Source organism: Nelumbo lutea, chromosome 4 (assembly GCF_056320005.1).
Source record: "Nelumbo lutea isolate HS-2025 chromosome 4, American lotus-T2T, whole genome shotgun sequence".
Classification (NCBI taxonomy): domain Eukaryota; kingdom Viridiplantae; phylum Streptophyta; class Magnoliopsida; order Proteales; family Nelumbonaceae; genus Nelumbo; species Nelumbo lutea.
Genome location: NC_142687.1, coordinates 54,960,812 through 55,104,990, shown reverse-complemented (window position 1 = coordinate 55,104,990; position 144,179 = coordinate 54,960,812). Strand labels below are relative to the sequence as shown.

The 144,179-nt window shown below is 37.5% G+C and overlaps 2 protein-coding genes across 2 annotated transcripts in view; both read left to right on the top strand.

Moving 5' to 3' along the window:
* Positions 1-41,926: 41,926 nt before the first annotated feature.
* On the top strand, positions 41,927-116,647 carry LOC148860694 (2-isopropylmalate synthase A-like). The gene is made up of 12 exons (XM_088983648.1): positions 41,927-42,794; positions 56,789-57,002; positions 57,081-57,161; positions 69,970-70,062; positions 70,184-70,270; positions 78,349-78,449; positions 97,709-97,742; positions 98,094-98,168; positions 98,934-99,017; positions 101,884-102,018; positions 116,125-116,270; positions 116,388-116,647. Exons 1-12 carry the CDS (start codon positions 42,124-42,126, stop codon positions 116,506-116,508), a joined length of 1,842 nt encoding a protein of 613 aa, XP_088839774.1. The 5' UTR covers positions 41,927-42,123; the 3' UTR covers positions 116,509-116,647.
* Positions 116,648-136,205: 19,558 nt separating this feature from the next.
* The window catches only part of SIP1A (small and basic intrinsic protein 1A), a 15,993-nt gene continuing 8,019 nt past the window's right edge, over positions 136,206-144,179 (top strand). The window contains exon 1 of the mRNA XM_088985147.1: positions 136,206-137,201. Within this exon, the coding sequence (XP_088841273.1) occupies positions 136,638-137,201 (564 nt within the window). The 5' untranslated portion in view covers positions 136,206-136,637. The remainder of the gene's footprint in view (positions 137,202-144,179) is intronic.

Here is a 144,179-nt window from a genome sequence, read left to right as displayed (position 1 = left end):
AATAGTTCAATCTCTAATAAATATTTATCAATAAGTTATAACAAAAATACAATAAATACAATAAGTACAATATATTAAATTTAAAATTTTCAATAATAGTAGTTTAATCTCTAATAATTATTGAAAGTTTTTTGTTAAATAAAAAAACAAAATAAATTTATACATAATCATTGAAAATACATTTATGACAAAAAAACTATATATAATTTCTGAAATACAATAAATATTAATTTTAGTATATAATTATATAATAAATTCAAATTAAGAGTTCAAAATTATTAATAATAAATATTAATTTTCTTGAAAGTTATTTTCTCGAATTAATACTTGATATAAGTGAAATTAGTTATTTACAATATTATGTAAAAAAATTAAATTATTATTATTTTCAATATTATGTTATAATTATTTTTATGCTTTTTATAATTTTTAAATTTATTTCATAATTTCTATATTTTAACTATTTAAAATCTAGTTATGTTAAAGATTTTGTTATTTAAATACTTAAATAATAAGTAAAATATTTGAATTTAAAAAATGTTAATTATTTATTGAATTTATTTATTCATAAAATCATAATCTATACTATTATTACATAATTTCATTATTAATTGTATAATACATTAAATTATTATTAATTTCAATATCATGTTATAATTATTTTTCTACTACGAAATTTTTTAAACTTATTACATAATTTCGTTATTTTAACTATTTAAAATCTAGTTATGATAAATATTTAGTTATATAAATATTTAAATAATCTATAAAATATTTATTTTTTTGTTACTTGAATTTTATTTATTGAAAGCTATTACATATTATTAAATATTTGAAAAACATTTAAATTGATAATCCGAAAAACATAATTTAAATTGTTAGTACATTATTTCGTGATATATTTTGTAAATATATATATATATATATTTTGTTTTGAATAAATATTTTAAATTTATCATAAAATTTTGTTAGAATATTTAAATAATTCTTAAATTTTTAATCCAAACATTCTTTAGATAGATATAGATAAGAAGTAGGGGAGAGGATAAATAGGAATTAGAGATAATTTAGGAGATAAACTCTCTACTAAATTAGAGATAATTTTGGAGATAAATTTAGAAGAGAGGAATTAGAGATAATTTTGGATAAAGTGGAGGATAGTGGGGGAGGTAGTTTAGGAGAAATTTTAGGAGAAGAGATTTTTTATGTTATTGAGAAAGTGCATCTCATTGATTGTTTCAAAAATGACATGGAATTAAAAAATAAAAAATTCAAAAAATGGGAAGCTCCTTGAGAAGAGATTATATATATATATATATATATATATATATATATATATATAATGTTGCATTAATATTTATTGAAAATATTTGCATAAATACAATATAAAATTAAATTTTAAAATAAAAAGTGTATTTGAAAAAACCTAATGATGCGCAATCTGGCAACTCCTTGATGTCAGGTGACTCGAATGCTGAGCTAGAGAATTCCTTGCTGGGGAGTGACTTGAATGCTGAGTTGAGTAAGGCCGAGCTAGGAGCGAGGTAGCTCAGATGCCAAGCTAAGTTAATCAGTGAACTATCTAATTCTCTGGGGAGACCTGCAAGGAAATAGTATTAGAGTGTCTAACTTGCTTTTACGCGGGGTGGGCACTCTAATGCTTAAGTCGGCAAGTTAGAAATTTTAGAGGGAATTAGAATGCTAGAAGGTCAGAGTATGCGAGAGTTGAAACGCGTGTACCTTCTCTCAGGAAATTGATGCCTTTATATACATGTAAGGGGTTGGAGGCCTCTTGTTACGGATCCAAGATTCTCGGAGATCCACTCCCACTATGTTTGGAAAGAATATCTCTATTAGTTACGTGATCCGCACATAGGGCTAAGGTCCTTTCCATCAACTCTGATGCAGGCGATGCAGGTAGGCGGGCTTAATAGTCGAGCGTTGTTATTCTCAGAGAATTTGGTCTTGATAATGGGCTTAAAGAGTAGGTCGACGAGCACGTCTCATAAGCCACTACCTGTACCCAAGTCAGCTCGGTCGGTCCTCGAAGGAGGTCACTCCTCACTCCGAGGTCCCTTAGGTTGGCTAAGCCGAGGTACTATAGGTCGGCCCTGGACAAGGTGTTGCTAGCTACTCTGCCGAGGTGATCTACTTACTCAATGCTCAAGTGCCATCTAGTTGTTCAATGATGCCACATGTCGTAATCTCATTAGGAGGACTAAATTACCCCTCATCAACTACTCTCTACTCTCGAGTCAATGTTAGATAGGCGAAGGGAGTAGCTTGCAGTTGCCTCTCTCAGTTTGGTAATTTGTCTGGCCCGTCCACAAATTGCTCAGCTCGTCCACCCAACTCGGCTCAAAGACAGGCGAGGCTACGCCGAGGTTTGAATTTTTTAAATTTAGGTGGGTGTGCAAGTTAGGTGCGGAAAATTTAAAATTCAAATCAGATTGTGCACAGTGGAGTCTTTTCAACTGTCGATTCGCCAATAGGGCATCTTAGCCATCGATTTTCCTCGCCAGCAAGCTATAAATAAGGTGGTCTCCACTGGGGTCCCACTTGCACTATTCTGAGATTTTCGCCAAGGGAGAGGGTGATCAGTTAGAGGAGAGTTTTGTAGGGGGAATTGTTGTTAGGTTGCCGGTTGAAGCTTGCCTACCACTGGTTTTGTTTCCCGAAAAGTTGGTGAGTCCTCCTTTCATTCTATAAACATGTCTTCAGGTGGTTCTAAAAGGGAGGTTGTTAAACTTTCCTTGGGTTGAGTATGGGACCTCAACGTGAGATTAGCGAGGTTCTCATGTCAGGACTTTGACATCTCAATAGGAGCCAAAGGTTACCCTGTTCAACCCTAGTGAGCTGAGCAGGGAAGAGATAATTAATTTGATTTCTACATTCCAAATGCCCACCAAGTTCAACTACATCCAACCTGGCCCAGATTAATTCCCATGGAGCCATAGACGAGGCGAGGTTTGTGTCTTTGAGGAGGCATTGGTCGCCTTGGAGCAGCTCCATTTACCTTTACACCCTTTCATTCTTGAGGTGCTTTCATTTTTTGGTGTCCCCTTGGGGCAGCTCCACCCCAATTCTATCCAGACCGTAGTGGGGATGCTTTCTTTAAGCTATCACTTAGATTTTATTCTAGACATAGATATCTTTTTCAAGCTATGTAGTATAAAGAAGGTCTCCAATGTGCCCTATTGCTTCTATTTTCCTTTCCATCGTGATTATAAGCTTCTGCGAGGCCTGAGTTGATCGCCTCGCATGACTCCTACTCAACTGGATGTTGGAAACTTCATCGCCAAATTGTAGGTCAACACTACCGCTCAGAGGGCATGCAAGATAGGTCGGCCCAAAATGGCATTGTAGGGTGAGGGGGTCGCAACCACTAGGAAATCATGATCGAATCGCACCGAGTTTGGCATTGAGCCCGCCACCACTGGAACCCGCACCTGGCCTAGGGGCCCAACTACCTCTCCACTGAAGCCAACCAAGGGGACATCGGCTGGCTATAAGTCTTTCTTGTCAAGCTCTGTTTGTTCAAATGCATCCAGGAAGATAATGTTGGCCAAACTACCTGAGTTGACCATAGTTCATTTTACTTCAAAGTCATTTATTGTTAGTTTAACCACAAGGGCGCCATCATGCGGGTATTGGATCCCACATCATCTTTTGTGAAATGGATTACTTCTCTACATGAGTGCTTCGGTGGATTCTCTCCATTGTGTTCGAGATTCCAAACTGAACTTCTGCCTGTTGAGGTGGTGCATCCTACTACAGTCGATCCGCCTGTGATCATATTGATGACACCACAGACAGGCCACTCTACTAGTGATGGGTCTCTAGGTATCTTGATGTCTACTTGACTATGCTACATCTTCGGGTTGTTCGGCAGGTCAGCTTCTGTCTTCTCTCTTGATGAATTGTTTCAGGTAACCTCAATGGATAAACTCCTCGATCTTATCCTTGAGGTTACGATAATTTTCAATGTCGTGGCCTATATTACGGTGGAAGTGACAATATTTATTTGGGTTTCTATTGGTGGGGTCACCTCTCATCCTAGGTGCCCACCTCACATATTCGGCCATCTTTATTGGCATTAAAATTTCCCCTCTTTTGGCATTGAGGGCAATATAATTCCTATTTTGTACAGGGGGAGTTCGATGACATCGTCTTGAAGACCGGATGCCTTTCTGTGGAGACTTGCTTCTCCGTGGCGACCTACTGTGTCAGGTTCAAGGTGACCTGCTATGTCTTGGCGACTTACTCTTCCGGCACTGCTTACTATTTCTTGATTCTTCTTCAGTCCTTTTTCGCTTTCCATTCATCTCTAATCGGGATCCAAGCGCCTCTTCAGCCTTTGTGAACTTGGTTGCTTGGTTAAGCAACTCCTCCATAGAAGTTGGAGGGTTCAACTCAACTTCCCATCATAAGTTTGGATGTTGAATGCCACTGACCACTATAGTGAGCTGAACGGTTGGATCAAGGTTAAGAACTTGTAGTCGCTCCAAATTGAACATTTTTATGTAATCCCAAAGTTTCTAGTCTAGCTTTTGAACGATTTTTAGTAAACACGTCGCCAATTTCAGTCTCCTACTTGTTGCAAAGTGTGTTGAATAGATTGGTAAACTGGTTCCACCTTCTTATGGAGTCTATGGCCAATCCCGAGTACCACATCCGAGTTGTGGCTCGGAAAGTCATCGGAAGTCCATGCACAGGCTCTCATTGTTTGCATCGTGTAATTGCATTAGGGCTTGGATACTGTCTAGGTGGTCGATGGGGTCTATTGTTCCATCATAGGATTCTAGACTGGGGGCCTTGAAGTCTTTAGGTCGTGATGTGGCGAGGATGTCGACTGCCAGTGGCGAGGTGCGGGATATAGGTTGTGCTAGCGAGGTACCAATCTGGCTGGTCTCCTTCTCTTGTTTTTTCTCTGCCTCACTTGTGGCCGAGGCGAGCTGACTCTTCCTTGAAGCATGGCGTGTGTGACTACGGTGCCTCCTTTGGGACCCTTTAGTCGAGCTAATGGCCTCGGTCCCATTGGGTGTTATAGCTCAGCTCAACTCTTCTATTATGGCTGCTGCTATTGTTGCGGTTGTGGCTGTTGTATCCCTACCAGGATAGCAAATAATTCCTCCCATATTCTCATCTGTAAGTTAATTTCCCAAATATACTGCACCAACTCATGGAATTAGCACACATCAATTACAACAAGAGCCACTATGGGCTCAACTGGAGGGAGAGGCATGTTCACCTGATGCAATGGAAAAGCCGGGTTTGGCACAATTAGAATGCCTGGTAGGGACAAGGGCACCGTGAGTTGTTCGATGGCCATTGAGGGGAGCTCAGGGAGTGGTACAACCTAGTCCTGCCCCCAGTGACCTAGTTGTTATTGTTGTTGGAAGGTTGGTTTCTTGAAGAAGCCATTGATATTGTAGTGATAGTGATGAAGATAGGTGAGAAAACTTAGATTTTGTTGTGGTTCCCACAAATGGGGCCAATTGATGATGCACAATCTGACAACTCTCTGTTGGCAGGTGACTTGGATGCCGAGTTGGAGAATTCCTTGCTAGGGAGTGACTCAGATGCCAAGCTGAGTAAGTTCAAGCTAGGGGGTAGCTCGGATGTCGAGGGAAGTTAATTGACAAACTGTGTAATTCTCTGTGGAGACCTGCATGGAAACAGTATTAGAGTGCCCAGGTTGCTTTTACCCAGGGTGGGAACTTCAATTCTTAAGTCAGCGAGTTGGAAGTTATTTTCTTGGTGTTGAGATGGTATGATTCCAGAACAGAGAGGAGAGAAGAAGGAGAAGAGAGAAGAGAGAAAAGAGAAAAGAGAGGAGAGAGACAGAATTGGGAGAGACAAAAGTCAACTAGCAGCGCCAGTTTAATTGGTATTTATACTAGGGCGACCATACAGAAAAAAGAAAGAATAAAATTATAAATATGCCCTTGCAACACTAAACTTAAAAGAAACTAAGTTATTTCAACACTACCCCACAAGTTGGGACGTAGATGTCAATCATGCCCAACTTGTCACATAAATCATCATGTTGCGAGTGACTTTTGTAAATATATTTGCCAATTGCTCTTTGGAACTCACATGTGGGGTGCAAACTTCTCCATTAACAATTTTCTCTCTAATGAAGTGTTTTACCGACCTCTATATGCTTAGTTCTATCATGAAGAACTAGGTTGGCTGCAATATTGATGGCAGCCTTGTTATCACAATACAAGGACATAAGTCCATCAACAGGAAAACCCAATTCGTTCAACAGATTCTTTATCCACATACATTCAGCCACCCCATGGGACATTGCTCTATATTCAACTTCAGCACTAAATCTATCCACCACATTTTGTTTCTTGCTTCTCCATGTGACTAGGTTTCCTCCCATAAAAGAACAATACCCTCTAGCAGACTTTCTATCATCAACTGATCCAACCCAATCAGTATCTGTATAGATTTCAATATTCAAATGACCATTCATTTGGTATAACAAACCAACTCCAAGAAACCTCTTTAGGTATCTGAGTATTCTTTCTACTGCCTCTAAGTGTGTGGTCTTAGGAGTGTGCATGAACTGACTAAGAACACCAACTACATAAGCAATGTCTGGCTTGGTCATGGATAAATAAAGGAGCCTTCCCACAAGTCTCTTGAATTGTTTTACATCTTTGACAAATTCACCACAATAGTCACCCAGTTTGTGATTTGGACCAATGGGAGAGTCAGTTGGCTAAACCCCTACTTTTCTTGTATCCTTAACAGATCTAAGATGTATTTTCTCTAAGAAATGAATATCCCCTTTTGAGAATGGGCCACTTCAATTTCAAGGAAATATCGAAGGGCACCTAGATCCTTCACCTCAAATTTAGTAGTTAAGAAATCTTTCAATCTCTGAATTTCAACCTTCCAGTCACCTATGATCACTATGCCATCAACATACACTATCAATGTTGCAATCTTTCCTTCCCCTCTTTTCACAAATAGAGTATGGTCAGTCTTAACATTGTTTGTAACCAACCTGCTATATAGCTAGATGAAATTTGTTGAACCAAGATCTCGGAGATTGCTTCAGACCATACAAAATTCTTTAGTCTGGACACTTTCTGCTCTTTGCCTTGGGCACTAAATCCAGGAGGTTGGACCATGTACACCTCATCCTCAAGGTCTCCATTCAAGAAGGCATTTTTAATGTCTAGCTGATGAAAATCCCAATCAAGATTTGTCACAAGGGAGAAAATGACTCTAATGGAGTTCATCTTGGCTACTGGGGCATAAGTCTCTGCATAATCTACACCATATACCTAGGTAAATCCTTTTGCCACCAACCTAGTCTTGTACCTTTCTATTGTGCCATCAACCTTGTGCTTTACTGTGAATACCCACTTGCACCCTATCGGTTCCTTACCTTCAAATAAGGAGGGTGAGATGTTCCTGTAGGTAACAAAATGGGTAATAGGATACTTGGTGATACAAGACCTAACTCCCTTCCTTTTTGTAATGGGAATGTCAAGGTCATCACCAAAAGGAATATCTATGGGAAGAGGACCAGGAACATCAATAAGAATGATAGTACCGGGTTGGATATGATCTGTCTCCGATGAATCTGATGGTGTTTGCGGTACAGTTTCAAGTTGCTCCACAGCTCTTGAATTTAGTTGGCTCTTGCGACAATTTAAAACACGGAATGGAGGAGGGTCAGGTAAAGAAGGGAGAACCTGAACCTGGACTGGTTTCTCCTCCACCTTATTCTCCCCCTGAGGAGAAACCGGGAAAAAAGGGTCACTTTCAAAGAATGACACATCCATAGGGACATAGTACTTCTTGGAAATAGGATTAAAACATCGATAGCCATTTTGGGAAGAAGGATAACCCAAGAAGACACAATGAATGGTATGAGGATCAAGTTTTCCATCAGTAGGAGAAAGGTCCTGGACAAAACAACAACAACCAAACACACTGATAGGAATAGAGAAGAGAAAAGCCTTGGGAAAAAGGAGTTGATGTGGGGCCTTGTACCCTAACAAGCGGGATGGCACACAGTTGATAAGATAGGTAGCACACAACATGTGGTGGGGGGTTCAGCACTAGACCTAGCCACCAAGAGGAAAGAGTTGTCTTGCAATGAGCTTCCTCACATGTCCACCAGAGATCTAGTTCTATGGTTCGATCAGTAATAGACAAAAAATGAAAGAAGATTGGATTTGCCACCCTGGACCTAAGATTGGATCTGCCACTCTGATACCATGTTTTCTTGGTACTGAGATGGTATGATTCCAAAATAAAGAGAAGAGAAGAAGGAGAAGAGAGAAGAGAGAAAAGAGAGGAGAGAATAAAATTACAAAGGTTCCCTTGTGCCACTAAACTTAAAATAAACTAAGTTATTTCAACAGAAGTTTTAGAGGGAATTAGAATGCTAGAAGGTCAGAGTATGCGAGAGCTGAGTCGCACGTGCCTTCTCTCAAGAAAGTGATGCCTTTATATAGGTGTGAGGGGCTGGAGGCCTCTTGTTATGGGTCCAAGATTCCCAGAGAACCGCTCCCGCTATATTCGGAGAGAATATCTCTATTAGTTACGTGATCCACACATAAGGCTAAGGTCCATTCGATCAACTCTGATGCAGACGATGTGGATAGGCGGGATTAACGACCGAGCACTGTCATTCTCAGAGAATTCGGTTTTGATAACGGGCTTAAAGAGTGGCCTTGATAATGGGCTTAAAAAGTAAGTCAACGAGCACGTCACGTAGGTTGCTACCTGTACCAAAGTCAACTCAGTCGGTCCTTAGAGGAGGTTGCTCCTTACACCGAGGTCCCTTAGGTCAGTCAGGCTATGGTAATATAGGTCAGCCCTATACAAGGTGTTGCTAGCTACTCTGTCGAGGTGATCTGCTTACTCAGTGCTGAAGTGTCATCTAGTTGTTCAGGGATGCCATGTGTCATGATGTCATTCAGAGGACCAAATTATCCCTCATTAAAACCTATTATGAATAAAATAAAATCAACATTTGAATACTAAATGTTATCAAAGATGACAAATATATTATCCATGAATAACAAATATATCACTTCTAACACCATCATTAATCAATAGAGAAAGAGGGAGAGAGAGCAAGAAATTAGTAAGAAGTATCACTTAACAAAACTCAGATAAATGCTACTAACAAAAATCATACAACATAAGAGGTTGTAGTTTGAATCATGTATGAACCAAGCATATGATTACTACCACAAAATGCTTTGTAAAGCTACTACAATATATATAGGAAGGTCCAATGGTAAGTGGTATGTGCTGAGTCAATATCTACCTTGATAACTTGATGGTGAAGAGAACCATTCCAAGTAATAGCCAACATATGAAACAAATCATGTTGCACCTAGACCTGTTCATGGGCTGCGTAGCCTGACGGGCTGGCCTGATTTAAGTCGGGCTTGGGCTTGGGCCTAAAATATCGAGCCCAATCTTTTTTCAGGCTGGGCTTGAGCTTTCTCAAAAAAGTATGACCCCGACTTGATAATATATTATATAATAAAAAAGCATATATATATATTTCTTTATTTTTCTTCTCTTTTTTTAAGTAATAATGAGATCTTTCATTATTTTTTAGGTTTTGATGTTTTTTAATATATATATATATATATATATATATATATAATAGTTTTTAATTAAATTAAAAAGGAAAAAATCTTTTTTCCAAATTTCTGGCCAGGCTTGGACTTAAGACCTAGGCCCGATGGTCGGGCTCGGGCCTAAGCATATTATTTTAATGTAGAGGGAAAGCCCTAGCCCGACCCATGAACAAGTCTAGTTGCACCCGCAACAAGCCAATAAAATCAATTTCTTTGTGGTTTCACACCCATCGTTGCCATGAGTAGTCATAACATTCCCTTCCCAAATTCTTATTGGTGGTTGCTCTCCTAAATATTGATCAACCCATGTGAATGATTCCCTATGGTCCCCTCTTATCGGGCAACGAAAGAAACATCTGCCATAAGTTGCTTCAGTTTTAGCCTTGTGTAGTGTCATATCAACCTTTCTGCATGAACATAATGGAGTTGCAATTGTATCACCCATTCCCCCTACTACAATTTCAAAAATCACATTATATGAAGATATGCATATATATTAAAAAAGCCAATGAAGTCCTAACCTAATTCAAGCATACAATAATCTATACGCATGCCAACACATAACAAATAGTATTAAGTCATAATAAATTCAAACCAAAAAAGTTTCTAACACCACTAACATGGAAATAAAAGAAAGAAAACTAACAATGGCGATGTTGCTAGTATCTCTTCCATAGAACATTAGCAATATTCTCTCAAATGGTAGATATCTCCACATTATTTGTAGAACCTTCCCCTTCATCCTTTTCACTACCAAAACTTTCATCTTCATCTGAGCTAGCCATTAGGTTTTCAACTTCCCATCCCTCTAACTCTGAATTGAATCATGCCCTTGCTTCTCTCTTTATGAATTTATAAGTAATAAAGCAACCTACCACTATATATGTACCTCTAAAATTGTAGATCATAAGGAGACATATTCTTTATGATGAAGAACATCCCCTTCAATCCACCAATGCATCATTCAATGGCATTCCTTAGTGAAGCATGGGTTAAGTTGAACAAATCTTCCTTTTTCCTAAATCTACCCGATTGATGGCTAACCTCACTCAAATGATATCTCATTCCAAGACAAGGAGTAAGATATCTAGATGCATTAGCAAATCTAGATTCTACGAGGTAGTACTTCCTTGCAATTTGTAAAAGAAAATATTGAATGCAAAAGTATTTTAAGGGGAACTAATCTATTTAAGGTATGTAAATAAAATTAAATTGAACCTGGTGGAGGGGTTCAGAACTTATGAACAAGATTTGAAATGCGTCAACAAGTAACCTTGAATCATGTGTTGAACATTCCCATCCAATCAACACAAATGTAAATTGCATGTCTGATGAACATGCTGCCAGTACATTTGAAGTATACAACTTTTTCTTTTCGCTATATGGAACTTGCTTCTTAGTAGACATACATGGACTAACATGTGTGTCATCTATTGCACCTATACAGTCATTGAACATTGGGAAAAAAACTCTCAAAGCTAGCCCTTGATGTATGTAGGTATTTTAGTAAATGTTGGTGGACTTAGGAGCTCTCCTCCCAAGCTACAAATAACTTTAACAACTTTTTTAAAATGTGTATTAATAGTCCATGATGAGTGTTGAAAATGCTTAGCCATCAATCTATTCCTTTCATTATGGCGAACTATTAGTAAGTAAAACACTAAAGACTCCTCAACTATTACCTCATGCATATTTTTTAACAATCCTCTTTGCCTCAGGAGATTTGCAAAGTTTTTAAAAACGTTAGCAATGTTAGAAAATTGTTCCTAAAGGTTTTAGTTACAACCAAGTTGGTTGTTGTCGATAGTGGTGTGGTTAAAAGTTTTTAATTACAATCAATAGTTTCAAATGAGAATGTATAGTAACGGTTGATTTAATTGTTGTTGAGATTGTCTTTTCGCAACACTAAAATCCTATTGTGGCCTAATATACATTATTTTGAACAGATACTATTAATTATAGCCAAAAAGGGATTTTTGCAACAATTTGCTAATTGTAGTCATATATGTCAATGGAAACAAATGTACTAATTGTTGCTAATGTATAGGTAGAGGTGTAAATTGGGCTGGGCCGCATAATTCTATAAACCCATAATGTAAAAAAAGGTTCTAGGAATACTATTAGATTGGATGCTTTAAAATTTTTTTATTCATATAAATAAAATTTAATTTTTTTGTTATCAAATCTTAATTCTAATGTTGCAATTACTTTTGATGTTTGGACATCTAAATTTAATATAAGTTATATTTGTGTTACCGACCATTTCATTGATAAAATTGGCTTTTAAATAGAAGAATTTTAAGTTTTACATGGCTTGAATGGCCACATACTGGCCCAACTATTGCTGCAAGTATTTTAAATACTTTGCATGCTTATGGAATAGAAAATAAATTATTTTCTATTAATTTTTAACAATGCCAGCAATAATGATTTTGCAATAAATATTTTAAAATCTCAATTAAGACCATGTTTAAATGGCAAATTATTTTATATCAAATGTGCATGTCACATTTTAAATTTATGTCTTCAAGATGCCTTTAATATTATTTCAACTCATATTTCTAAAATTATAAATTGTATTATATATATATATATATATATATATATATATATATATATATATATATATATATATATATATATATTAAAGGGGCAAGAAAACAAGAATTTAAATATTTATGTCAAAATTATGGTTTAAAATATAAACACTTTATATTAGATGTAAAACATAGGTGCAATTATACCTATGCTATGTTAGAAAGTTGTATTTCTCATAAACAAATTCTTACTAATTTTTATAATTCAAAAATGCCTAATGATATGATATTTGAGGAAGACTGGGAAATGGCAGTCTCTATAAACATTTTTAGGATGCAATTAATGAATTATCAAGAATTTTTAATCCAACTAATTGTAATTTACATTATCAATTAATGTTAATTAGTGATTGTTTTGCAAAATATTGAAATAATCTACAATTTCAATGTATTGTGAACTAATGGAAAATAAATTTAAAAAATATTGGGAGAATATTTCTTCCCTTTGTTGTTTAGCTACAATATTAGACCCTAGGATTAGGAAAGATGGTTTAGATATTTTACTTGAATCATACTGTGAAAATATGAATATTGATATAGGAAATAAAAAATAAATTAATAATTTGTTATTTGAAATGTACAGTTTATATGAACGTAAAGTTGTAAGAAATAATCTGACCTTGAGCCCAGTAGTAGAAGAGAAAAACTTTTTTATTTAATAAGTAGAAGGCAGAAATCTACTACTTCTACAACAAGTTCATTTATTGAACTTAATTTTTATTTACGAACATTTTTTTCTAATTTAGGTGAAGTATCAAATAATTTTGATATTTTTGCTTGGTGGAATGAACATTCAAAAAATTATTCAGTTCTCGCCTCCATGGCATGTGATCTACTAACCCCTCTGTTGTCTACATTTCCATCAGAGTCTTGTTTTAGTGTAGGTATCAGGGTGTTGGATGACAAGAGAAGCTGCATGAACGATGAAAGCATAGAGATGTGCATCTACTTCAAGGATTGGGTAGAAGCAGAAGATAGATTACAAGACAAAGGAGGGCATGATACTACACTGGATATTTCACCTGAAATAGAAGATGAAAGTCTTGATTCATGAAGTTGACTAGTTGTATAGAATTTTTTATTTTTTTAAATTATTGTAATTTTTTTAATTTATTTGATATTTTTTAAATTTTTTAACAATGTAATTTTGTATTTTAAATTTGTTACTATATTGTATTTTTTATATTTTATTAATTTATTCCATTTTCATATTTCATTCATCTAAGTATCCAATGATCTAATTCTTGTATTTGTAATTTGTATCACTCAAATTTTAATGAAATAAAATTTCTATTTTAATTCCAATTTGTTATTCCATCATTCTTATTTCAATTTGGTTAAGTATTTTTTTTTTCATTTATGTGTTAGATAACTTAGATTTCTCATTTATTAATTTTTTATATAGTTTCCAAAGTTCAAAGGATAGTTTAATATTTTAGTTTTACACTTTTACTTAGTAAAGAAATCAAAATTTTCAAAAAATATCAAAAAATTAGTCTAACTCAGTTCAGCACAGACCCAAGGCCGCACTATGGCCCAGCCCAGCACGGCCCAAGCCCATAGAACAGCTTGCAACCCGGCCTGACCCACTTTACACCTCTAAGTATAGGCAACAATTGATCAATTATTGCTTATAACTATTTTTTGTAACAATTCTAGTGGAATAAAGACAATCATATAATTATTGCTAATTGTTGACAAAACAATTTATTTAATTGTTACCAATTGTATTAACAATAATTATGCAATTATTGCCTATATGTCATAGGAAACACACACACTAATTACTGTTAAAGCATAGGCAACAATCGAGTGATTATTGCTTATTACCATTTTTTGTAACAATTATCAATGAAATAAAGACAACCATATAATTGTTGCCAATTTTTGGCAGAACAATTCTAATTAATTATTGTCAATTATATTAGCAAAAATTATGTAATTATTGCCTATAATAATTTCACTAACAATAATTATAGACTATTGTTAAAGTGGCAACAAGTGAATAAGTGTTACCGGTTTCACTAATTACACTTCATTGTATTTTGTTATAAATACAAATGATTGTTAATATTCACTTAGTTATTATTATTAATATCTTTAATTGTTATAAAAAATCTATGAATTATGGTTAATAGAAAATTTGCATGTAGCTAAAAGGAACATGATTGTTGGCAATGATAACATGATTAAAACTCTTATTAACATTAAATTCATTGTTGCCAACATCTAACTTATGTTACATCCATGTAACATATTTTATATATAGTTTATTATCGTCATTCATTTGTTCATTCAATTCAATCAATCAACAATCTTAAATCCATCCATCATCCATTGATTTCTAAAAGATAATATGTTCAAACCATCAAAATTTAAGATATAAAAAGTTTATGCAAAAAAATAACACTTAAATAAAAAATGCTAAAGTCTGAAAGGAAATTTCTTTTCATCAAATTATTATTATTCTCCTGCAAGTAGATGCACATCTCTATGCTTATCAATGTATAAATAAGTACTAGCACCGTTATTATTATTCTCCTGCAAAAATAATGTATAAATAAGTTTATCAATCATAGTCTTAAAAAAACTGCTTAATAATTCAAACTTTAAATAAATCTAGTAAAAAAAATACCTGCAATGTTGAAGTTAATCCACATAATATTTTGACAAGTCTATAGTTTCATTTTGATCAAGGTTCGCCAACAATGAAGTCATGACCAATGCAATTAATAGAACTACCAACTTTACTAATGGAAGGGGTATCTCTTTGTAAATTCATTGCAATAGGACCTTCCAATTGTTGGTTCCCAAATCTGTATTAGTAGGCTGATTTTGCTCCCCTTGTATTGATTGTGGGGGTGGCATCTCGATATAATTATCGGATGGGGAGCTATGAACTGGTATATCAGCCTACCTTTATGCATTCTCTCAAGAAATTTGTAGAAATAATTTACATTTTGATCTCCTCAATTCCTATGCAATGTTCTACTACCTTAAAACATATACACATTATTCAAACAAGCACATAGCTAATAGGAACGAAAAATAATGCAATAAGAAAAGGAAAATAAAATTGATTTATAGCTTAACCCAATTATATCGATAAAAATTAAAAAGTTATGATATCAAGCAGACTAACACATCAACATCAATCTTAAGGGATGATGTAGCAAGGGAGCTAATCCTATTGATTTTGGTTAATGATAAGGGAAGCACATTTATTTAGGAAAAGAATCTAGTGCAAGGAAGTTCATTTATGGTTATGAAATGTGATTGGCTTGGATGGGTCGATTCCTTAATCATCAACTGAATTTATTCAACCATGAAACTATTTATCTTTCAGGATTTTGGTTCAGTCCAAACAAGTTTCACAGAAGATTTCTTCCTTAAATGACACCTTCAAATCAAACTTCCATCCTTCCATTCCATTATTAGTTTATTAGTAATCCCAAGTGGGTCCTCTGCATTCATCATTCTTCTCTAAAAACACCCTCAAATTGACATTCCCATTCCTTGATTCCATTATCACTAACCACATCTTACCAAATGCAATAATCTCTTTACCCCATTCCCATTTGGTAGGTAAAGTTTTGGTATGTCTATAACTCTACATAAGATAGATACTGCTTCCAACAATTTATCAAGGCATTACATTTGCATTAATGTGGCTCAGCCTACACTGATTCAGGTTATGTTAGATAACTACAAAATAAGATATATCTAATTTTCTCCCTGTAGAATCAATTACCTTGACCCTGGCCATTTATGGATTGCTTATATAAATTTAAAAGGGAGGGGTTTCAGAAGGATGCAGGCTTTAGTACTCCCTGAGAATTAATGATTAGAACCTTGCCCAAGAAAATCATATCAGTTAGAGAGAGAGAGAGAGAGAGAGACGAGATGCAAGCATGAGGGTTAGGAATAATAAGACACCACAAAGAAACTTTCTCTCCATGGTTCAACCTTCAAGCTTCAATTCACAAGTATCGGATGAAACTCTCTACAGTGGAACCAGCTACACCTTCTGTGGGTTGTAGGTAGGCCTTTTTTATACCAAAGTTTAGGGTCTTGCACAGAACCAGCTGTGCATGTTGTCTGTGTCTCCTAGTAAATATTTTCCTCTTATTAAGAGCTGAAACAACTGAAGTGAAGTGAATGACTTTTTTTTGGTTAATAAGTTAATGAGGTGCTTACTGTCGCTCCCTTGGATATATGACTGTATATAACCCTTAGGAAGTTAATTTGATGAGTCTACACATATGTTGGCTCAATTTTGGCAAACAGTTACTATCAATACATGGTTTGATGCTCCTGCATTGTTGAAGGAACTGTTAGTATATATATTTTCATCATCCGAAGTAATAAACTTTGTTTAGATATAAAACAAAAAGTTAATAAGTTGAGTTTTTTTTTAAGGAAGTTACGAGTTACTCAAATGTGTTTCATTTTATAATTTTTTATATTTTGTGAAAAAGTTGTAAAATTTAATTTGAGGGTTTTACTATTGTGAATTTAATTTACTTCACTATAGTGAATTTACTAGTAGGGGTGTCAATTGAACTGGATTTGGTCTAATCCGGTCCAGTTCAATGTGAGTCCATTACAAATGGACTTGGTTCAATCCAGTCCAATGAATATTTTGGACCATTTTGAACCGGTCTAGAGACAGTCGAATCTGTTCAAATTCCTGTTAATTTAGATTGGTTTCAACTCAAACCTGGTCCATTGACACCTATGTTCTTATCTTCTATCAATGGACCAGATATTGGCTCAATCCAATGTAAACTCATTATGGATGGATCAGGCCCAATCCAATATGTCATATTGGTCCATCGAGTCCATCCAAATTCAATATGTCTTATTGGTCCATCCAATCCGTTCAAATGGATTTTGATTTGGATGGAATCCAACCCAAAACTGGTCCATTGACACCCCTAGCTACTAGGTGTGTGGCTCAAAAGGATTGGCTTAATTTGCCGTACCATAGCTGTAATTAAGAAGGTAAACATACAACTCCGGTGTGACCCAGTCTAACTTTTAAACCTATGATCCAAACCACAAAATATAGCAATCAGGTATCAAAGATGTTGTTCAACCTAAAAGCTTAGTATAAGAGCTTGGATGCTGATTCAAATTATCTAGGTCAACCTCTACATTGATTCAGATACTGTAGAAGCAACTTAATAATATGTTGATTCAAATTATGTTAGAAAATATTACTTGTATTATCTCAAACCTAATTGTGTCCACCTAGCCCAATCTGACTTCACAGGTTCTGTTAAGGCTTTAAAACTTCTAAGTTGGGTGGTGATCTAGCTATCCAGCACAGGTTTTTGGCCAAAAGATTGGGTTGATGGTCTTAACTCATAGTTTGGACTGGATTGACTATAGAAATGGAAAAAAAAAACAACTGGTATGCTTCCTAGAAGGGAAGATGGGTGTTGGTCGGAATGAAGTTTTAGGCATGCTGAATGAGTTCACTAGTTGGATGAAAGGTTTGCAAGAGACCTAGAGAGATATAGAGATAACACAGAATGGTGAGGTTGTTGTAGTGCATATAATGCCCACGTCCCCAATATTTCATACTGATAATCGGTGGTTGAAACTTCTCTATATGGTTTGTGCACATATTACTTCCCTACCTCGTAATTTATCAGATTAAGTTGCATCCTTGACTCCTTGTCTGTAGACTAGACAACGGAGCGGGTGTCATGGTGCATGGGTGCCCACTAAACACTTTTATATATAGGTTGGTTTTTTTTTTTTTTGTTCTAGTGGTTCTCATTACCTATTACTTTGTGACGGTTCAATGTGCCTTTTGATTTGGTTAGTGCTCTTTCTCAAGTTTCCTCGATCAAAATTTTCGTTTAATTGATCTAACTCAGCCACTAAGATCTGGAAATTATTGATAATGGGTGTATGTATCAAAAAGGGAAAAAATAAAAATATTTGAAGAACCCAGATAGATTTAGAGAAGAACGGAAGTTTAAACCTCGTCGGGAGCCAATGTCAATGGCATTGATGTCAAGATTTGATGATAATCAGTTCATATTTATGAAAATTTCATCAAATTTTCATTCACTCTTGTTTTCCAAAATTGGGGTTACCCTAAAGTAGGTAATTATGCCAAGTCTTAATGGGCCCATTTAATGGTGGGATTTGATGAATACACAATTACACACTAATTCAGATTTCCTACCCCACATGACACTACAGTTGTACATTGGGAATGCTTCCAACAAATTTTAGTCACAATATACTGATCTATTTGCATCTTTGCATCATTGGATGTTGGATGCTCTTCCTCCATTTTAGAAATTCTCGTCCTCCTAGCTATTGAAGTTGCCACTAAAAACTGTCTAAAATTGGACAGGCTTAATTCCATAAGACCATATGAATGAGGAAAAAAATCTTTCAAGGCTACTGTTTGTCTTGGGTCTTACACAATATGGCTATACTTGCTCTATGTGAAGGGAAGGGAGATCCATCATATGGATGGCCAAACCATGTAGGGTGGCTGAGCGAAATTTTAAAAATTTTCTTTCTCCCTTCTGGAAATCATATTCCCAGTTTTAGAAAATTGCATTTTTCAAAAATCGTTCTTGAAACAAATCGGACCTGAAACCAAAGAATAGAGAGAGGAATACCTAATACGGAATCCACACGTGTAGCTCCCAACGTAGGTGTTCACGCCTAAAGAGAGTACAAAACTTGCCTCCAATGAAAATGGTGCAGCTTAGGGTGAAACAAGATCAACAATGCAATCCTTCACCAAGAATTGCAATCCTTCAACAAGGATCAAGCAAGAGATGGTGAGCACGACTTGGACCTGATTTTTCTTGCAAAAATCAGAATCAAGATCTAATCTTGATCAGTCCAAGAGTGGAGATCGAATAGGGTAAATGGCAGCAAGAGCAGATGGAGAGGGAGAACTGAAAGCAGTGAGTGGGTAACTTTTTTATAGTTCACCCTCCTCTATTTAAATAGATCTTAAAGAGTTATCTTCCTAATCTGATTAAGAGTTTCTTGATCCAAATCTTTATTTTGATATGGACTCTTTAAGTGGATAAGACTTATCCTCTTATCCTTATCTACTGATCCAAACTCATGTTCTTATCCAAATTCGCCCAGATTAATCTAATTAATTTTTTAGGGCTTTAGGCCCATAAAGTAAGTGGGCTCACCTTCCCTTTTAATTGCTGGCTAGCTTAGCTCTCTTTGTATGGTGTGGAACCATAACATTGATCTTCACAAAAACCATATGGCTTCAACCTAACCTCTATTACAAAGTCTGGTTGAATTTATTAAACTGAACCCTAAGTCCATCAGTATGGGTTCTTAACGGGCCCAACACTTAAAGTAAATGGTCCTTGAGTCCAGACACCTTTTGAAGGCCTAAGGGCTATGGTCTTAAGTGAGAATAGCCCATTACATATAAAATCCCTAAATGGTCTTACACTCAACCTCTCAGTCCATAATTATCAACACTGTCTGACAAGAGAGTACCTCTCTCTCGACTATAAGGTACAGTGTTGCATTCTCTGCTCACATGGATCCCGGGAATTAAAACATTTTGCAAACCTTTTTCATAAAACATAATATATATATATATATATATATATATATATATATATATATAACTATATTTTGCAAAACAAATCTCAAACAAGTTTGAAATCAACTATCGACAGTTTATGTTTTCATCAGAGAGAGTGCATTCCCCAATCATTCACTTTGTCCGACAAAGGGCTGATTCTATCACTATGATCACATATTCAGGTGAATTCTTAAACTGTCCCAACATACCCAGGTTTTGACCCCCATTAAGGATCTTACTGATTGGCATATCAAAAATAGCCCAATCCGACACTTAGTGCATTACCATAATCGAGTCTAGGGGTTAGGTGTAACTTTCTAGTTTTGCCCATCAGTCTCCAAGGTCCATGGCATAATTGAAAATTGATCTAGTTCAGAGTTTCAACAAACCCACACTACATGTGCTTTGGGTCTGACCCTAGCAGCTGAGACAAGCTACCTGAACCAACTTGGCAGCACATTAGTGTCAGCCTTGGCAGGATAAACCTCCCAAGGTCTATCCAACGACTGTGAACATTCTAAACTAACACGAGTTTCATAAGTGTCATATTTAAGGGTAATTACATAAAAACATACTAGATATAACACAAATTAATTATGTACTTTTATTCATTTACAATAAACGCCAAAATATACATCAATGTAATGGAGCTAAGGGCATACACTATCTAACAACTCCCACTTACACTTTGGTTTAATCAGGTACAAGCCTCGGTCTCAAACTGTCCACGTGTTTCTCAAACACTTTTTGTGTCAATGGTTTAGTTAATGGGTTTGCCACATTCACCACTGATGCTACCTTCTGAATCTGGACGTCCCCTCTACTAATAATCTCCCAAAAATCCAGTGTTGTCACACAACAGTGGAATAGGTGATTTGGTAGGATTCCAAATTGTAGGATGAACAACTTCATCCATTAGGCAGTCTCACTTACGACAATGTTGTTGGCCAGGGTCGTGGATTATTTTTCTTATTACATAGGACCCCATCCTAAAGATGTAACCAAATGTAAACTTTTTATCATCTGGATCCGATTGGAAATCGACATTGGTATACCCTAGGATCTATAGTAGACATGTTCATGGGCCAGGCGGCCTGACGGGCCGGCCCAGCCCGTCCCCTAGATGGGCTTGAACAGGCTTTTTGGTCGGCGGGTTTAACCTCGGGCCAAAAAGCTTGGCCCGCATAAAATTTAAGCCGGGCTCGGGATTTGCCAAAATAGCCTGGCCCGAGCCCAACCCGGCCCGACCTATAGTTAAACCTAAGTAAAAACCCTATGTGATGTCCATTTGAATAAATTTTTTGATTTAAGAATGTTGTTGATTCACTTGTAGGCCCATTGTTCATTTAAATAGGGGAAAAACATTTGAATTAAAATAGATAATGTCCATTTGAATAGGGAAAATTTTGAATTTCTTTTATTAGGTCGGGCTTCTGGCTCGGGCTTGGGCGTCAGGCTTTTTATCAAGGTCGGGCTCGGGCCCAAGTTGTAGGCCCATTGGTCGGGCCGGGCTCGGGCTCGGGCCTAACATTTTTCTGTTAATAAAGAGTAAAAGCCCAGCCCAGCCCAGCCCATGAACAAGTCTAATCTATAGTGAACTACCATCGAATACCAAATAAAACTCTTTTATCATTCGAATGTATTTGAGTATGTTCTTCACAGTTGTCCAGTGCTCCTATCTTGGGTTTGATTGATATCTAATTACTATACTCACAACCTGAGCAATGTCTAGCCAAGTGCACAACGTATACATGATGCTCCCTACGGCTGAGGCATAGGCAACCTCTCTCATGCTCTCAATCTCCTCGAGAGTTTTGGAAGACATACCCTTGGAGAGAGTGACTCTGTGCCTGAAAGGGACAAATCCCTTCTTGGAGTTCTCCATGCTATATCTTTTGACAATCTTGTTAATGTAAGTAGAATAGGATAATCCTATTATCCTTTTCGATCTATTTTTATAAAGTCAAAATCCCAAGATATAAGAGGCTTCTTCAAGATCTTTCGTGGGGAATTGCTACGAAAGTCATACTTTCACCGTAGTTAACATTTGTACATCATTCCCAATGAGTAGAATGTCATCAATATATAGAACCAAGAACGTAACCTTATTTTCCACTAATTTCTTGTAAACACGGTGTTCATCTAGATTCTGGTCAAAGTTAAACTATTTGACGGTAGAGTTAAGTTGAATGTTCTAACTTCTTGAAACTTGCTTAAGTCCATAAGTACATCGATTAAGTTTACACACCATGTGTTCCTTACCCGCAACAATGAAACCTTGCAGTTGCTACATGTAGATATCTTCACTAAGATCTCTATTTAGGAATGTAATTTTGACATCCTTTTGCCAAATCTCATAGTTATAGTGTGCTGCTACAGCTAGCAATATCGGTATGGATTTAAGCATGGCCACTGGCGAAAAGGTTTCCTCATAATCGATTCCCTTGTTCTAAGTGTTCCCCTTTGCTACAAGATGAGCTTTATAGGTCTCAATCTTCCCATCATGACCCTTCTTCCTCTTGTAAATCCATTTGCAACCAATTGCTTTCACCCCAAAGGGTGGATCTATATGAGTCTAGACCTTGTTGGTATCCATTGAGTTCATCTCAGTTTTCATGGCATCTATTCACTTCAAGGAATGTATGTCCAACATAGCTTTCGTATAAGTCATGGGATATTCTTCACTAATCTCCCACTACTCCTGGGCTCTCCTCATCAAGACCAATTTTTTGACGATAATTGTCCAGGATGTAATCTTTTAACAAGAAGTAAGTATTTTGACTACAAAACACCTTTTGCTCTTTTGGGTCATAGAATAAGTAACCTACAGAGCTTTTGGGGTAACCTACAAATAGGAAACGGCTGGCCTTGAATTCCAATTTGTCAGTACTTGTTCTTTTAACATGTGTCAGACATCCCCAAATTTTCAAGTGTCTTACACTTGGTTTCTTAATGGTCCATAGCTCATATAGGGTCTTAGAAACAAATTTGATTGGAACCCGGTTCAGCATGTATATCACAATCTCTAATGTGTAACCCCAAAAGGATATAGAAAGTTCTAAGTGCATGAGAAGTGAACATACCATATCCAATAGAGTCTGATTTCTCCTCTCCGATACACTATTTAATTGAGGTGTACCAAGAGGAGCTAACTATGATACAATCCCATTGTCCTTTAAGTAGACCCTTAATTCGTTGGAGAGATATTCACCTCATCGATTTGATTGAGGGGCCTTGATCTGTCTTCCTAACTGTTTCTCAACCCCTTGTCTGAATTCTTTGAACTTTTCAAAAGATTCAGACTTATGTTTCATTAGGTACACGTAACCATATCGAGAAAAATCTTCAATAAATATTATGAAATAAATGTGTTGGTTACATGTCCTAACATTCAATGGACCACATACATCAGTATGTATTAGGTCAAGTGTGCCCGTAGATCTTTCAGGCTTTTTCATAAATGGACATTTCTTCATCTTACCCTAAATGCAAGGTTCACAAGTTGGAAGATCTTCTATAGTTTGAAAATCCAAAGGATCATCCTTTACCAACCTTGTGATACAATCTAAATTAATGTGGCTAAGTCAGTAATGCCACAGGCACGTGGGATTAACCGTATCACGTGATTTCATTCTTGGGGATAAGTTTCGACATAGTTTCAGTTATGTTTATTTCCAGATAAGGATTGAGGACATAAAGACCATTCTCAAGTTCTCCGTAAACGAGGAATTCGTTATTCAGTTTAATAATAATCATATTATTAAACAAAATGGAATAACTATCCTTGTAGAATTTTGAAACATAAATTAAATTTCATTTCAAAGTTGGTATATAAAGACAATCTTTAAGTGTAATTATTCATTCTTTGAAATACAAATCTACAGTTCCTATAATTGTAACTACAACTGTTGCAGAAGTCCCCAAGTAGAGCGTCACTTCTCTGTCACTTAGCCTTCTGTTTGTCTTGAACCCGTGCAATGTGCTACAAGCATGAGTAGAAGCCCCAGAGTCAATACACCAGGAAGCAAAAGTGACCAACATATTGCTTCTTGGTCTCCAGATATTGAGGATAGTTCCTCTTCCAGTGTTTGATCTACTTGCAAAAGTGATACATATCGGATGCTTTGTCTTTCTTCTGCTTTTTAGGCTTGCTAACCTTCTTCTGAGGTTTCTTTTTAGCCTTTCTCTTTTTCTTGCCTGACTTGCAAGCCTATAGTAGATCATTTCCATTGTAATGAATTTTAGCAAAACACATACCCTTCAAACATGAGAGTTGAGTGTTTATTTCCGTGAGGGTCTACTATTTAGTTTATTCCATCTTTGAGTGAAAATGCTTAATAAGTAATTGAAATTTGTTAAGAATGTTTGTTCATGATATGTCTTGAGTATTGAAGAGCTTGGTTGTTCTCTGTTGATGGCATTGTAACCTTAGTGTTTTTGGGAAAGTGAATTTGAGTTTTGCCCGAGGATGAGCAAAAACTAAGTGTGGAGGGATTTGATGAGAATGCAAATTATCATATTTTTATCCCTTAATATTTAGTCTTTTGTACTTATTTAGTGCCTAAATGGACTCATTATTCTTATATTTCGATTTAGGGCTCGGAATGAGGCGTTAAGTGAAAAACAAGGCTAATCAGGTAATTCTGGACAGTTTCGGCACTGTGGTAATTTGGGCATAACTCTTTCATCCGGAATCCGATTGAGAAGATTCAAGATGTGTTGGAAAAATAAAGAAAAGTTATGAAACTTTCATGTTTTGAGTTTTGATAGATACAGACCGAATCAAAGTCCAAATTGGGCCTGAATTATCTGCAACCGCATTGTTGACGTGCTGGAGACATTCCTTAGCCTGCAAGTTTTCATCCACGAATTCACCACTCTCCCACTTACATGAGAACTTGATTTTATCTTATTTTTGAATTCTTTCTTGATGAGTCAGACTTGGATGATTGTTATCTAGAGAAATTTTAGGAGATTTTTTAGGCTTCTCTTGGGGGAAGTAGAGAGAAAGAAAAGAAGAGAAAGAAAATCAAGAAAGCAATCATATTGGAGTTGTCGCACCTCTCTTCTCTTTTCTCCTCTCTTCTATGATTTTTCTTGAGTTTTTACCATGACCATGTGTGGCTAATTGTGGTACTTGGTCGAAGGAAACAGAAGCCTCAGAATTAACAAAACTATGAGATCTAATTTGATTTTTATTGTTTGATTTATACTTTGAATATCAAATGTTCTTCTATGTTTATGTTCATGATTGTTTCGTCTGATTGCTAGGAGGCCTACTAGTTTATTATTCGTTGCAATCTACTGCTAGGTTAGATATTAGATCCGTAATTGTTTGATCCCTCTAATCTGTGAGACAACTAGGGTGTAATGATTTGCTGCGTCAGAAATTGTTAGATCTTAGGAATAACACTCGACTGAATTAAATGCAACTACTTGTGCTTGTGTTGTTTAGCTTCATCGATCTTTAATGCTTAAGGTTACTATTGGATTAAATCTTTAACGCTTGTTTAGGGGTTGTTCAGTAATAAGGGTTAAGATGATTGTTTGTTTTCCGATTAACTGAGATTAGGAAGATGCAAGAAAATAATTCCTACGATGAATACTCAAAGTCTGAATTGATTTATTTTTGCATCGATGAGAAGTAGTGAAATTCTAATGGTGGATGTTCACTTAGACAAAGATTCGTTCTTTTGATTAATTTCAACACTCTGAATTGCCTTGTTTCCCATTTGAATTTTGTTCTTTTCAATTCTGATTTTCTTTTTTTTTAATTCTGGTTTTTGTTACATACAACCCCCTCCATCTTTGTTCATGCAGCACACAAACTAGGTTAGACACTCTCTATGGGAATGATCCTTACTCGCACTACTGCATTTAATTTTTACGAGTATAGGTTTTATTTTTGGGTGCCTACGACAGCATGCCACTTGCCACCTTCAACAAGCATGGCTATTGGCTTATCCTTCTTAATCAGTTTTCAGTCATCTGCAACATATTACTGAGTTAAAGGCCAACATTTAGCTTATTCATGTTATAGTTCATGATAAACTAATTGAAAGAGGGTGGAAAAGAGTTTAAGACGACATCAATTTTAGTGTCATCATCTAGCCTAGAGCTCGAGCCTCAAGTTCATTAATGTAACCCCCCATCTTAAGACAATGGTCATGAACCTGTTGGTTCTCAGACATCTGTGTGGTCATCAACAATTTGAAAGCCTTTTTTCGAGTAGAACGATTTTGCTCTTCATACATTATCCTCAAACTATCATTGATATCCTTGGACACTTCGATCTTATCGAATTGTCTCTGTATCGGATTGTCTAAGGATACTATAATGTAACACCGGGCAAGAGAGTTCTTCTCCTCCCATTATTGATACTTTTTCTTATGGGCCTTAGAAGCCTTATCACCCAAACTTTCCAGTGCAGGGTTTTTAGCAACCTTGTCCAATTTCTTGGACGATAGAACAAGCATAAGGTTACAAAACCAGTCAGCATAATTTAGGCCCTTAAGCTTATTGTCATCCAACAACTTGGTGAATTGTCCATTTATAAAAGGCAACATAAATTATTAGTCCCCAACCTAGAATTGATTCATGTTATTTACATAAAATGGTCTTTTATCTATGTTCCATTTCCATTTCTTCATCTCTGAGATTTCCCTCATATCTCAATGACGGAGATTCGGTTATGTCTTTGGAAATGTTGGAAATCACATAAGCTGCATAGATTCACCACTTCCTATGAATGATCATATTCACTCATCAAATGAGCTTTCCCTTTGGCCTTTGTCAGACAAGGTTCATTGTCATTTTAGGTTAAACCTTTCTGTCTAGTAAGTGTTGATCCATCATATTATGGACCCCAAGGAACCGTGAGAGTCTTTCATTTTAAAATTGACCCTCCCACATTGGTTTATGATGCCCCTATCATCTTATGAAGCAATCAAACAGACTGGATCAGCAAATGGATATCCCAATTTTATGATGCATTTCTTCATTACTAATACAACCCATCTTCATGCTAATGACGGAAAGCCTTTAGAGAATTCATCATATGAATTTTCCTATCACATTCACTTATATATGTGGAGGGAACAAGTTGAAGCATCCCAAAATCTGATTTAGGTCAAACCAAAGTGGCTCCCACTAACTTTCTTAAAGTCAGGTTCAATGGGCCCAAAAATGGGATAGGATTCTGCACGGTTCCTCTTGGAGAGGAAGCTAATCTAGAGCCCATTGAGAAGGGAGATCATCCAATGATCGTCAGGGCACCATGGCAATGATGTGCATTCAACCCTGGTGTGCGAAAATAGCCACTAAGGATTAAACATGGGTCAAGTATTTATGACCCATGTACGAATCACATTCAGCACATCACATACATCCACATAATTGATCTAATTAATCAAATAAACTGTAAAACCCTAATTAATTAAAGTTAACACGTTATCAGCCCATTAAGGCCCATAATATTATCAAATAATATCATCTCGATATATGGGCTAAACTACAAAAAACAGTTTGACCTATATAGTAATTATGCTGAAAATGGGCTAATGCTGCTTTAACTTATCAAACAGGGTTTTATAGGGGTGGGCCGAATTGCATAATGTGTTGGGCCATCAAACCCTTGGCCCATAACCGAATTTGGGTCACCTAAAATGTAACCCATGGGGCTGAGAACAGACCCCATCGAACCATGGGTTCGGTCCAACTAGTTTGGACCAAACTAGGTCAAATTCAGCCTAGGGTTTGGTGTTCAATGCATGGTCTAATTAACAAGAATTTGATCTAATTAATTACAACTAAAAAAGACAATCAAGAACAGAAAAACACACATAACAAGGGGATGTAAGTGTGATGGTCCCATCCGGACAAACTGCAAACCTGCAAGAAAAAGGTTAATTCACAGATTGCAAATTTCTCAACTACAAAATTTCTTCTTCTTCCTCCGCATGCTCCAAGTAGGTCTTCCAATGTAAAAAAGAAAAAATAGAAAAACCTAATTTTCTATTAATTATATCAGAATAGGCCCTATACATTTTGTCTAAAAATAAAAGGAAATATTTATAGACAAAAAAGAATAGAATAAAAAAATGCAGTGTGTGCAGATTTTGGCGCCATAAAAGAATTCGATCTCCATCACACAAATAGCCTAAGAATCCAAGAGATAATCATAGAACCATTTCATAATTAATAAAGAATAATAAATAATTAATTTCATATCAAACGCCCAAAACTGAGAACAGATTTCTTAGAAAATTGCCAATTTGCACAAATCGGGTAGAACATTTTCTACCAATTTGCACAACACCAAATCTGGTCTAATTCAGTTCAAGATTGAACCTTTGGCTCTAATACCACTGAAGGGAAAAGAGGTCCATCATATGGATGGCAGAACCACGTAGGGTGGCTAGGTGAAATTTCAAAAATTTTCTTTCTCCATTCCGGGAATCGCATTCCTAGTTTTAGAAAAAACTGCATTTTTCAATGATTGTTCTTGAAACAAACTAGACCAGATCTGAAACCAAAGAATAGGGAGAGGAATATTTGATGTGGAATCCACACGAGTAGCTCCCAACGTAGGTGTTCACGCCCAAAAAGGGTATCGAAACCTGCCTCTACTAAAGATGGTGCAACTTAGGATGAAACAGGATCAGCAATGCAGTCCTTCACCAAGAACTGCAATCCTTCAGTAAGGATCAAGCAAGGGATGGTGAGCACAACTTGGATCTGATTTTTCTTGCAAAAATCAGAATCAAGATCCAATCTTGATCAGTCCGAGAATGGAGCTAAGGCCACATCACTGTCTAACACTATGGAGCTAAGGGCATACACAACTGCACTCATATTCATACAACAAAATATGAAACAAACTGCTAAGTTTCTAGTCTTGAGAAGGCATGATATCTCAACTAAGATCCAGCCAATACAATATTGTTGTTCTATTCAGATTTTAGAACAGTGACTAAAAGTAGGAAATGGAGAAATGGCATCTTGAGTCCAAAGCCCATATGTGTTATATCATATACTCACCCTAAAGCTATTCTCATATTTTCTCATAAAGCTCTTCCATTGACAAAAGATTATGACATTAGAAAGAATTGGAGGAATAGGCTTAGTGGAACTCAGTCAAGTGAGATAAAACAAATACATAATAACTATCAGAACCTTACCACCTCTATTCATAACAATGGTTTAATTTTTTTAATACATACCAATAACCAAATCAAATCACACAATAAGCACTTACATTAAACAAAGGAACAAAAACAGTTTTTTTCTTGAAGTACCTCATTGTCTACAGCCTTGCATATGGAAACATGAAAACTCATATCAGTAAAAATATATAAAATAACTTCAATCCTAGAATAGATACAAATTGGATAAGCTCATACTCCTTCAACAATGAATAAATATATTAATATAGATCCAAATCATTAAATAAATAAAATAACAAGTGCAACTACACAACTGGAAAGAAAGAAGTTAAAGATACAATTGCAAATTCCATTAGAAGCAACTCAAGAGTCAAAAATAAAGTTTTTTTCCATAATATTTGATTGTTTCTTTTTTGTTTGAAACATTAAATCTTACTAATGTAATAAAATGAGGAATATGCCAAGACACCCAAACTCTCTCACACAATATTCTACAATATATAAAAGGTATATATGCTTCTTATGATTATGATTAGGGAATGACTACTCTCTGAGAACTAAGACAGCCCTCAAGTGGGCTGTGGATAATCTGGTGGAGAATGGAGACAAACTTGTCGTAATCCATGTGCAATCTCCTAAGGATAATCATGCCCAATAGAAGCTTTGGGAAGAAACTCGGTCACCTTTGATTCCTCTTGAAGAGTTTAAAGAGATGAATTTGTCAAAGCAGTATGGACTTTCTCTCCGGATCCTGAAGTTCTTGATCTTCTTGATGCTGCTTCGATAGCTAAAGGGGCTAAAGTGCTTCACAAGGTCTACTGGGAAGATCCAAGGAAGAAGCCATTAGATGCAATTGAAGGCCTCAAGCTTGACTCACTTGTGGTTAGAAGCAAAGGATTAGGGGCAATTAAAAAGGTTTTGCTTGCAAGTGTAAGCAACTATGTGGTGACAAATGCAACATGTCCAGTCACAGTTGTAAAGGGAACACCAATGGCCAAACCCAAATTTCTTTTTGGTGAGTTGTCCTCTAGGTGAAAGGGAAATTTGTTGTCTGCTTGTGGATTGTGAAAGATTTGTTGGTTCATAGATGACAAAAATGTAGATTCTAGGGAATGCTTTTGTTTGGTTTTGAGTAGTTTTCTTTGGATACTTTAGAGCAGCTTTTGAAATATAATTGATTCGTAGTGGAAAATGGGACATGCTTGGCTTTTCTATGTTTTTCAAAAAAGAAGGCCTATTATCAAGCTGTGCATTAACAAACAAAACCCAATTATATTGATGAGAACAACAGAAATAGATAAACAATACTAGCATCATTATTATTGAATAGATAAACCATCTTTTTTGTGCATTCTTATCTTCAACAAACAGAAACAAAAGTGTAATTAACAAACACCGACTTCTATACAAGAACTACTGCTTACTATGAATTTCTCTCTTAGACGAACTGTACTATAGTCCTTGTAACTAAGTATAATTAACCAGTGCGGCTCTTCTTAAATTCCTCTTCCTCTTCCTCTTCCTCTTCTACAAAAATATTAGTAACATCTATTACTATATTAATAATATATACTCATCAATTTCGTATAAACCACAATATAATGGAACTATGACAATTATGACCTCACCTGAAATTTGCTGCAAAGTATAGTTACACTCACATAAGCTTAGGCTATACTGTTACTTTTTCCTTTCCTTTTTATCTGACAAACAAATCTGTGACATCGAATCAACTTGCTCAAAACTTTCTAGCAAAATAAAGAATGCATAGAAATTTTGAATACAGAAATAGCAAATGAGTGGTAGAAGTCCAATGGAGAAAACGATTTCTGATCTTCTTTTGGGTTAAGTCAAACTCGAAGTGATTGAGACTTGGTCGAAGTTGAAATCGTGAGGTCTTCACATTCTAGTCGAGGTTCAATAGTAATGGAGAGAAATTTGAATACAATATGGAGGGAATATAATAAAATGTAAAACGTGGGAAATGGTAACGTTCTAAATTCTAATCAATGTTTTTAAAACCGAACCGGACAGGGTACCATTATGGGGTCCGGTTCTTCGGTCAAATGGTTGAACCGTTCAATTAAATCAATGGGTTTTGGCCAAAAAGCGGTTTTGGGGTGAAATAGATGACCGGTTCCCATCTTTTTCTGATCCGACCGTCTGGTCCGGTTTTAAAAACATTGCTTCTAATTGATTTTATTAACAAGAATTAATTTGGTAAGTAAAATTGCAATGAGTAATTAGAAACAATTGTTTTTCTTTTACAAAAAATTAAAATCAATTTTTTTGAATCTAATCAGGGTTTTCATACCATCATTGATTCTCTAGGATATGATTAGACCTGTTAATGGGCCGGGTGGCCCGACAGGCCGGCCCGGCCCCCGAACGGGCTTGAGCATGTGTTTTAGCCCGCGGGCTTGACCTCGGGCCTAAAAGCCTGAGCCCGACTATTTTACAGGTCGGGCTTGGGATTTGTTAAAAAAGCTCAGCCCAAGCCCGGCCCAGCCTGACTTTTCCTAAACTACCTAATCCTAACCCTAAATACTTAAACTTTTTCTTTTCATTCTCCTTTCTCACTCTCACTCTTGGAAGCGGCTCGCATTTCCCCCTCTCAACTCTCAAAACCGGTGAGCCCAACTGCACTTGCGAACTCAGTCACCAACAGCCGGCTCCACCAGAACTAGTCATCCCTCTCTTTGGCAGTGATCCCCCCCTCTCTCTCTCTCTCTAGCTGGCAACGTTTTCATCTTATTTCTTCTCATTCTCAATTCTCTCTCTTCTTAGAACTAGGTCCTCTATCTTCTCAGTTCTCTCTCCAACCGGCGCCACCAAAACCCAAGCGCACCATTTTCATTCTGCGAACTCAGGCATCGCCGCACTGGCGGCTGGCACCACCAGATCTAGATCATCTCTCTCTCTCGAGCGGTGAACTCTCTTTCTCTCTCTCTCTCTCTCTCTAGTCGGCATTGTTGTCATCTTCTATTTTCTCACTTTCTGGGTTTCTATTCTCACTCTCAGACTCCCAAGAATCGGTGAACTCAACAAGCACCATTCTCTCAGACGGCACCAACGCTCAGACTCCCAAGTTGGGCTTCAGGCTCGGGCCCAGACTTCGGGCTTTTTTGAGGGCCGGGCTCGGGCTCAAGTTTTAGGCCCGTTTGTCGGGCCAGGCTCGCGCTCAGGCATGAAAAGTTTATGTTAATAAAGACCAAAAGCCCGACCCGAGCTCAGCCCAGCCCGGCCCATGAACAGGTCTACATATGATGAATGGCAACAGGAGGATGCTCAAATTATAACTTGGCTATGGAACAACATGGAGTCCAATAGTGTGAACTTCATGTTTTTAGATACAGCCAAGAAAGTCTGGGATCATGCAAGGAAACTATATTCTGGACAAGATAACACTACTAGGGTTTACCAACTGTACCAAGAGTACTTCAATCTGCAACAAGAGAATCAAAGTCTTGAGGACTATCATGCCAGTATGAGAAAATTTACGAAATGAGTTGAATGTTTATCATCCTCTTACACCTGATGTCAAAATTCAACAACAATAGAGAGAGTAGTTGGATGTGACCAGATTTTTAGTAGGGCTAAAGTCTGAGTATGAACCCGTAAGGGCACAAATACTAGGTGGATCTGCTCTTCCCTCTCTTGAGGAAGTGTTTGCTCATCTTCGGAGGATTTTAGTTGGACCCACAGAGACTTCCACTATGTCAGATCGGTCTGCATTTGTAGTTACGAGAGGGGGAGGTCGTGGTGATAGAGGAGGTCAGCATGGCCATGGTAGTGGTGGTGGACCCATGTATGGTCATGGTGGTGGTGGTATGTATAATCGTGGTGGTGGTCGTGTTGAAGGACGAGACTCAAAGGGAGCCCGTGGTAATACTCAGAGAATGTGTACTCATTGTGGTATGGAGGGACATACTATCAACTTTTGCTATGATCTACATGGCCCACCTTCAACCTGGGAAATCATGCAGCTATAAATGGTGGTATCTCAAGACAAGAATCTCAAGTCACTAATCAAATCCCCATTACATCTAGCGATGCTTCTAGAAAGGAGATGGTAAGTGTTTCACAGGATGAGTACGAGCAGTTCATTTAGGGTACATCTCAACAGAACACGACTACCCTTGCACACACAGATACAACTTGTCTGGCATCCACACCTTCTCGTTGGATTATAGATTCTGGAGCTTCTGATCATATAACTAGAACTCCAGGTGTATTTTCATCCATTTCTCCATCCTTCACATCCCAATCTATTACTCTTGCCAATGGATCTACATCAGCCATACGTGGTGTTGGTAATGTTGACACAGACTCATTATCCCTCTCCTCAACTTTGTATGTTCCAAAGTTTCCCTTTAACCTAATGTCTATTAGTAAATTGGCTCAATCTCTTAATTGCTTAATAAATTTTTACCTTTCCTCTTGTGTGTTTTAGGATCTCAAGACGGGAATGAAGATTGGTGGAGGGCATGAAGCTGTTGGACTGTATTATCTTGATGGAGGTGGTTCGGCAACAACTCTTCAATCATCTCTCTCCCCTCATTGGTGGCACTGCAGCCTTGGTCATTCATCTCTTAGAGCTCTTCAGTTACTTGTTCCATCGTTGAATCATCTTTCTAATTTAAATTGTGAGTCGTGTCAGTTTGGGAAACATCATCATATCTCCTTTAGTCCTAGAGTTGATAGTCATACATCGAGTCATTTTTCTTTATTCCATTCAGACATCTGGGGTCCGAACATAATAGTGTCTTATAATGGTTACAAGTACTTTATAATTTTTGTTGATGATTATTCAAGGATGACATGGCTTTACCTTATGAAAGAAGAGAGAATTGTTTTCTATCTTCCAGAAATTTTGTGCTGAAATTCGCAATCAATTTGGTGTACATATTAAAATTCTTCATTCTAATAATGGCCGTGAGTATTTTTCCACACCCTTTTAAGAATATTTGAAACAATATGGCATTATCCATCAGACCTCATGTACCTACACCCTTCAACAAAATGGGGTGGCTGAAAGAAAGAACTGTCACCTTTTGGAAACTACTCGGTCCCTCTTGCATCAGATGAATGTCCCCAAACCCTTTTGGAGTGATGTTGTACTTACATCCTGTTTTCTTATTAATCGCATACCAATGTCTATCATTGAAGGTCAGTCCCCTTTCTCTGTTCTGTTTCCCATATTGTCTCATTTTCCCCTTACTCTTAGAGTTTATGGATGCGTGTGTTTCGTTCATAATCTTGGGCCTGGAATGGACAAGTTAGATGCTAGATCCACTAAGTGTGTCTTTCTTGGCTATTCTAGGACTAAAAAAGGGTGTAAGTATTATAATCCTCATTTTTGGCATTCTTTTGTGTGTTCTAATGTTACATTTTTTGAGTCTGTTCCATTCTTCTCCAGGTCGGATACTTCTTCTCCTTTGTTGCCATCACCCCCTCTTCTAGTTTCTATTGAAGATCCCATTCCTCTTATTCTAGTTGTGACCCAGTCTTTGCCTCCAATGCAACTACCTGAGAGATGACTACCTATTCGGCAAGTGTATACACATCGTCAAGCACCGTCTCCTCCCCCAGCTTTGTCACCGTTGATAGATCTAGCAGTTGATCCCACCCCAGCCCCAACCCCAAGTTCTAGCCTTGATCTTCCTATTGCTTTATGGAAAGGCAAACGTAGTTGCACTCTCCATCTCATTTCCAATTATGTTTCTGTATCTCACCTTCCGGCTTCCCATTGATAGTTTGTTTCTATGTTATCCTCTATCTTTGTTCCCAAAGATGTTTAGGAAGCTCTCACTTCTCCAGGGTGGCCCCAAGCAATGGAAGAAGAACTCTCGGCCCTAACTCGTACTCATACGTGGGACCTCACCACTCTTCCGCTGGTAAGCATGTTGTCAGTTGTAAGTGGGTGTACACGGTTAAATACTTACTTGATGGGAGTATTGAACATTTAAAAGCTCGGTTGGTTGCCAAAGGTTATTCACAGCAGTATGGTATTGATTACATAGACACATTCTCTCTGGTTGCCAAAATTGGGCCAGTTTGTGTTCTGATTTCTCTTGCTATTATGTTTGATTAGCCTTGTTTGAGCTTGACATCAAGAATGCTTTTTTACATGGTGATCTTCTTGAAGAGGTGTACATGGAGCAACCATCATGGTTTGTTGCTTAGGGGGAGGGTGAGAAGGTATGTAGATTTAAGAAGACTATTTATGGACTTAAACAATCTCCCCGTAAATGATTTGGGAAATTTAGTGAAGTGGTGAAGAAGTTTGGAATGAAACAGTGTCATGTTGACCATTCTGTATTCAACTATGAATCAAATGCTAGGAAGATTCTCTTGGTGGTATATGTAGATGACATTGTTATCACAGGCAGTGACAAACTAGGAATTGACAGGTTGAAGACTTATTTGCATGATCACTTCTAGATAAAGGATCTTGGCAAATTAAGATACTTCCTAGGGATAGAGGTTGCGAGGTCCAAGAATGGTATTAATCTGTGCCAGAGGAAATATGTTTTTGATCTGCTAGAAGAAATAAGGTTGTTGGGTACCAGACCAGCTGAAACACCTATGGAATTTAATGTTAAATTGGGTAGTAATACAGGCAAGGAGTTTGAGGATCCGAGAAGGTACAGAAGGTTGGTGGGTAAGCTTAATTACCTAACCATCACTCAAACTGATATTTGCGGTCAATGTAGTGAGTCGGTTTATGCAGAACCTTTGAATCCCACACTAGGAGGCAGTCCTAAGGATTGTGAGGTATTTGAAGAGTGCTCTAAGTCATGGTTTATTGTATAAGAGTGGAGAAAGTCTTGAGATAGAGGGATACACAAATGCTGATTGGGCCAGGTCCATATTTGACAGAAGATCCACTACAAGGTATTGCACTTTTTTTGGTGGAAACTTAGTGACATGGAAGAGTAAGAAGCGGACAGTGATAGCAAGAAGAAGTGCAGAGGCTAAATATAGGGCTATGCCACACATGATATGTGAACTAGTGTGGTTGAAGCATCTACTAGAGGAGATGGGATACTCGATTGACACTCCTATGAAGTTATATTGTGATAATCAAGTTGCAGTTCATATCTCTTCTAATCCAGTGTTTCATGAAAAGACGAAGCACATAGAAGTGGATTGCCGCTTTGTACGTGAGAAGGTGCTTTATGAAGTGATAAGTATAGCATATGTGAACACAGGAAATCAATGGGCAGATTTGTTTACCAAAGGGTTGAATCGGAGAAGAGTGGACTACATATGTAACAAGTTGGGACTATATGACGTATACTCACCAGCTTCAGGGGGAGTGTTAGAATCAACTATACAAGTCCTTTTATATTTAGTTATATATGTAATGTTCAGCTGATGTGGCTCTCACTTAAGTAAGGGCACAATGGTAATTCTTGTAATTTTAGAAGAGTATAAATAAAAGAAGGGCCGACAAGAGGGATTTGAATTTTTCTCTCTAGTTCAGCTATGACCTTTTCTCCTTTTTCTTCTCCTTCTTCTCCTTCTCTTTCTTCTGATCTGAACTTATACGGACATCTAATCTGAGTTTTATCAGTATATATGTACAAATACATATTTTACCAATAAATAATGTATAATTATATGTTTTAGATATGATATATGTATTATGGCCTCCCGAAGTTTGCATACACAGTTAGTATGCAACCCACGACTGGGTCAATTGGATCATTAGTCTGGATCGAGCAGGTTTTAACATTTCTCTGAGTTTTACTCGAACCAGACTCAAAATTTTGACAAGGAGATTATTCGAGCTATTCAATTTGCCAGGTCAATGATGGGTTGAAAACATTGATTGAAACTAATTGATTAAAACTATAAATGGTTATTTGCAAGTAAGTGGTGAGCAAACCTATTCATATGGGCCCAATTGCTTGATGAGTTGGGCTAGTCCAACTTTTTAATGGTCGGGCATAGATAATACACAAGCTCATGCTTGGGTCTAAAACACTAAGCCCAACTTTGTTTAGGCCAGGTTCAAGCTTTCTTAAAAAAGCATGGCTCAAGCCCAAACTCAACCTAATAATATTTTATATAATTTTAAAATATACTTTATCTAATAAAAAATATATGATATATATTTTTTCTTTATTATTCTTCTCTTTTTTTTTTTTCAAATTACCATATAGAAATATCCTTTAGTAATTTTTTAGGTTTTGAGATCATTTATCATAAATAAATCAGTTTTGTTTTTGAATTAAAAAATAAATAAACTTATTGCCCAACTTCTTGATTGGGCTTTAGGCTTTATATACAAGGGCTAGTCCTTAAGGCCCAATGGTTGGGGTCAAGCTCAAGCTTGGGCCTAAATATGTTTTGTTTTCACATTACTTTTCAAAATATTTATTTTTATATTATTAAAATTAATCTTGTGGATTTAATCACAAGAATTTAATGATGAGAAAAATATATTTTAAATATAGGTTTTAATGAAAGAGAATAAGAAAATATTTTTATTTCCAATTGATTTTAAATTTTACATTCCATTTCCATCATTAATAAAAACATTTCATATTAATCGTACTTATTATTGTTTAATAAGTATTTTAAAAATGTCCCCAATTTTTTAAATTGTATTTTTTTCATTTTATTATTTAACCATGGAAACATGGATTGACCCATTTGACCCAAAATGATTTAATTTCTTACCACCACATACATGGAAACACTATTTTTTAGGAAGATTTTAAGAGTATCAGCTTTTATGTTATTGAAATTATTAATTTATTAAGTATGAATTTAATTAATAGAACTTAATGATGAGAAAAAACAAAAATGGCTTAAATATATGATTCAATTAACATGAATGAAAGTTAATAACTTAAGTGTTGGATTTAATGAGAGGAAATTGAATACATTGAATATCTTAAAATGACCTCTTTTCAACTCATTTAATATCAATAACTAATTACCCTATTTGCCCTCATTTTTATCAATAAATTTAAATATAGAGAGGGTAAATTTTATCCTCAAAAAATTCTAGAAATATTTTTGAGGCCATTCGTGCTTTTTAAAGTAGTATAGATTTATATTTTGTATGATGATGGCCTATCCCAAAGTAATCAAGTCACTTTTCGGATTTGCTGTTTTGATAAAGCTAAAAAGTTTGTTATATATAAAGGGGTAAATTTTGTGTTGTAGAAGAAGCTTTGCTTTTGTTGCTCAAAACAATCAGGAAGAATTTGTCTTATTACCAAATGCGAAGAATGTTTTGAATGTTGTGAATGGTAAAGTGAATGTAGTGGATTGGTTGTTTGCCATATACCTAGTATTTTTGTGGATTTTTTCTTTTTTCTTTTTTCTTTTTCTTTTATATAAGTCCAACACTGTTACTAAACTAACTTATGTTATAGCTCAACAAGTTAAATATTTTAGAGGGGTTTCTTTTGTTTGGTCGAACCCCCTAATAAGGTTAGTTTGTATGTTTCTAGCATTTGATGTTTAATATGGTGAACTTTTATCTATAAAAAAACCACGCTAGCAAGAATACCACCAATATCATTATGCACGTGGGAATATTATTATTTTTTTGTCATAAAAAATATTTAGTAAGGTTAATTGTCCATTCAAGGGTAGTTTGATTATATAAATTATTTAAAGGATTATGTGGACATCTTCTATTAATGATCACTAATTGTGAACTAATTGAAAGTGAGCTTTGGACAACAAAACTCGTTGATAGTTAGCAACTACAACATTTGATAACCATAGGGGCAATGAACAAGAAGGATGAAGTGAGAAAGAGGATGACACAGCTCTTTACAACACTATCCGCAACTCGATTGGCCTCTCGAGGTATATGACTAAATTGCCAGACAAGCAAGGCATCATCAACTACAAGATGAGAGATGTTTGAAAGACTTATAACCATGTAGAATCACATAAGTTATCCAAAACTTGCTTCACTTTCAAAGCATTTACCACATCCGCATTGTAGAACAAAACAATGTCATCAAGGAAGAATAATTGTGAAATATAAATAAGTAGGGCGACAGTGGGTCTTCTTGTCTCAAACCCTGCTTTAGTTTAATCCTTCCTTTACTACAACCATTGATCATCACTGAATACTGGATTGAGGAGATGCAACTATAATTGAGATCAGCTTGGGGTGGGAATCCTAACTTCTTCAACATTTGAATCAAGAATTTCCACTCTAGACAGTCATAAGCTTTATTCATGTCAAGCTTTATAACCATGATTGAAGCATTGGCTAAATTTCTTCTTGGACTTCAAGTAGTGATACACTTCATGAGTTATCGTTACACTATTTGAAATGGATCGGCCGTGGATAAAAGCATTCTGATAATTGTCTTCTAAGTAATCCATGCAAGGCTTAAGGCGATTAACAATACATTTGGCTAAAATCTTATAGATAGTATTAGAAGAGAAACAATGTTACACAGCCTGTTTGTTGTCTGGAATTATCTCTTGAATGTTTAAAAACTGGGTTTCATGCAAGACTCAGTTTGTTGTTTGGAATAGTGATTGAAAGTATTGAATTATATATTTCTCCCTCCATCTCCTCATTATACAACCAATCTCAGTTACCATTGCAAAACACAATTTTTTTTTTTTTTTTTTTGTCTTCGAGTGACTATGGTTTGATGGAAAAAACAGTATTTTTATCTCCTCCTCACAAGCACTCTACTCTTGATTTACACCTCCAAAATTCCTTCTCCCTTTGAAGCTTTTCTTCTAGCTACCTCAAATCTCTCATGAATCGAGCCAAATTTAACCTTATTCCATATTCTGAACACCCCCGCACACTCCTTCAGCTTTTGGCTCACTCTTGCCATGCCTGATTGCCCACTATTACCATTCTTGAACCAACATTCTTGATCTACCTCTACACATTCAAGATGTGAAAGCCACAAGGATTGGAATCTGACCAGGTGCTTTTCTTTAACACATGCTGGAGAGCAATCCAAGATTAGAAGACAATGAACAGAGCCCATAAATACTTTATGGTAGACAACAATAGACTTGTTCATGGGTTGGGTCGGCCAGGTTCAATCTAAGCTTTATTTATGTATCAATAAAATACATTCAGGCTTGAGCTTGAGCGTGACCCAACCATCAGGCCTAAGTCTTGAGCACAAACCCGGTCCTCATATAAAGCCCAAAGCCCGAACCTAAGTCCAAGCCTAGCTAGAAATTTGAAAACAAAATCTTTTTTTTTTCTTTTTTATTCAATAAAAAGCGTTTTATTTATATTAAAAAATCCTCAAAACTCAAAATAATAAAAGATCTCACTATTACTTAAAAAAGAGAAGATAAACAAATAAAAAAAATATTGTATATATTATTAAATAAAATATATTTTCATTATATAATATACATTATCAAGTCGGGCTTAGGCTCACGCTAGACTTTTTTGAGAAAGCCTGAGCCCAACCCGGGAAAAAAGGTCAGCCCTAGTGTTTTAGGCCTGAGCCCAAGTTGGTGGGCTTAAAATAATGTCCAACCCCAACTTAGAACGGGTCGGGGCTAGGCCGGCCCATTGGGCTACCTGACCCATGAATAGGTCTAAATGACAACATCATTGTAATGGATTTGCCAATAAGAAGATGCAAGACATCTATAAAGCCTTTCCTTGATATTCTCTCTCCCATGTTGATTGTTGGTCCACGTGGATTTTGGGCCTTGGCACCCTAGATCCACTAAGCAACACTCATTTCATTAAACTCCCTCATTTATCTTCTAGGCCTTTTCGTTCCACCTAGTTCTCTCCCAAGTTTTTGATCTCATTAAAATCACCTATTAATAGTCACGTGTGTTCTCATTCCTATCCAATGTTGGCGTATCATATCGTATCATTTGAAAAAGATATGGTCTAAAATGTCTTGTTTTCAGGTGTTTTGGACTCCTAGTTTTTTTTTTTTTTAATAATAAAAAATATCTTATAAGTTTTCCAAAGAACTAAGCTTTAAAAAAAAAACTAAAAAAAAAGTATGTATCAGCCGTTTCAAATTATCGATATGATACGACCAAAACTCGTATCAAATCAATACTTTAAACCATGTTCTTAACATGCCTTTCCTCCGTCATCGGATTACCATAAACACAATTAACTTCCATCTGCATCGGAGGCCTAGTCTCATGCAAGAAGAATAAGCCGTCGGGCTCATATTCATCCATAAGTTGTTGAAAAACTTCACGAGCTCATCAAATTTTGAAAAGTCATAATGAGTTTCAAAGAATGTCCCTTAAGATAATAACCCAGATTTGTTTAATATTTTTTAAATAATTTTAATTATATTGTTATTTTTTAACAAAATATTTAGAGAACCCGACCATAGATTCGCAGGTCAAAAGTTCAATTAGGGTCGAATCGTGATAACGTACTATGTATGTATGTATGTAATAATTATAAATTGTATATAATATATTATAAATTATATATTAAATTATAAAATATTCAAAATATTAAGGACAAACGGCATTTGACACCTTGAGAATACATAAATCTAAAATATTACCCAAAATAAAAAAAAATCATCCCAATCATACATTCAAAAACAAAGTCATGGCCTCTAGGAATTTGCATTTATCTGCTAAAAAATTTTCCAAAAAAAAAGACTGATTTTTTTCTTTTAAACTGAGACCGATTCACTAGTTTCTTGGTTTGACCAATCGGGTCGGTATTTTGGCCTGTTTTTATCTAATTTGGTTTTGGAGTATGACTGAACTGATAAGGACCAACGTTAGATTCAACCGGTCCAATCCGATTTTCTAAACACCGACTAAAAACAACGATTTGAATGTTACTCGGGTCGGGTTGGGTCGAGCCATACTCAAACCAATTGTAAATTGAATTTGATTGGTGGGCCGGGCAATCCTTACCCCTGGTCGGATAATTTTAATCGGATTCAGACAAATGGATATTTTTTTGTGGATTTATTTCACGAAGTCGAAGAGAAGGCCCACATCATGATGCTACGTCAGAGGCTCAGTGCTGTAGCTGCCCCCGTTTCTTCTTCCCTGTCAAAGAAAAGACGGAGTATATAGAGCTTTTAAACCCTACCACCAGGCTTTGCACAAACAACACCTAAGTCCAGGCTGCTGCTGAGCCACCACTTCTGTCATCCATGGCTGCTTCCTTCATAAGCTCTTATTTCGCCCCGTCCAACATCAGGACCGTTACCTTCATCCCTAACAATCCTCCTGCTCACTCTGTTTTTCTTGTGACGAAATCCTTCTCTGTCTGTTCACCACATCGTTCTGTTGATTCCTTCAGTTCCAAAACTATAAAATGCTGCGCCTCAGCCCGTCCCGAGTACATTCCCAACCGAATCCCCGATCCTCTGTACGTCCGCATCTTCGACACCACTCTCCGCGATGGAGAGCAATCCCCCGGAGCCACCATGACCAGCAAGGAGAAGCTTGACATTGCCCGGCAGCTTGCCAAGCTTGGTGTTGACATCATCGAAGCCGGATTCCCTGCCGCCTCCAAGGATGATCTGGAAGCTGTCAAGACCATCGCCATGGAAGTTGGAAGCGACGTTGATGAGACCGGATATGTTCCGGTTATCTGTGGCTTGGCCAGGTGTAATCGTGCTGATATCGATGCGGCTTGGGAGGCAGTGAAGCATGCCAAGCGGCCCAGGATACATACGTTTATTGCGACTAGTGAGATTCATATGAAGCATAAATTGAGAAAGTCCAGGGAGGAGGTAATCCAGATAGCGAGGGATATGGTGAGTTACGCCAGGAGTTTGGGATGTCAGGACGTTGAGTTTAGCCCTGAGGATGCTGGAAGGTTAGGTCATTTCCATGCACTTGTTTTTATTTAATATTTTAGTGGTAATGCTATAATGGGTTTCTCTTCTAGTTTCATAAGTCTAAAATACTTCTTTTTTCTTCTTTTTTGTTTAGCGAAAAAGGAAAGAAACAATACAGTTGTATTATATCTTGCAATGATTCGTGGGATTGACATTTTGGCTAGTTAGGATCAATTCAGCATTGATAGACACAGTTGCACAGTTACTTAGCTAGGTGCATCATCTTACCAGAAACCAGACACCCATCTATGAATACATTGATTCCGATTACCTATGCAAAAGTTTAAGAAGACGTTCTCGTAATAAGGATACACAGACAAGGTTAGAAGCAAGAATCATACAAAACCACAATAGAAGAGGTATGTGTTGTTATCCCACCGTGGGACTATGCCATTAGTAATTCTGGAAGGCAGCAAAGAGAAAATCCACTAAGGATGTTCTTGGATTGTCATGAAATTGGAGATGCAGATTCTACTGCTTTCCTCTATTTGCATTTTTTTTTGAGAAAGACAAGGTAATTTCTATTGCTGAAAGAGGAAAAGATACAACAAGACCACCTGCCAGAGCTTCAGACACCAAGGAGCTCCCCACAAGCAGCAACGTACATCATACCATGATCATCATGATCGAAAGATAATGCAGGTGAACACAAATAAACAACACTGGGCACTGAGACTCGATGCCCAACTCTGCCCACAGCTATTTTCATGAACTCCCCCACAGATTTTGCCTTTGAATTGAAAATTCTGCCATTTCTTTCTGATCAATTTGTCCGCAAGATAGCAGCAAGAATCAGAGACCAATTTTTCTTGCCATTAGAGCTCAAATTTTGAGTCTGCTAGGTTGGTAACAAGTACAAAATAGGTGCAGGCATAGAACAGCTCAACTTAGCCATCTAGAAGAAATTATTCCAGATCTGACTAGATACATTGCTATGTAGAAAAAAATGGCTACTTGTCTCCTAATCCTGGTCATACTTTGATCTTGGATCAGAACCCCTTTTCTAGTTAAGCTGTCCCTGGTTAAACATTTCCCCAGAAAAGCAATTATGGAAGGAATTAAAGAGTTCCATATCAGCTTGCTTGGGAAAGAACAAGCATTCTGAGTCCTCTGTAACCTGCTACAGGATCTAATAGAAAAACACTTTGTTTCCCATTCCCAGCACCATTTGTCCTTCTGCTCCACCCTTAAAGTGCTGAATATCCAGAAGCTGCATCAGCCCTACAGTGCTTTCTAATTCTGAATCCTGCAAATTTCTCCTAAACCTGGGAGCCTAACCACCTGATCACCTTGCACGACATTAGAATTGGCCACTAGAACATCCCTGTTTTCATCTAGTACAAAGAGCTGTGGAAATTGTTCCTGAAGAGCAGTGTTTTAAAAGCGTTTGGCAATGATTTTGAAGGAGTTATTTACATGGTCTCTACTGCATGTTGTGTATACACATGTTACAAGATATTATTGGAAGAGATACAGTTCCCTTTGTTTTTTTGGGCAGTTAGGGATATAAGATTTTTTTTTTCTTATTTTTCTTCTTTTTCGTGGAGAGATACAGTTAAGGTTGGGTTGGGTATAGGATGCACCTATATATGTTTTTTGGCTGAGATACATTCTCTTTTTTATGAGACGCATTGTTGGGTTAGTGACACAAAAGTGATGTGAACCTAGGAAGGTAATTTGGGTCACCAATACACTAATGTGAATACAGGTATTTTTTGATCATAAAATAAATGTGAACCCAGTTTTTTTTTATGAGAATATAGCTATTTTTATGTTATACAGGTTAAATACTTTTTGGTACATTTGACTTGATGAGATACAGGCTAGATACATTGTGGTACTAATGACTTGATGAGGTATAGGCTAAATACAGGCTTTTAATGAAATATAGGCTAAATATATACTTTGGGATGAGATATTGGCTAAATACTTTGTGAACCCGAAAGGTTTTTTGGCTGGCAACATGTATCTATCCAAATCGGCAAACAGATTTTTCATTGATGATACATTTGACTTACAGTCATCTAAAGCATTTGGAATAATCTTTCTATATGGCTCTAATTAATATAGTGAATGTGTGTAAGCCAAATAACTTGGTACTGAAATCATCAATTGAATTGGATACTAAAATAGCTTGATGGTTTCAACATCATTAGTTGCTTTTGGATTTACAACCTTGAAACAAGTCAAGAAACGTTGATGTTGAAATAATTAATTAAATTGGATATTGAAATTGCTTGTTGATTTCAACATCATCAGTTGTTTTTGGATTTACAATCTTGAAACAAGTCAAGAAACGTTGATGTTGAAATCATTAAGTGATTTATATGTTGAATTACCTTGATGATTTCAATATCATCAATTGATTACAGACTAACATTTTAAAGAAAAAAATCAAATGATGCTGGGGTTGGAGAAAACATTCTTCCATATTTACATATTTGTCATCAATTGATTTCAGATTTACAACTTGGAAGAAATAAGTCAATTTTTTTATCATGTTTACATTTTTATCATATTTATCATATTTATATACTTAGCTCTTATAATCCAATTCAAATTTACAATTTTGAAAAAAAAGGATTCTGAGTTGAATCTGTACAAGCCAATTCACAATAAGTCATCATTTTGGGTAAACAACACAATAAGGTTTTTAGGAGTAAAATTCACATTCATGACAAAACATAAGTGCGCATTTAGGTACATCAAGTTCATAATCACAAAATATCAACTTCTGTGTCATGTATCCAAAATAACCCATTTCCAAAGCTAAGTATATACATCCTAATTCTATTTCTTAATCCTATACATATAAAGACAAATGAACCCAATGATAAATGCAATGCTCAAGAGACACACTATCTTTATCCCCTCCACAACTAGTTGCTGAGAAGACTCTAGTAACTTCAAACAGGGGTTGGGATCACCTGTCAACCTATGAAGCTCCCTAACATGGTTTTCTATTGAATTAATTTCTGGACTGGCTTCATTGCACCATCTGTAGGAACCACCCACTAAAAGAAGTTGCATGGTGTAGGTATGCTCCCCTACATATATAGTCAGATACACATAAGCACGATTACCAATTGATAATCAATACCGTTGTTGTAATTCTACAAGATTATTGGGGCAGATGTAAAATATCCGATTTAGGTTGTAACATGTCTCGAACACCTTTATCATTCATCTCTTCTCACACTTGCAATCTTTGGCTTTATACCTCAAGTATTTAACACATGAGGACTCACCGGTAGATTAAAAAGACATCCTTGCATATGGTCATCATTTTACTGTCTGCGGTATAAATAAAGACAAAAAATATTATGAGGAAATCCTACTGCATACAGGATCCACAAGAATTCAGCATTATTTCAGAGATCCTAACAAAACTGAACTAGCTTATTTTAAGCTAGTAATAGTAAGATTTATGACTAAATCAGCATGGGGTGACTCCAACAAGCCCAGGTTTATTACCAAGCCAATTGACAGAAGACCCAAAATGTTCAACTACTGGGACTATCAAGATGCTTGGTATGAAGTATTTTCGCTACAAAACTCCATCTTTAGACACTCATGGTTCATCCGATTTTCTGAAGACTTTCAAGGCCCCTTCCCCGATTGGGCCTATGTTTGGTGGACCTCATGGGGAGCCTCAGACGATATTTTCCTTTGTCAAGAGTTAGCTGACAAATATAAAAATTTTGGAAAAGGGAGAAGCTATTTAGAATTCAGTCACGTTAAGCAGTTCGAATTCTTTAAGACCTTCCGCCTCCCATGGATTTTAAAATGGAGTTATCAGCTAGATGTTTCCTGATTGCCTCCAACCATTGATCGAGTGATGGAGATAAAGTGGTAGGACAAATTTGATCTTACAGAAGACCTCAAGCCTTCTACTGATGAAGACGACATCGAACTTGAGGAAATGTCCCTCCGTATGGCCGAAAAGATAAAAGAAAAAAAGTAAAGGCATCTCAAAGGACAGCAAGACAGAAAGTATCCGCTCGCTCAGCCTGCACTAAGGTCAACATCACTATTGTGAAATTCGTCCCTATCCTGATCAGTAAGAGCTTTGGTAGCTGGTCCTAATAGGACAATATGAAGATAAGTTAGCAACTCAATAATTCAGATGCGCAAAGGAAAAGTTAAAAGGCATCTCAATAATATAAGCCTTGAAGATAAGAACGAATAAAGTGGTTCCTCGCTGTCTCTCTCTTGAAGCTTCGGCAACCTCTATATAAGGAGCCCTTCACTTTGTTTAAGGTGTGCAAAATTTTTCGAAGTGCATAAGTCTCCAATTTCTCAGTGCCTTGTAATAGTTTGAGTGTTTTTCTTTCCGAGTGATTTTAGAAGTGTGCTATTTGTGAGCTTTGTAATTTTGTAAGAGATTGTATGTAGTCACTAAGAATCTATCTGTTTGAGTTGGGATCTAGTAATTAGCAAGGTGATCTATTATTCGGCATCAAAATCAGGAAGAACTGGAGTACGGGGAAGAGTCCTAGAAAAGTTGGACTCTTTGTTTTTGATCTGATCTTGGCCTAGGTATTGTTAGTTTTCTTTTGATTTTCTGAAGAGGGCGATTTGGTTTCTGGAATTTTCTGGACCTCCCAGAGTGGTCGATTCACTTTTCTCTGTTGGGAGGCGTGGGGAGGAGAGAGATTTTCCTCTAGCTAAGGTTTTCTTCTTTCGGAAGGGTTGGTTTCTATGTGTATGATATTAAATTGTTTTTTGAAGGTCTCCAATATATTTTTTCTTACTGTAGAACTGTTTGAAGTAAGATGGAGAGTTGGAATACCGAGATGAAATCTATCGGTATTGTGGGACTGGGTGTTGGAGGTAGTAGTGATATTTTTGGTTCTGAGATCATTACTATAGTAAAACTTGATGGTACAAATTATTTGGAGTGGGCACAATCAGCTAAGATGGCTATTGGTGCTCGTAGAAAATTATGGTATCTCACTGGGTTGGAGAAGAAACCTGATACGGACTTTTTCCGATGGGTGTAGGAGAATTACATGGTAATGTCCTAGTTGTGTAATTCTATGTTACCTCATATTGCAAAAAATTTCTTATGGGCTAATATTGCTAAGGAGATTTGGGATGGAGTGACTGAAACCTACTCTCAGAAGCAAAATGAAGCCAGGGCCTATCAGTTAAGAAATTAGGTTATAGGTATGAAATAGAGAGAAAAATCTCTTGTTGTGTATTTTTCCATGCTGAAAACCCTATGGCAGGAAATAGATCATTTAGAAACTGTGGTATGGGAAAGTGTAAATGATGCAACAACTTATCACAAATTGGTAGAGAGGAATAGGGTTTTTGAGTTCTTGGCAGTGCTGAACCCTGAATTTGACATTGCCAGGCAGTGTATTCTTTCTAGGGAGGGTGTGACATTCTCTCAGGCCTATGCCTTTGTCTCTGGAGAGGAGAGTAGGAGGAATGTAATGCTGAGACAGCCTGGGATTGACTAGTCGGCTATGGCTGGTACAACAAAACCTAAGCCAAATGAAGACATGGGGAGTAGTGAGACTAGAAGGGAAGATAAGGACTTGGTGTGTGATTATTGCAAGAAGCCTAAGCATACCAGAGACACTTGTTGGAAGCTTCATCCAAATCTTATGCTTGCTCGGATACGAAACAAGAAGGGAAATGCAAATGTAGCCGCTACAGGAGACTCTTCAGCCCCTCTTTCCCAAACTGATTGGGAATCCATTGCAGTAGTAGCAATAGAACAGAATTGGAGAGGTTTGGACAACTTATGAGTAAGAAAGATTTACTTAGCTCTAGCCTTCCAGATGGATAGCAAAATGCAGGAGCCAACTAAACCACTTCCTTTGCACATACAAGTAGTTCATATGCAACTACAAATCTTGCATCCACTTCAGGTAAGGAGGAACCTCCCTGGATTATAGACTTGGGAGCATCTGAGCATATGACTAATGCCCCTATCATTTTCAGTTTCTATCAATTGTGCTCTGGTAGAGATAGAGTCTCTACAGCAAATGGTTCACATATGCCCATTGCTGGGAAGGAGACAATTAGAGTGACCAATGATATAACTCTGTCTTCTGTTTTACATGTCCTTCATACCAACCTACTGTTTGTTAGTTCTTTGACAAAAAAATAGAATTGTTCCGTGACCTTTCTTCTTGGTAATTGTGTTTTGCAGGATCTGGAGTCAAAGAAGATGATTGGGAGTGGTCGTGAGGTGAATGGAGTGTACCTTCTGGATGAGATTCCGAGACATCAGCGTCATCATGTTAGTAGCACAATCGCTTGGGACATCTTTCTTTTAGTTCGTTGAAATGTCTTTTTCCAAAGTTGTTTGAGTCTGTTCAGTTATCTACTTAGGAGTGTGAGAGTTGTCAGTTAGGAAAACATTGTAGACAGTCTTTTAAACCAAGCAATAAAATAAGTATTGCTTTTAATATTGTTCACACTGATGTATGGGGGCCATATCATATCCCTTCCATGGGAGGATTCTGTTACTTTCCCTTGTTTGTGGATGGGATCACGTGATGAGGTTCTTAACTTGGTACGACAGTTCCACCCGATGGTTCTCATACAATTTGGAGTGAGAACTAAGGCTTTTAGATCAGACAATGCCAAAGAGTACTTTGAGAAGGACCTGACCACGTATCTCTTAGAACATGGTATAGTTCATCAGAGCAGTTGTGCATATACACCGCAACAGAATGGAGTTGATAAGAGGAAAAACAGACACATTGTGGAGGTGGCAAGGAGTCTTATGGTGTGTGCTTCAGTTCCTGTGCAGTTCTGGGGAGATGCAGTTCTTATAGTCATGCATTTGATTAACCGTGTTCCTTCACGGACTTTGGGGTTTAAGGCGCTTCTTTTTCTAGATGGGGAGATATTTCATATACCTCTGAGGGTTTTTGGTTGTGTTTCTTTTATTCACATTCTTGGCCCTCATCGTAAAAAATTAGATCCTAAGGCCAAGAAATGTGTTTTTCTTGGGTATGCTCAGAACCAAAAGGGGTATTGCTGTTATGACCTAGTGTCGAGGAGCAAATTTATCACTATGGATGTTACCTTCTTTGAATCTACCTTCTTCTTCTCGAGTGGTTCTCCTCAGGGAGAGAGTTTTGGGGAGGAGAACCCACGATCTGTTCCTCTTCTTGTTTCTTTGGTGCTTCCATCAGTTCAGCCAACATCTACATTAGTTTAGCCAGCACCTGCACCTCTAGTTTCATTACCTGTGCCACTACGGGCAGCCTTACAGAAATATCAGCGCCGACAGATGATGGTTGACTCCACACATCCTCAACCCACACCACTCTCTGTCAATCCTTCTGAAACTCCAGATTCGTCGGATACAGTTCCAGGTATTCCTCTTGAGCCTGAGCCTGTTATGTTTTCTGATGATAATGTCTTTGTCCCTAGCACCATTGTTGCAGCTGATCCCACTGACCTTGATCTTCCCATTGCACTTCGTAAGGGGAAGAGAAAGTGTACAACCCACTTTATTTCACACTATCTTTCCTACAGTGCCTTATCACCCTCCTATCGTGCTTTTCTTTATTCCCTAGATTCTGTCTATAACCAGGAATGTTACTGAGGCTCTGTCCAAACCTGAGTGGAAAACAGTCATGCAAAACGAGATTGATGCTTTTGTCAAAAATCAAACTTGGGAAATAGTTGATCTCTCCCCACAAAAGGAGACAGTTGGATGTAGATGGGTATTCACAGTGAAGTATAAGGCCGATGACAAGATAGAGAGGTACAAGGCAATGTTGGTAGCAAATGGGTATACTCAGACCTATGGTGTTGATTATCTGGAAACCTTTGCACCAGTAGCTAAGATGAGTTCAGTTCGTATCCTTTTATCTCTAGCAGCCACATATTCATGGCCCTTGTTCCAACTTGATGTAAAAAATGCTTTCCTCAATGGTGATTTACAGGAGAAGGTATATATGGACATTCCAGCAGGCTTTTATGAAGATGCTGGTAAAGGAAAGGTGTGTAAACTCAGAAAATCTCTGTATGGATTGAAACAGTGAACTAGGGCTTGGTTTGACAGGTTCAGAGGGGCACTCATTCGTTTTGGATACACACAGACACAGTCTGATCACACTCTTTTTGTGAAGAGGAGAGATGCTCTGGTGTCAATTCTGATTGTGTATGTGGATGATATAGTGGTGACAGGAAATGATCTGGAGGAGATTGATGATCTCAAAAAATCATTGCAGCAAGAATTTGAGATCAAGGGTCTTGGTGAGCTCAAATACTTCTTGGGGATTGAAGTTGCAAGATCCAAACATGGAATCTTCATTTCATAGGGAAGGTATGTACTTGACCTACTGCGGGAGACTAGGAAGTTGGGGACCAAACCAGTAGACACTCCTATTGATCCAAATCATAGAATTAATGGTGTGGATGGTGAGTTGGTAAAGGATGTGGGGAGATATCAAAGAATGGTGGGTAGACTGCTGTATTTGTGTATGACATGACCAAATATTTCTTATGCTATCAGTGTTGTGAGTTAGTACATGCATGCACCTCAGGTTCAACACTGGGAAGCTATTGAGAGAATACTTGCATATCTGAAAAAGCACCTGACAGAGGCATTCTTTTCACAAATCATGAGAAGCTGAAGCTAGAATCCTATACAGATGCAGACTGGGCAAGATGCTTAGATGACAGGAGGTCTACATCAGGAGTGCGTACCTTTGTAGGTGGAAACTTGATCTCCTGGAAGAGTAATAAGCAAACGGTTGTGGCAAGGTCAAGTGTAGAGGTTGAGTATAGATCCATGGCTCATGGTGTCTCATAACTTCTTTGGGTTAGATCTCTTTTGAGCGAGATTGGAGTGAAAACAGAGGAACCTATGATGTTATACTATGACAATCAGGCTGCAATCAATATTGTCCATGATCCAATTCAGCATGATAGGACAAAACACATTGAAGTTGATAGACACTTTATAAGAGAAAGGGTAATAACCGGAGAAGTTTGTTTACCTTATGTCTTTTTAGAGTTGCAACTGGCTGATGTTCTCACTAAATGGGTGGCAAAGAACAAGCTTGAACATGATCTGCACAAGTTGGGAATGTGTGACATTTACTCCCAACTTGAGGGGGAGTGTTGAAGATTAATCAGTTTTATGATGTTTTTCTTAGTAGATGTTTTATGTTAGTTGTTAGATAGGAGGTGGGGACCACAAGAGTTATGCGAGTCCAAATTTTATTATTTTTTGGAGTGTTATATATGCTGCTTTATGTTTGCCGCCCTATAAGGGTATAGTTGTCTTTTACTGTTCTATTATTTTTAGTATAAATAATAAGTGAAGGGGGCGGTCAGTTCATTGCTCTCTTTTCTTTCCAACTTCTCCTCTTCTCTCTTCAAGAAACTACTTTTCTTTCATATATATATATATATATTTTTTTTTTTAATTCAGCAGATTTCTACTGTTATGGTACTCTTTATGAGACTAATTCTTCCCCCTTTTGAGAGATACTTTGACTTCCAATAAGCCAACTTCTTTTTCAACCTCTCAAGAGTCATAGAAAACCACACCATCTATGCTTCTATTGATTTTGGGGAGGGTAAAAGCCATTTTTCCCCACCTCAAAACCAAACGTAACCTAACAGAATGCGATATATATATATATATATATATTTATTTATATTTATATTTATATTTAAAATTTTTATGGGGGTATTCTCTCAAAACATTTCTCCTTGTCCTTAATGGATCTTTTACAAATTACCCTAAAGAAAATAACTAGTTGCAAAATAGGGTAGCCCCATTTGGGAACTGAACTTTGTGCTTTTATGTGTATATTGTAAGTTGCTACTATTCTTTCTCTTCTTCATGTGAGCATCTTGACTATTTAAATGTTGCATATGCTTGACGTTGTCCAGGTAATTTTACTAATTTACATCCTTGTGGCTATATACTCTACATTCTTTTTCACGGTTTCTCCTAGTACTATCGTACTACAATTAATATTTAGTATTGTTATTACCAGCAAATCAGAGTATTATCTTTTGTTGAGCAAAGGTAAAATGTAAAATTTATTTCTTTTATGGGAGTCTTTTGGGCTGTTTTTAAGTTTGAGATCAGAATGGGGCATCAAATTAAATTCAAGACATTTAATGTCTATGCAAAATGTATGTCCATTAATGTTGGGTTTAGAAGCTCTGATGCAAGCAGAAGCCTTAGGTACTATCTCCCTGGATGTCTTTTTTTTTGTGGTTTTTGCATGTAAGACAAGTTCTGAGACCACAACTGCGTAGTTAATATTGGCTTGGTACTGCCTGCCTATGTGTCAACATTGCAAGGCAAGTTGATATCTAGACGTATGCATGTATAGAGCAATGGTATCGATATGGGTTAATCAAACCCTGATAACAGGCAATGGGGGAAAGTTCTTGCTAGGTTATTGGGTTCTGATTGGATTCGGAAACTCTTTAAAAGTGGAGTTGTTAGCTCTTATCCAAGGTCTAAATCTTTTTTTTAGATGAGTTTATCTAAGGTCTAAATCTGTGCATGTCAGGGTTGATGGGCTTGATAACCAATGGAGACTGTTAAGTGGTCATAAATCAATGAAGCATCTTTGGATGTTCAGACTTTTGGTTAGAGAGGCAAGAACTGTTAAGTGGAATTGTTAGCTTCTAAACTGAACTGCTTGTTCAGGTGGTCTTTGGGAGCAGCCAAGGGCTGGCAGAGTCTCTAGCCAGAAGAGGAGTTACAAAAGGCAACTTTGTATGGGGAAAACCAGGGTCATGAAGTGATTTGTAATGTGTTAATTTGTCATACTGTAGTGTGTGGTCAGCTTTTTATCTTGTTGCCCTTGTGCCCTCTATAGTTTTAGATTGTAAAAAGCTCTTTTTTCTTGCAATAAATATTATTCTACTGTTGCCTATAAAAACCCATTTTTAAATATGGTAACTTAGTAATTTACATATTAATTAAAAATGATTGGACTACAATGATTAATAATAATTACTGTGAACTTTATTTCCAGGAAAACGATCGAATCTAGTAATCTAAATTCTAGACACTTGGTTGGTTAAGTGTAGGAAGCTTTGACACTTGTAAGTATCTATAGAATGCTATGCTTGTGATGTTTCCTATGTAATTATTAACTGCTAAGCAGTGCAATTGGATATAGGAAAACACAAACTTGTTAACGTAAGCCAAAAGGACTGTGAACAGATGTTCCCACTGTCCATGTATGCATGTATCTATGTATATTTAGTGTGTATAATGTGTTCAGTTTTTAGTAATTAGAATTTAGCCTTTCATGTATGGACATTTTCACTTGCAAGGGTGGTTAAAGCTGTGAAGCCTCAAATATCACTCTGGTTGATGCTATCCGGCTATCATTTTATATCTGTCAAGTAGGGATCACATTCCTTTTTTTGCTTTACAATACATACCTGAAACTTCTTGATTTTTCATGAGGTTTTCTGTTGTACTAATTTATATCCCATTTTTCCCCTTGAAAGTTCTTTGGAGCATTTCTCAAGTTGGGCATGGAATTTAAGACTTTGAAAATTAGCATGAAAAGGTTCCAGGTGAATGAGAGTGATCTTTCAAAAAAAAATTTTCTTTCACCTTTCAAAAAAAAGAAGAAAAAGATTGATCTTTCACTCCATCCAAATATGAAATATCTATATTCTAAAAGATTTCTCCAAATATTTATCAGAAAAAAAAGATTCTCCAAATATCATTTACTTGATCCCATGCTTTGGTGGTGGTTGCATGTTCTTTAAAGATAAAGGGAAAGACAAAAGGAATCTGGATTCAGGCAGTGGGATTTGTTAGCTTGGCCTTTAATAGGTAATATTGGTATTACATAGAGTGGGTTGAAGAATCTCGCTTGTTTCCACATATGGGTGATAAGGCATGAAGGTTTTGAGCAAAAAGAAGAAGAGCACAAGAACTGATATTTATATTAGTCAAGGAGTGGGTGCCTAGAGGTTGAAGATAAGGGGATTTTGGGAGTCAATAGAATTAATGTAGTTGATTTTAGGGTGATAAGGCATGAAGAATTGAAGATAGAATTAGTGTAGTTGATTCTTGGGTGGGTTCCCCGATGTATGTTTGGGGACTGGAGTTAGTGGAAAGGAAGTGAAGGATTGGGAGTTGGGCTTGGGGATTAAGTGCAAGGTTTTGATTTTGGTTCGTGTTAGTCAGGGGTTGATGGAGTTTCAAATGGCCGACTTGTTTAGGTCAGACTTGGCCTTTGCTTGATATTCACTTAATTACGATGAGATTTTTAGGGATGCCTGTTGTCTAGTTGTCTTGAATGAGAGGGGTAAGTTTGCATTGGGTTCAAGAGAGCCTACTAAAGTAAATTTAAATGCGTTGACATTGTCGATAGGAGGTTTGTTGGTGCGATGGAGGTGCCACTAGTGTTTGATAAAGGGGAGTGCTGGGGTTTTCAGACAAAGCCAAGGGCTAGTGGAAGTATAGTGACCGTGTAGGGGTTTTTTCTTGTGGGGAATCAACTTTGTCGCAGGAGATGGCATTTGAGGAGATGATGGTGAGCTCCTCAATTTCGGCTGACACCTTTGGAGCATTTGGGAGCCAGAAGACCGTTTTGGCAGGTTATGACTTACAGACTTAGTTTGTCATCTATTGATTGGGCTAGAGGAGTGATGGTGGTTTTGGGTTTGACTATGGCTTCCAATCTTCAGGATTTTGTGAGTTTGGGAGTTTGGTGATAGGGGAATTGGCAAGGTTAAATGTTAAACGAGGTGTTGACAAAAGGGAGAAGACTTGGTGGAGGAGGTTCATGTAGTAGATGTAGTAGGAAGATGTTTGCCTCTTTTGTCAGTTGGGGAAGGAGTTCCTCATTTGTGTTCAAATGGTGTGCTCGGTGCAGTTGAGTTGGCAGGCAATGAGGAAGATGTGGTGAAGAACCATCAATGAGGCTAGGGGTTTGGAGGTCGAAAAAATCAAGAATCTTTGTTGGCCCCTATTTTTGACGTGTAGGCAAAGACTTGGATAGGAAGAGGGTGGTGGGTGGAAAGTCAGGTTCAACAAGGGGATAAGGTGAAAAATAAAAATCCATGATCTCTAAAACGATGAAAGGTCCAAAAAATGGTCAATTTGTACATGTGACGAAGATTTTTGTGAGGTTAAAAGAAGGAATCTGTGGCACAAGCCCTTCCTGTAAATTTAAAAGGCTTTATTTTAGGAAGAAAGTGAAAACCAGATTAGGTAAAGTTAAATAGTTCCTAGGAATTGGGTTGAGGGGGACTGAGGATTTCTTCAGTAGTCAAGTGGTTTCTGTGTTTCAAATTGTTGGAGAAGAGGAGAGAATGAAGGTACCAATATAAGGATGGAGATTGGAGGAAATTCAGACTGTAGGGACCAGAAAATATAGAACTAAACCTATTGAAGATCTTGAAGGATTTGTAGACAAGGCTTCAGATGTTTCTCATCAAGAGAGGGAGGTGGAAATGGACCAAACTTATGTTGTGAATGGTAAGCTAGATCTAGATGAGGTGGTTAACAAGGAGGTGGAGGTAAGTAAATCTTAGGCTTATTTTTCCATGGGGGTGAGGACTTGGCAAGAAAAGCTTTTAGTGAATGGAGGCCAATTTACAAAGAGGAGAGGTGCATTGGTAGGTGTGGAAGACAATTCTTTTTGAGGCTAGTCTCTTGGTTTTCTGTAGGTGGTGGGAAGAGGTAAATCTTCTCTTTTATTAATTTTCAGAAGAAAGGTCCAGGCCGAACGAAACATACATAAAAGAAACTAAAAGTTCAAAGGCCCAAGACCATATCACTAGACCTTACAACTAGGCAGATGAAAAGTTCAGCTTCTTTTTAAACTGTTATATAATTGTTTTCTATATTAGGCATTAAGACAAGGTTTTTTTTGGTTTATTTTTTTTAATGGAAATGAAAATTGCTTCTCAGGGATCATGATACAAACTTTTTCTCTTCCTCTTGCTTTATAAACTGTGAATTCTCCATTATTTTCTTGATTGCTTTCAGGTCTGAGAAGGAGTTTCTTTATCAAATTCTTGAAGAAGTTATCAAGGCTGGGGCAACAACTTTAAACATCCCTGATACTGTTGGTTACCTTTTGGAAGATGAGTTTGCACAATTGATTTCTGATATTAAAGCCAATACCTCTGGAATAGAAAATGTGATCATATCTACACACTGCCAAAATGATCTCGGCCAAGCCAGTGGCAACACTATAGCAGTAAGCTATCATTTTTTTTCCTTCTGATACAGTTCATGCATGTCTGAAGTGTACTTATTCGCACTATATCTTATCCAGGGAGCGCGTGCAGGCGCAAGGCAACTAGAAGTAACTATCAATGGCATTGGTGAAAGAGCTGGCAATGCTTCCTTGGAGGAGGTATGAGTTTGGTTGTCCATGTAACATCTATGGTGGACAGTGGACTAGTGGCACTTGTTGCATATTAGTGAACATGATTTAGGGTTTAGTACATAACAGTCTAATCTTAAATGGACTTGGTTACTTTTTCCTTTTTTGATAATATGCTTATTTTTTTCTGCCATCAATATCTTGAGCTTTCTTTCTTATCTTTATTTTACTTTTGTTGGTAATAATTATATACATGGTTTTTTGATCAGTGACAATTAAAGAGATTTTATAAATGATGGGAAATGTGTACAAATGTGCTTTGATAGGTAGATAGCCTTGGCTAGCCACCCGTACTATTGGGAATTACAAGTACCTCCTTAGTTTAACAAACCCCAAAACATATAATTTCTTGTAGCACCCTGTTTTTCCAACCCATCTGCTAGACTATTTGGAACTCAAGGTATAAAGTTGATGCCTATCCTCATTTGCTCTCTCAGGTTTCTGATTTCCCCAATCATATCCCTATAATTTCATGTATCCTACTGATTGCTCTCAAGCCATTTTGTAAAGTGGTAACTACCTTGGAATCCTCTATATTGCAACAAGGTAAGGATTGCTACCTTGGAAAGGGGTCAGCGGGTGAAGGGGGTTCAAGATTAATTTGGCAGAAGTAGTTCTGAGGTAATGAAGGGAGGCTCTGATGCAGTAGCTGATCAGGGGTTGGTGGATAAGGGGGTGTTGAGGGAAGAAGCTCAAGGCGGGGGTGAGTATGGGAATGAAGGAGGGTTTCCGAGGGAAGCCAGTAGGAAGGTGGTTGGTGGGGAGGTAGATAGCAGGTTCATTGGGGGCAATTTATACAAGGTAAGGATTGCTACCTTAGAAAGGGGTCAGGGGGTAAATGAAGGGATGGGAGATTCATCATATGGATGGCTGAACCCTATAGGAAGGTTGGGCGAAATTTCAAAAATTTCTTTAGTCCCATCTGGGAATCCTATTCACAATTTAGAAAACTGCATTTTCAAGGACTGAAGGGATGGGAGATCCATCATATGGATGGATGAACCCTGTAGAAAGGTTGGGCGAAATTACAAAAAATTCTTTACTCCCATCAGGGAATCCTATTCACAATTTAGAATACTGCATTTTCAAGGTTCGTTCTTGTAACCAAACCGGACCAAATCTGAAACCCAAATTAGGGAGAGATATACTTGATACATAATCCATGCAAGAATGCTCCTCCCAACATAGGTGTTCACGCCCAAAGAGGGTACCAAATCCTCCTTCCACTGAAGATGACATAACTTAGGATAAGGCAGGATCAACAGGTAGTTCTTCATCAAGAACTAGTGATTCTTCAGCAAGAATCAAATGGGACAGTGAGCACAACTTCCAAATTGTTTCTTTTGCCAAGAAACAATATCAAGATCGAATCTTGGCCCAATCCAAGAACTGGAGATCGAACAGGGTAGGGTGGCAAGAGCAGGAAAAAAAAGGACAGAAGGCAAGAGTAGTCTAACTGTGTTGTCTTCTCTCTGTATTCAGTGAGTGTGTCTTGAAGGTTCGCCCTACTCTCCTATTTATAGCCTTAAAGAGACAATTTCCTAATCTCATTAGGAGTTTCATGATCATTTGGATCTGGACTCTTTAAGTGATAAGGTAGAAGTCCTAGAGTCAATACACCAGGAAGCAGAAGTCACCAATATATTGGTTTCTATGACAAAGGATTCGAAATTACATTGTTTCTTGGTCTCCAGGTACTGAGGACAGTTCCTCTTCCAGTGGCAGGTCTGTCTGTAGAAGTGACAAGCATCTAATGCCTTGTCCTTCCTCTACTTTTTAGGCTTGCTAGTTTTCTTCTAAGGTTTCTTCTTTAACTTCCTCTTCTTCTTGCCCGATTTTCCACCTTCAACAAGCATGGCAATGGGCTCATCCTTCTTTATAAGTTCCTCGGCCTTTTGCAACATATTGCTGAGTTCCTGAAGGCTAACATTTAACTTGTTCATATTGTAATTCATTATGAACTGATTGAAGGAAGGAGGCAAAGAGTTCAGAATGGCATCAACTTTGGTGGCATGATCTAGCCCAGATCCAAGAGCCTCCAGTTCATTGATATATCCCATCATCTTAAGACAATGGTCATGAACTAGCTGGTTCTTGGACATTTGTGCAGTCATAAACTGCTTTAGGACCTTCTGACGAGTAGAACGATTATGCTCTTCATACATTGTCCTTAGACTATTCAAGATATCCTTGGACACTTCGATCTGATCGAATTGTCGTTGTATCTGATTGTCTAAGGAGGTTATAGCATCGGGCAAGAGAGTTTTTCTCTTCCCATTCTTGATATTCCCTCCTGCGGGCCTTAGAAGCCCTATCACTCAGACGTCAGGACCAGCATAAGGTTACGATACCAGTCAGCGTAATTTGGGCCCTTAAGCTTGTTGTCGTCCAACAGTTTAGCGAATTGTCCGTTTGCCATTTCTGATAAAGGGCAAAGCAAATATTAGTCCACAACCTTATTTGATTCATGTTATCTACATAGATATGGTTTTTAATCTATGTTCCATTTCCATTTATTCATCTCTGAGATTTTTCTCCTATCTTAGTGACGAAGACTGCGAATTATGTCTCTGGAAATGTGGGAAATCACATAGGGTGCATGGAGCCAACTGTTTCAGCTACATAACTCCACCACCTTCTATGAAGGATCATATCTAGTCATCTTATGAGCTTTCCTTTTGGCCTCTGTCAGACAAGGTTCATTGCCATTTTAGGTTAAACCTTTCTGTCCAATGAGTGCTCACTCATCATATTCGTGAACATCAAGGTACCGTGAAAGAGTCTTCCATTTTAGGATAGGCCCCTCCCACATCGGTCTATGACACCCCTATCATCTTATGAAACAATCCAACAGCAAATGGATAACCCGATTTTATGGTGCATTTCCTCATTACTGAAGGACTCATCTTCATGTAAATGATAGAATGCCTTTAGAGAGTTCATCACATGAATCTCTCTATCACATGCACTCATATTTTAGTGGAGGGAACAAAATATTATGCCCTAGTTTTATTTAGGTCAAACCAAAGTGGCTCCCATTGACTTTCTCAAAGCCAAATTTAAATGGGCCCTAAATGGCTAGGGTTCCACACGGTTCCTCTTCGAGAAGAAGCTGATGTGGGGCCCACCACACGGGGAGATCATCCAATGATCTTATGGACACCATGGCAATGATGTGCATTCAGCCATGTTGTGTGGAAGAGCCACTATCGAAATAATCATGGGCCAAGTACTTATGCTCTATGTACATAGCACATCACACATCCATCCATCATATGCATGAAATAAATTGATCCAATCAATTAAAATATCTGTAAAATCCTTAATTAATTAGATTAAATCAGTATCAGCCCAACAGAGCCCATAATGTTATCATATAACATTATCTAGGTACATGGGTTGTACTGCAAAAAGCAGTTCAACCCATGTAGCTAAATTAGGGCTGATTTAGTTTTATCATATTAAATTTAGGTTTTATAGAGGTGGGCCGAATTAAAACTTGAAGTGGGCCATCAGCCCTCTGGCCTAAATCGAATTAGGGTTAGAAAAACCAACCCCATCGAACCACAATTCGATCCAACCAGTTTGGACCAAATCTGGTGTAAATCGGTCCAAGTTTTGGTGTCCAATTCAAGATTTAATTCAAGAACAATGATCTGAAAATAAATTAATTTAAGATAATCAAATTATCAAGAAACTAAAATTAGAGGGCTGCACTATGATTTTCTTGGATATCCTGCAAACTTGCAAAGAACAGTTAATCGTAGATTGCAGAATCGATATCTGCAAAATCGCAGATCGCAGAACTTGTTTTTGCGAAAATTTCTTCTCCTCTGTCGCGCGCTCTAGCAATCTCCAAATGGAAATAAAATAGAAAAACCTAATTTTTCTATTATTGCATCACATTGAATTCCTATACAATTTGTCTAAAAATAAAAAAAAATATTTATAGACCAAATTGAATAGAAAAGAAATCGCAGGGTGTGCCATTCTTGGCACCAAAAAGATTCGATCTCCATCACATGTGCAACCCAAGTATTCAAGAAACATTCACAGAGCATTTCTATAAATATGACTGAATAATAAAGATTTATTTTCCAGATCATCTGCCCATAATCTGGGAACCAATTCCCAGAAAAAACGCTAACTGCACAAATCGGGTAGAACGCCTTCTGCCCATTTGCGTAGATTCAGATCTGTTCTAATTTGGTTCAAGACTTGAATTTGGCTCTGGTACCACTAAAGGGATGGGAGATCCATCATATGGATGGCCGAACCCTGTAGGGAAGGTTGGGCGAAATTTCAAAAATTTCTTTACTCCCATTCGGGAATCCTATTCCCAATTTAGAAAACTGCATTTTCAAGGATCATTCTTGTAACCAAACCGGACCAAATTTGAAACTAAAATTAGGGAGATATATACCTGATACAGAATCCACGCAAAAATGCTCCTCCGACGTAGGTGTTCGCGCCCAAAGAGGGTACCAATTCCTCCCTGCACTGAAGATGACATAGCTTAGGATGAGGCAGGATCAGCAAGTAATTCTTCACCAAGAACTAGTGATTCTTTAGCAAGAATTGAATGGGGCAGTGAGCACAACTTCTAAATTTTTTCTTCTGCCAAGAAACAATATCAAGATTGAATCTTGATCCAATCCAAGAATTCGAGATCGAACAGGGTAGGGCGGCAAGAGCAAGAAGAAAAAGAGCAGAAGGAAAGAGCAGCCTAATTGTGTTGTCTTCTCTCTGTATTCAGTGAGTGTGTTTTGAAGGTTCACCTTGCTCTGTTATTTATAGCCTTAAAGGGACAATTTCCTAATCTCATTAGGAGTTTCCTGATCCAAATCTTTTATTTGGATCTGGACTATTTAAGTGATAAGGATAATCCCTTATCTTATCTACAGATAAAGATCAGTCTTCCTAATCAAATTAGCAGTTCCTTTGATCTAAACCTTTATTTGGATCTGGACTCTTTAAGTAGATAAGGAGAATCCCTTATCTTATCTGTTGATCCGAATCCCAGATCCACCCCTATTTAATTGATTTGATTAACCCAGTTCAAAATGGGCTTTTAGGCCCATTAAGCTTTCAGACTCACTTCCTCTTTAATGCTGGCTAGCTTGGCTCTCTTTGTATGGTGTGGGACCCTATCATTGATTTACACATCAGCCACATGGGTTCAGCCTAGACTCTTACAAGGCCTGGCCGAATTCACTGCTGAATACAGTGAACCCCTGAGTCCATCACTATGGGCTCTTAATGGGCCCAGCATTTACACTAAATGGTCATTGGGTCCAACACTTATGAAGGCCCGAGAAGTGTGGGCAGATGCAAGATGCCCATTAGGTATAATCCTCAATGGTCTTACACTTAACCCCTCAGCGCGTAATGATCTAACACTGCCCGACAAGAGATAACTTCTCCCTTGGTTGCAAGGTGCAGTGCTGCACTCTCTACTCACATGGATCTCGGGAATTAAAACATTTTGCAAACATTTCAAAACCATTAATATATATGTATATCTCTATATAAAAATATTTTGCAAAAACAAATTTCAACAGTTGAAATCAACTGTCGACAGTTTAGGTTTCCATCAGAGAGTGCATCCCCGATCATTCACTTTGTCCGACAAAGGGGCTGATCCTGTCACTCTATTACCCACTCAGATGAATTCTCGGATTGTCCCAACATTCCTAGGTTTTGACCCCCTCTAAGGATCTCACTGATTGGCATATCAAAGGCAGCCCAATCTGACACCTAGTGCAGTATCATAATCGAGTCTAGGGGTCAGGTGTAACATTCCAGTTTTGCCCATCTATCTCCAAGGTTCAGGGCAATATTGGAATTTTGGTTTGGTTCAGGGTTTCAAGAAAACCCACACTGCATGTACCTCAGGTCTCACCTGGCAGTTGAGACAAGCCACCCCAACCAACTTGGTGGTACATCAGTGTCGGCCTTGGTAGGATAAACCTTCCCAGATCTATCCAACGGCTGTGAAGATTCTAAACTAACACGAGTTTCATATGTATCCAGTTTAAGGGTATTACACAGAAACACACCATAATAACATGAATCAAATATGTACTTTATTCATTTAAAATAAATGTCAGAATGTACATATGCTGATTGGAGCTAAGGTCATACGCTGTCTAATAGTGAAGGAGGTTAAAGATTAATTTGGCAGAAGTAGTTCTGAGTTATTGAAGGGAGGCTCTGATGCAATAGCTGATCAGGGGCTATAGATAAGGGGTGTTGAGGCAAGAAGCTCAAGGGGGGGTGAGTATGGGAATGAAGGAGGGTTTCTAGGAGAAGCCAGTAGGAAGGTGGGTGGTGGGGAGGCAGATAGCAGGTTCATTGGGGGCAACTTAAGTAGAAAATAGGGGAGTGAGAGTGTTGAAGGAGGTGGGTGGTTTTTCAACAAGTGGGGAGGCAGATAGCAGGTACATTGGGAGCAATTTAAGTAAAAAAGAGGGGAGTGAGAGTGTTGAAGGAGAAAGAGAGGGAGGAATAGAGAATATTAAGTTCGAAAAAGGGAAGTTTTGTTTTAATTTGAAGTTCGGTTTTCTGGATGTCTGCTGAGGTCGGTTGTGAGTGTAATTTCATGGGGCTTGGTTGGTAGTTTGTTTGTTCAGTGTTGGGAGAGTAATTTCTTTGTAGTAGTGGGTATTAAAGGGTGAATTGCTTCTTGTCTTTGGTGTATTTTTTATCTTCTCTCAGGTGACTTCTGGTCATCCTTCTTGTAACTTTCTTTTTCCTTTTTATAAAATTTTATTTCATTTTGAAGAAAAATGGGGAGGGGAAGAAGATGGGTGAGGGAGAGGGGTGCCAAGCAGGTGAGGATGTGGTGGAGAGTGGTATGGAAGCACAAGAGATGGCTGTTGAAGAGCAAGCAAATTTAAAGGTTGTTACTGGTTGCAATTTACAGAACAAGAAATTTGGTCATGACTTGTCAAGAAAGGAAGGTTGCAGTGGGGAAGGAAAAAGGTCAGAACATACTGAGGTTAGAGATGTTGGGAGAATACTTGAGTTAGCCAAAGAAGCCCATTTTTTTATTGGAAACAGTAACTTCATTAATATAACTTGAGAATAACTTTCCAGATTTAAGTACAGCTGTCAACTCCTAAGTAGGTGTTGAGCCCCCAGTAATCTTTCTTACGAAACTTTCTAGAACATTCTCTCCCTCACAGTCCTTTGTTTAGCCAACGTGTCAGCTAAACCATTAGCTGATCTCCTTGTCCATTTGAAGCATGCACTGATCTCCCTTGTTATGTTGAGGATTTCCCTTATAGGCTGTCCATAAATCCAGGCTCCCAATTTACTAGATTGCAGCCACTCAATCAACAATTTAGACTCTCCCTCTATCTCGATTTGGTGTAACCCCAATTGGTTTGCATATCTTACAACTTGAAGCAAGGCCATCACCTCCTCTCTCAATGAGTCCCCCACTCCTACTGGTCCTGAAAACAAAGCCACAATTCTGCCATTTTCATCTCTGAATACCCCTATACCTGAAGGTCCCGGGTTACCTCTTGAACTCCCATCAAAGTTCAATTTTACTCTTTGTTGTGTTGGTGGGGACCATAGTTCCTGCACAATAGGTTTCATGGAAGTTGTAGAAAGCCACCACTTCCCAATTCTTGTAAATGTCTTCAGTTGAGAAGTCTTTAAACCAATCCAAAGTTTTCAACCATTAAATAGTCATAATAATTATCCTTTCTACAATTGCCTCCTTGGATTTCTCCATCCCTTTAAAGATTCTATCGTTCCTTTCCTCCCAAACTGAGCATAGGATAGCTGCTCTTGTGGCTCTCCACATTAATCTTCCACGTCTCTTCAGTTGCCTGAAAAAGCTTAGGTCAAAAAGGCTTGCCACATCTGGGGGAGGTGTCCATCTACAACCAAAGATAGAAGAGAACCAAGTCCAATTAAAGCACACAAATGGACAAGAAATTAATAGGTGTGTGATCGTCTCACCAGATCCCAAGTAGAGGCTACAAACATGGGGTGATAGGCATACATTTGGCCTTTTTATTTGCAACATATCTAGAGTATTGATTTTTTGGATAACCACCTCCCAACAAAAAGCACGAATTTTTGGGGGTACAGGCTGACACCAAATCTCCTTTGAAGGAAACCTCCTTATAGGGTTTGATGATTGAATGAGGACATCAAAAAAGGAGGAACAAGTGAACACGCCAGATGGGGATGGTTTCCAAATTCTATTGTCCAAACAAGATTGATCCTGCTAGGTTGACCCTAGAAGGTTAATTAATTCATCCGCCATTGTCATTTCCGACTCCCTTAGACCTCTCCTTAAACCCAAGACCATAGTTTTCAAGGCACCAAGGCGAGGCTAGGTGATAAGGGGCCGCCTTGTCGCCTAGTCGCCTAGGCGATGCCTAAGCGATGGATTTTTTTTAAGTAAAACTCTAGATCCTAGGGTAGTTCCCTAGGTTCCATAACCATCTTTCCTTAATAATTATTCATAATTTTCATAAGAAAAGTATAAATTTCATGTTTTAGTCTAGAAATTCAACATTTTATTAGAAGAAAAAGAACAAAGTAAAGAAAATAAAAAAATTATAGGGGCTGAACCCCTACTTTTGTTATAGGAAAGAAGAAAAGAAAAGGTGGAAGAAGAAGAAGAAGAAGACATGGAAGAAGAAAATGTGTTGATTAGACAAAAATTTAAGTTCTTCCCTTACTTATAGGTTCAAGTTTTGAAAATTTTGAGGGTTCGATCAAGGATCAAAATTTCGATACGATATGCTCCGTATCGGGTGCATTATATTGTATCTTTGGGGTCCCAATACCTGTTTATAGGTGTTTTCGGGGGCCCATTTTTTTAAATAATATATATATATATATATTTTAAAAATGAAATTGAAAACCAAAGAAATAAAAAAATAGGGAGAGTATCGTTATAAGTACCGATACACCTCTGCCAATACATAAAGGTGTATCGATATTGTGAACCATGGGTTCAATACAACAATTAGCAATGTTTGCATTGATTAAACCCTAACAAAATAAGAAAATAATAAAAAGAAATTAGTAAATAAACACATAAAATGAATATTGTAGTTTAATAATGTCTATTTTATAATTATAATGTCAACAGATTAAAAATCTAAATGTATTTTATAACCCGGTGCACAAAACTGCTAGGCGACTAGGTGAGGCGAGCCCCCAAGGGCGCCTTGTCGCCTAGGCGGTCGCCTAGGCATCGCCTTGACAACTATGCCCAAAACCCAAGAGTTATCAGTAAAAACTGGAGAGATCACTTTTCTTTTATTTTCAGAAAGTGAATAAGTAGAAGGGAACCTTTCATTAAGGGGAATGTCTCCAACCAAGCATCTTCCCAAAACAACACTTTATTTCCTGCACAAGCATCAAGTTTGAGATAACGAAGTAATGAAGGTAAGATACCATGAATAGCTTTCCAGGGAGAGCATCGGGAAGCCCTGGGGTCGACTCCTACATCCCAACCATTGTCTGCCAATCCATGAATGCTAATAATCACTCTATGCCAAAGTTTGTCCTGTTCCAATGGCAACCTTCATAACCATTTCCCAAATAATGCTGTGTTTCTTAGCCTAAGATTTCCTATTCCTTGGCCCCCTTCATCTCTACTTCTAGAAACCACCTCCCACTTCACTAGGTGGTCTCTTTTGGTGTCTCCTGGTTCCCAAAGGAAGTTCCTCATAATCTTCTCTAGCTGGTTTGCCACTTTCATTGGTATCCTAAAGGTAGATAGGAAGTACATTGGTAAGTTAGCCAAAGTTGACTCTATTAGGGTTATCCTACCTCCCAAAGAAATGTAGTTTCTCTTCCAATTCGCAAGTCTCTTTGTAAATCTCTCAATCATTGGATACCAAAACCTATCCATATTAGGATTTCCTCCCAAAGGTAGTCTCAAATATTGTAATGGCCAATCCCCTACTTCACACCCCAATAGTCCAGTTAATCGAATCACCTCTTCACTCCCTAAATTTACTCCTTCCACACAACTCTTGCCCCAATTAATCTTAAGGTTGGAGATCCTCTCAAATTTATGGACTATCCTTTTTAGGTTCATGAGTTCTTCTGTTTTCCCTTCACAAAACAAAATAAAATCATCTGCAAATTGTAAGTGTGTAACCACCACTTCTTCCCTTCCAATTCTCAAGCCTCTAACCATATTGTTGGCATCTTCCCTTATGATCAACTCACTCAACACATCAGTTACCAGAGTAAAAAGGGAGAAAGAGGATCTCCTTGTCTTAGGCCCCTTTTGGCAGGAAAAAAAATCTCTTGCTACTCCATTTACCAAAATTGAAAAATGACATGAAGAAATGCAGCCCTTCACCCATTTACACCATCTCTCTCCGAAACCCCTACACTTAAAGAATTTCCAACAGAAACTCCCAATCCACCATGTCATAGGCTTTCTCTAAGTCCAACTTGCAAACCAGTCCCTTTTGCTTTTTCCTTCTTCCAAGCTCTACACATTCATTAGAAATGAGAATTTGATCCATTATTTGTCTCCCAAACACAAAGGCGCCTTGATTTGGAGAAATCATCGAGGGAAGAACATATTTTATTCTTAGGGCTAAAACCTTGGAAATGATTTTGTACATGCTTCCTATCGGACTTATGGGCCTAAAATCCATTGGCTGGATTGCATCTACTTTCTTTGGTATCAAAGTGATGAAGGTTGCATTTGCACCTGAGTTGAATTTGCCCCCACTCATAGGATTCATCAAACACCTCCATCAAGTCACCCTCAGTTATTTCCCAAGAATCCCAACAATCTTGATAGAAAGCTACCGTAAAACCATCAGGTCCTGGGGCTTTAGATTTCTTTATCGTGAAGACTGCAATTTTCACTTCCTGAACCTCGAATTTCCTTTCCAAGGAATCCAACAACTCTCTATTCCCAACCCTCCAGTCCAGGCCCTCTAAGTTTTCTCTTGACCTCGTTGGACCCTCATAGGGTGTATTGAAGTGATTCACAAAGGCTTGGGCTATGTCGTCATCTCTTGTCAATACTTGCCCATTCCATTCCAATTTCAGCAGAGCTTTTCCTCTTTCAGTTGGTAAAGGAAAAAAATGCATACATGGAATCTAATGAAGAAGGAAAGGGGGAAGGATACATAGGGGGAGAAGAGTGTGAAATTTATAGTCCTTTGGGCTATGAAAGAGAAAGCAAAAGGAATTGCAAAATGAGACTGTTAACTGAAGGTGATAAGTCTTTGCTTTGTGATTCACTCATAATGGGAATAGATTTTTTTGAGCTGCGTACCCTTTGCTTGTTGGGAGTTTTGGAAGGAGAGAAACAGAAGATTATTTGAAGGAAAACCAAGATGCAAACAGAAGCTTTGCGTGGGAATTGGTTCTAAGCTTCTGAACTGGATTTTGATGCTACCTAAATTTGGGGGGGGGGGGATCATTAAAGAATCTTTTGGAACCAGCTTTTGGTCTACTCTAGTTTTAGAAAATAGAGGGCTTGGTTAAGTGTTATTTGTAATTTCTTTTTCTATTTTTTTCTTGCGTTGGGTGATGTCTTATCACCTTGGTATCTTGTAATATCTTTTATTTTAATGAATTTAATTTTTTATTTAATTTCAAAAATATTTCACTTTTTCTATGAGAACCTTGTGGGCTAGTTAGCCAATGCGACTTGGTTCTGTTGGATGTATACATGAACCCCCAAAACCTTTTTTTTTTTTTTTTAAATCTCTGGTTCAGCAGAAGTGCTTCGTCCTACCTCATTCCAGGAAAATGGTCTTACAAATTGTCTTCTCCATATCTAATGATATCTTTGTTGAGAACATGAATTGTGGAGATCATCATATTTAACCATATATGAATAAGATCTAGTCATTTATTTGAATTAGTCCACCTCCTTTGCAAAATTCACTATCATTAAAGTGTCTCTGCCTTTTGGGGTACATCATATGCTGTGTTGTGTCTTCTTTGATTTGTGATTTTTACATATTCTGGTTTTAGTTCATATCTACATTGTTGAGATACTGTTTGAATAATAAAATGGATTGATCAATATTAACTTACATAACATGTTAATGTTAATGGATGTTAAGTTTTTCACTACCAGTGTCCTCGAGCTACATACAAACTCAAAACTAGGGGTGCAAATGGGTTGGATCATGATCTGATCCGATCCTATTTGGTCGAATTCCGATCACCCCTATTTGGATCTTCGGATTGGATTGGATCAGATTTGGATCACCCTATCCGATCTAAGAAGATCCAATCCAGTATATATTACATATTATTTATAAATATATATATATATATATATTTTTATATATATAATGCATATATATGTTATTTATTTATTTACAAAGATATTTTTATAAATTTGTTTTATTATTTATTTTTTTTATAAAAAACATGTATACATATGATGAAAATAATTAAAAAATACTTGTTTGTTTTTGTTTTTACTTTATTTAAATTAGTATATTTTATTTTTCTTTTAATAATTTATTAATTTTTAAAGAAAACAAGTCGAATTGGATCAGATCCAAAGATCCAACTTATTGGTAGGATTTAAATTCAAATCGAGTCCAATCAGATCCGATAGGATTGGATCCAACATGAACAGTATCGGATCGATTTCGAATATACCCTGATTCGAATTCTATCCGATCCGTTTGTATCCCTACTCAAAACATACAAGTGAATGCCAGTATTCCTTTTGGTTGAGCTTACGAGTCAGAGCTTTCGTTAGTAAAGATTTGTTTTGGTCACTTATTGTTATTTTTGAATGTAGGTTGTGATGGCCATAAAAACACGTGGTAAGGCGATAATGGGAGGTCTTTACACTGGAATAAACACTAAGCACATATTTATGACAAGCAAGATGGTATTTCTTGTTGTTCTCTTTTACAATTTCTGCTATGGTTTGCCTTTTAATATCCCATAATTTGCTAATTAATTTATAATTCATCAAACAAAGTTCCTTAATTTATAATTCACTCTTCTAGGTGACAGAGTATAGTGGACTTCCCGTTCAGCCACACAAGGCTATTGTTGGTGCTAATGCATTTTCTCATGAAAGTGGTATCCACCAGGTTGGCAATTTTTTTTTGTATCTTATAACTGCAGTTTTTATGTCTGTTTGCCTAGTATTTGTAAGAACTTATTATGCTTGTTATTGTTTCTTCTTATCTATCAGTTTATTATTTGCAAATTATAAGTCATGTCTGTTTGCCTAGTGTGTGTAAGAACTTATTATGCTCATTATTGTTTCTTCTTATCTATCAGTTTATTATTTGCAAATTATGCTATCATTTTCATGTATCTTAAAGCCATGAGCCATCACATGCAATTTCCGTTAAAATATTGTTAATGTAGCGGGCACATATATTGATGTTCATAAAAGTATACACACCTGCAATAAGCCTATTGCTGCAGCCTAGATATTCTAATAACAGTCTAGCTTATACGGGCCATATAATGTCTTATGGTAATTATCTTTCTCTCTCTTTCTTTTATTTTAAAGAATGGCTAACATATTGTATTACCTTCCAACCATCAAAAAACAAGTAATTTATCAAGCAAAAAAGAAAAAATAAAATATCAACAAACAAGTACAAATGTCATGTACAGTGGGTCTGTATACATGTCAGAGTATAAGCAGTCTGCAATTGTCCCAGCCGATACCATTGAGATTAGCTATACAAAGAAAGTGCTTGGTTCAAAATATCTACAGCAAGGAATATTGACAAAACACCTACCAAACAGAATCTTGAGTACAGTGAATGACCTTCCTCAATCTTTATGACAGGATAAGTCTGCAGATCCACTTGTTATGTGTTGTGTAGCCTAACATCATGGGCTTGGGCCTTCTTATGTTTATGTTTTGTTAATTATCTTTTTGTCTTTCTTATTGGGCTTAATGGGCCTAGGTTTCTTGCGTATTTCTTATTTTTCTTGCTGCCTACTAACCAGGGGTTAGATCAGAATTCTTGGCAGCAGTTTTTGGGGTTGAGAAAGCCAAAGAATTGGGTGTTGGAAAACTGATTATTGAAGGTGACTTGAGAACAATTGTGGGTTGGCTGAAAAAGGGGGAGAGGGTGAGTTGGCACCTTAGGAATGATTTCAGACACTTCAAATGGCTTTCAAAAGATATGACGATTCAAATTAATTGGGTTAGAAGATGTTAGGTCCCTTCTTCTACTGGTTTGTTGGTGAGCTGATTCGAGGGAGCTCACCCTCCTGAAACAGACGAAGGTAGAAGATGGGAGGAAGAAGAAGAAGGAGGGAGAGAATAATGGCTACTTTCATTAATGCCTCAGCAAATACGTGATTGGCCTTTATAATGCATGGCTGTACAACTCATGATATCTTCTAACAAACTCTGAGCGTGCCTACTTCTACTCTATGTGCGGGCGATGCGTGTACACATAGGTAAATGGGGGAGTGACTCTCATGAGGTTCTGGGTTCTCGGTTGGGCCTGATGGGCCTGGAAAGCCTCCCCTGGAACCTCCTTCTTACTGGGCTCGGGGCTCTCCGTCTCACTGGACCTAACAATCCCGCCGTCTTCAAGAACGACCTTGTCATCAAGGTCAAGGGTAGGGAACTGCTTCTAAAGCTGAGTGTAATCTTCCCATGTGGTGTCTTCCTGAGGCAACCCATGCCACTCCACCAGTGCCTGTTTGATCACCTTCCTTCCCCTGTGAACCCAGCATAAGTCTCGGATCTTTGTGGGCTCAAATATCACGTCCCTTGACTCGGTGAACGGCGGGAGGGTGGGACTGGTAGTATCGGTGGGAGACACACAAGGTTTGAGGAAGCTGACATGGAACACCGGGTGCAGTTGGCATTCATCTGGTAAACGGAGGTGGTATGCTAGGGACCCGACCTGCTCCTCCACTTGATATGGGCCAAAGAATCGAGGGGATGGCTTCTGTGATATCCTCCTTGCCACTGAGCTCTGCCGATACGGTTGGAGTCGTAGGTAAACCCAATCTCCTACTGAGAACTGCAATTCTCGGTGATTCTTGTTATAGGCCAACTTCATGCACTGCTGGCCTGCTGTAGATGGAACTTGAGGAGCTTCAGCGTAGTATCTCTGGCCTGTAGCTGTGTGTCCACCTCGGCTACTGGTGACGTGCCCCACTCATAAGGCAGTATGGAGGGGGGATCGTAACCGTATAGCATCTTAAAAGGGGTGGTGCCGACTAACACTTGAAAGGTGGTGTTGTACCAGTACTCAGCCCAGGGCAGCCACTGGGCCCATTGCTTGGGCCTATCACCCACAAAACATCTCAGATAAGTCTCTAAACATCGATTGATGACCTCCGATTGTCCGTCCGTCTGAGGGTGATAACTAGTGGAGTGCAAATCTGGACTCCTTGAGCTGCGAAGTATGCTTTCCAGAAGGTGCTCATGAACAGTGGATCCCAGTCCGTGAAGATGGACTGTGGTGTCCCATGGAGCTTGGTCACCTCCCGGATGTAAGCTTTGGCCACTGTGGTTGCTGTATAGGGTTGTGAGAGACTTAGAAAATGTGCATACTTAGCCGGTCTACCACCACCAGCACCACGGACTTCCCTTGGGATGTCGGTAACCCAGTAATGAAGTCCATGGTCACCTCTTCCCAAACTCGCTCGGGTATTGGCAAAGGTTGAAGCAATCCAGCTGGGCTCTGGGTGCTGTATTTTTGTTGTTGACACACTGTGCACTGGGCTACAAATTCCTGAACCACCCACTTCATTCCCTTCCAGTAGTAATGGGCTGCTATACGTTTGTAGGTCCTGAACTCCAGAGTGTGTAGCCAGGGACCTGGGTTGGATCCTCCAGGACTTGGGTCCATATTCTGGATAGTTGGGGATCGTCCTGGGCCTCTTGCTTCAGTAGTGTTAACAGTGGATAGCTCATTCGGGACAGGTCCAATAAGCACAAACTTTCAGCTCTGGAGAGGGCGTCAGCTATTGCATTAGAGGGTCTGGGCTTATATTCAATGGCAAAGTCATACCCCATCAGCTTGCAAGCCCATTTATGCTGGTCTGGGCCCAGTACTCGCTGCTCCAACAGATCCTTGATACTTTGATGGTCAGTCCTGACCATGAATCGTCAGCCCAACAGATAGGCCCTCCATTTTTGGACTGCTAGGGCGTTGGCCATGAGCTCCTCGTAGGTGGATTTGGCTTGGGCTTGTGGGGAGAGAGCCTTGCTGAAGTAGGCCAAGGGCCGGCCCTGCTGCATCAGAACCACACCAATTCCGGTACCCGAAGCGTCGGCCTCTACTACAAATTCAAGCTCGAAGTTTGGAAGGGATAATGTTGGTGGTGAGGTGACGGCTATCTTCAGTGCCTGAATGGCTTCTTCTGGCTTCAGGTCCCATTCGAATGCATGTTTTTTTAGTAGTCGTGTGAGGAGTGCTGCAAGAACTCCGTATCCCTTAATAAATCTCTGGTAGTACCCTGTCAGCCCAAGGAACCCTATCAGGGCTTTTTGGGAGCTGGGCCGGGCGCAAGAGAGAATACATTCAATTTTTTCAGGGTCCGTGCGTACCTGTCCTCCAGAAATGATGTGGCCCAAATAGCTGACTTGGGTGTGCCCAAACGAGCACTTTGAGGGCTTAGCAAACAGTTGGTGGCGGAGTAAGTTTAATACACATTGCAAACGCTCCAGGTGTGAAACCCAACTGGAACTATAAACCAATATATCATCAAAAAACATTAGAACAAAGAGACGCAGGTAAGGTTTAAAAATACCATTCATAATCCTCTGGAATGAAGAAAGGGCGTTGGTCAGCCCAAATGGCATCACGAGGAACTCAAAGTGTCCATCTGAGGTTCTGAAGGCCATTTTGTGGATGCCATCGGGGTGGACCTAGATCTGATGGTAACCTGACCATAGGTCCATCTTAGAATAATACCTGGCTTGGCCCAACTCATCAAACAACTCTTCAATCAGGGGTATGGGGTACCTGTCCTTGACTGTGATGCGGTTCAGGGCCCTGTAATCCACACAGAATCTCCAACTCCCGTCTTTTTTTCTCACTAGAATCACGGGTGACGAGAATGGGCTGCTGCTGGGTTGAATTAAACACCTGTCTAATAACTCTGTCACCATTCGCTTAATCTCCACTCTCTAGTAATGGGGGTAACGGTATGGTCTGACGTTGGCAGGGGGTGCTCCGGGCTGGATGGGGATTTGATGGTCATGGGCTCGAGGGGGTGGCAGTGTCGTGGGTTCTTGGAAAACATCCGAATAGGACTGTAGAAATAACTGGAGTTGCTGAGTTTGGATTGGCGTGGGTTCACTATCTCCTGTGAGCGTAGTGGGCCCGGTATGCATTGAGTCCATGCTCATCAACAAGGGGGTGGAGTCATGCAGGCAGGCCTTGAGTATAGGGAGCTTGCAACAATGGGAGTTCCTTCAACTCACAGTTATTAATGAAATCATTCAATCTCCGTATACTGGTTGTAATGACTTGTTGGGGATTATTTGATTCATTCGTAAATCAAATTACATTGAAATCCCCCCCAAATTACCTATTAGCTCCTCCAAAACCTCCACCGAATCCTCTCTCCAAAAAGTGGCAATTCCTCCCGAAGCCCCCCAAGAAGGTGCTGAAACCTAACTTATTCCTCTAGATTTCCAAATGCTTCTTTTCCGTCTTCTATCAATATCAGCTAATTTGGCCTCCTGTAGCATCACTACATTTGGCCTTTCCCTTCTAAGGAGGTTCTTAATTAGCCTTCTAAAAGATTTGGCATCCCCCTCTGAGACCAGGCCCCTACGTGGAGGCTTTCCTTCTCTCTCTTCTTCCGCTAAATTCCAAATCTTCTTCTATATCTGATATCAACCTTTCCACTTCTGATCTTTTCTTCTTCCTTCGGTTGTTAATTGTTCTAGATCTGCTTAAGACTACTTTTGTTATGTTTCGCCTTTCCAAAATTCCTTGGTTTTTCTCCAAAGATTCCTCTGTTTGCCTATACTCCTCAAAGAGAGCACAAACCTGTCCCCAAATCCTCTCTAATTCCTCCTTCTGCATCTTTCCCAATATTTATTCATCCCCAACTTTTTTGCTACTTTGAACCCCTGTTTTTACTGAACCTTCTTGAGGCTCATACTTTCCTACCGCTTCCTCTTTTTTCTAGTACTCCTCCAAATACATACAGATCTGATCCCAGATCTTATCTAACTCCTCTTTCTGGAATTTTCTTTTCCTTACCTCTTCCTCTTGTTCTTTGCCTCCCTGTCCCCAATTAAATACTTTCCATCCATGGCTGCTGCTTCAAGTTGAGCTGCAAAAGTACCTGTTCCAGGCACAAAACCCACATCAGTACCAGAAAACGAATTGACAATATTACCTGAAAGGTTGTGGGAAGAGGGCAATGACTCTTGAGAAGCAACACGAGGGGGCAAGGTCACGGCTAATCCTTCCAAAAGAGATGACTGTGGGTTCCCATTGTGTTCAACCAATGTTGTTTTAGTCCTTGCATGTTGTCCCCTGATTGATGACTCTGTGATTGGTGACCGAGATATGTTCTGTTCCTCTAGTCTTCTATCAATGCCGTGCTGCTCTAGCAAACTGGGAGCATATTTCGAACCGGTATCCCCTGCCTCTTTTCTATAATAGCTGTGGTAAGCTCCATTTCCTTACGTAAAGAGAGAATTTGAGAGTGCTTCTTCTGGTCTGAGTCTGTAAATTCCACGTCATCATTTTCCAGAAATAACAGCTCGGTGTGTAAGTTCTCGTCAACACTGAGTGATTTGGTTTATTTAAGTTCCACACTTCCAATACTTGAGGAGCCTTCAAGATCTGATTCTGAACTACTTTCTTCCTCCGTCACACAGTCTTCAAAAAAGGGCCCTTTTTTTTAATATTAATGGTTTCTGTTTCACTGATAAAAAGGGGGTTCTCAGAGCCCCTATATTATACCAGGGGTCGTTCTAGGATTTGTCATTGTGATATTTCCTAAATTCAGTTTTGCACCCTGTGTAAAATGTTGGGTAATGTCCATTTGGAATGTCTGTTTCCAGTCCACCCCTCCATGACACCATATAACTGGGACCAAAATTGGGTAATGGCCTTTCAACCATTGGGACTGTTGCTGATCCCTGGATCTCAATGAAAATTTTGGGCGCCATACTTCTCTGCAATCAGCTTCCTCTACAGACCTTGGGGGTTTGTTGTGTTATGAAAGGATTGACTAGTCTGACTAATCAGCTGAGGGCTAGACTGATTTGCATCATTAACTAGTTGGTCAATAGACTTGATACTTATGATGTGGTCACCTAGGATGCCTAAGTATTGACTAATAGTCAACCTAGTCAACCACAAAGTCAATTTAAAGCTTTATTTGTTGGCTTGTATCTCTAATTATTTGATTTAATATATAATAATATATTTGCATTTTGTTATATTAATTGTTGCTTTAAATATTTCAAATGAAATATGATTAGATGATGGCATATAAAATAGAGAAAAAACATAAAATAAAAAGGAAGGTAGTGGAGGGTTTCTTTTAAGTTTTCTTCCAATCAATAGTGTGTTGGTATGGAGTTGCCACAGAGAAGGGGCACATCTAATAGTTGAGGTTGTACTCTTCTTAGGAAAACAAGGGCTGTTAATCCTAGCCTAACCAGCATAACTTTTTCTTTGCTTTCAAAACAAAGACCATAAAATGTTCAATATCATTCTTTCGTTGCATAATTCTAGTCTATATTAACTTATGAGATTTCATCAATTTCTTAATTTAGAACATTTTTTTTTCTACTAGTCAATCACCACATCAACTAGAGAGGTAAAATGGTAGTCATTGCTTTACTGCATCTATAACTGGAACCATCTTTACTTCTTTAGAGCAATATTCATTTGGCATAGTTTTTGTATCCAAGTCCCCCAGTAGCCTTAAGGTTACAAGCTTTAGCCTGGTCTACTTGGTGATATATCTTCTCCTCACCATTAAAAAAATCTTCTCTTCTTTCCACCCTCTCCATAAGAAGTGTCTTTCTATTCCTTTCCAGCTTGTTAGCTACATTTGCTGGGATTGGTAATAGGTACATTAATATTAAGGTAAATCAGATAGCATGCTCGTAAATAATGATGCCATTATATATTGATGAAATGAGTCTTTTATAATGATTATACCATTTCAAAAAAGCTTCTTAAGGGTTTAAATGATTATTATGTAGTACCCCTGGTGATATTTTAGTATTAAATATTATTTTATTATGTTTTTCTTGCTCTAAAAGTTTTATTTACATATGGATATGCTTCTAATGCTAGTATGCTATTATATGTTTATCATTTTGTAAGAGTTTAAAATATTAAAACATTGACTACATTTTATTAAACCATGAATAATTGAGAATGTTTCATATGGGAAGATATGAAGGAAAAGTTATCTATAACTGTAAACATGAAAAAATAATGGGTTTAGAGAAAATAAAATCATATAAAAACAAATTATTTGGATAATATTTATGTAGATTAAATTAAAAACCTTATAATGATACAATTAACAAAGTAAAAATTGTTGAGACCAATATAAAAGATTTGGATACGTTGAAGAATATGTTGAGATATTTCTAGTAATATATTGAAAAAGTGTTTTATTTTGGTACCTATGGAAATGGAAATATGTTGTAGAAATATTAGAATATATCGAGGGGCCAATGGGCCATTACTTGATGTAATGGAAAAATCTAGGCTGGCAAGCCTAGAATGCAGGTTTGAGTCTCGAGTGGCTACTTTGAGCAATGCCAAATGTTAGGACCATATCCAATTTACCTCTTTGAAGACCCCAGATAGCTGAGACCAACATTGGGTAGTGGCCTTTATGTAGATGTTTAAAGCCATGGTTGTGCTCGACGTCTTTATAGAGCATGTATTTTCATTTTTTTTCTTCATATCTGTTTGTTTTTATTCTTTTCTAATTTTTTCTATCTGTGTCTTTTCTTTTGGTTTGTTTTATTTTTATGTGCACCTTGCCTCTGATAATGACAATCATGAATTTAAAATACAGTTATGGTCTTTTAACTCATTCCCATATTAACTGATTAAAAAGCATTCCCTTGTTTACAATTTTTCATCTTTTCCCATTCCTATTTACTATTTTTCATTTTTTGTGCAAGTGAAGATAATAACCTTAAATTTGATTTATATGTTTTTCTTCATTTTTGTAGGATGGAATGCTTAAATTTAAAGGTACTTATGAGATCATGTCCCCTGAAGATATTGGCTTATATCGATCCAATGATTCTGGTATTGTCCTTGGAAAGCTTAGGTAAGAATATCGGTTTTAGGTAATTAGTTAGTTGTTTCCAATTTCCAGTATTCTAGGATTGTTTTATGTTGACTGTTGTGCATGCTCTAAATGGATATATAGTTTCTTGTTAAGGAAAATCTTTCTCAAATATTGTATTTGTCCATTTTATCTAACAATTTCAATTTCTTTTGTAGCTGCTAACTTTTGGGTTGTTCTTTTGTTGCATTTGTGATGGTTTCACATTCATCCTTCCCCAATAGTATTGGTATTGGTGAATTTAAGAATATTTCTTAAACTAGTTTGGAACTGTCAATTGACCTAGTTGGCTTCATTTTCTGTCTCATTATAACAATTGATATATGTTTATGGGTGTTAGTGGAAATTTTTTTAGTATAATTTCTCACATAACATATTTCACCCAATTAGACTAATAACTGGGTTTTTTGTTATTTGGGTAAGCCCCAGTCGAGAAATAACGTAGATATTCCCTTAATTATAGTAGAAGTTCAAGACTGCTATTAGCCTTGAACCCTAATAGATTTCAGGTTCGAAAATAGAAGGAAAATGAAGAGAAAATAAGAGAAAGAGAAGAGAGAACTGTAGAACACAAAGGGTTGAAAGGAGGGATAGAATCTGAATGTTCTGCCGCCGCCACTTCTATTTAGTATTTATAGGTTATGCTCATTACATGGAAATGATAGATTTGCCCTTAGTATTTACATAACAAATAGAACAAAATAAAACTAAAATAACCAATTGACCACCAGCTAACCCTAGGATGACTAGAACACATTCTACCCTACGAACATAGTGGGACCATAGCTGTGGGGCCCACATCAGTGTTCTCTACACTCCCTCTAAAGTTGGGAATAAATGTTTATCATTCCCAACTTGGATAGATCCGCCTCTAGCTTCTTCCTTGGTACAACTTTGGTGAGGATATCTGCTAGCTGCATGTTGGATATGATGTACGGGAGACACTTCTTGTGATGAGACCCTCTCTCGTACAAAATGTCGATCAATTTCAATATGTTTAGTTCTGTCATGCTACACCGGATTGTGTGCTATATTAATAGCCGCTTGATTATCACAATACAACATCAGGGGCTTCTCATACTCAATACCCAACACCTCAAGTAGTGATCTCAGCCATAGAATTTCAACCACTCCGTTAGCCATTGACATGTATTCAGCTTTAGCACTAGATCGGGAGACAACACTCTGTTTTTTACTCCTCCAAGAGACAAGGTTACCTCCTACAAGGGCACAATATCCAGAGGTAGACCTTCTATCATCAACACTCAGCCCAATTGGCATCTGTATAGACCTCCACCTTCATGTGGTCATTGTTCTTGAACAGTATACCTCTACCCGGGCATCTCTTCAAGTATGCTAATATTCTTTCTGTTGCAAGAAGGTGTGTGGTTCTAAGAGAATGCATGTACTGGTTGACAACACTAACTGCATAACTGATATCTGGCCGAGTGAGGCGGAGATATAGGAGCTTTCCCACTAATCGTTGGAACATAACTTTGTCTTCAAGAGGCTCCCCACTCTCTGCACTAATCCTGTGGTTCTGTTCAATGGGTGCATCCGCAAGCTTGACACCTAACTTTCTAGTTTCCGCCAACAGATCTAGAACATATTTCCTCTGAGAGACAAAGATCCCCTGTTTAGATCTAGCAACCTCAATACCCAAAAAATACCGTAGTGCACCAAGATCTTTCACCTCAAACTCTTAATGAAGGAGTTGTTTGAGGGACTCAATCTCATGGCTATCATTTCCTGTCACCACAATATCATCAACATATACTACAAGTAGTGTCAGAGAGGACTCCACCCTTTTGATGAATAGTGTATGATCTGACTGGGCCTGTACATAACTGAACTTCCCAAGGGCTAGTCTAAATCTATCAAACCAAGCTCTAGGTGACTGATTCAAACCATACAATGCCTTATTGAGCCGGCAGACCTTCTTACTTGTCTCTATATCATAGAACCCAGGAGGCAACTGCATGTAAACCTCTTCCTATAGGTCTCCATTTAGAAAAGCATTTTTAACGTCCATTTGGTACAAAGGCCAAGTGTGGCTTGCTGCAAGAGATAATAGAACTCAAATGGTGGTCATATTGGCTACCGGGGCAAAGGTCTCCAAGTAATCTATACCATAAGTTTGGGTGAACCCTTTTGCAACTAGCCGAGCTTTGTACCTCTCAATGGAGCCATCCGCATTGTGCTTCATAGTAAATACCCATTTGCATCCAACTGGTTTCTTTCCTTTGGGCAGATCAACTAGCTCCCAAGTATTATTTTTCAACAGGGCATCCATTTCAACTTGCATTGCACCTTTCCACTCCGGGACTGATAGGGCTTCTTGCACTGTTCTTAGAATAGGGACATTGGCAACGAAAGTAAGATAGGACCTGTAGGAGGGAGATAGGCGATCATAAGATAAAAACTGGTAAATGCAGTGGGTTGTAGATGTGGTTTAATGCCGTTTCCCTTTACGGACGACAATGGGAAGGTCAAGGTCGTCTGTAGGAGGTGAAGTGACAACAGTGGAAGGAGTGTCTGTGGGCCCTGGGATTGTAATACCTGGACTTGGAGCCGTAGAAGAGGTTGGAGCTGGCCTGGATTGTTGATGGCCGGGATCAACATGCCTGCATTGCCTGTGATAGACTTTCAACTCCTGATCCCTATGAAGGGATGAGAGATCCATCCCATGGACGCCCAAAGATTGCGGAATAAAGGGCGAATTTCAAAAATTTTTCTCTCCCTTCAACTGGGAATCACATTTCCTATTTAGAAAATCATATTTTCAAGGATCAATCTTGAACCTTAAACTGAACCAGATCTAAACCAAAAGGAATAGGAGAGAATTATACCTGATACGAAGAAGTAATATCTCCCAACGAAGGTGTTCACGCCCAAGGAAGGATCCAAAGACTGCTCCCACTGAAGATGGTGCAGTGTAGGATGGAGCAGAATCAACAGTGTTCTTCCCCAAGAACTCTGTCCTTCGCAAGAATCAGTAGAATGGTACGTGAGCACAGCTTCCTCTTCAATCCTTTCTCAAAGAACTGATGTCAAGATCCAATCTTGACTTCTCCCACAACTGGATATTGAACTGGCAAACAGGGCGACAAGAACAGGGAGGCAGCAAGAGAGTATTCGCAGGGTGCAGAATTCTCTCTTCTTGATTTCAGCACTAAAGAGGATCTGATGTATCTCTTGGTCTCCCTCAAGGCTGTCGCCCCCTCCTTTTTGTTAACTTAAAAGATCAGCTCCTAATCCCATTAGGAGGTGCTTATCCAAATCATATTTGGATCAGCCTTCTCTTCTAGTGATAAGGATAAACCCTCATCTTATCTGCAGATTAGATTAACTTTCTCCCAATCCCATTAGGAGGTTTCTAGATCTGAATCACATTCAGATCTGGACTCTCTGAGTGGATAGGATTAAGACCCTATCCTATCTGCTAATCCATCTCAGAATTCGCCCCTTTAATTAACTAAATAAATAGCCCAGTTCGAAATGGGCTTTAGGCCCATTAAGCTTATGTGCTCACTCAACCTTCCTAACTGCTGCCCAATTGGGCTTCCTTGTATGGCGTGGGACCCAAGCATTGATCTACACATCAGCCACATGGGTTCGGCCTAGCCTTTGTTACAAGGCCTGGTCGAATACACTGTTAAAGACAGTGCACCCCCTGAAACCCATCAAATGGGCTCTATGGGCCCAACACTTAGCCTAAGTGGTCCCTGGGCCAAGCCACCTTGTAACACCCAGGGACTGTGGGCAGATGCAAGATTAGCCCATCAGGTATTATCCTCAATGGTCTTACACTTAACCTCTCAGCCCTTAATGATCATACACTGCCCGACAAGAGATGATCTCTCCCTCGGCTGCAAGGAACAGTGTTGCACTCTCCACTTATATGGATCTCGGGAATTAAAACCTTTTTGCAAACATTTTAGAAACCATAATGTATATACTTTTATATCTCATATAAAATATACTTTGCAAAATAAATCTCAACGGTTGAAATCGGCTGTCGGCAGTCTTGGTTTCCAACAGTGAGGGTGCATCCCCGATCATTACCTTTGTCCGACAAAGGGGCTGATCCTGTCATTATGATCACCCACTCAGATGAATTCTCGGATTGTCCCAACATACCCAGGTTTTGACCCCCGCTAAGGATCTCACTGATTGGTAAACACAGCCCGATCCGACACCTAGTGCAGTATCATAATCGAGTCTAGGGGTCGGGTGTAACTTTCCAGTTTTGCCCATCAATCTCCAAGGTCCAGGGCAATACTGGAAATCTGGTCCAGTTCAAAGATTCAATTGATCCCACACTGTATGTGCCTAGGGTCTCACCCCGGTAGCTGAGACAAGCCACCCCAACCGACTTGGTGGCACCACAGTGTCAGCCTTGTCAGGATAGGTCTCCCCAGACCGACCCACTGGCTGTGAACATTCTAAACTAACACGAGTCTCAATAAGTGTCCAGTTTAAGGGTATTACACAGAAACATACCAAGGGAACATGAATCAAATATGCACTTTTATTCATTTACAATAAACTCATAAAGTACATCAATTTTGATTGAAGCTAAGGGGCATACAAAACTGTCTAACACCCTATGACCACCCTCACTATTGCAGCCCTCATCACCCAATGGAATAGGTAAGGGAACAGCCCCAAAAGTATTAACCCTACCCTCACTGCGCTCCCCCTGAAGAAAAGGACCCAAATCCCCACTCTCATTGCTCTCCCCCTGAGGAGAAACCCGAGAATAGTAGGGTGTCTCCTCAAAGAAAGTGACATCCATGGAGGCAAACTTCTTCCCTGAGACAGGATCATAGCAGCAATAACCCTTTTGAGTTTGTGCATAACCAAGAAAGATGCATTTGGAGGCCTTTGGTTCGAACTTGGAGTGATGAGGTCCGAGAAACTGAACAAAACAGGTACAACCAAATGTTTTAAGGGGAACAGTAAACAACTCCTCATTTGGGTATAGAAGGGAAAAATGAGATTTCATATCAAGAACCAGGGAAGGAACCCTATTAATAAGATATATCGCCGTGAGGATAGCATCACCCCAGAAGCGAATAGGGACATTGGAGGTAAACATAATATTTCTAGCCACCTCCAAGATGTGCCTATTCTTCCTTTCTACAACTCCATTATACTGAGGTGTATGAGGGCAAGTGCTCTGGTGGATAACCCCATGATTAAGAAGGTAAGATGCCAATGGCTTAGCAAAGTATTCCTTTGCATTATGAGATCTAAGAACTTTGATCTTGGCACGAAACTAGGTTAGGATCATTTGGTGGAAGTTTGGGTCAAGGCGGGAACCTCATCTCGTGAGCGCATAAGATAAATCCAAGAAAACCGAGTATGGTCTTCAACAAATAACAAAAAAATATCTATACCCACCCATAGAAGGGATGTGATATGTCCCCAAACATCAGTATGCACAATACCAAAAAAACTATTACTCCTTTTATTACTCAATGAATAAGATTTTCTACAATGCTTAGCAAACTCACAACTTTCACATTTCAACTGGGACAACTCAACAGACTCAAACAAAGTAGGAAATAGACTCTTTAAGGACCGGAAAGACAAATGACCCAATCGGTTATGCCAAAGCATAACCGGACTCACATCTAAGAAACAAGTGACTTCTTATCCACCGACTCTTCCCGATGAGAACTCTCCCCAAGCAGAGTTATTGAGCAGTTCATATGTTTGGTAATACTACTGATTGAAAGAAGGTTAGTATCAAGCTTAGGAACATGCAAGACAGAGGACAAGGAGATGGTATCCGATAGCTTGATGTCACCTTTGCCAGAAATGGGGACAAGAGAACCATCAGCAATAGATACTTTATCCCTATCAAAAGACAAGTGATAAGTGGTAAACAATGAAGGCAAGCTAGTCATATGGTCGGATGCACCTGAATCTATTACCCAACAGGTTGGAGTAGTACCTGGAGCTGAGGCATGGTAGGCTGAGGCTCGAGTACCTGAATGCGCGAAAGCAGATGTGGTAGGGGCTGATGGTGACTGCGATGGCATGGTAGCTGAGTTCCCAACTTCCTTTTCCAACTGTATTAAAGCAACCCGAACTGTAGCTAAGGTCTCTAAAGGTGTGCCTCTTGTGCCAGACGAGGATGTTGAATCAGTGTTCACGACCACATGAGCATTACCCTTCTTGCTTCTCAACTTTGTCGGGACCAAATGAGGATGCAGTTTCCAACATGTTTCTTTTGTGTGTTTGGGTTTCTTACAATGCTCACATACCACATCTCTTTTATCTTCCTTCTTCCTGTCCCTTTCTGAATCACCTCCTGATTTGGGTTTAACAGCTACAAGGGCTAGTGTAAGAGGCTGAGGTTGCATCATGACTTTCCTCCTGGTCTCTTCACTATGCACTAAGGAGTATGCTTGGGAGAGAGTCACACTATCTCTGGTCAATATCTGTTGCCACACAATATCATACTCTGAATTCAAACCTGCTAGAAACTCAAACACCCTGTTTGTCTCGACTTGCTTTCTATGGGTCTGTGCATCTTTGGGACTCTCCCACTCAAGAGTCTCTAAGTGATCAATCTCATGCCACAGGGACTTCAAGGTAGAGAAGTAGACCGAAACTGGTTTCTCTCCTTGTTTAAGAGTGTTCACTTCACATTTCAATTCATAAGCTCTGGCAACATTAAGGGGTTGGGAATAAGTTTCTTTCATAACATCCCCATATCTCCTTGGCTGTCTTTGCCCACAGGTAATTTTGGCTGATATGAGGCTGCATAGAATTACACAACCATGTCATAACCAAGTAGTTTTCTTGGACCCACTTGGTATACATGGGGTCTCCCTTGGAAGGTTCTTTCACATCTCCCAAGAGATACCCTAATTTACCCCTTCCCCCAATAGCCATCATGGCTGATTGGGCCAATTCCAAATAGTTTGATCCGTCGAATCTTACGGTTGTAATCTGAAAACCTGTCTCAGAAACACTACCAGAACTGCTGTTCCCAAAACTGCCTTCTACCTGATTTTTAAACTCCATTTCGTTCAAGAACCAATAGTCTCAAAAAATTAGGGTTACTACAGTCGAAGAACAGCACTTGGACTATCAATCACAATCAAAAAATCAGTATAGAACTAATCTGTATTCACGGAATATGTGCATGAAACCAGTATAAGTCTAATCTGAAACCAATTAGCAAACACAACAGCACCAGTCCGTACAGTTTTCACCCCTTAAAAGATCTGATATGCTGAACCAGAATTAGGGTTTTGATCAGTCCTTAAAAAAATTATCAGCCACGCATTCCAAGCAGTACCGTACAGATAAGACTTGTAGTAGGGTTAATATGAAACCCTAAAACTGATCAATGTTGAGAAAAAAAACTTAAGAGCAGCTTCATAGGTAGATCACAAGGCTTGGCCTAGCAGAAGGGTTTGCAACAAGATTAGTAGGGTTTGCCGCAAGATCAATATCAAGCCCTAGAGAATAGAAAGAAGAAAACCCTAGAATGGTTCGGCCACCCTTTCTAGATAGGTCCAACCTATCTTCTCTGATAGTACTTCTCTTAGAAATTAAAATAACTTACAAGAGAATGTTATTCGCTGCCTTCCAAGGTTATTCGAACCCTAGCCTTCTTTGATTCTTCCTGATCACCAACACTTTGCAACCGTGGCAAGTCTTCAACAGCTGCTAAACCCTCTGGCGATCTCCAAGAATCAGTCAACGAACTCTACTTTCTCAGCTTCCAGCCCTAGATGGTTCTCATATGGTCGGTTGGACTAGACTCACATGAGAAACCCTAACCTTTCTCTGATACCAAGTAGAAGTTCAAGACTGCTATCAGCCTTGATCCCTAATAGATTTCAGGTTTGAAGATAGAAGGAAAATGAAGAGAAGAGAAGAGAAAGAGAAAAGAGAACTGTAGAACACAAAGGGTTGAAAGGAGGGACAGAATCTGAATGTTCTGCCGCAACCACTTCTATTTAGTATTTATAGGTTATGCTCATTACATGGAAAGGACAGATCTGCCCTTAGTATTTACATAACAAATAGAACAAAATAAAACTGAAATAAATAACTGAAATAACCAATTGACCACCAGCTAACCCTAGGATGACTAGAACACATTCTACCCTACGAACACAGTGGGACCATAGCTGTGGGGCCCACATCAGTGTTCTCTACAATTACATTTCTTCTAGGGGCAAAGAAAACCTTTTGATTCTGATTCAGAAGTACCAATGAATAGAGACTAAACTAAGTATCATTTTTCTACAAAATTTTCCTTTGAAAATTCTGGTATATATTCCCTCTTTGTTTGAGAGAAAACCAGCATATAAAGAAACAAACATTGTATGCATAACAAGTAAATAGGTATCATAAAAAGCATGTTTCATCAATAAAGCTACAAATGGCCTTTAAATTGTGGTTGTGTGCATTATCATGCTGTTAGGAACCATAATCAGCCAAGTTTCATGAACAAGGTTGTAGATGGTTTTTTCCCTCACACATAGGTTAATAGGTTGTAAGGAACCATAATCAGCCAAGTTTCATGAATAATGCTGTAGATGGTTGTTTCCTTGCATGTATTTCAATATGTAACAAGGGAGAAAAGAAAAATAAAAGGAAGAAAGAAAGAAGTGAGAGGAATAGATAGAATATGGTCTTCCATCCCATGTGGGAAGCACAAGGAGTATCATATTGAAGAGGTGTAGGAAGAAAATTCCCTACCTTCTTCTTCCTTTTTCTTTTATGCTCTCCACACCAATCTTCTTCTCTTTTCTCTTCCCACTTGTTTTTTAGTGCTAGAAATCCTGCAGATAAATTAGTAATAGCCAATAAAAATGCATTAGGTCCTTCTCCTTGTAGGAGAGGGGTTTATATAGAGGAGGGAGGTGGTTAAGTAACTCCCCACTCCTCTCTTCTTAGAGTGCCAAGTGTCACCCCACTTAAAATGGGTTAAGGAGGGAAAAGAAAACTCTTCCTTCCTAAGGTGACAAGTGTTCCCCCACTTAAAGTGGTTAGAAGAGGGAAAATAACTCTCTCTTCCTTAGGGTGACATGTGTCATCCCACTTCAAGTGATTAGAGGAGGGAAAATAACTCTCTCCCTTGGGGTGACATGTGTTTCCCCACTTAAAGTGGTTAGAAAGGGAAAATAGTCCTCCTGTTAGAATAGGACAAGTGGCATCCCCTATAAATAAGTGGGACACCTCACAATTAATTAATCAAAATGGATTTATTCTTTTAGGGCCTGTTGTTCCATTAAATGGGCTCTTCTGTAGGCCCATTAAATACTTATTGCATTACAAATAAGCCCAAATAACTCGGGGCCTGTTGTTCACTAGATTAGACTGCAGGCCCCTTTCTTTATTAAAATGTTTCATCCCACCAATAGATGGGAGAGCCATGTATCCATCATACCGTTTTTCTAGATTTTGTTGAAAAATAAAAATGAAAATTATATTAAAGGAAAGGAAAAAAGGATTACTTCTCAAAAAAAGGAGGAAAAAACTGATTACAACCAGAACAGGTGTTAAGGAAACACCCCAAAGCACAACACAAAGCGAAATCAATAGCCAAACTAAACAGCTTACCATGCAAAAAAAAAAAAAAAAGAAGCCAATCTTGCACAGCACCAAAGTAGCAGCTAATAGGGTCTCCAATCGAGACTCTTCAGTCCTCCATCTCTCCAAACTCTTCTACCCCTCCTTCCTCATTCCTGATTTCTCTCCCCAACTCTTCAGAAGTTTTTCTCAAACTTCTCTCCTCTTAAATTCTTCGAAAAGACTTGCAAATCTCCACCTCTCTATCAGTTAATTGCCTCAAGTCCACATTTCCCTTCATTGCTTCTTTCCTCTCTGGAAGCACCTCACTAATGGCCACCACAGCTTTACTTCCGTCCTTTCTATCCTTCCCCTTCTTAATCACCATTTCCTCCATGACCTCCTCTTGAGGTACTGACAGTCAATTTGTTTTCCAAACTGTCTTTTCAAACACCATTCTGTAATGTAGAATCTTTGCGGTTAAGAGTCTGAATTTGACTCTTTTTATCTTATAAATCTTCTTATATTTATTAGTCGGCCCTGCCTCAATTAGACCTTCTCTCAACCTTGAAAAAACCTTTGTGACATGAACTGCGTCAAAATTCTTTGAGACTGGTTTTCTTTGGTCCATCCCTAGAAGCATCATTCTCGGTTAGCATAGGCTTCTTCCCCCTATGACCCAAATCAACTCCCAACTTTCCAACGAAAACTTCAGAAACCAAAAACTCAGAATCACACTAACAAATCAGAGATGGGGCCAGTCACCATTTCACCCTCACCTCCTTTTAGATTGCCTCCCAAGACCTTATCACCTCCTTCCTTGTTTTTAACATGGGCCTCACAAAGCCTCATAACATCTCTAAAGTCCTGTCTTGACTGTTCTTCTCCCACACTCGAAGAAGTCCCTTTTACTTTTTCAGTAACATCCCCCTTCTTGTGCTCCCCTATCACATGTCCTTCGTTAAATATGTTTCTCCCTCCACTGAATTTCCACTTTTATCCCTGACCTTTCATGTTCCTCATCTCCAACTTTCGAATGACTCTCCAACTTCCCGACTCTTCTCCCTTCGTTTCCTCTAGTCTACTGTTCTGCTCATTCAACTCCCTAGCTCTTTGCTCTCCTCATCTTCCTCCTCTAGCCTCCTGTTCTTCATTCCATTAAGCTCCCCTCTGATCTTTACTTGGCTGTTAAACTCCAGATACAACTGTCAACCAGTCTCAAATCATACCATTCCCTTACAAAGTTTAAATCCAGGCTTGCTGGTACTAGATGAACTTCCCCAACTTCAAGCAAGATCTTTGCTGCTACCAAATTCTCCAATGTATTAGTGTGAGGCCGCGAGCATCCACCTTTCTGAAACAACCACAAGTGTCTCCCCTGCGTGAAACATTTGCAAATTCCAGGTATGGAGAGGCCGAGAGGGATCCCGAAGACATTAATCCACACAAGACTCTTAAACCCCCATTCTTGGACTGTCCCCTCCAACGGATGCCATCCTCCCTGTCTAAGGTCTGGAGATCTCACTTTCACAAATTCTCGCCCTAGGACCTCATCTGCCTCCTCCTTGTTGTGCAAGAAAGAAAGAAAGAATCCTACATTAAGTTTGCTTACTTGAACAAATTCTTTCAATCTCCACTTCTGTCAGACCCATCTCAGAACATCCTCCTCATTTGGTTTGGAGTTAATGAAATGACCAACTGAGCATCTCTCTAGCCATCTTACGCTTTCAATCACCCCAATACTTGAATCAACGAAAACTTCATCATGACCAACTAATGTTATGTGCCTTAGGAGAACTACCCCTAAAAGCTAGCTGTTAGAGGGAGGGAACTCAAGCACATATATATCCCACAACAGCATTCCTTACTACCGATGTGGGATACCTCACATTAGCATCCCATATTACTATTATGGGACAAATGGATCGTAACAACTAAGCATCTCCCTAGCCATCTTACCCTTTCTGATTTAGCATGAGTTTTACCAATGCCTTTCATAGAGGACTTAAGGGATGCCATAAACTAGTATTCTAGTTTTAGATTCTGTCTACTTAATACAAAGAACCAAACTATTTCCATTTGTACCCAACATTTGGTGTCTGGTATCTCATGGAATCTTCGTTTTAGGAGGGGTTTGCGAAACTTTGAAAGCCTAGAGGCTATAGCTGTTGTAGATTATCTAGTTGCAAACAATATCTGTTTGTTTGTATTTGAATTCAATCACATAAAGGGCGTTTCAAATTTGTTCTTTTTATAATTGGATCCAATATTGATCCACCCCTATCTGATATGATAAAATCCGATTCAATATGATGTATATTATATACACCTAAAATTGATATTTGTGTCTATTTATAATGTCCATTTGAATGTTGTGTCTTTACTAAATTGTCATAGGTTCAAGTTTCATACATGGTACAGATTAAAATTGATATTTGTGTCTATTTGTAGAGTTTGTTTGAATGTTATGTTTTTACTAAATTGTCATAGGTTCAAGTTTCATACATGTTATTCTTGAGTAAGGAATGGGAGAGCTGGGGGATGAGGAAGGCTCTAGCAAAGGGACATAAGAAACTTAGGAGATGTAACACATGAGTCAACAAGAGACAACAAAGGAAGTAGTGAAGCAAACAACTCGATGAATCTTCCCCCTTGGGAGAATAACCATAAAAGGGCGCTGACTCGGTAAAAGTGACACCCATGGAAACAAATTAGGTGCCACTAGTGGGATTGAAGCAATAGTAACCCTTTTGTATGAGGCATACCTTAGGAAAATGCACTTTTGAGCCTTGGGTTCAAATTTATGCTTCTGAGAGCTGGGAATATGGACATTATAGGTGCAACTAAACACATGTGGAGGGATAGGATATATATCACCAACTAGAGTAGAACACCAAAAGATGATTTGAAACCCAAAATCTAAGAAGGCTGTGGTTAATAAGATAGATAGCTGTCATAATGACATCACCCCAGAATGTCATAGGAACATGAGAGGCAAAAAGAGTACTCCTGGCTACTTCTTGAATATGTTGGTTTTTCCTCTATGTTACTCCATTTTGTTGTGGAGTGCAGCTGCAAGAACTTTGTTGAGCAACCCCAAATTTCTCAAAGTACAAAGTAAGGTCTTTCTTAAAATATTCCTTACCATTTTTTGATTGTAATATTTTGATGTGGGTATTAAATTGGGTAAGTATAAATTCATGATATTGTTTAACAAGATTCAGTACTTCAACACAAGACTGCATAAGGTAAGGCAGGTATAACGAGAAAAATCATCAATGAACAAAATAAAGTATTTATAGACCCCTGCACTTCTATAATGCTTTATACTCACATTGCTCACAATGTAAACTAGACAAATTTATTCCTTTAAATAAAGCTGGAAACAAAAGGTTCAATGAATAAAAGGAAAGATGACCTAGATGATAGCGACATAGCATAACACAGTCAACCGACTCTAACACATTTGATCCAAAAGCTACTCAATGAGGTGGTACTTGACTTTGCTTAGTCATGTTCAATAGGTATTATCCCATTCGCCTCATGATCACTCCCAATCACCTTATGAGATTTAATGTCTTGAAAAGCACAATAAGAAGGAAAGAAGGTTATATTGCAATTCAAGGATTTTGTCAAATTACCAATTGAAAGAAGGTCAATATTAAGCTTAGGTACATGAAGGATTGAAGATAAGTAAGTGTGTCTGAAGTCCTAATTGTCTCCCTTGTCATATAGTTGGAGGCACTAGAATCTACTATCCAAGGGATCCTACAATTATTTGAGAGAGATGCATAGTTTGTAGTGGCATGAATACCTGAGTGTGTAGAAGCTGAAGAGGAACCATTGCCTGAGGAGGTAGGAGTTATAGTAGAAGACTGTAAGTGGTTGATGATTTGGTCATACTCCTCATACTTTGCTCTGGCGGTTGCAAGATGTTCTCCCATAGACTTCTCATCACAAGGCCCTTTCTCATTCTCAAAAAAGGTGGCTACATTAGCATTGCCACCTTTCCCACTCCCATCTTTTTGCCATTATTATTGTTCTTGGTCATGCTTGGGTTTCTTGCAGTATTCACACATAACATCCTTTTTCTCAGTGATAACCCTTGGCTTTATCCCACAAAGTGATCAACTAGGGCTTCCACAATTTGGACCTGTCTCTTATTCTCCCACTACTAATCATAGCAAGCTTTGAGATAGGGTTTCCTCATCCTTTGCTAGATGTATTCTGTCTGACAATGCCTATCCAAAGAAATATTCTAACAATATCATATCCGGGGTTGAGTCCAGTAATGAACTCAAAGACTTGATTCCTCTCCACTAACTTCTATGAGTCTGAACATCTTTTGTGCATCCCCATGAAATAATCTCCATGAGATCAATCTCCTGCCAAAGAGATCTCAGCATTGATAAGTGTACAACTAAGGGCTTCTCCCCTTATCTTAGATTATTCTCATCATTCTTTAGTTTGTAGGCCCTAGCAACATTGGTAGTGCTAGTCGATATGAGGTTGCATGGAGTTTACAAACCATCCTACAACTGTGTAGTTTCCTTGCATCCACTTCTCATAGACAGGGTTATCCTCCTTGGGTTCCTTCTTACTCCCTCCATTTCCCTCTACTACAGACATGGATCTTTTTTGACCGAGCCATGATAAATAATTGGTTCCATCTAACTTTATTGTGATTACTACTGCTCCTAACATGGTCTCCATAGACCCTCTCTGGCCAAACCTAGAGTCTGTAGGTTGTTTTGTCTCACCTCCAGTTTGCTCTATTGGCTGAATGGAAGCAAACGAAAATAAAAATAAGGTGCCACTAATCAGGAACAACTAACCTAAAGTCAAAACTACTACTCAATCACCCCAAACTAGGGTTTCACAGAACCTAACAACCTGAGAGAAAGAGAGAAAGTGTAGCCGCTAATGCCAAGAACTCCAACCTTAATCGATCTCAATGTAGGTCAAAAAACTTCCCTTCAAGCCCAGTGCCAACATCAATTTGTCTTCTGATCCCCTAATACAATTTCGCTAGTTAGTTAGGGTGTTTGAGAAAAATCTCCAAGAACTTATCGTGGGCCTCAAACTAAGACTATTCTTCTCCAAAGACCTCCCATTAACAGTGTGTATGGAGAATCAGTCAATCGATTCTCCATACACATTGTTAATGGGCCTAAAGAAAGAAATTGAAGAAGGTGGGAACCTGCTTTGATACCAAGTTGTAAATCACACATGCAATAAATCTGAAAATAAACCAAAAGAGAAGAAGAGGAGGGAGTTCAGTCGAAGAAAGAAGAGAATGGAAGAAAGAGAAAAAAAGAACAGAGCTAATTGATGTTGTAATTTGGATACAATTACAATGATGCCCTTAGTAGGGCGATCAGCTCAATAACAATAATAAGAATAAAAAACCAGGCCCATAATTAAGGTGCACTAATAAAACATAAACACCACTAAAATAAAAGAAATGAACTAAGGTTCATTTGGCCTTGTAAATCTAAAGGTTAGAAAATCAGCAAATGAAGTTGCAGACTGCATGGAAAAACTGTTGAAAGCCCGAACCTGTTACAGTTGCTGGCCAATTTTTGAAAAAATTCCAGCCTAACCTGAGAATTTCTCGGTATTTTGAAATCTAAATTTCTAGATCAATCTTACATTGAACTGGACCAGATTTGAAACCAGATTTTTGAGTAGATCATACCTGATACGGAGTCTACAATATGTAGCTCCTAGAGTGGTGATTCATGCCCAATATCAGACCTAAATTGGCCTCCAACTGAAGATGGTGCAGTTGTATGTTGAAATTGATTCAACAATGTTATTTCTGCAAAACCGAGCTCCAACCTCCTTGGAATCTGCAGCTATGTGAACTGAAGTTCTTTGATGTTTTTCTCCAAAAACATAGTAGAGGACTAATGAGAATCAGCCCTCACTGTGGCTGGTTTGAACTAGAGTTTTTGGGTCAAAGGATAAGAGAAAGAGTGCAAGAGAATGGAGAGAAAGGGATAGTTCGCCCCCTCCCTCTAACCATCTTATATAGAGCACTCTCCTAATTCTATTAGGAGTTAATCCAAATCAGATTTGGATTAGGAGTTAATCCAAATCAGATTTGGATTAGGACATTATCTTCGTAAGAGAATGGGTGCTCCATACCCATTTCCAAACCGAAATTTGACCCATGTGATGTGACCTTTTAAACCAATCTTATTAGTAATGGGCCTAAGACCCATTTTCTTTAATAGTTCACATATATAGGCGTTGCATGGCCTCGTAGGCCTGAATATTGTATGGCGTGGGACCCATAAAGGTCTCACACAAGTTCAAATGAGCTCAACCAATCTCTGGAAAGGGACATGCCAAATCAAGTTGGGCTCAATCTAGGCTCAACAATTAAACATAAATGATCATTGGATTTAGCCACCCTATGAAAACCCAAGGATAATGTACTTATGTAAGATAAAGCCCATCATCAACCCTCTAATGGTCTCTTGCCCTTAACCTTTCAACCCTTAATAATTAAAACATTGCACATAGGGAAGGAATTCTTCCTTGACTGCTTGATGTAGTGTTACACTCTTTGCTTAGATGGATATATACATTTTGCAAATTTGATTTTAAATGTTGTTGAAATCCATTGCTGGTAGTTTTAGGTTTTCATTAGAGATGGTAAACCCTGATATTCACTTTGTCTGACAAAGGGGCTGATCCAATCACTATGATCACCTACCCAGGTAATGTCTTAAATTGCTCTCACATACCTAGGTATTTGACCCTAGTTGGATCTCACTAGTTGGCATATCAAAAATAGCTTAGTCCAAAACCTAATGCAGTATCATAATCATGTTTGGGGTTATGTGCAACTTTCCAATTTTGCCCATTTGTCTCTAAGGTTCAAGGCATAATTGGAAATTGGTTCAAGTTTAGTTCTTCCAAACACCCACTAATTGTACTTGGGTCTAACCCTAGCAGTTGGGACAAACTGCTCCAATTTAGCAACACAACAATGTTAGCCTTGTCAGGATAAACTCCCCAAGTATATCTAATGGCTGAGAATATTTTAAATTTAAACTAACATAAGTCTCATAAGTGTCCAGTTTAAGGGGCAACTCACATAAACTTACCAATCTGAACATGGAGATGCATGGGAGTTGTTTGTGTACATCAATTTAATTGGAGCTAAGGGCATATACTACTTAACAAAACAAGGCAATGCATGGATACCAATTGTTATGGGCTGACTTGTAAATTCAGTTGATAAACATGGGCGTCTGGATAGCTTTCCAAATTGTTGCAATCTCTCTAATCTTTAATCATTGAAAGTGTTTCTTATAAAAAAAGGTATTAGTTCAAATTACATTTCCAGCCTTAAAATTAGAGGGACTAAGTTCAAAAATAGGGGTATTTGAATCAACAAGAAAAGTTTCACACCCTCTTTTAATAGTGTAGATGTAGATAGATATAGATTTGACTCAGTGCTTTCCCACCTCTAGTTATTTTCAAGTTCAGATAATTTGGTTAGCTTCAACTTCTCCAGATATTAGAGGTCTTGGAAGTCATGCACCTAAAAGTAAGAAATATGAAATGCATTGGTGTAGAAGTAAAAGTTGGACTTTCTCAATGGGTGTTCCTCTCTTTTTTGTTACATCAAGGGAAAGAAAGGAAAAAATGTCACGTGGAGATGCATGGGAGTTGTTATGCTTTGGATGTTGAGGGAGGAAAGGAATACTATGCTATCCATGGGCAAGGAGTGTATTTCTGAGTGCAGAAAGTACTATTACAATTTAGACTTGCCGCTTATCTGGATGATTTCAGTGACTTTTCTACAGAAGACATATTTCAGCGACATGTGATTACTACATCTATATCTTGACAGGACTTGGATCAGGTGATCAGAGCTTGTCCTGTACTTGGGATGTGGTGGGATAAATTTTAACTGCTTGGTCCTTGGGTAATCCAGGGCCATCAGAGATATCAGATATAAGATGCATTTATGGTTGGTACTGATGAGATCTTATTAGCGTTGTTCAAACTGATTGGTGAGGGACTATAACTACTCTTTGATCTGTAAAAAAAGCCTTGCTCCAAGTTCTATGGTTAATGACTGTGCTAGATGGTAAACATGGGAAGGAGGTCGAGGGTGTTCCACAAGTAGTTGTTTGTTGGTTTGAAGCATGGGGGACATTCCAATTGCCAACATTATATTAGAGAGATTTGAGCTTTGGTGTCTAATGTAAATATCTCCTTTAGATGGATTTGGATATCAAATAACTCTCTAGCAGATAGTTGTCTATAGGTAGGGGAGGGGTTCTCACGGTTCGTGTAAGTAGTACCGGTTTTTGGAAAACTGGTAATTAGAACCGAACCGAAACCAGTCGGTTAACCGATTGACCGGTTTGGTTCGCTGGTTGACTGGTTTTTTAGTTTTTATAATATATATTATAAAAAATATATAAACATATATAAATTTATATTTTAAATAATAAATAATATATAATATATTATAAATATATATATATATATATATTTATATATAATGCATATTTATTATTTTATAATATATAAAATATACATAAATATGTATAAAATATATGGACAAACATGTATACTGGTCAGTTCGGTTAACTACCGGTTTTTTATATTGGTTAACCGAAACCGAACCAACTGGTTTTGTTAACCGCTTTTTCGGTTTGGTTTCGGTCGGTTTGGTTTTTCGGTTTTTTTTTTGCTCACCCCTATCCATAGGCATAGTTGTACATGTGAGCAGCCCATCCGAAGATGCTTAATGAATATTGATATTTTTTGGTATTCTGATGCATAGTTTTTAGTTACTGTTTGGCCTTTTTGTTAAGAGGCTGCTTGAGGTCTCCTCTAGTAAGTGGTTGTATTTTCTTCTTACCTTCATTTGTCGATAAGGATCTTGTATCTGGTATATAATTAAAAAAAGGTCTTGCAAATGAATATAGAAGTGATTAAGCACTCATTAACACTTATCAGAAAAAGCACTAATTACAAAGTAAAAATTAGGATAGCTAATTGCATTATGCCGAGTTGAGGACTCTAAAAATATTTCAGTCAACCTGTTATATATACTTGGTTGCTTTTTCTTTATCAATATTAGCATTTGATTGCTGAAATTTTACCAGTTCATTATCATTCGAATCCCTATTCATTGGGCAGCTACAAGCCTAGAACTGTAGTCTTGAAATTTAATGAATGTTCCTTGGGACCCTAGATAATTGAGAACTTCCTGTGTAGTGTAGTGTGCAAATGTTCTTTTTTGTTTTAAAGCCCTGGGCTAGGCTTATGCAACCTAGTTGGAGCACAACTAATTTGATGTTTTCATTGGCTTAAGCTTCCACCTCCCTCTGGGAAGGATTGACATCAAAGGGATCTTAGATTACATCTTGTTCTTTTTCTTTTTGTTATATATCAAAATGACATTTAATCTTTTTTTTTTTTCCTACTAATCCAATATTTTAATAGTGTAAATTTGCAATATTAATTTTCTCCTATAGTCTGGAGGTTGTGCTCTATTTGTTTTTTATCCCATGTTCTTTCACAATTGCTGTTTTATAGTGGTGGTGTTATTGGACTGGGAAGATCATTAATGCTGTTAAATGAATGGTTTGTTATGATTAGATTTTCCCTAAAATAAAAATAAAAAAAAAACAAATTTATTCATTCTCCTTTCAATGCAGTGGACGACATGCTTTAAGATCTCGGCTTCTGGAGGTATCTATCATTTTTCACATTGTGTGCAAAAGTTGGTTTTCTATGTCATGTTTGGGAAGGCTTCACCGTTGATTGAGCTACATTGACTACGCTGCTTCAGAGAAGCTACCTAAAATAGCTTCAATGGGAAGTTGATTTTGCAGTTCATGAAAGTTTATTATTGGCTTTTTGAGTTTTTCACCGAACATGGCTTCATGGATTTCTATGTGGGCCTACATTACAATGCCAAAGGCCACTGCACAAGCATGAAAGACCTCCCAAATGGGCACTTATTTCCCAATGATTAACTAGTTAATTTAGTTCTTACATTTGGAATTTGTATTTATAATTTTCTTTTTTGCACTTTTTCAGCTCGGTTATGAATTAGATAGCAAGGAATTTGATGATTTATTTTGGCGCTTCAAAACAGTGGCTGAGAAAAAAAAGGTGCGCAATGAAATAATGTCATCCTGTCATTTTCATTTCTTGCTAGAGAGCTAATACCAAATGGTTAGCCCCAGCTCTCTAAGTTCGGTTTTTTATTTTTTTTATGATGCTTAGATTTGAAGAACAGGTTTTAATTTGGAATATCCTAATTTTCTTCAAAAGTGTAACTACTATATAATTAATTTATTTTCTTTTCCCAGACAAAAGTTTGTAAAAGGCATTGCATATGATGAAGCAGAATATAGGTCCTTTCTTTTCGTTATTAGATCTGTAGGAAAAGAATCACAAAGCACAAGAAGGAAGAGATTAAAATTTATTGGCGACACCAGTCATTGTCTTGACCTTTTTACTAGATCTTCTGGGTTAGAGATTTGATGAACTGTTTAATGAATGTATAATAGGGATATAAATCTTCTTCACTCGATCTAGTTTACAGGTTGGATATTTTATTTATTATTTATGTATAGTAGGGTGAGAAGTAGAACTTTTGCATATGGAATTTTGTCCCTCTTTTCCTTAAATCAATATATTACTTACAATATTATCTAAAACAGGGAAAAAGTGTAAAGTTTCAAGTTGTTGATTTTTGTTCATATATGGAAAAAGACGTCATTGCCTTATTCATCAAAAAAAAGAAAAAGACATCATTGCCTTACTTTTCTGAAGGGAACACTATTTTTATAAGAGGAAAACATAAAATCTCTGTATGCATGATTTCATATGATTTATATGTCTGACCTTCTATAACAATTGATGGTGTTGCAGCATATTTCTGATGGGGACATAGAAGCATTGGTACTAGATGAAATATTCCAGCCACAAGTTTTGTGGTCTCTTGGTGATCTGCAGGTAAATTTATGTTTTATAACCTTCTATTGTTTTTTCTTTCTAATAATCAAGGGGTCACCTAGGCATTGCCTGGTAGGTGACCTTTGTTGGATGCCTTTACTTGTAGCAACAATGTGCCCATGTAGGTGACTAGGTTACCTGTCTAGGCAACAAAAACTCAAGCCAGGGACACCATTTTATAATTACTATGGCTGTGTCTTTTCAGTATGTGTGTTAATACACTCTATTTGTATACATAACTCGTATTTTCAGACTCAGTATGTGTTTTGACACGTATATCTTAAGGTTCTGCTGGGGTAGCTGAGGGCCTGAGGCTACTCAAGAGTTGTAATTTTTTTTTTACCTTTTTTTAATACAATTTATGTTTTCTGTTGCTGATAAAAAAGGTTTATTATTGAAATTTAAAAGATCCAAGGGTTTTAGAAGAGAAAAAGAAAGAAAGACGGATAAAGAGGATTCTTTTTTTTTTCTTGTCCTTTGTTCTTTCTCACGTAAAATAAAACAGTGGCTACACCATTTGTTCTTTTTCTTTTTTTAATTCTGACTGAATTTTTTATTATATAAATTATAGCCTTCTTTAGTTGCTCACTTGATATGTATTTGCTATATCAAATAGTGTTATTGTTGATACTCATAAAAAAATAGTGTTATTGTTGAAAATGTTGAAATTATATGTAAAATTTGTCTTTTATATGGTTCTTGTCATGTTTTGAGGGGAAATTTAATTTTTTAATAAAGAAATTTGCTATTTTCAATTAATATGCATGTTGAGTGGTATATACAACTAGGGGGTCATCATTTTCAGTCTTGCCCAGGCCTGCATCCGGCTGACATCAAAAGTCTTTTTGATCCAACTTCCTGTCCATGGCCGAGGAAGATAGGTAACATCATGTGGAAGAGTGCTAGGGCGGCAATAATCTGGGCAGTGTGGGAAGAAAGAAATGAAAGAATTTTTAGAGAAGAGGAAAGAACAAAAGAGGCCTTGGTTGAATCAATATTGATTAGAGTGGCTCACTGGCTGAAATCCTTAGAAAGCTTCTTGCATATATCCATTGATGACATCATTAGAAACTGGAAGGTAGTGGCGAACTCAAATGTCAATAAGCAGCCTGTTATTCCTATCTGGCCCCCTCCTGAAAGAGGATTTATAAAGCTTAACTTCGACGGAAATAGCATGGGAAACCCAGGAAGGTCAGGAATTGGAGGTGTATTCAGGGATGAGGAGGGTAAAGTGTGTGCAATATTCTCAGGCCCAGCAGTTGAAGGAGACTTACTAAGAGCGGAAGTAATGGCAGTTATGGAAGGGGTGCAAAGGGTTAGAACCATGAATGTGAGAAAGCTAATCATTGAAGGGGATTCCAAACTGGTAGTGGCTTGGCTACTGGATGAGGAAAGTAGGATGTGGAAATACAACAATGAGAAGAAAAAATTCAGATGGATCACAAAGGACATGGAACTGAGAATACAGTGGGTGAAAAGAATAGCTAATTCAATGGCTGATGCACTAGCCAAGCAAGGGGTTGGGATAATTCTAATATTTTAGGCACAAATGTAATTTTTTAATTATAATTAAAATTAAAGGGGAGAGATAAGAGGGCTTGTCTCTCTCCAAAAATAATGTTATTTATGTTATGTTTTATATTTTATATATAAATATTATAATATTACACCCATAGCACATATTATATATAATATTTTGTATTCTATAATATACAGGATAAATAGTATATATTATGTGACATATCATATAAAATATTATGTCTCTAATATTTCATAAATAAAAGTCATAGGCCTGGAACTTGGCCCAGACTATAGCCCTTGTCATAGGTGCTAAGCCTGGCCCATGTATATAAAACTAGGAAAACATGAAATTTAGATTTTACTTAATAAAATTCTTATTGCCTAGTTAATGTCTAGGTGCCCACCCAGGCAACTAGACGACCAGGTGGGTCCACTATCACCTAATATCACACAGACATCTTGTTTTTTATGTTCTCATTCTATGAGGATTCCAGTTATTTTCTGTGAGGTTGTGCTATCTTCTTGCCGGGGGTTTGTGAAGTTTCTTTCTTTTTTTGGTTCTTTTCAGATCAGTGAGCTTGATAGCTTTGGGACTGGCATTAAGCTGTTGGTGGAGGTGCCAGTCCCATTTGTAAAGATAATGTTTAGAGTAGGAGTTATTGAACTTAATTATAATGAACAGTTGAGTTATGGGAGAAAACTGGTGAGCATGAGGTTTCTGAAATTGATTTTCCTTTGGATGAAACTACTAAATTAGATAGGAAGTTTGATTGAAGAAAGTGATTAAATTAAAAAAAAAAAAAAACTGGTTTTGGCAGTGCAGAGCTAAGAAGTGGAGAGGATATGGAGCTGAGGGCATTTATGGGATGGGATGGAGGCCTCATAATTCAAAAAGCAGAGTTGAATAAATTGTAATTTTTGAGGTAAGAGTAGATGGTGCATATGCAGGTAATTCTTCTAAGACAAATAATATGTTGAATTTTTCAGTCATTTTTTGTTCCTTTGGGGGAGAGTGCAGAAAAGATATTAGAGGATGGCAATTGAAATCCTGCAAGTTAAAATCTAATTTGATTGTATGATGGTGGCATCCAGAATTTGATTCTTGTGGTAATTCTGTTTGATTTGCATTTTTGGTGTTCTGTTGTATAGTTTGTGTTGTCTTGGTTGGTTGGTTGAATTTTTTTTCCTTCTTTTTTTTGTTTCCAAATGGTGGTTTTTGTTTGATTGATTCCTCAACACTGTTTCTATGTGTTCTGGTTGTAACTTCTTTTTGCCTTAATAAATGTTCTTTTTATATTAGCTTACATGAAATAATTTACAAAATCCTAATGCGTATAATTTACAGGTCACTTGTGGTACTCTAGGTCTTTCTACAGCAACTGTTAAACTCATTGCTGCTGATGGAGTGGAGCATGTTGCATGTTCAGTTGGAACAGGCCCAGTTGATGCAGCTTACAAAGCAGTTGACCAAATTGTCAAGGTTTGACATTGAAGATGCCCTGGATTTCTATTGACCAGTTTTTTTCATTAGATGTCTAGTGCTTATACATTGTATTCATCTCTCTCTCTCTCTCTCTCTCTCTCTCTCTCTCTCTCTCTCTTTCTCTCTCTCTCTCTCTCTCTCTCTCTCTCTATATATATATATATATATATATTGTTTCTTGCTCTTTGGATTGGTCACCTGTCCTGTGAGAATGTGTGCATCTTACAATGATTGTACACATTTCATCTACAACATCTGGCTTCAGAAACTATTTTGCAGAGCTCACTATGGAATGCACTTTTGGAGGTATTCAAAAGAAAATGCATTCACGGTAGTAGAGAAACTAAAGTTATAAATTAGACTAGTTCGAATTATCACCATCTCATTTATCAAGATTTTGAACTTGACAAGAATAACACACTGGATCAAAACATCTACTATCTTTTCACACTTCACTACAGATGACATCATCAGGAAGTGGGAGGAAATGGTGGGAACCTCAGCTAGAAAGGATATAGTACAAAAACAGTGGGTACCATTGGTGAGGGGATTTATATGAACTTAGATGGTAGTATTTTTGGTAATTCAGGGTTCTCTGAGGTTGGAGGAGCTTTCAGGGATCAGAAGGGGCATCTAGTGGCTATTTTCTCTGGTCCAATTGGGAATAGGGGATTTGTTCAACGACAGAGTTGTTGGCAGTTATTCAAGGGGTGTTGCTAAAACAGTAAAGAACCTTGGCAATATGGAAATAAATTAAAACAGTTCATATGGCTGACAAGGGGTATTGAAGTTAAAATCCAGTGGGTAAAAGATCGACAAATTAGTCTCTAAAACACCATGATTTTTTGAGCTCATGAAGAGTCTAAGAACATGTCCAAAAGATGCAGATTCATAGTTATTAGCAAATAAACACATCATTTCAGGCTTTGGAGTTGGTGCGAAGAACGAAGGATTCTTGATGGAGAAGAACGAAGGATTCACAACAACTGGAAAATGGAGAAAAGTGATTACAGCCGAGAGAAAAGTATTCTTGATGGAAGAAATTGTATACCAAAAGAATCTTATGATAAAGATAAGGGAAGGAAGAAGAGGAACGATACTGTTGGTGGGTGAAGCTGTATCATGGTTCTAGAGCTTCCTGGACTTTGCAGTACATGTAAGTTGGGGTAGGCCATGGAGGAGTTCCCATAGGCAATTAAGGAGGGAGTATTTTGCTGAGAGAAAGAGAAACTCCAATGGCTGGTTCGTTGTTCTGGAGGAAAGTTTTGAATAGAGAAAAAAGTAGAGGATCATCATACCAGTAGGCAACAGTTTGCAAGGCTGGAGTACGATAGCAAACAAACTTCACCGGAGAATGGCTGTGAGAAAGAAGGAAAAGATAAAGGAACCAGAAAAAATGACAACAATACTGGGAAAGGAAGAAATGACAAAGAGAAGGAAGCAATTAGAGAGGCTGGGGTTAGACGAAAATGAAGAAAATACTGATTCAATGGCGGTGTCTCTAACAATACCGGAACCAAAGATCTTATTGGAAGGGGAGAAAGGAAGTTGGGAGCGAAGACTAATCTTGTCGGCAAAGAAGGAAGTAAATGACTGGAAAGGCTTACTCGAGGAGGTGACTTCAAATATTGGTACTCATACTGTGATACTAATCCCCTTCAATGACAGAAAAGCTGTAATAGAAGTGAGGGGAAGGGAGATATTGGACTTCAAAATTGTAGAAACAAGTGAGGGACTTGTAACAATTGAAAATTGGTGCCCATCGGCCAATGAAGTAACAATGGGCGACGGGAGCTTCAAGTTGAAGCTTCTAGGTTTGCCTTTTCATCTATCGCAAAAAAACGCTCTCCAAAAAATAGCAACAGCTTTGGGTGGTGCTCTCCTATCCTTCAAGACGGTGGACTTGAGAGTAGTGAACTTGAAAGTCGTTGGTGTGAAACCTGAGAAGGTTCCAACATCCATCAGTCTGTATGCGGACGGCTATTGGTACAAAATCTGGGTAGCATCAGAAGTTGAAGCGTCGCTCTGGTATGGAAGGTCGAAGCTTGAAGACGATAGTGATGTGGCAAAGTGGATTACAATTGGCGATGAACAAGGAAAGAAAAGTGGACACGTGTGTGGACTTGGGAAGGAAGAGTTTTTAGGGAATGAAGACGTTCTCACTTTGGAAGTTGAACGGCCAGAACCAAATATTCGGCCATTTAAAGAAAAGTTTTCAAATTTTTTTGAATCCAAAAAATCTGAGGGCCCTTCTTTCGCAAAGGTAGTCAAAGGGGTGACCTAGTCGGACCAAGGGCTGGGTCCACCCCGAGGAGAAAAACTTGTTTATAGGTCCCGGTCTAACCCAACTGGCGTCCTAGTGGGTCAATTGAAGTCCAATCAGGGGAGTGGTCCATATATTTTACTCGACTCAGGTGACACCTTTAAAGGTCACATGTGAGTCGGGTCCACTTGGTTGCGATTGGAGACTGTATGGATGATCTATCTTTGTCCTTGCAGAAAAAACAAAAGGATTCTTGTTTCAGCTGAAGAAACAATGCTGACGTGAAGAGAAATTTACAATGGATCCCTGTATCCAAATCTGATGCAGCGAACCAAGGAAAGTTGGGAGAAGAATGCCCAAATCTGAGGTATTTCAAAAGCGTAAGAGAGGAGCATGAAGAGGAGGACGTTGGCTGGGTTCACTGCGAATCCTCAGACGATGAATACGAACCAGAATTTGAGACAGAGAGTGACAGCTTTGGGGAAGATATGATGGAGAAAGAAGACTGGAGGACATGCTTAGTGCAGCTGCTGAACTGTTCGTTGGAGAACATAAGGATTTAACCTCTAATAAAAAATATCCTAATAATGGTGGAATGCTGAAAGATGCAGAGTACAATTTGGAGGATAAAAGTGAAAACGGTGTACCAGAAAGAGGAAACCCAAGTCAGAGAATGAACAGTGATCAAGGAATGGGTAAGATAATATCAATCAATATCCAAACTTCGAACAAAGGCGTAAAAGAGGGGGATAAATGACAGAGCGATGGAAGTAGTTGTGAGTCCGAATCAGGTTCAGAAAACTCCTTGCAAAATTATATTTTGGGAGTGAATTGTGAAGTCCAGACCAGTGTTGAATCTACTTCAAACTCAGGTCCAGGTATGCTTATGCCTTTGGGTTTTGATACTAACTCTAGCTCTGGTCTTGCTGCTTGTGCTCCAAGTTCCGGAGTTGCTTCCTTATCGTTTTCCCATGATGAAATTGAGACACAAGAGAAAGAGCAGAGAGGGGAGAAAAAGAAAGAAAGTGAAAGTGCGAATAGAGGGTATAAAGATATTAGATAAGAGATGAATTATAGAAAGAGTGAAGGGACAGAAGAGAAGGAATCAGAGGAGTCTAAATTGGAAGAAGCAGAAGAAGAGTCATTGGCTGAATTTGTGGGAAAATTGGGATGTAAAATAAGAAATCTGAATGAGATGAAAATATACCTTAAGAATAGAAAAGAAGAAGGGAAGGTGAGAAAAAGAAAGATGAGTGAAGTTGAAAGGTTGAAGCAAGATGTGGAAGGGGATAAAATAATCAGTGAGAGAAAGGGTAGGGGTAGGAAAGGAGAAAAATAGGAAGAAAGCAGGTTAGGGACAAAATAAGAAGGCAATATGAAGATCGTGAGTTGGAATGTGAGAGGATTGGGGAATTCAAGAAAGAGGGTGTTAATAAAGGAGCTACTGAGAAAAGAAAATCCAGATATACTCCTAATTCAGGAATCTAAGCTCATGACATTTAATAGTAGGTGGGCCAAAAGTGTATGGAGAGCAAACAACATCAGTTGGGCAATGAGTCCCTCATGGGGAACTTCTGGAGGAATAGTGACTTTGTTGAAAAATGAAGTTGTTGGAGTTGAAGAATTGATTGGAAATTTCTCAGTTTCTGTTAAATTCAAACAGGTGAACGATGGTTTTGAATGGATATTAACTAATGTATATGGCCCCAATGGATACCGGCAAAGGAGTGAGTTGTGGGAAGAGCTAGGAGACATAAGAGGATTATGGGAAGGTCCTTGGTGCTTAGGAGGGGATTTTAATGTAATTAGATTCACTGAGGAGTGTAACAAGATGCGGCAAAGAAACACTACAAGTATGAGGAAATTCAACAAGTTTATCAATGTGTTTGAGCTCAAAGAACTGAATCTATCGCATAGTTGGTTTACTTGGTCAAATCTCCAAGCTGATCCAATTTGTTCAAAATTAGACAGATTTTTGTTTACTACTGATTGGGAAGAATTTTGGGGAGATCTGATGTCAAAGACACTGCCTAGGGTCACCTCTGATTATTGGTCAGTTTTGATTAATAAGGTGGATCCTAGGAATAGAGGACCTATCCCATTTAGATTCGAGAACATGTGGTTATTCCATCTAGGTTTTAAGGAGAAAGTGAAAGAATGGTGGGTAGCAAGTGATCCAAGGGCTAATTGGAAGGGTATGAAATTTCAGTGGAAGCTGAAGGAGTTGAAAATCAAAATCAAAGAATGGAATATTCTCCAATTTGGGAGGCTTGAGGAAAGAAAACAACAGTTGTTGATTTAGATTGAGGAGCTAGATGCAAAAGAAGAACAAGGTGAGTTTGGGGAAAGTGACAAGGAGCTTAGGTGGGAGTTGAGGAAAAACCTGGAGGATGTTCTCTTCAAAGAAGAAATTAGCTGGAGACAGAAGTCCAGACATAAGTGGGTAAAGGAGGGGGATAGAAACACAAAATTTTTTCATGTTGTAGCCAATGGGAGGAGGAAGAAAAACTTGATTTCCAAGCTAGTGATAAATGATGCAATATTGACTCAACAGGAAGAGATTGAAAGGGCCTTTGTGGATAATTTTAAATCAATCTTTAGAAGGCCTATGTCGGGCAGATTACAGATTGAGGGTTTGGAGTGGCCAAGACTACTGGAAGAGTCAAGGGTGTGGTTAGAGAGAAGCTTTGAATTGGAAGAAATAAGGGTAGCCATGTTTTCAATGAATAGATCTAAAGCACCAGGTCCTGACGGTTTTACGATGGCTTTCTATAAAGACTGCTGGGAGATTCTGAAGGATGACATCCAAAAAGTGTTTTCTGAATTCTTTGAAAGGGGAGTGATTAATCCAGGCCTCAATTCCACATTCTTGGCTCTGATCCCAAAAAGGGGAGATGCCTGTCACCCCAAAGAGTTCAGACCCATTAGCTTGGTACACAACCTTTATAAAATCATTGCTAAGGTGCTTTCTTAGAGGATTAGAGAAGTCCTACCCTTAATAATTTCCCCAAATCAAGGTGCCATTGTGAAGAGTAGACAAATTGTGGATCAAATCCTGATTGCAAACGAAAGTGTGGAAGACTTCAAAAGAAGTGGGAAGAAGGGGTTAGTGTGCAAATTGGATCTTGAAAAGGCATATGATATGGTGGATTGGTCACTTCTATTGGAAGTCTTAGAGTCTTTTGGATTTGGGTAGAAATGGTGCAAGTGGGTGAAAGGATGTATTAGGACTTGCCACTATTCCTTCTTAGTGAATGGGAGGGTGGTAGATCATTTCCAGGCTACCAGGGGTATCAGGCAAGGAGACCCCCTCTCTCCTTTCTTGTTTACTCTAATTGCTGAAGTCCTAGGAAAACTCATTAAGAGAGCAGACTCTAGAAATTTGGTGAAAGGTTGGAGGGTAGGAAGGAATAAAGTCCCAGTAACACATTTACAGTTTGCTGATGACAATTCTTTTTTGTGGTGGGGAGGAGGTGAGCTGGGTGAGTAACCTAAAGCAAGTGATCAAGTGAGGTAGACAATAGGGCCCGCACTTTTGGATGTGAGATTGCACAATGGCCATTGATCTATTTGGGGCTGCCACTAGGGGATAACCCAAGTAAAAAGAGTTTTTGGAACCTGGTGATTGAGAGGTTCACTAAGAGGTTAGCATCTTGGAAGAAAATTTACCCATCCATGGGAGGCAGAATAACTTTGATCAAATCTACATTGACAAATCTGCTAGTGTACTTTTTGTCGGTGTTTGAAATGCCTGGAGGAATTTGTGGGATTTTGGAGAAATTAATGAGAGACTTCTTATGGGAACCAAGAGAGGAGTAAAAAGATCATAGGGTTAGGTGGGATATAGTTACCAAAACCAAAAATGATGGTGGGCTTTCTTTAGGTAATTTGCAGAAAAAAAAAATGAAACTCTGCTGGGGAAATGGCTTTGGAGATTGACTTTGGAAAGGGATAAATTATGGGCTCAAGTGGTCTCAAGTATTCATGGGCAAGCGGCATATGGCTGGGACTCCGGAGCTTCAGTTAGGGCTACGAGAGCTTCTCCTTGGAAATCAATTCATGCCATCCTTCTTTCCTTCCTCTAATCAGGTATGATATATGCTCTGGTAATCTTGTGAAATTTTGGGATCATGTTTGGGTGGGAGACATTCCACTAAAGGAGCTCCTCTCGTCCTTGTATTCTCTCTATCATGTTTTAAAAATGAGCCAGTCTCCACTTTCTTGGCCTCTTCTAGTTCATCCATTGATTGGAATTTGGGTTTTAGAAGGGCCCTTAAGGACCCGGAATTGAACCTCATTGCTGACTGCCTAAAAATCCTCGAGGGGGTGACTATTGATCCACTCAGGAGAGAGAGTAGGATTTGGACTCCTCCTTCGGGTGTCTTCTCATGTTCATCACTCTTCAAAGTATTGGCTCATTCCCCCTGTCTTTGGAATCCCTTTTCCAGTTCTGGAAATCTGGGGTAGACCAATTCTTCCTAGAGTTAGTGCATTTTGTTGGGAAGTTTTCCTTGAAAAATGTAACACTTGCAAGTTACTTCAAAGAAAAAGGCCTAATTGGTGTTTATCCCCACACTGGTGCATTCTTTGTAAGAAGAATGGTGAGAATTGTTATCACTTACTGGTTTCTTGTCCATTTGTTTCAGAAATCTGGTGTTGGTTTTTCTACCTTTTTGGATGCAGGTGGACCCCTCACTCAAATGTACAAAGCCTATTCCATTCTACTACTGTTAGGGGGCTGAAGAAGAGGGGGAAATTCTATGGAGATGTGTGAGAGCAGCTGTATGTTGGACAGTTTGGGAGGAAAGGAACCAACAGACCTTTCATGGGAAAGAAAGAAATAAAGGTGTAATTACTGAAGTAATTTCCATAAGGGTGATTTAGTAGGCTAAGACTTTGCACATTTTTGAAAACTATTCAGAAGGAGATATCATCAGGAAGTGGAAAGAAGTGGCTTGGTCAGTTCCAAGGAAGAATGTAATTCACCCAGTTTGGTCCCCACCAGCTTCAGGGTTCACTAAGTTAAAACTTGATGGAAGCAGCGAAGGAAATCTAGGTCTGTCAGGTATAGGGGGAGCTTTCAGGGATGATGAAGGTCGAATTATCGCATTGTATTCGGGTCCTATTGGCTGGGGGAACTCTCTTATAGCTGAAACATTGGCTGTTATGGAAGGGTTAAAAGGAGCTCGAGAATTAAATATAAGAAACCTGATAGTGGAAGGTGATTCTAATTTGACTGTCAACTGGTTAATGAAAGATGATTCTAGTTTGTGGAAGTTTCTGAATGAAAAGAAGAAAATTAGATATCTCATACAAAATATGGAAGTCAAATTTCAGTGGACTAAGAGGTGTGCCAATTCCTTGGCAGATTCATTGGCTAAACAAGGGGTGGGAAGAGATAATTTGTTCTGGGCAACATTGTAATTTGAAATGTTCTCTTGGGAGGGTTAAGAGTTTTTACCCCTCCCTTTGTATTTTTCTATATTAATATCTCTTAATAAAAGTATTTGTTATTTATCAAAAAAAAAAAAAGATCGGCAAATTGTATTGCTGATGCTTTAGCCAAACAGGTGGTTTATCTGGGATCAAATATTATGGGCTCAGTTGTAATGTTAATACTTTTTTTTTTGATAAATGAGTGATAATTTATTCAAGAAAAACAATATTACAGTACATACTGCCCAAGGAGAGGCACGAGCTGGTACTCTCCTAAACAACAACAATGTAATACATCAAACTAGGAAATGAAAGTTTGCAGAGCTGCCCAGAATAAATGTTCCCTTGATACCCCTTGCTTAGCTAACCCATCCACTATGGTACTATCCCACCCACTGTGAATTAACAATCATGTTCCTCGAAAACCAATTAGCTTTCCTCAGAATATCCCTGTAGCACCAAATAACTGAATTTGGATTTTTTAACCAACCCACAACAACTTTGGAGTTTCCTTCAATAAGCAAATTCTGAATTCCTAACTGGTCTGCAATCTGAATACCTTGTACCGCCGCTGGAAGCTCAGCTCTAATAGTCTCCTTTACCCACTGATCCTGAGAATAAAGCTAATATATTGCTGTCTTTATCTCTCAGCACCACTCCTATCCCTGAGGGACCTGGATTGCCTTGGCTGCTGCCATCAAAATTCAACTTTGTCCAGCCTTAAGAAGGCGGCACCCACACAGCTGGTACCTTGTTCTTCCTGGTTATGCTACTAGCCACAACTATCCAATTCCTCCATGTCATCAAAAGAGAATATTTTAAAGGAGTCCAGTGATCTCAGCCAGTTGGTTGCCCTGGTCAAAATACAATCCTTTACAGTCTAAATATTTCTCTCCTGCTCTTGGAAAAGCCTCACATTTCTTTCTTCCCAAATTGTCCACAAAGCAGAAGCTCTAATGCACCTCCACATTGTTTTACCAGTTTTTGTGGGCCACACAAAGGAGGAAGGGTCGAAGAGCTGATCTACGGCTGTAGTCAAATTCTACCTGCACCCAAACAAGGCAAAGATCCAACACCAAATAGCGGCAGAAAAAGAACAGGTTAAAAGTAAGTGGGAGCAATCCTCACCATTAGCCTTGCAAAGTACACACCAGTTAGGAGACAAACACATGGAAGGCCTTCTCTTCTGCAATAAGTCTATAGTGTTGATTTTCCTATAGAACACCTCCCAGCAGAAAATAATAATTTTAGGAGGTACAGGTTTAAACCAAATCTCCTTAGTTGGAAAACCCAACTGTCCCGAGGAAGAGCAGAGGGACTTAAAAAAGGATGCACACGTGAAGTAACCTTTTGGATGAAGGGACCAATGTCTCACATCAGATCTGAGAGGGTCCAGAAAAACACTTTCAAGTAGTGACAAAAGGTCTGATACACAAAAGAGTTCATGATCCCTCAAGCCCCCATGAAACCCAAAGTCCCAATTCAGAGAAAATGGAGAAACAAATGTTGCAAGAAAGTGAGAGATTACTTTATCTTTGTAGAGAGAAAGGGAAAAGAGAGAAGGGAAAATGTCCTTGAGGGCAGAATTGCCCACCTAGATGTCTTCCCAAAACAAAACAGAAGTACCAGAATTGGCATCATACCTGATAAAGTTGAGGAAATGAGGGAGGATACTCTGAATTGCTTTCCAAGGAGTTGCCAATGTGGCTCGACGCGATACGCCAACATCCCATCCATTTCCCAAACTGCCATGTATACTATCTATCACCTCGTGCCACAATCTCTCCCGTTCTAAGGGCACCTTCACAACTATTTTCCTAAGAGAGCTTTATTCTTCAAAACTAAATTCCCCAGTCCTAGCACTCCTTCCTCCTACACACTATTCCCTAATTTATTAGATGATCCTTTTTTCCCTCCCCTGGTTCCCAAAGAAAATTTCTCATTAATCTCTCCAACTTCTTGGCCTCCCTAACAGGAATCCTGAACACAGAGAAGTAATATATCGGCAAATTTGCTAGGGAAGCTTTCAGTAATGTTACTCTACCCCTTAAAGAAATATAGTTCCTTTTCCACGAAGCTAACCTTTTCTCAAACTTTTCCAGAACCAGAGCCCAAAAGGTGCTCTCTTTAGGGTTCACTCCTAGAGGTAGACCTAATTACTGTAAGGGACAAGAGGAAATGGGACAACCTAGACACTTACCACGCAACTTTTATCCATGTTTGTTTTTAGATTGGATACTCTCTCAAAGTGTTTTATCAGAGATTTGAGGTTCCTTGCTGTTCTCCTATCATCCCCTTCACAAAAGATTATTAGGTCATCAACAAACTATAAGTGGGTCACCTTGATTTCGTTCCTTCCTATCTTCCAACCTCTCACTACTCCTTCCATGTCTGCCTTAGAGATCAAACTGCTGAAAACATCTACAACTAGGGTGAAGAGGAAAGGGGGTCACCTTGCCTTAGACTCATAAAAGCTAGGAAAAAATCCTTGACTACCCCATTAACCAAGACTGAAAAATGGCAAGAACTTATGCAGCCCTTTATCCAATTACACCATCTAACTCCAAACCCACAACACCCTAGTACCTCTAATAAAAAGCTCCAATTCACAAAATCATAGGCCTTTTCTAAATTCAGCTTACAAACAAAACCTTGATTTCAGACTTTCTCATATCTTCCACACACTCATTAGCTATAGGATCTGATCCGTTATTTATCTCCCCTGCACGAATGCTCCTTGGGCTTGACTAATGATAGAGGGCAGCACTACTTTAATCCTCAAAGATAACACTTTATACATGAATTTTGTAAATTCTAGTCACCAAGCTGAGGCCTAAAATCTTTAGGATTTTTTTCTTCTTTCTTCTTAGGGATTAGGGCTATGAAAGTAGCATTAACTCCAGGGCTTACTTTATTAATGTCCTCAAATTCCTTAAACACAGCACAAAGGTCTTCTCTTACCACATTCCAACAGTCTTGATAAAAAGCCATGGTGAAACCATCTGGTCCAGGAGCTTTGGATCTTTCCATTGAAAACACTGCATGCCTAATTTCCCCTTCTTCAAAACTTCTCTCTAACCAGATTGCTTGCTCTTCAGACAGTTTAGGCCAATCTAAACCTTCCAGCCTTAGTCTATTGTTCAATGGCTTCCCTACAATTGATTTGAAGTGATCCACCAATAGTTTGTCCATCTCATCTTGGTTTGTGACTTCCTCTCCATCCACTTCTAATTTGGCCACAGTTTTTTCTTCTTCTCCCATTAGCCAACGCATGTAAAAAATTTTGTGTTTCCATCCCCTTGTTGATCCATTTGTGTCTTGACTTTTGCCTCCAGGAAATCTCATCTCTAAGAACTTCTTCCAATTCCTTTTTTAAGCTTCTTCTCAAATTCCTTTCTTGCTCATTCATGATTTGTTGAGATTCTTTGGAGTCTAGATCATCCATCCTGGAAAACAAATTATTCTTTTGTTCCTCTATCCTTCCAAAATGCTCCCAATTCCACTCTTTAATCTTGACTCTCAATCTCTTCAACTTTTTGTGGAACCTTACACCTTTCCACTTTACCCCTTTCAATCCTTCATTCCACCACTCACCAACCAATCGTTCAAATTCCAAATGAGTCAGCCACATATTCTCAAATCTAAAGGGCCGTGGTCCAAAGCCTAGAGTTTCTTAACCTAATAGGATAGGGCAGTGATTAGAAGTAACTCTAGGAAGAGTTCTAGCCACCAAATTCCACCAATGATCCTCCCACTCTACATTTAAAGGGAACCTATCAAGTTTGGAGCAGAGAGGGTTTTCTTGGAAATTAGACCAAGTAAAATTAGCTTGTAGAAGGGGTAATTCCTTTAGACCACAGGTGTTAATTAAGTCATTGAAATTTCTCATGCTTGTAGAAATTGTCCTTTGGGGATTATTTGATTCAGTTAACACTCAAGTGAATCCGTCCTCCACATTTCTGAATTTTAAAGACAGAATCTCCCTATAAGTTCTTCCACTGATTCTACAACATCCTCCCTCCACAGGGTAACTATCCCTCCCAACCAGCAGACTCCTCTTGATTTCCAGACACTTCTGACCCATCTTCTATCCAATTCTGCCAAATTGGTTTCCTGTAACATGACTATATCAGGTTTCTCTCTTCTCAGCAGATCTTTAATTGCCCTTCTTTTTCTTGCACTCCCCAACCCTCTCACATTCCAACTAACGATTTTCATTGGAAGACTCCTTTCAGACGCCCCTTTTTAACTTGGTTCCATCTCACAAAGAACCCTTCCTTCTCTCTCCCCTTCCACTAGACTCGATATCACCCTCTATATCCGAGATTAGTCTCTCCACCTCTGATCTCTTTTTCTTTTTCTTTTTCATATTCCCCTGTCTTTTTAGCCGACCCACTGACTTCACCCACCTCCCCCCCCCCCCCAACCTAGAACTTCTCTAACACTCCTCGTTCTGAGGACTTGCTTCATATTCCCTGCCATTTAATCCCTCCTCCTTTGCTTTATATTCCTCCAATAATGCACAGATCTGCTCCCATATTCTTTCTAATTCTTCCTCCCGCTTTTTCTTAACCTCCAACTCTACCTCACTCCTCTCACCTTCACCAGTGCTAAGCTCTCTGCCATCTTCCCCGCCTAATAATTCCTCTCGGGATGCTGGAGTATCTGGAGTAATGTTAATATTTAAAAGGGCGCTTTTGCCTCAGTCATATACAATCTCTGTATATGTGCTGTCCATTCTAATAAAATTAAAAATCTGTAGTTACTAATAAAAAAGCGATTTGGAACTTGACATAAACAGAGCTAAAATATTAATATGTAAAATGAAACATCTAGGGACGAGACAGTAACACAGATACACTCAGAGGGTCTGAACTGGATCCTGGAAGCCCCTCTATTTATCCATTGCTCTTTCGTATGAGCATATCCCCTTACCTAAGATGTATGTAGTTGGAAGTTCCATTTAGCTATTGTTCATGATCAGTTGCAAGAACATGAACCAGAACAAATTCTTTTCCTTTCTTATATTATGTATAGCTAATTACCTTAATATTCTTCATTATTAATTTAACCAATGAAAATGGCAGCAGGGCAAACCATCCATGGTGTTGAAGCATAAATTTGTTTTCAAAATGGAAATTTTTGTTCTGAACTCTTATAATGTCGGTGAACCTATTCTGTTTAAAGTTGTTCTCTTGTTTGCGCTTTTAAGTGCTATTCAGTCTTCAAACAGAACAGAAGAAAAAAGGGAAAGGGAAGAAATTAGAGAGGAGAGAGAAATTTGTCTCTCCCTCTGGTGGTCAGATCATATTTGTACTTTAAGATAGAGTGTAAATGACTAATCTGCCCCTAATTAAGTTGGGATAGATGACTAAACAGGGACAGACTTGTAATGTTATACTTGTAACATAAAAAGGATGACAGGACACAAAGACTCTACTTTACACCCTTCTTAACAATCCCCCTCAAGTTGGAGTATGGATATCAGTATATCACAGCCCCAGTCGATCAAAATAAAGTCACGCAGCCCCAGCATTTTTTTACACACCAGACTAACAGAGCCTGGCCCCCAAAGAGTCTATTATATTATAGCCCAAATCACCTGATTTCTAGTGATCCCTTGCTTGACTAATAAATCTGCCAAGCTATTTGTGATCTTTTGACCCAAGAAAATGTCGCTTCAACCTCCCTAGCAATGCATCCGATCTCCCTCGGAACCTGTCTGCCAGTCCAAACACCTTGATTTTTTTTTTGCAACCATCTGAAATGTACCTGCTTTACTAGTGTTATACCATACAGTTGTAATTTCTGCTTTTAGGGAGTCTCCAGTCCCTATTGGACCCAAATATAGGACCTTGATTGATTAATTCCTGTCCTTTATTACACTTATTCTAGAAGGATCTGGATTACCTTGAAAGCTTCCATCAAAATTCAGCTTCATTCTACATATTTACATAGATGCATGTGCATAGATATAGGTGTTATTAAAAAATTAACCTAAAATAAAAAATACAATGTAATTTGTAATGTTTGACTATGATACCTGAAAAATTTAGAGCCAAATGGTATCATAAGAGGGGCGATCTATCAGGTGGTATTCATCAAAATTCACAGGAGTGCTTTGATTGGTCAAATTACTTCTGTTACTGTCTTTCCGGTATCATTTGCCTAACTGTTTGTATTTATTTATACTGGCTAATTCGCATGTATGAATGATATATTACGTAATGTGTTCTATACATATAATGATAGTTTCATGTTTTTGGGTGTTTAATTTATTATAATTTTTTTTGCTATAATAATTTTATATAATCTATCATCATATTTGGTAAAGTAGTTTACTATATTATAACTTCCCTACTCACTTTCTCAACTGTAAGTTCAATTTTGTTGTTATATTGCAGATACCTGTAACACTTGTTGAGTACTCCATGAACGCAGTTACAGAAGGAATTGATGCAATAGCCTCCACACGAGTTGTAATCCGTGGAGAGGATGCTTATACAGTAAAGCATGCTCTTTCGGGGCAAATAATTCAACGTACTTTCAGGTTTGACAAGCTCATAGATTTCTTCATTCTTCATACGACTCATTTACTCATTCCCTTGTTAATCTTGAATTCTTTAGTTTACTAACATCCTTTCATCTTTTTCCTTCATTTCTTTAGTGGAACTGGTGCAGGGATGGATATAGTTGTTTCCAGTGTCCGTGCCTATGTCGGTGCACTTAACAAGGTGTTGGGCTTTCAGAGCGTAAGATGCACAGTGAGTTCAGAAGCGTCTGCGTGACGTGGTTCAGGGGTTCGTTTCTTAAGAAATTTGCATTTTAAATCTTACATGGATTATTTGTTGTCTAAATTTTGCTATTCATTTGTATGTTTTGTAAGAAATTGTCTATACTCTACATTAGAACCAATGTTTTAAAATCCGACCGGTGGCTAAGGTTTTTCTTTTTTTTGTTTTTTCATTTTTAAAGTAGGCTGATTCATTCAATCATTTTGTACTCGGAATACATCTCAGCGGTAAGTCGGAACAGTATCAACCAGCAAATTTACCGAATTAGATGGCTTTGAGACAACAAATTTAGATGAGCCACAGTATTTGCACTTCTAGATTTCTAGGGATACAATTGATAAACCGAGTACTTCAGGCTAGCCAATAATGTTCTGCAATCAGCAATTACGTACCTAGTGCACCATGGAGGATCCAAAGAGGCCACTTAACATTTAATGCATCGCCTTCTATATAGTACAGAACCTATGTCAACAGAAAATTTGATGCCCTCAAAACATGTTGATTGTTGAAATTTTAAGGTTTTAAATTTTGATATGTACCGGACCATATCAGCCATATCGGAGGGCTTCCCGATATGCTCCTACATAGGGTGAGCAAAAAAACCAAAAAAATGAACAGACCGACAAATCAGTCGATTTGGTTTTGGTTAATCATTTAAAAAACCAGCGGTTAATCGAACTGACCGATATATATTACTTTTTATTTTTTTTTTAAATTCGAATTAAAGAGTTCGGCAATCCTTTCTCTTCGAAATTTGAAACATTCAATTGAAAGTTTAGCGGTGCCAAACTACCAATTTGACAGTCTTTGGTTCTCTTTTATGTTTTATCTTTTCCCCAGACTGCCTCTTGTCTCTCTCTCTCAGTTGGCTTTCTTCATCCATTCTTCGTATTCCCCAATCCCCACTCCAAATGGCCATGCAGCCCGCACCAACCACCAGCACGGCAGCAGTTGTAGCACCAAGCGGCAACACCGGTCCCTGCCTTGCTGGTAAGCAAGCACCAATGGTCCAATGCCAACCACCAGCACGGCTGCACAGCAGCACCAAGCCTGTTGAACAGACTTCTATCTCTTTTCTCTCTCTCACCTCTCCTTTGTGTGTCTCTGTCAGGTGCCACCTCAAGTTTCAAGCTCTCAATTCAGGTGACAGTCAGCACCGACCAGTATCGGCACCAACAGCAACACCATCTTCATGAAAAATGAAAAAAGAAATGAAAAATCCACCATCTTCATGAAAAATTTGGCACTGACAGCAACCACTGACAATTTTAGTTTTTTTTTTTTTTAAGTGCATAAAAAAACCGAAAAACTAAACCACAGTTAACCGGTTGCATCAGTTTGGTTTTAGTTTGGATATTTAAAAAACCGATCAAGTCGGTTCGGTTTGAAAAAATACCCCACGGTTTAGTTAACCAAACCGTGAGCACCCTTACCCCTACAATGGTGTTTCAGGGTTTAACCTTGTTCAGCAGTTAGACATGCCTTAAACCGACACCTCTAAACCAGGTTTAAAAAAACTAAAAAAAGGAGAAATCAGCTTTGATGCAGGCCGATATGCCCCTACCAGCATATCGGTCGTATTGATATTTTGAACCTAAGTTTTAGGCTTTCAGCTTCAAGTGCGAGTATCTTGTTAAGTGGAGTTGCTCTAGCAAAGACATAGGCCCCTTTATGATTTCTAAGAACAAATCAGTCTCCTGAAATTGGTGGTTAGCTCTGATTAGTAGGAGTGCAAATAAAAATATGTACAACACAAGTACGTTTAAAAATATTGTATACAAGGTTTTCAACTGAATATATTTGTATTTGCACACTTTCCAAAAATGTTGGTATACATATATGGTGTAATGTTGATATTGTCATTTGCCATATTGTGCATCGTATCAGTAAGCATGGAAATGTATGCATATTGTGATATGCTTTGAATACATGTGGGTTTATTGTGATATGCTTTGGATACACGTTGATGAGAAAATTCCTACAATTCTTATAAATCATTGTTCAGAATAGGGTTGTTCATGAATCGGGCCAAACTGACCAACCCAACTTGATTCGGTCGGCCTCAGTTTAAAGACATAAATGAATGGTTTTTGAATTTACAAACCGAGTAAAACCGACCCGAACGGTTGTATATAATGAGATGCATAATGTGTTATAGCCGTTTAAAAAAAAAAAGACAATTCTTCCTCACATGTGATATGTTTTGTAAAGTACTTTTTCTAAGACATTAGAAGACAATGACATGACCTACCAAGTTTTGTAGGCCTGCAATCCTAGCCCCTACCCCTAGGCCTATTTTTAGGCAAATGTGTACAACTCCTTTCATTGTTTAATTCTTTATCCCTTTTCCATTGAATTTGTATTTTGATATTTGATTAAAAAATTCAAATAATTATTTGTTATCGAAACAAATGTCGAAAAAATCTGTACCAATCGTAATGATTTTCCCTTTTCTTTTTTATTTTCAATTTTTATGTCATTTCATACAAAACCCCAAGTTACAACCTATAAACAGCAAAAATACAAAAAAAAAATAATAATCTCAGTTCGGTTAAAACCAACCTAACCGAGCATCCAACAACATTATTTTTAATCGGTTTGTGTTAGTTTTGGGTCGGTTTCGGTTGGCTAATAAGCCAACCCGAGATGTTCAGTTTGGTTGCTAAAATAGTATGTAATTGAACCGACCGATCCGTGAACAACCCTGGTTCAAAACGTCACATGGCGTACCAAATTGGTTTTTTAAGCTATAAATGTAATGCTTTAAATTCAAATAATTTGATCCTTTTTAATGTTCAGAAAAACAACACATATTGTACCATATTGGTTTTTAAACTATTGTTAAAAAATACAAAACAGTAGTTTCAAAATTTGAAAATGTTCAATATGCAACATCTCGACATTACAAATACATTAATAAATAGGATAAAAGGCTTGGGCCTTGTTTTTTTTTTTTTTCAACCTCCAATGTTTTAAAAAGCAAAATATTTTAGATTTCAGACTGTTTTTTAGTATCTCTTATTTTCAGCCTTCATACATCAGACCTAACAACATTGTTATTTTTTGTCCACAAAATGTCCTTTTATGCATTTTATTCATTAGCATTACACTTTTAATATACTTTATAAAAAGTTTATAAATAATAATACTAAAATATTATTAAAATAATAATTATTATTTTCATAATATTAAAACAATAACATTTTAGTAATGTTACTTTAATATTTTATATTATTTTAGTATTCAAAAATTATTTTCATTATTACATATTATATTATTTGAATATAATTTGATTATTCAAATAATAAAAAATGTTAACATAAAAGAATATTATAAGAGGATAATATTAGACTATAATTAATTTAGTAATATTATATTGATTTAAATATAATTTTATTATTTGAATATTATTTTACTATCATTCTAAAATACTATTTTAATACTATTTCATATTATTTTGACTTAATAATATTTTATTATTTTATTTTTTACTTTTTACTTTTGACTATTTTAATTAGTATTTCATTGTTTCATTACTAATTATTATTATTATTATTATTATTATTATTATTATTATTATTATTATTATTATTATTATTATTATTATTATAACATATTATTTTAATAGCAAAATAATATTCAAATTTATATATTTTGGTAACATAATATTAAAATATAATATCATTTCTTTTAAATAATAATCAGTACTATTTGATTTTGATATTATTTTATTTTAATATAATTTTATTATTAAAACAATATTATTTTCAACATGGTATTATTATTAAATTACTAAATAATATTCAAATAATATTTTAATAAAAATAATATTTATCTAATATTAGTATTATAATATCATATTACACATTTTTTATTTTCATAATTGTAAGTACATGTTGTTCACCATAACTACGATTGTTGTGAAGGTATCAAGTTGGAACCACAGAAACACCCACGGTGACACACAATCTGACACAGGTCCACGATGAAGTCCATAATGCGTCACAGACCTACAATGAACCCATAACCCATCAAACACCCATGATGAGCCTAAAGCCATTGCATACCTACGACGGATGAAAACATTAGAATCTCTAGTTCGTCCTTGATCATGGAGGATGACTGCTTGCAGAATCAACCTTTCCCCTAAGAAGAACAACCCAATAATCTCAACAATGCTAACTCAAAAGTCGAGGACCAGATTGGCCAAGAAACCACCGACTAAGTTGATATCAAAATCTTGGCCAACAAGGTGTACGACTTCGAAACTCATTTACCACATGGATCACTAGTTGCAACTAAATATCAAAATGAAAACAAGTCACAACCTGACCAATGGGGGGCCCAAGTCACAACCTAAGATTGTGATCACTCTGACGAGGAGCTCACAGACCAAGCTCATCATGGACTTACTGCACCACTAGACACTCAGCACAAAATTCATGCAATGACATAAACACCAACACTCTGCATTCATTCGATGCATTACCAACATGATACCATACCTCAACAATCCCTATAATCACCAAGCACCACTTACGCAATACGAGACTACGACAAATTCGAAGTGAAGGGGAATAACAAAAATGCATTAACAAGATGATAATATATTCATAAGAAAGATCATTTGTGTTAATATTAATAGTTGACATTTGCATAGCACAACAAACAAAAATATAGACACATTCATCAAACCTCTCTTTTCGCATCTCAATGATTTCTTCTAGACTCTCTCTTTTCTCCTGAATCTCCATGATCTCCTGACACTTCTCGCGTAGCTGCGACAATACCTTCTACTAACGAGTGGCCTCATCAAGAAGATCTGCCACCTTCTCCTCAGCCTTAGAAATATAGACCTCTACAACCTTTAAATGCTTACGAAGCTCATCCATAGTTTGTGCAGTCAATGGGCTAGACTCCTTATATCCAACCTTCCAGAAAACATGGACCATGCGAACCACGCGATCCTGAATCATGTCCATCCAAAACCATCACAACAAATGAGACACAAGTCTTCAACCAATGAGAAAAAAGAGACCATGACAGTGTCTCAACCGACTATGACATCACAATCCGACTACTATGTTCAGGGAAGCACTCATAACCACGGTAAGGAACTCAACAGTAGGAAGCCACCCCTTCTGGATAATCAGGGACACCGTACCCACGACACTATGGGAAACAATGAATTGTTCCCGTCTACGGACACCCTGAATAACAATAAGATTTGGCGCCGCAAAGCCAACAGGCACCATGTCCTCCTGGTAGTTGTAGTCCATCAACTCCTAGCGCCCTACCGCGAGCTTTGTGGAAATGTCTAGTTCGTCACCAAGAGGATCAGACACACCATCAGCAGTAGGCCGAACATCCGTACAAGGCCCTTCTGTAACGTCCTCCTCCACAATCATCGGGGACCCATGAGAGGGTTGAGGTTCCTCCTGTGCCAAACCAGAGGGAGTGCCAACCTACATAGAAGTGTCAAGAACCGCACGCCCCATAGAGATGCTAGGGGGCCTCAAGGGCTCAACAACAGAGGCATCAGTAGACTCGACGCCTTCTTGTGACCATACAAACACGTAATCTCATTTCCTTCCACCGCATTGAACTCGTCGTCTTTCCCCCTCAACACCGGTATGGGAGGCCAAAAACCCTTCCCGCAATCAGCAATATTTGCGAACTCATATTCGAACAATAGCTTAGCAGTGTCCACATCCTTCACAAAGTCAATGAAGGGGCAGTTGGATTGTGTAGCCTTCTTCTACCTGTGAGGAGTCATTGATATCGGATACGAGTACACCATGAAAGGGAGGAAAACAAGTAAGAAAATCAAAACTAAGCGGAAGTCCCCTTAGCAACAAAGCAAATGTAGAGATGACGGTTGAATCGTGTGGTACTCTTTATAGTAGTCTCATGCACTCTAACAACCTAAATGGCATCATAAGGAGATAAAACGAATGATTACCAGCCACCTGCCAACGTATAGCTGAAATACTAACCGTTACACAATTACATTACTATCCCTAGGAAAAGCGGGACACCCGGACATTAAATTTAAAACGACTACCACAACACATAGCAACCAATTCGGTCAAAGAAACACGAAGCCCGACACACCTGCCAAAGCACACAACCCACTAGCAAGAAGATGAACCAACAGTTATACATCCAGCACAATGGGGGGCACATTATAACCCACTACATACATAACCGAAATAGGACGGTACCACCTACAAGAATAACAGAGCACCTAGAAATAGATCCAACAGCTCTTCATCAAAATATCACACAATGAGAAGAGGGGAAGAGAAGCCACCCTTCAACAAACCTCTCCAAAGAAAAAATATACACATGTGCCATTGGAAACCGAACACACCTCACCAAGATATAGGGGGCTAAAACTACCATGCCCATATATGTAAACACTCAAAGTGTTTCCCGATAGAAAGCATTTTTGCCAAGATATAGGGGAGCTGAAAACCCAAATACAACCAAAATTGTCTCTTGACAAAAATGCTTCCCATCGAGAAATAAGGGGGGTAATAACACAAAATCAATCAACCTTAACAACCACAAACTCCAAATCATGCACCCAACAGTAGCACCCTTTCCCAAGACATGGTTAAAAATTCACGAACCCCCCTCAACAGGTAAAGTCAATGGGAGCATGCACGCGACACCAAAACCCAAGAGAAAACCAGCGATCAATTAAAAATGAGCTCAAAGAAAATTTTCCCCACACATTGGCCATAATAATCTAACCAATACTAAAACGCATCAATCACAGAAATGCTTATTGATAAGAATACTCTTACCAATAAGTAGGGAGCTAATTGTAAGTACATGTTCACCACAACTGCGATTGGTGTGCAAGTATCAAGTTGGAATCACAGAAACACCCATAGCGACACACAGGACGACGCGGGTCCGCAACAAAGTCTATAATGCTCCACAAACCTGGGATGAACCCATAATCCATCAAACACTTGCGATGAGCTCGAAGCCATCGCGAACCTACGATGGATGAAAACACCATCAACCAAAGTTGCTTGTAGCAAGATTAAGCAGGACACATTAGACTAGTCCTGAAGTCACCTGTGCCACATCAATACAAGAGACCTGCAAAGGGAAGTAGCACACATGTACTATGAGAACCCTCAGACTAAAGGAAACTTCGTCCTAGAAAGATCTCATGAGACGTGGCAAACCCCTAGCAGTATCCCCCTAACAACCGACACTGAATCGAAGATTCCCTTTCCAAATAAGAGTCAAACCCTTTTTGGCTCATTCCCTTTAGGGCCTTCGGATTTTCCCTTATAAAAGGGGGTGTGGATCATAACACACACAATTCAAGGAGACCACCGCACTTAGCCTTACCACACCATTTACAATAATTAAATATTAATGTTAGCAAAATATAAATATTTTAATATAAGAAGAATTTTACTATAATAATATTTTTTATATTAAATATTATTTGATGTTTATTTTATATTAATAATTAGTATAAAATGAATATAAGGAGGGCGAGAGAGAGAAAGATACAAGACATGATGCTGGCCGGTAACTAGCTTTCTTCCTCCGTCTCTCTATTGGTGATGCTACCTTCACCGTATCACTGGTGAGATTCCTACTTGGGACCCGTGTGATGCACGAAATTTATTAAGCGAAAGCTAAATAATAGAAAGGGCCATTTACTAAACTACCCCTTATAGTTTAGTAAAATTGTTTAATTGTAGTATTTTATTGCAATACTTAATTTTCATAAATTTATTTAAATATTCTTAAAAAAGTGTTTATTTGTGATATTTTATTGCAATACTTAAATTATTATTAGATATTTGGAAATTAATTTCTTGAATATTTAATTAACTCTAATAATTAACTTCTTGAAAATTAAATATTTATTTAATTATTTTCAGAAAATTAATCTCTCTCTCTCTATCTATCTATCTACATAGTGTTTGTCTTCCATGTATTCATAATTGAAATAAATTACTCATAATTTCAACCAAAATTATAGTAATTAGTGAAAATTAATATACATAGCAAAAACTTATCAACAATTGCCTTCATATTCATGTGATTACATACCATATCATATATCACTTGCAGATTTTGGTAATTGATTTTGTTATTTATGCATGCATTATATCTTTATTACATTTAATTATAATTGTTGTAATTGAGTTATATTTTATATTCTACACCATAACTTTAGAACTATGAAACAATGTTAGTTAAGGTCCCCCTAACTTTGAAACAATCTCAATAATTCTCTATGCCTCACCACATGTGACAATTAGATTCGAATAAAGACTTTTAGAACAATTGTACAATTTCAAGAACTAATACTTAAACATCCCTATATATTTTCCAGGAAGGTAGAACAATGTCATGAGAAGAAAATATTAGATATGAATTAAATCAGAGGATCATTGTGCTTAAGATGATTATTCAAATAAACAAAGGTGATGTTTCTTTTGTAAGGAAACTTGCTCAAGCTGTGAGGTTAGCAAACATGCTTCGCAATAGATTGTCTATAGAGAGGTCTTCTGGTTCAAACATAAGATTAGGAAGGCAAACTCAAACAATTAGACATGCAAAAGAGTTTTTGAGGAGGTCATTGATACTAATAGAGGGTTATTCAAGTGTTGTTGTTATAAGAAGATTCAATGAAATATGGAGTTTGGGAGAGAGATCTGTTAAGTGTAAACATTGTTTTGCACTTATGTGGATTGTTTTGTACTAATAATTCATTGCAAATTATAAGTGGTGTTTTAGTAAAATGCTAACTATAGGGTAGATTTTTGTAAATCCATGAAATTATAATGGGTAGTTTAGTAAATGACCATTTCTATTATTTAACTTTTACTTAATAAATCTTGTGCGTCGCACAGTTCCCCACTAGGAATCCCACTAGTTATAAGGTGAATGTAACATCACCAATAGAGAGACGGAGGAAAAAAGCTAGTTACCTGTCAGCATCATGTCTTGTACCTTTCTCTCTCCCGCCCTCATTATATTAATCTCTTATAAATATTAATCAATAAGTTATAACAAAAACACAATAAGTACAATAAATTAAATTTAAAATTTTCAATAATAGTAGTTTAATCTCCAATAATTATTGAAAGTTTTCTGTTAAATAACAAAACAAAATAAATTTATACATAATCATTGAAAATACATTTATCACAAAAAACAATAAATAATTTATGAAAAGCAATAAATATTAATTTTAGTATATATAATTATATAATAATACATATTAAGAGTTTAAAATTATTACTAATAAATATTAATTTTTTTAAAGTCATTTTCCCGAATTATTACTTGATATAAGTGAAATTAGTTATTTAAGAATTATTAAGTGAAATTATTACATATTATCCTCTCCCCTTCTTTTTATCTATACCTATCTAAACAAAGTTTGGATTAAAAAATTTAAGAAATATTTAAATATTCTAACAAAATTATATAATAACTTTAAAATATTTATTAAAAACACAAAAAATAGTTTTATATTTTTATAAAATATATCATGAAATTATGTACTAATAGTTTAAATTATGTTTTTCAGGGTTACAAATTTAAATGTTTTTAAAATGTAATAGCTTTAAAAAAATAAAATTTAAATAACAAAAAGTTTTAATATTTTATAAATTATTTAAATATTTAAATAACTAAATATTTATCATAACTACGTTTTAAATAGTCAAAATAATGAAATTAATTATTAAATCTAAAAAAAGTTCTTCAAAGTATAAAATAATTATAACATAATATTGAAATTAAGAATAATTTAATAGATTACAAAATTAATAATGAAATTATGTATTAATAGTATAAATTATTATTTTATGGATAATTTAATTCAATAAATAATTATTATTTTAAAAATTTACATATTACTTGAGTATTTAAATAACTAAATATTTTAAATAAAAAACATTTAACATAACTAGATTTTAAATAGTTAAAATAAAGAAATTATGTAATAAATTTAAAAATGTTTGAAAAGTAGAAAAATAATTATAACATAATATTCAAATTAATAATAATTTAATATATTTACATAATATTGAAAAAACTATTTTCACTTATGTCAAGTAATAATTCAAGAAAATAACTTTTAAATAATTAATATTTATTAATAATAATTAATACATTTTTGTGATAAATGTATTTTCAATGATTATGTATAAATTTATTTTGTTTTATTATTTAACATAAAACTTTCAATAATTATTGGTAATTAAACTACTATTATTGAAATTTCTAAATTTAATTTATTGTACTTATTGTATTTTTATAACTTATTGATTAATATTTATTAGAGATTAAACTATTATTTGAGATTATACAATTTATTGACTAAGTTAATATATTTTTTCTACCTATTGTATTTTTGTAATTATTGAATTTTTTTCATTATCAATATATTTTCAATAATTGCATATTTTCGCTATAAATTTTCAATAATATTGGAGATTAAACTATTGTTATTTATCAGAGATGAGACTACTAATTTAGCTGAAACTATGAGTGTTCATGAGTTGGTTCATTTCAGTCGTAGGTTATTTGGCCAATCAAATTGACCTGGTTAGGTTGGGGTGTTGGTCAACTAAAACCGATTGACTTTTTGTGAAAATCGACTCACTCATGTTGTACTGGTTTGGGTCGATTTTTTGGTTTGGTCAGTCAGTTAAAAAGATTTAGATTTAAAAATTAAATTAAATTTTAAAAATTATAGTGCACTTATTAAATAATAAATTTAAAAGATAGATTTATGATGTAAAACATTTTAGACTAAGAAATATGGGAAATTTCCTATTTTTCCATATTAAAAGATATTTAAAATATAAAAGATTAATATATATCCATGGTTAGGTCATTCGATTTTGGTCATTTTACAAATGGTCAAAGTGAAACTGATCCAAATTGGTCGAATTGGGAAATTTTTGAACCAAATCCGACATAAAAAACTAGAAAATCGACCAACTCAGGTCGAGTTGATCAGGTTGGTCAGTTTCAAAGTTTAATGAGTAAACCTAACTGAAATTAATTATTGATATTTTTGTATTATCAAAATTTTATCAAAAGTAGTATATAAAATATGAATAATTATTAATTTTTAAATTTATTACATAATTTCTTTATTTTAACTATTTAAAATCTAGTTATGTTAAATATTTTGTTATTTAAAATATTTGGTTATTTAAATACTTAAATAATATGTAAAATATTTAAATTTTAAAATATTAATTATTTATTGAATTTATTTATCCATAAAATCATAATTTATACTATTATTACATAATTTCATTATTAATTTTATAATATATTTAATTATTATTAATTTCAATATTATTTATAATTATTTTTCTACTTTGAAGAAATTTTTTAATTTATCACATAATTTCGTTATTTTAACTATTTAAAATCTAGTTATGATAAATTTTTAGTTATTTAAATATTTAAATAATCTATAAAATATTTAAATTTTTTGTTATTTTAATTTTATTTATTTAATGTTATTAGATATTATTAAATATTTGAAAAATATTTAAGTTGATAATCCATAAAAAAAAGCATAATTTAAATTGTTAGTATATACTTTTGTGATATATTTTGTAAAAATATAAAATTACTTTTTGTGTTTTTAATAAATATTTTAAAGATATTATATAATTTTCTTAGAATATTTAAATAATTCTTAATTTTTTAATATAAACTTTCTTTAGATAGATATAGATAAAAAGTAAGGGAGAGGATAACAAGAAATTAGAGATAATTTAGGAGAGAAACTCCCTACTAAATTAGAGATTATTTTGGAGATAGATAGGAATTAGAGATAATTTGGAAGATAAATAAGAATTAGAGATAATTTTGGAGAAAGTGGGGGATAGTGGGGGAGGTAGTTTAGGAGAAGAGATTATTTGGGTTATTGGTAAAGTGCATCTCATTGGTTGCTTCTAAAATGACATGGAATAAAAAAAATTAAAATGAGAAAATTCCTTTGTTGCAATAGATTTACTAAAATACCCCTTATAGTTTCATGGATTTACTAATATCTACCCAATAGTTAGCATTTTAATTTACTAAAACACCACTTATAATTTACAATGGATTTAATCAATCTTCCATTTGATGATAGTGGAAAATGGCAGTGTTGACCCTAATGCTCATTTAAATAAAATTAATCAAAAGAAAATAAAAATAAAAATACCAAATTTGCCCTTAATAAGACACGGCAACCACTCTATTGGCTATATTTGGTCATTTTGTTTTTTGTACAAAAAAAAAGGTGTTAAAGGTATTTTTGGAATAAAAAATCATAGGCCTAATGGCAAAACAAACACTCATTAATGAAATATTGATTAAGTAAATATGTTGTAAACTATATAGAATGTTTTAGTAAAATGAAAACTATAAGGTAGGTTTAAGTAAATATGTAAAACTATAAGGTGTGTTCTAATAAATGACCCTAATAGAAACACATAAGAGTATACAATTGTTTTATATTTTCAACTTTTTAAATAATTAATAATTATTCATAGTTTATATAATACTTTTAATAATTTTTTATAATACAAAAATAACAATAATTAATTTCAGTTAGGTTTATTCATGAAACTGATGAAACCGACCAACTCGATCAATTCGGCTTGAGTTGGTCGATTTTCTAGTATTTTAAGTCGGCTTTGGTTAAAAAATTTCTCAATTCGACCAAGTTGGATCAGTTTCACCTTGGCCATTTGTAAACCGACCAAAATCGAACAGCCTAACCATGGATATATATTAATAATTTATATTTTAAATATAATTTTTAATATTGAAAAGTGGAAAATTTCCCATATTTCTTAGTCTAAAATGTTTTATATCATAAATCTAATTTTTAAATTTATTTTTTAATAATTGCACTATAATTTTTAAAATTAAATTAAATTTTTAAGTTTAAATCTTTTGAACTGACTGATCAAACCAAAAAATTGACCCAAACCAATACAACTTGAGTGGGTCGGTTTTCACAAAAAGGTCAGTCAGTTTTAGCTGACAACTCCCCAACCTAACCAGGTCAATTTGGTTGGCCAAATAGCTTACGGCCAAACTAAACCAACTCATTAACACTCATAATTTTAGCTAAATTAATAGTCACATCTCTAATAAATAACAATAGTTTAATCTCCAATAATTATTGAAAATTTATAGTGAAAATACACAATTACTGAAAATATATTGATAATGAAAGAAATAGAATAATTATAAAAATATGATAAGTACTGAAAATATATTAACTTAGTTAATAAATAGTATAATCTCAAATAATAGTTTAACCTCTAATAAACATTAATCAATAAGTTATAACAAAATTACAATAAATTTCAATAAGTACAATAAATTAAATTTAAAAATTTCAATAATAGTAGTTTAATCTCCAATAATTATTGAAAGTTTTCTACTAAATAAAAAAACAAAATAAATTTATACATAATAATTGAAAATATACTTATCACAAAAAACAATAAATACTTATTGAAATACAATAAATATTAATTTTATAATTATTATTAATTTCAATATTATGTTATAAGTATTTTTCTACTTTTCAGATTTTTTAAAATTTATTACATAATTTCTTTATTTTAACTATTCAAAATCTAGTTATGTTAAATGTTTTTTTATTTAAAATATTGAATTATTTAAATACTTACTTAATATGTAAAATATTTAAATTTTAAAAATTTAATTATCCATAAAATCATAATTTATACTATTATTACATAATTTTATTATTAACTTAGTAATATATAAAATTATTATTAATTTCAATATTATGTTATAATTATTTTTCTACTTTGAAGAAATTTTTTAAATTTATTAAATAATTTTGTTATTTTAACTATTTAAAATCTAGTTTTGATAAATATTTAGTTATTTAAATATTTAAATAATCTATAAAATATTTAAATTTTTTTATTTGAATTTTATTTATTTGAAGCTATTACATATATTACATATTATTAAATATTTGAAAAAGATTTAAGTTGATAATCCAGAAAAAACATAATTTAAATTGTTAGTACATAATTTCGTGATATAATTTTGTAAAAATATAATTTTTTTTTGTGTTTTTAATAAATATTTTAAAGTTATTATATCATTTTGTTAAAATATTTAAATAATTCTTAAATTTTTTAATCCAACCTTTCTTTAGATAGATATAGATAAAAAAAAGGTAGGGGAGAAGATAAACATGAAATATAGATTATTTAGGAGAGAAACTCTCTATTAAATTAGAGATAATTTTAGAGATAAATAGGAATTAAAGATAATTTTGAAGATAAATAAGAATTAAAGATAATTTTGGAGAAAGTGGGGGAGGTAGTTTAGAGGAAGAGATTATTTAGGTTATTGGGAAAGTGCATCTAATTTGGTTGTTTCAAAAATGACATAGAATTAAAAAAAAATAAAAAATTCAAAAAAAAAGAAAATTTCTAGACTTTCTTGGGTTTGGGCACATATTTAACTTACTATGGGTTCGAGTTATTGCCCAAGGACCAAAAATTCAACCCAGCTTAAGGATTGGTTCAAGCTTCGATTGCGCCCGCCCAAATTGCATGGGTTCGCATCTACCCCCAAATACATTCCACACAATTGAAACTCGACGCGTGCAAGGGGAGGTTGATGCCTGATGAGGGCATATTTGGCCCTCCAATGAAATTATGACACCTAACACCTCATGCCAACTAAGTGCAGCCTCTTGACAACTAGACAGCTTGAGTAAGCTACAGGTAGCTCACCAGTTAGAGGCAACTCGGAGCTCGCCACCAGGCAGCTCGGAGCTCACTACCAAGGAGCTCGCCACCAGGCAGCTCAGAGCTCATCACCAAGGAGCTCGCCACTAGGCAGCTCGGAGATCATCACCAAGGAGTTCGCCACCAGGCAGATTGGTGCTCACCACCAAGGAGCTCACCACCAGGCAGCTTGGAGCTCATGACCAAGGAGCTCGCCACCAGGCAGCTCAAAGCTCACCACTTACAGGCAGCTCGGCATAGGTAGATCGCCACTTAGGGGTAGCTCGACACTTATAGGCAGCTCGGCATAGGTAGCTCGCCACTTAGGGGCAGCTCAGCACTTACAGGCAGCTCGGCACTTACAAGCAGCTCGCCTCCTATTAGGCCACGAAGACTTGCCTCGGGTAGAAGCACCTCGGCAGATTACTGACATGTCAGTGAAAAGTAGCTCGGTGCAAGGTAGCTCATTGTAGAGCAACTCGGTGTATCGCAGGAAGATTTTCTACCTGACAACCGTACCTGCCAGATCTGGAGACTGCACCCACGTCTCTGGCCAGGCGGTGTCGTGCATGCCAACTCTGGCAACACCTCATGTCTGACAGGACCGTGCCCTACAACGGTTACCTGTGCCCACCAACTCAGCCCTGGCAAGTAACGGTTGCGGCAGAGAATCAAAGGCGGTTACGCTAGATCTGTCAGGACATCGCTATATAAGAGCTCTGACCCCCAGAGGGAAAGGGGGATGAAAAATGGAGGTAACCCCTGCTCTCTAGCTCTCTCATTTCTCTAATATCATCTTCAAGCTCTCTACTATCAGAGTGCTAACTTATCCATCGGAGTGGCCCCGCCAGGTAAACACCCCCGGGTCCTCTGATTCAGTTCTCGTAGGTTCATCGGCTCCCGCTGACTACAAGGAGGAGCAGATCATCTTATGCAGAGGGCAGTCGGGTTGCACTACAAGAGGAGGCTCGCCACCAAGGCAGCGCACCCAACAGCTCATCAAAGTAGCTCACCACTAGGGAGCTCCATCATCCTTTGAGTCACAGGCCACTTGGGAGCAGGTCAAATGACAAAGTACTTAGCCAAAAATTGATACATCACGAAAAAAAATTGGTATGTGACCAGAAATGGTTACATCAATTGGTGCCGTCTGTGGGAATTACACTACAAAAAGCAAAGTTCTCATCCTACAAAAAGCTAAGTCCTCTTCTCCCAGAAAGCTAAGTCCTCACTCTTTAGAGATCGAAGCTCTCGCTTTATAGTTTTCAGTTTTTATGAACTCAAAGACTATGCAGGGAGCTAACAGACTAAGCAGCACTACCAATTTTACTTTCGATTCAGATAAAACCTCATCAGTCCTCTTTGCAAGGTCCCATTTACAAAGATGAGCTCTTCGTGGCTTCCGTGGGAGTTGGTGGCCAACAGACTACATATGCGCCCTTGCTGGTCGAGCCTTCCAAGGCTCCCGTGTGACCTGGTGACCTAAAGTCAGTAGTGCTTCCCCCGAAGGTCGAGCTCCTAGTAGCTTCTTGTAGGAGTGGGTGACTGGCATTACGAGGCTGATGCAATGCGATCACAGGCAGCTCGACACCTGGTCAGCTCGCCACCTCACAGGCAACTCGGCACCCGGTCAGTCTGACACCTCATAGGTAGCTCGACACTTGGTCATCTTTGCACCTCATAGGTAGCTCAATACCTGGTTAGTTCGGCACCTCACAGGTAGCTCGGCACCCAGTCAGCCTGACACCTCACAGGTAGCTCGACACCTGGTTAGCTCGGCACCTCACAGGCAGCTCGGCACCCGGTCAGCCCGACACCTGGTCAGCTCGGCACCTCATAGGCAGCTTGGCACCTGGTCAACCCGACACAACATAAGTCCCAGTCGCCTCTTCGACATGGGCAAAGTCAAGAAGAGTAGACTACAAGTCGCTCCCAAAGCCTACGGGCAACATTACTGCTGAAAAACCCAGTCGCCTCTACGACATGGGTAACACAACTGCTTAAGACCCAGTCGCCTCTTCGGCATGGGCAAAGTCAAGAAGAGTGGACTACGAGTTGCTCCCAAAGCCTACGAGCCACATTACTGCTTAAGACCCAGTCGCTTCTTCAGCATGGGCAAAATCAGCAAAAGTGGACTATAAATTGCCCCCAGAGCCTAAGGGCTATAGTACTGAACTGGCGGAGACCTCCTCACCTTACAGGCAATTCCCAGACTAGCTCGTCGACTTACGGGCCAAAAGGAGAAACCTACTCCCTTCGCCGAGTTACTCTCAGCTCGAGAGTGGGGGGCAAATGATGAGGGCAGATTTGGCCCTCTAGTGAAATTATGACACCTGACACCTCATGCCAACTAAGTGCAGCCTCTTGACAACTAGACAGCTCGAGCTAGCTACAGGCAGCTCGCCACTCACAGGCAGCTCACCACTAAGAGGCAGCTCGGAGCTCATCACCAAGGAGCTCGCCACTAGGTAGCTCGGAGCTCATCACCAAGGAGCTCGCCACCAAGCAGCTCGAAGCTCACCACCAAGGAGCTCGCCACTTACAGGCAGCTCAGAGCTCACCACCAAGGAGCTCGCCACTTACAGGCAACTCGACACTTACAGGCAGTTTGGCATAGGTAGCTCGCCACTTAGGGGCAGTTGGCCACTTACAGGCAGTTCACCTCCTATTAGGCCACGAAGACCTGCCTCGGGTAGAAGCGTCTCGGCACATTACTGGCAGCTCGGTGAAAAGTAGCTCGGTAAAAAGTAGCTCGGTGCAAGGTAGCTCATTGTAGAGCAGCTCGGCATATCGCAGGAAGATTTCCTACCTGAAAATCGTACCTGCCAGATCTTGAGACTACACCCACGTCTCTGGCCAGGCGGCGCCGTGCCTGCCAACTCTAGCAACACCTCATCTCTGATAGGGCCGTACCTGCGCCCACCAGCTCAGCCCTAGCAAGTAACGGCTATGGCAGAGAATCAGAGGCGGTTACACCAGATCTGTCAGGACACCGCTATATAAGAGCTCCGACCCCCGGAGGGAAAGGGGGATGAAAAATGGAGGTAACCCCTGCTCTCTAGCTCTCTCATTTCTCTAATATCATTTTCAAGCTCTCTACTATCAGAATGCTGACTTAGCCATTGGAGTGGCCCCACCGGGTAAACACCCCCGGGTCCTCTGATTCTGTTCTCGCAGGTTCATTGGCTCCTGCTGACTACAAGGAAGTTGTGTATGGATTTCTTTTTTAATATTTTGTAAAATCATATTGCTTTATAATTGGAAATTGTTTGTGTAGGTAGAGGTACAAAGAAATGTGTATAGCCAAACCATCTCTACTGGATCTCATATGAGCTAGGTGATATTTTAATCGTTTATTTCTGAAAATGTATTTTTTTGCATAATTAAAAGAATAATAACTATCATGTGTAAATGTAGGAATCATCATGTATCGGACCATGTCAAGACCAACAACCGGAAAAGTGGAGTTATCATGGACGAAAGATGTTTTTTTTTTTTTTTTTTTCTGTTTTGATGTTCTATCAATCTCTTTGTTTGTGAAGTCTCTCTAGTTTTCTATTAAGAGCTATTCTAGCAGTTTGGTTGAAGCACTCTAATGAAAAATGTTTGATGAACATAGATAAGAATGTTGTCTCTCTCGATCCACCAGGCTGCATCAAGGACTGAAGGAGGTTCAAGTGGTTCAGCTCGTGGGAGAAGTGATGAAGATAAAAGGGCAAGAGCTGTTGTTAAAGTAAGGAAAGAGAAGACAGTGATGATTTAGCTAGTGGGAGAAGTGACAACATGGTTGGTTCAAAGGATTTCTAGACGTGGCGACGGATCAGTGAAGATACAAAATTGGAGGGACTTACAGCATAGGGCTGATCGTAGTGTGTGTATCACCATAAGTTTTCACTCCACAAATATTTGCATTTTGTAGATTGTACTATGAAGCCCAAACCACATATATCTTCTTTATAAGTTCGAAATCTAGTTGAGGTTATTTATCAAAGAAAAAAAAGCTACTTGAGGTTTTTAATTTCTTGTTCCCCTACTCTCAAGGAAATTGTCTTTCTTGTCCTTTGCCATTTCTTTTTGGTTTTTTGTTCAGTAGAATTCTATGTTGCATGTTTATGAGTATGTATGTATGTGACAAGAACTTGAACAAAGTTATTGAGTTTACCAAGTGTAGAAGGCCGTTACCTAATGCTGATCCTCACAATGATTTGTGGAGAGGTGGACTGGATTTGGACCTAATCTGTGACATTCAATAAAGGGCAAAAACACTGTTCATCATATTCTTGTCATTTGTTCATTACCATCGCCGCCACCGCCATTTGCCGCCACCTCTGTCTCCACCCACCTCTGGCAACATTGTCGGAGGTGGGCGAAGGTGGCGGTGTTGGGCAGAGAAATGACCACTAGTGCCATCGCCGCCACCTCTGCCTCCGGCCATTTCTGGCAACATTGCTAGAGGCGGAGGTGGAGATGGGTGGAGGTGACAACGGGTGGCAGTGGACGGCAGTGGTGGGTGGTGGCGAGCGGCAGCAAACAGTGGCGCTGGTGAACAAATGGCAAGAAAAATATGATGAACAATGTTTTAGCCTTTTATTGATATTATTTTTAAAAAATTAACTTATTTTTGAAATATTTTTAAAAATATTATTTTTATTGATATTAAACCCCAAAAATTGCCCTATTATCCCTTAATTAAATAATAAGGATAGATTAAGAAATTTGTCCTTTCAATTATTATAACCCACTTTTGCTACACACTATCGTAGCCCTGCGCTGAAACAAGTAAATCAAACCCTTTGATTTGCTGCAATGCACTCATGGCCCCACCTTTAAATAGATGAACTTTTTGATGGGGTCAATTTAATAAATCCAAAGGCCATGATTTTCTGTTTTAGCCCAGCGCCTACGACACTGTCGTAGCAAAAGTGCAATTGGTTGTTGGGTTACTCGCAACTCGCAAGGTTGTTTGTTACTTGTTAGGTAGAGTGATTGGAGAACCAAAACACCGCACGAAGGAGCCGTGGATCACTCGGAGTTTTTCTGGTGACGTACCTTCTCCCTTCCAAATCCAAATCCCCCTTCTTTTTATCTTCATCGGCTCATCATCAAATTGATATCTGTTCACTGGTTAATGGTGAGTAGCCTCCCAGTTCCAAATCCCTCTTTTTTGTTTAGGTACTTCATTCACAAGGGCCGAGGCTAGCAACTCAACAACTACCATTCCTTTTGGTCTGTTTTCTGAGTCTCTTCACTCTCTAGTTGTAATTTGTAAGGAAGCCAGCACACCCAGAGAGAACAGAGTAGAGTGGAGTAGAGAAGAGAGAGAAGATGGGAGTTGTGAAGGCAGCGATTGGTGATGGGGTGTTGACGTTCATGTGGGTATTCTGCGTTTCCACTCTAGGCGTCTTCACATCCATCATCGCTTCCGCGTTGGGCGTCCAAGGTCCCATTACCCTCCTCATCACGACCTCGCTCGTTGCCTTCCTCGTCTTCGTCTTCACTTTGATCGGAGCAGTCATGGGTGGCGCTAGCTTCAACCCCACTGGCACCGCCTCCTTCTATGCCGCCGGTTTCGGCCCCGATAACCTCATCTCTATGGCCTTCCGTTTCCCAGCTCAGGCTGCTGGGGCTGTCGGGGGTGCTCTTGCAATCAAGGAAGTGATGCCTCCCAAATACAAATACATGCTTGGAGGGCCTTCATTGAAAGTCGATTTGCAGACCGGAGCCATTGCTGAGGGAGTCTTGACCTTCATTATTAGTTTTGCCGTTCTGCTTATTGTCATCAGGGGTCCCAGAAACTCTTTCTTGAAGACGTGGCTGCTCGCCATGTCGACTGTTTCGTTGGTTGTCGCCGGTTCTGCTTATACTGGACCATCCATGAATCCCGCTAATGTGAGTTCTCCTTACCTTTTTTTTTTTTTTAATGCTGTCATGATGCTATTGAGTATTGACCAACAAAAATTGTTCCTCACATCTAAGATATTGTTTTGTTTGCGTAGATGATTTGCTCCTTCCCTGCCTTTAAGTTGAACTTGATCTCTTTCATGGGCTTTATTATTATTATTTCCAAATTCTATTTTAGAGCTATAGCATGATGCATAAAGAATAAATTATGAATTTATTTAAACCATTTGCATGCTTGACTATTTTGATACTCTCACGCATCTCCGATCTTGTGTTAAATTTTGCTTCTTTTTGGGGGCAAAACACAGTGGTTTGTTATCATGCTTATTTTATTCTACAAGATTCTTCCTCACCATGTTACATGTGCAATTGTTGTTTATTTATATTCCCCTCCTAACTGACGGCCACCAAAATAGTCACTGTGTTATAATTTATTCTATAGTTTATGATTATTTTATTAGATTTCAGCTTCCCTCCACCGTGAAAAGGACCAATCAAAAGTTTCGTGGTAAGAATATCCTTTTTTGCTTCATTAGGTTCTTTTAATTGAATTGAATCACAGTAAAATTAGTGCAACTAACAGTCAATTTCTTGTATTCCTCATGATGCACCCATCCTACATGGCCTTTGACTTTGACATGTTTGGATATCAAAAATTAGTTTTTGCTTCCTGAAGACCATAAAAAACTTTGAGAAATTATTCTCATCATTTCCATTACAATAAAGACAGCTATTTTTAATAATCATGGTTGTTGTTGTTATTATTAATTATTTACAACTTTAAAAGTTTCAGTAGTTGAGGCATAAGCCTCAACTAGTCCTCAAGGTGAAAGCTGGAGGTTTAGGCCTTAGAATACTTAACCAAAAGTTAAGCCTTGGGGCAATTTTTTTGGTGTTTAGACTTTGAGGACCTTCTTTGGTGTATCCCAAATTCATATTCCTAAACCTGCCCCTACAGATTGTTTATAGTTTCTCATTCAGAAACTATAGGACTTATTTTAATTCATGTATCTGTTCTTTGGACATTTTGGTATACAATTTCTAGTTTTCTACAATACTCAGATTAACAATGCTCTGCATCCTTTTCATGTATTATTTTATTCAATTATAAGTCTTATCACCACTTAGGGAAAAAGGTGGTTCATCAATATTGTTAGATACTAATAAAAAATTATTACTCTATCAGATGACATCCAATTGTATTGTTTTATCTTTAGTGGTTTTAATTTTTTTAATCATAGTAGATAACAAAGATTTGTTAGGATTGCATTTTTTTTGTTCACTCCAACATGGGGCTACTAATCATACTAAAAAATGTATGTAGTACTAAGTTGCTTCAAAAATCTGGAAACATTTTTTTGTTCACACCAACATGGAGCTACTAATCAGAGATGTTGGAAATGTTTTATAGGTATTATAAATCTTTATATACATGGAAACATTGTGAAATCATAATTTTCATAGTGCCACAGCAAGGCTAGGCAATAGGGGATGCCTTGTCGCCTTGTTGCCTAGGTGGGCATCTAGGCAACAATGGAAATTTTAAATAAAAAAAACCATGAATCCTAGGGTAACTCCATAGGTTTCCTAGCAATCGACTTTTACTAATAATTATCTATAATCTTTGTAAAAGAAGTATGAACTTCATAATAAAACGCAGAAAATCAACATATTCATGAGAAGAAAATAAAAGAAAGAAAAAGTTGATAAAATATAGGAGTTTAGCCCTTGTTTATGCCCTAGGAAAGGAAAAAAAAGAACGTGTTGATTGGACAAAATTTGAAGTTCTTCCATGCTTATCAGTTAAGTTTTTGAAGTTTTTGAGAGTTCAAGATAGCATGCACCAATATGTGTTGATTGAATCCTAACAAACAAGAAAATAATAAAAATCAACTAGCATGTAAACCCACAAAATGAATAATTAAGGCAGTATTAATTTAGTGCATCTTTCAGTCTGCAAGGAGCTTGAAAGACCAAAAAATGGTTTTTTCCTGTTTGGTATCACGTAGAATGAAAGACCCAAAGACAAGGGTGCAGAAAGACCGAAAAAGTTGAACATCGGGAAGTTTCCAATGAAGCTTTGATCTTTCTGCTCTTAAAATAGTCTTCCCAGGCTCCCAGCTGTTTTTAACAGCCTGGTAGACCACAACACTTATCAAACAGTCTTGGTCTTTAAAGACAAGACCCCAAAAGATCAATGTGTCTTCTCATCTACTTGGTTGTTGAAAGATCTACCTAGAAAGACTTGCTAAACACCACCTAAGTATAATATGTCTATTTTATTATTATAACTAAAAAAATTAAAGAATACTAAAGTATACAATAGTGCTATGTACATAATAATTAGGTGCTTAAGCAACCAACCCTCCATGGGTGCTCTTTTGCCTAGGAGCCTGCTTAGCCATTGTCTTGACAAATCTGATCTGCATAATAACATAGAAGTTTAGAAGCTTAGAGGCATACAGGAAGTGTGGGGTAATTGTTTCATTGCCCAGGTAACAGGAAGTAGACATGTTCATTTTATAAATACATGAAATATTTAATTAATTTATGATGAACCTGGAGAACAAAAGAAGAAAGGACAGATTTATTTGGATAAGGTGGTATTGCAGTGTTTTGTTAGGAGTTCTTGCCAAACGAAGTCTAGTCTGAGAATACTTATTGTTGAAAGATTTTTTGTTGCATGATTCCATGATATTATAGTTTTGCACAATATCAAGTATCAGTTAATTGCAACCTGTTCAGTCTCATGACTTGTTTACATGTAATTTATTTCTTCTTAGGGCCAATGAAGTAGGATGCTGTCTCTTGATGGATTAGTTTTTCTAGTACTTTGATGTGGTTTCCTTATCTCTTGTATCTATTTTCAACTTGAACTTATGCACCTGCTGGTTGCTGGTGGCCCGATTAGGATAGATGACTCAGGAAAACTTAGTGGGTCGGGTTTCAATGGTGAGTGCTCCTAACCAGGTGGGATTCTGGAGAATTTTAGCAATTTGCCGGATAATCCCGGCAAGTCTTCTCTTAGAAATGAAATGTGAGATATTGAGGATCCCCATCGCAATGAAGAGAGCTTCAACACCTGCTCCAACTCTGTGCAGGCGGAGTCTGAGTTCAGACTCTTTCAACAGGGCAAAAAGGAGGATGGGGAGAATTTTTGATCGCCAAGAATGGAAAGGAAAAAGGTCTGGAAAGGATAGAGGGAGTGGCTGGGGGAGAGCAAGAGGTGATAGTGGAAGGAAAGAACGGGGAAGATAATCTTCTAACCTTGCCGGAAAGGAATGAAAGCAGAGCTACTGAAGGGGGGGGGGGACAGAAAGGGAGATGAGGGGACCGGGACTGAAGGAGCAAAGGAAATAAGAATTGTGGAAGAGATGTGGGGGAATAAAGGAGATGGGAAAAGATGTTTAGAAGAGGAGGAAGGAGGGAAGGAGAGGGAAGTGAAGGTGAAGAAGGAGAATTGGGGGGGGGGGGAGGTTAGAACATATAAAAGGAAAAAGTACAGAACTTTCCCTTTAGAGGAGATTGGAGAGGAGGGGATGGAAGCGGATTCAGGGGAGGAAAATGAATCTGAACTGATGATTGATGAGATCCATTTGGTAGAAAAGACTGCTAACATTGAGGAAGTGGTCAATAGGGGAGTGAAAGTTAGCAAAACTTTTTTCTAGGATGGGAGGAATTCGCAAAAGAAGCCTTTAGATCTGTGGAGGAGACATCTGGGAAGAATGAAGGTTTGATAGATCCAGCGGTTAATCCTAATTGTGATAACTCAAAAAGGCAAGAGATGGGAGTGATTTCCGGAGGTTGCAGGGATTTCATGGAGAAGCTAGAAGAAGTGGTTGAGGGGGTGATGGTTGAAGACAGAGGTCAGAAGCCAGCAGGCAATCCTGAAGCAGCGGTGGGAAATCTAAACACAGCCAGAAGATTCAGAAATCAAAGGAATAAAATATCCCAACAGCAGATCCCAGTCTCTAAGGTTTTCACGAGGTTAAAAGGTGGTCTATTTGGAATGGGACCTAACAAGCTCGTCAGAAAACCCAAAAGATTAGTCAAAAACCGACAACAAAATTGTACTAAAAAAACTGAGAAACATTCTTGAAGTGGCAAGCTGGGGTTTGGGTGTATTGCTTGGGTATTTGTTGGGCATCAGGCTGTTTTGATATCCTGGTTTATTTCATCTTTTATTTTTTATTGGATTGTTATGGGTAAGGGGCTTTTGTTAGTTGGGTCTTTTTAGTTTGTTGGTTGATTTGGGTTTGTTTTGTTCTCATCGCGTTTTTTTTTTCCTGGGCTGGCCTTTCTTTTTGGGTGATCGCTTATCACCTTCCTTGTATCTTCTTTTTTGTTTCAATAAATTCTTTTATTTTATCTTAAAAAAAAAAACTTATGCACCAGCTGGTTAACTATCCAGCCATTCTATATTTTTCTTTTCTTTCTTCTGTTAAGGTAATTAACTAATAGAGTCTTCCCGTGAGAAGATGGGAGACAGAAAACTCTTCTTTAGGAGGAGACATCTATTTAGGAGTATAGGATATCTCTGTGAGTTAGAGTAAGGTGTTTTAGTTCAAATCTTATGTCTGAATTCTTTTCTTAAAAAATATTATGATTACTATTCGAATTTTATGATTCAACTCATGAATATTATTATCTACAATAGGTTAGGTACTTAGGTTATAGAAGACTTGTTTAGAAACTTCATTGAGTTCATTTTCCATCACATGTAGGTTAAGGAGTCATTATATATGGGTTAATTGACTTTCAAGTCAAAATTAATTATATCATCTTATGCTTCTACTGCAGGTGATAAGTTCTGTTCCTTGAAGTACATATATGGTAGATAAATTAAATATTCACCAAATTCATGTAGCTGACCCCTAGGTGGAGCAAGGCTTAGTTGAGTTGAGTTGGTCCATCCCAAACGTTTAAAAGGCATGGGAGGTGTACCTCTAGGGCTCCAGGTTAGGTGCACTCAAAATGCCCCAAGGCATATGCCTCAAATGCCTTTTGCATGAGGCGTATACCTCATGTGCGCCTCATGAAAGAAAGAAAAGAGAGAGAAAAAGAAAGAAAGAACAGACATACTTGAAGGACTGAGGTTAGCTAAGAAACTCAATTTTAAAGGGATCAAAGCAGACATGCAGTCTGGATATATATACAACTTTAAGGGAGATAAAATGGCTGGCAAAGGGAGGTGGAAGCTACATTCTAATGGGTGTGCAGAACAGCAAACTGTTTTGCTGATTCACTAGCTAAACAAGGGGTAAATAGGGATCAGTTACAAGGTTTAAAATGTGGAAATGTCAGTTGTCCAAATATAAGAAACATGCCAGGAATATTGTAAAAATTATAGACATGGTGGAAACATTGTAAAATATGGAAAATATTTTATGAAATGATAAAAGAAGCAAGAAGCATAGATGTACCTTTTTAAGTTATTATCTTGTTCCGAATCATTAAACAAAGCTAAGAAACTAAGGTTATAAGCAAAGCAATATGTTCTGAAGTTGCCCAGTGAACCTTAAGATTCAGAGCTTCATGATAAAAATGAGTTAAAGCAAAATTTAAACTCATAGAATGGTTGTAATGGATCAACTAAATAATCTATTACACAAACAAAAACTAATATTTAACTTCATCTTTGAAATGAACATTGAGGTAGCTCAATGGGTGTGCAGAACAGCAAACTGTTTTGCTGATTCACTAGCTAAACAAGGGGTAAATAGGGATCGGTTACAAGGTTTAAAATGTGGAAATGTCAGTTGTCCAAATATAAGAAACATGCCAGGAATATTGTAAAAATTATAGACATGGTGGAAACATTGTAAAATATGGAAAATATTTTATGAAATGATAAAAGAAGCAAGAAGCATAGATGTACCTTTTTAAGTTATTATCTTGTTCCGAATCATTAAACAAAGCTAAGAAACTAAGGTTATAAGCAAAGCAATATGTTCTGAAGTTGCCCAGTGAACCTTAAGATTCAGAGCTTCATGATAAAAATGAGTTAAAGCAAAATTTAAACTCATAGAATGGTTGTAATGGATCAACTAAATAATCTATTACACAAACAAAAACTAATATTTAACTTCATCTTTGAAATGAACATTGAGGTAGCTCAATGGGTGTGCAGAACAGCAAACTGTTTTGCTGATTCACTAGCTAAACAAGGGGTAAATAGGGATCGGTTACAAGGTTTAAAATGTGGAAATGTCAGTTGTCCAAATATAAGAAACATGCCAGGAATATTGTAAAAATTATAGACATGGTGGAAACATTGTAAAATATGGAAAATATTTTATGAAATGATAAAAGAAGCAAGAAGCATAGATGTACCTTTTTAAGTTATTATCTTGTTCCGAATCATTAAACAAAGCTAAGAAACTAAGGTTATAAGCAAAGCAATATGTTCTGAAGTTGCCCAGTGAACCTTAAGATTCAGAGCTTCATGATAAAAATGAGTTAAAGCAAAATTTAAACTCATAGAATGGTTGTAATGGATCAACTAAATAATCTATTACACAAACAAAAACTAATATTTAACTTCATCTTTGAAATGAACATTGAGGTAGCTCAAAGTGGTAATAATGTAAGTTAGGTGGGCAATAACATTAGGGGAGTCCATGAAAAACCGAAAAATCGAGAAACCAAACCGAACTGAGAAAATTGAACCACAAAATGCGGTTAACCAAACCGATTGGTTCGGGAATTTTGAAAAACCGAAGGACCGGTTCGGTTTTCGGTTAACCTACAAAAAAACCGACGGTTAATCGAACCGACCGGTATATATATTTTTATGTATATTTTATATATATTTTTAATATGTCATATTTTCTATGTATTATATATAAATATATATTCATTATATATATAAATATATACTTATATTATATTTATAAATATATTACATATTTTTCAAATATTTATAATATATTATATATCATTTATTATTTATAATAATATATATAT

Coding starts and splice junctions, on each gene's coding strand:
- LOC148860694 (XM_088983648.1), top strand. CDS start 42,124: ATGGCTGCTTCCTTCATAAGCTCTTATTTCGCCCCGTCCAACATCAGG. Junction 78,450..97,708: donor ATTGTCCTTGGAAAGCTTAG/GTAAGAATATCG, acceptor CTTTCAATGCAG/TGGACGACATGCTTTAAGAT. Junction 99,018..101,883: donor GGTCTCTTGGTGATCTGCAG/GTAAATTTATGT, acceptor TATAATTTACAG/GTCACTTGTGGTACTCTAGG.